The sequence below is a fragment of the Macrotis lagotis genome, chromosome 4 (genome assembly GCF_037893015.1).
Source record: "Macrotis lagotis isolate mMagLag1 chromosome 4, bilby.v1.9.chrom.fasta, whole genome shotgun sequence".
Lineage (NCBI taxonomy): Eukaryota > Metazoa > Chordata > Mammalia > Peramelemorphia > Peramelidae > Macrotis > Macrotis lagotis.
Window position 1 is genome coordinate 265,623,678 of NC_133661.1, and position 144,179 is coordinate 265,767,856.

At 34.5% G+C, this 144,179-nt stretch overlaps 1 pseudogene; it reads right to left on the reverse strand.

Annotated features, from left to right (window-relative positions):
- Positions 1 to 140,936: 140,936 nt before the first annotated feature.
- LOC141520406 (ras-related protein Rab-5A pseudogene) lies at positions 140,937 to 141,913 on the reverse strand (annotated as a pseudogene).
- Positions 141,914 to 144,179: the final 2,266 nt, after the last annotated feature.

Consider the following 144,179-nt stretch of genomic DNA (forward strand, 5'->3'; position numbering starts at 1 on the left):
TACAGGAAAAACTACAACTAAGACATATATCATAGAAAAGGCATAATATAAAGAAGATGACTTGGATCAGTTAGACCCTTGTTTTCTCAAAGTGAATATATTGGATTTACTATCATTATCATCATCAATAAAATAATATTTATAATAATGAGTGAAATGAGCACCAAAAATAGCTACTCTTTTAATAAGAGGATTTATCATACTATAATTAAAAATGGAATTGCTCTGATTCTTCAGGAAAAGAAGAAATAATAAGATTTGTTTATACCTGAGCAAACGACTAGTTTACAAAACATAACTTTCCTTTGGAAATAGATAACTGTATATACTTCAGAAGCAAATGAGATTCTCCACAAATGGGATTTTAAAGAAAGGAATCACAGAGAAGCTTTGTTTAGTTATGACTCTTTAAATTTTTTCTCCATTGTTTACTGTAAAAGCAACATTGTGCGATGATCAATGATGATAGACTTACCTCTTCTCAGTAATACAATGATTCAGGACAATTTCAAAAGCCTCATGTTGGAAAATGTTATCCATAACCAGAGAAAGAACCATGGTGTCTAAATGCAGTTTGAAGAAAACTGTTTTCACTCTTTTTCCTCATAGTTTTCCATTTTGATTTGCTTCTTCTTTCACAACATGACTAAGGTGAAAATATATTTAATGTAGTTGTACCTGTATGACCTATTGCAGAATGCATGCTGTCTTGGGGAAAGAGTGAGGAAGAAAAATTTGGAATTCAAAATCTTATAATAATGAATGCTGGAAAATGAATGTTTTTATATGTAATAAAAAGACTTAATAGTCTTTTTGTATTTAAAAATACAATAATAAATAATTTGTTCTCTCCATGAAAATAAATGAATTCAAGTCAACGTTTATTGAACACCTGGAGAGAGATCTGGACTTGAAGCAGAGGAGGTGTCTGTTGAACATCTGACATAATGCTAGGGAAGTCACTTAAACTTACATTCCTCTAGACCAAAGATGTCAAATATACCAAAACCTCATTGTATAGAGAATAGTGGACAGACCACTGAAGTGTTAGGAGTCAGCAGGACCTGGGTTTTAATTCAATCTCAGAGACTTGCTAGCTGTGTTACCATAGGCAAGTCACTTAACTTCAACACAGCCTGATAATTAATAAATGTCTGAGGTCAGATTTGAACTCACGTCCTCCTGACTCCAGGGCTGGTGGCTTTATCCACTGAGCCACCTAACTAACCCCTCCAGAAGAAATCTTATGCACAATTTAATGACACCCATTTTTGTCTTTTTGATACTAGTGCTTAAGATAACTCTAAAACTTTAACTTTCATTGGTACCATCTTGTCCCAATAGAGGGAATCACCTCACTAGGGAATTCTCTAGACCAATGAAATCATAGAACTGATTTCTATCCTTTAACCAAACTTACCTGTGTAGTTGATAGAGACCTGAGTGCTTTGTTTTTTGTTTTGTTTTGTTTTGTTTTGTTTTTTGCAAGGCAGTAGGGTTAAGTGACTTGCCCAAGGTCACACAGCTAAGTAATTATTAGGTATCCAAAGCCATATTTGAACCTAGCTGCCCTGAGACCAGAGTTCATAGGAAGAAAAACTTGAATTCTAATCCTCTCTAATACTTAACAGTTTTTATCACTCTAGGAAAATCATGTAATTTCTATATAAATATTTTATTTATAGTGAATATTATATACATCTTTGAGGTATATATCTGGTTTGAGAGTAAGGTAGACCCCCTTCAGGGCTGCTCATTCACCTTTGATATTTACCTGTCACTCAACTCTCACCTGTGATTCCAAGAAAATGTAGCATGTACCTTTGTAAGCCATCTCAGCAGATGGGCTGTAAGGGGCTGAGGGTAGCTAATGGATCACAGAACTTCAGCAAGTTAGGTGGGTGCCTATCCCAAGTATATGAAGATTTCCCCTGGTGGAAGTAAAAACAATTAATTCCCACAATCATGAAGATGGTTAAACTTCTTCAGATATTGAAAATACCCAGGTTATCTTCTGTATTCAAAATCACCATTAACCATCCTGGGTGCCTTGCCATTGGATTTAGATGATTCTGGAAGAAACCAATTCATGCACAAGTTAAATCCTCTTCAAAAATGAAGGACAAAATAGATATAGAATGATTTTATGTTTATATGTATATGCATGTATATGTGTGTATGTATTCATATATATTTTGTGTAATGGGATGGGGAGGGAAGAAATAAAAAGAAAAAAAGAAATTTTTATGATAACTTTATTATACATTTAAATGAAATGGGAAACTGTATGCATCATAGATTTGCAGTTTTATGTGCAACATTTTTTCCTATGGAATTTGAATTGTAAATGGTAACTTTATTCTATAAATTAAAAATAAAAGAAAGGAAAAATAAAAACAAAGAAAGTTGAAAAATTCCCAGAATCAAGAGAGAGGCAAAGATGTGAAGAGGATTGCGAACATAAGAAACAAGTAACAAGCAGGAGAATCAATTGGTCAATGAATAAATTAAAAAAGTATTTATTTATTTATTTACTAAAAGAAAGATTTTATTTATTTTGAGCTTTAAAATTTCCCCCTAATATTGCATCATTTCCCCCCACCCCTGCCACCTCCCACAGAAGCCAATCTCTTAGTCTTTACATTGCTTCCATGGTATGTACATATCTAAGTTGAATGTGATGAGAGAGAAATCTAACTCATTAATTTTTTGGAATTTTGATTGGTAGGGCACTAAATAAGTAATTTAGTTTTGGTTGAATTGTCATTTTTATTTTATTAGCTCGACCTATCCATGAACAGTTGATATTTGCCTAGTTATTTCAATCTGATTTAATTTGTGTGAGAAGTGTTTTATAATTGCTTTCAAAAAGTTTCTGAGACTGCCTTGGCAGGTAGACTCCCAGGTATTTTATATTGTATGAGGTTACTTTGAATGGGATTACTCTTTCTAGCTCTTTCTGCTGTATCTTGCTAGTCATACATAGAAATGTTGAGGATTTATGAGGGTTTATTTTTATATCCTGCTACTTTACTAAAGCTGCTAATCATTTCTAGTAGTTTTTAAAATAATTATTTGGGATTCTCTAGGTATATCATCATGTCATCTGCTAGGAGTGAGAGTTTTGTCTCTTCCTTCTCAATTCTAATTTCTTCTTTTATTGCTGTAACATTTCTAATCCAATATTGAATAGTAGTGGTGATAATGGGCATCCTTGTTTCACCCCGATCTTATTAGGAATGCCTCTAGCTTATCCTCATTGCATATAATGCTTGTTAATCGTTTCAGATAGATACTACTTCTTATTATGAGGAACAATCTATTTATTCCTACACTCTTTAGTGTTTTTAGTAGGAATGGGTGCTATATTCTGCCAAAAACTTTTTTGGCATCTATTGATATGATCATATGATTTCTGATAGGTTTGTTGATGGTATAATTGATTATACTGACAGCTTTCCTAATACTGAACCAACCCTGCATTCCTGGGATAAATCCCACTTGATCATAATGTATTATCCTAGTAATAATTTGTTGTAATCATTTTGCTGAGATTTTATTTAACACTTTTCCATCTATATTCATCAGAGAGATAAGTTTATAATTTTCTTTCACTGTTTTAACTCTTCCTGGTTTAGATATCAGCACCATAGAAAGACAGGCAGAGTTATGTCTTCACTTATTTTTCCAAAGATTTTATATAGTTTTGGAACCAATTTTTTTCTTAAATATTTGATAGAATTCAGTTGTGAATCCATCTGACCATGGGGTTTTTTTGGTAGGGAGTTCAATAATGGCTTGATGAATTTATTTTTCTGAGATAGGGTTATTTAGGTTTTTAATTTCCTCTTCATTTAATGTGGGTAACCTTTACTTTTGTAAATATATGTCCATTTCACTTAGATTTTCAAATTTATTTGCCTACAGTTGGGCAAATTGATCTTGAATTATTACTTTAATTTCTTCCTCATTGGTGGTGAGTTCACCTGTTTCCTTTATGATACTAGCAATTTGGTTTACTTCTCTCTTTTTTTTAATCAAATTGACCAGAGGTTTATAAATTTTATTGTTTTTTTATAAAATCAGTTCAATAGTTTTCTTGCTTTTGATGTTATTAATTTCTCCTTTAATTTTAAGAATTTCTAAGTTGATATTTAATAGGGGACTTTTAATTTGTTATTTCTCTAATTTTTAGTTTTATATTTAATTCCTCTTTCTCTGATTTATTCATGTAAGCATTTAAAGATGTAATATATCCCCAACAGCTGCCTTGAGAGTATCCCATAGATTTTGGTATGTTGTTTCAATATTGTCATTATCTAGGATTAAATAATTAATTCTTTCTATGATTTGTTGATTGATCCACTCATTCTTTTCAATGAGGTTATTTAGTTTCCAATTAGTTTGGTTCTATATCTCTCTGGTCCAATATTGCATATGATTTTTATTGCATTATGATCTGAGAAAGATGTATTTGCTATTTCTGTCTTTCTCCAATTGATCATTAGGTTTTTATGCCCTACTACATGGTCATTTTTTGTGTAAGTGCCATGTACTGCTGAAAAAAAGTATATTCCTTTCTATAACCATTCAATTTCCTCCATTGGTCTATCATATTTAGGTTTTCTAACAATCTATTCACCTCCTTAACTTCCTTTTTGTTTATTTTATGATTAGGTTTATCTAAATCTGAGAGTAGGAGTTCCAGGTCTCCCACTAGTAGCGTTTTGCTGTCTATGTCTTCCTGTAGCTCTTTCAACTTGTCCTCTAAGAATTTGGATGCTATACCATTGGATGCATACATATTTAGTATTTTTTTTTAGTTTTTTTGCAAGGCAAACGGGATTAAGTGGCTTGCCCAAGGCCACACAGCTAGGTAATTATTAAGTGTCTGAGACCGGATTTGAACCCAGGTACTCCTGACTTCAAGGCTGGTGCTTTATCCACTATGCCACCTAGCTGCCCTGCATACATATTTAGTATTGAAATTACTTTATTGTCTATGGTACCTTTTAGGAGGATATAGTTTCCATCCTTATCTCTTTTAACACTATCTAATTTTGAAGCTGCTTTTTCTGAGATAAGGATTGCTATTTCTGCTTTTTTCACTTCAGCAGAAGTAAAATATATTTTGTTGCACCATTTTACCTTTACCCTATTTGTATCTCTCTGCTTCAAATGAGTTTCTTGTAAGCAGCATATGGTAGGATTCTGTTTTTTAATCCACTCTACTATTCACTTACATTTTAAGGGAAAGTTCATCCTATTTACATTCAAAGTTGTAATTGCAAACTCTTTGTCACCCTCCTTGTTATCTTCCCTCTATTTGTATTTCCCCCTTTTTTCACTTTATCCATATTGCTCAATATTTTTTTTCTGAATACCATCATCTTCAGTGTGATCACCATCCTATATCAACCCCCCTCCCCTTTCCATTTTCCCCTTATTCCTTCCCTTCCTTCTCTTAGTCCCCCCCTTTTCTCCTTCCTGTCCCCCCTCCCCTTATAATACTTGAAAGGTAAGATAAGTTTCTCAACTTAACTGAGTGTATGCAAGTTAACTTTAAGTTAAATCTCATAAGAAGAGGATTCAGGTAGTTCTCAGCTCCTCCCTTCTTCCCTGGTATTGCAATAGGTCTTTTGTACCACTTGATGTAGTGAGAATTATCCCATTCAATCTCCATCCTCTCATCTCATTTCTTTCCCCCTTTTAAAGGATGTATTGTTTTTTTAGGTTTCTGCAAGGCAAATGAGAGGTTAAGTGGCTTGCCCAAGGCCACACAGCTAGGTAATTATTAAGTGTCTGAGACCAGATTTGAACCCAGGTACTCCTGACTCCAGGGCTGGTGCTTTATCCACTGCACCACCTAGCCACCCTGAGGTATTGTTTTTAAATCGATCTGAGTAACAGAAAATTCATGAGTGTCCATCACTTATCACTAAGTTTATTCTCTCTAATAGAGTTCCAATTCTCTAAAGTTATTAGAGTATTTCTCCCAGGTAGGGATATAGCCAGTTTCATCTTATTGGATAGCAGTCTCATGGATAAGTCATACGTGTCCATCACTTTTGGTTAGGTATATTCTCTCTAATAAATTAGAATTCTTAAGAGTTATGAGAATCTTATTCCTAGTTGGGGATATAGCCAGTTTCATTTTATTGGATAGCAGTTTTTTCTTTACCTTTTTTTCCCACCTTTTCATGTGTCTCTTGAGCCTCCTGTTTGATGTCCAAATTTTCTATTTAGGTCTGGTCTTTTCATCAGGAAATGTTGGAAGTCTCCCAGTTCATTAAATATCCATCTTTTCCCATGGAAGAGAAGGCTCAGCTTTGCTGGATAATAGATTCTTGGCTGCATTCCCATCTCCTTTTGCTCTTCAGAACAACACATTCCAGACCCTTTGATCCCTTAATGTTGATGCGGCCAGGTCCTTACTTTGGTTCCTTGGTATTTATATTGTTTCTTTCTGGCTACTTGCAGCATTTTCTCTTTTATCTGATAGTACTGGAATTTGTTTTCATTTTGGGATCAATTTCTGGAGGGGATCTATGTATTCTTTCATAACTATTTTGCCCTCTGGTTCCATGATATCAGGAGAGTCTTCTAGCAATCAATTCTATAATATTGCATCCAGGCTTTTTTATCTTCAGTTTTCAGGAAGACCTATAATTCTCAGATTGTCCTTTCTCGATCTGTTCTTGAGGTCAATGGTTTGCTGATGAGGTGTTTTACATTTTCTTTTATTTTTTCGATCTTTTGGTTTTGTTTAACAGAATCTTGTCTCATGAAGTTATTAGTTTCCACTGATTATATTCGTTTTTTAGAGAAGAATTTTCTTCATTTAACTTTTTCAACTCCTTTTCCAATTGGTCAATTCTATTTTTGAAAGAGTTCTCCATTTGTCTATTTGTAGTTTTGAGAGAAATATTTTCTTTTTGGATTTGTCCAATTGTATTTTCCAAGGATTTGTTTTCTTGTTGTGAGGTGTTACTTTTCTCTTGCAATGTGTTAATTTTCTCTTGAGTTTTTCTTCCCAATTCTTCCACTTGATTTTTAAACTTCTTCCTGATTTCTTCAAAGAAGTCTTTCTGGACTGGAGACCAATTCATATTCTCCTCCAAAGTGATAGATCTCTCTGGATTCGAATCTATTTCTTCTAAATATTTCTCCATGGGTTCCCCCTTATCTCTGGCCTTTCTTCATTTTTTCTAGGATCCTGTGTTGGAGAAGGGGCTGACTCACAGAGGTCTGCTTTTGAAAACCTTAGAGGCATTGTTCACTTGCCTTAGTAATTTCAATTGGTCCAAGTAATTTCAAGTAGGGGGTGCTGGTTGCTTTCTCTGAATTATTTGAAGCCCTCTCCCTAATCCAGGAGGGAGTGAGGAGGGCCTGCAGGGTCTGAGTTGACCTTGAACAATAGGATGGGCCCTGGGGGAGGTAGTTAATCTCCCTTTCAGTTGAGTGAGCTTTGTTCCCACACCTGAGCCTGAGAGGGTGGGGGGGCAGTTACCATTTGTTCTGGGAATAATGCTCTGCAAAAATTATGGAGCTCAGGTCCTGTGACCAGCTGGTTGATTTTTCAGGCATGCTTTGCAACTCTCTGCATTAGAACTTACCCTCCCTTTGACTGGGACTCACTGGGCCACCTCTCCCCCAGCCAAAGATTTCGTGTCTAATTTGGTTCTTGGACTGCCACTCACCAAAGCCTCCAGGGTCTTAGGTCCTCTGACTTCACCCTGCTGTTGTACCTGTGCTCACCCTCTTCTCTCTGCTCCTGGTTCACTCACAGTCCCCTGTGACAAATCTTGCTGGTAGATGTTCTTCTAGCTTCTTTTTCCTGCATTTTGTCGATTGAATTTCTGTTAAGAGGTCTCTTTCATGTCATTTTTGAGGGGAAACCAGGATCACTTAGCACAGTGCCTGTCTTCTCTCCTCCATTTTGGCCAGAAGTGCAAAATTTGACACAAGTATTTATTAAGCACTCTGTATATGCCAGGCTTCATGCCAAAGATATGATGACAAAGGTGAAATAGTCCCTGACTTTAGGAAGCTTACATTTTAATGGGTGGAAGAAACATATACCTGTATAAATAAATGAAAAATATATATTTACAGTGAATATTATATCCATCTATATTGAGACATTGCTATATCAGTAAACAGATAATATAAATATATACATTTATATATAGAGAGAGCAAAATAGAATTTATACATAAATATGCACAAATTTTATTTCTCACAATATATAATTATATATTATACTATATAGTATATTAGAACTAAAATTAAATAAATGTATATATGAACTATATAAATGTTATATTCATATATGCAATTTATGTAATTATATATAATATATTATATGTATTTATGGTATTCTCTTTATATTATTCTCTCTTTATACATATATACATATATATATATATATTCTTTAGTTTTTTTTATAAAGGTGAATATTTTATTTCCCATTAAAAGTAAGCTCTCTGATGGCAGGAACTATTTTTCCTTTGTCATAATATTCTTTGTATATAGCATGCTGTCTGTCATATAGTTAGTACTTAATAAATGCTTGTTGATTCATTCATTAACCAATTGATTCTTCTTTCTGCTTCTTGTTTGTAACACATTGCAGTCTGCTTTCATCTATGATATGCTTCCTTCTTGTATATATATATAAGCACACACATAGATATATATGTAGAGAATATTATATAAAAACATGCTAGTTGTGATGCAAATCATATAAATTATATGCATTTGTAATATCTACAAAATGTAATATACATTTCTTTGGAGACATTCTTTACAAGTTTTCTCCATTCTTCATCAAAGCAATTTATATTTATGCCACAATTGCTAAGATGCTACACGCAAATTTTTATGCAAATTTATATATATATATATGTCTACACACAAATATGTATATAAACACATATACAAAATATACAAATGCAGATAAACATATAACTACATGTATGGATACAAATATATTACTACTCAAATGAATATAAAGATGATGCTATATATATTTATAGTGATGATACTATAAATATGTTTACATTTATAATACAATAAAATTCACATAGACACATATGTCCTAGGGAGGAAGGAAGGACAATAGCAGCTTAGAAGCTGTGGGATAAAAATAGCCTACATGTAGAGGGAAAAGAGTTGTAATGGAATCATCAGAGAAATGTAGTCATGGTTAAAAACAAAGCTTAGGACCATGTGTGAAGCACAAGAGATAATCAATGAATAGTCCATATACACTTGAATACCACTGATGTTGATATGATGATGTTGAGAGAGGGCTACTAATAATATTGTTTTAAAGAACTTACAGGAAAACTTGGACAGGGATATCAATAATGAGAAGGCATGAATAATATGAAGTATCAGAGGGGATACCTATATCTATGAGTTTAAATTCCAAAGAAGTGAAAGAATATAGTGGTTAGAAATTTGGTAGCTCCAAACATTTCTCTCCTACTATATTATATTTCCTTTATATTTTTCAGCATTTCTTCTTCGAATGGATTTTGATATGATATTTCCCTTTGACAATTTGATTTGTATAGTAAAAAATTGGTAGAGTAAAAATGATAGATATAACTTTCACTTTATTGGTACAACCCTTTAATTGATAACAGAAATGAAATATCCTTTAAATTAATTCAGTATTCTTTTACTGAAATATTGTTTGCAGTTGTATTTATATGTTAATCCTATATGCCTTGGTAAGTTAAAAATCAGATATTTGTGTATTTTATTATTATCTTAAATATATTTTTCCTGTCTTTTCCTCCTGGAATTCATATATAAAGATAATGATTTTTGAAAATAATTCATATCTTGCTAATTTACTGAAACAATTGTTTTCATGACTTTAAGTTATGCAGGATATCTTATGATTATCACAAGAGCTTCCCAAACCAGTACTTTTTCTCCATCTTTGCCTATGTTTATTCCTTTAATTTATTCTTCTTATTTTACTATGTAATTACCACATGCTGCTAGTCATATTAGGGTTAGTGTTATTCCTTGATATTCTCCTGATCTTATTGGAAACGTTTACAAGTCTTTCCCATTTTAAATAATGTTAACTCATGCATATGTGTGTTTTAAAATGAGCATTTTGCTCATTTTAGAGAGAATTTTATTGTGATATTAAGTTCTTTCTAGTTCTATTGCAGAAGGTATAATCATTTGGTTCTATTACTTTTTTTTATGTTTTTGCAAGGCAAATGGGGTTTAGTGGCTAGTCCAAGGCCACACAGCTAGGTAATTATTAAGTATCTGAGACCGGATTTGAACCCTGACTCCAAGTCTGGTGCTTTATCCACTACACCACCTAGCCACTCCTGTTCTATTACTTTGTAATAAAAATTCAGTTAAATTAAATACTCAGTTATTGAAGATGACTATTATGTGTAGGCACTAGGCAAAGAGTTTTTAAAATTCCAAGTTCTCAGGGAGTTTGTAATTTACTATGGAAAAACAAAATATGTAGAAAGTATATATACAAAGCAAATAAGAGACTGAATGGCCTAGTCAGTAGAGAATCAGATTTGAAGTCACAAAGATTTGGTTTATGTGTCACCTCTGGTTATGTGACATAGTAAAGGCTACTTAATCTCTCATTACCCTCACTTAGTTCTTGAAGAACAAATGTTATAAAGAATTTGCCAGCTAGTAGTGATAGAGGAATTTTCCTCCTTGAGAGCTCTATACATTGATAAAATCATGTTTCTCAATCAAAATTTCACATAATGCAAATATGTATGTGTATGTGTGTGTTTGCATATGTAGAGAAAGAGGAACATAGGGAAGGAGAAATGGAGAGAGAGAGAGAGAGAGAGAGAGAGAGAGAGAGAGAGAGAGAGAGAGAGAATAAATATGAGAGGGGGTTATTGATAGTGTTAAAAACTGCTGTGGTAATTTAATGACTTCTGTATGAAGTGGCATTTTAGATATGCTTTGATGGAAATAAGAGATTCTGAGTTGAAGAGGTAGATCATTCTGGTGTTGGGGGTATGTTTAAGCTAAGGCCTCAAGTTGGAAAATAGAATATTGTGTATTGTGAGCAATAAAGCAAAACCCTTTGTTTGGAACACAGAATGTATCTTGTTATCAATCTTGAGAGTTTGGAGCTAGATACTATGAATAATTATGCTAGTAGTTTTATTAACATTCTATTCCTGACATAAATTCAACCTGCTCAGAGTGAAAATTTTAATATATTATAATAACCATATATAATATTTAACTTTTCAATTTTATTTTTCATTAATTATGTGAGTCTATAGTTTTCTTAATGTGCTTTATCTCCCCCTGGTTTGGGTATGTGAAATATATTTTGTATTTTTTTAATCATAGCAAGAATTTAGCAAAGTACCGTTCTCTTTTATTTTTGTGAAGTTTATGTAGCAGAATATTAATTTGTTCTCTAAATATATTCTTAAGATGTTTAATAATAATCATGAAAGTTTTATTATATTTAGTCTTCCTCACATTCTCTTTGGACTCTAACTTGCTTTCTTGTTTCACTTTCTGTTAGATTTTGTCTAAGTCTAAAAGAGAAAAAATGAATTCCCTACAATTATTATTTTGTTATTCAGTTCTTATAATTTAGTTAGTTAGATTTTTGCTTATGTATTTGGATTTTATGATAGTCCATGCACAAACACATACATATATACATATGTTTATGTATATTTAGCATGAATATTTTTCATTTTGCATAGTATCTTAAGCATTTCTCTATTTTTCTCTAGTGGCAATATTTTTTTCATTACTACCTTTTTTAAAGTCATGATTGCAACTTTTTTTTATTGTTGAGAATTTAACTAAAGCATAATAAAGCCTGACCTATCCTCTTAATGTGACTATATGAAGTTTTTTTGTTATAAATACATTCTTTTTATGTAACAGCTTGTTGGGTCCTGTTTATGGGCAAGTTCCATCTATTATGATTAAAGGTTATAATTGTCATTTATCTTTTTCTCCCTCCAAATCATGTTATGTGTGTATGTATGTATGTATGTATATATACACATATATATGTATATATATATATATATATATATAGAAATCTCAGTATCTTCAACTCACTTTCCTTGAAATATTACAATCATCCCTTCATCCCTTCATCCTTTCAGCTATTCATTTCTCCTTTTTTCAAGTCCACGACTATATATATCAAAAGATTTTGTTCTCTTCTTTTTTTATTGCCTCACAAGCATCTGTGACTTATGTTTGGTTCATTTCTTTTCCTTGCAAATAATAAGATTCAGATAGAATTCTATAATATAACCCCAGTTCTCTGTTGTCTTATAAATTTTTTTGCTCTAATGTTTTGTTTTTTACATTTTCCTTACCCATTCCAGAACCAAATAAGTTCAGGACTGCTCCTTTAATTCCATACTGCACCTCTTATTTACATGACTTTCACTTGTGATTGCCCCCATTTTAAGATGCCAAAATTCTCTTCTTTTCCTTTTGTTCCCTCTTTAAATACCTAAGCCCATAGTTTTTTTTTCTCATTCAGTGACCTATAAACAAGGAGAGGCTTCTGGATATTTTCTTCTGGTCTTTTTTCTCCTATTCTCAGTATTTGAGCAGTATTTCAACTTTTCTATGCGTGCTTGTGTTTTTTACATTCTCTTTTCTATGTTTCTACTTGTATTTATTAAAGCATTTTTATCTTTATCATAAAGAAATTTAACTTTTTATTTTTTTACTTTATATATTTTTTTTTCATTTTATTGTAAGGGCTTTTCCTTTTTGCTTATTCATTTCTTCTTTTATTGTTCCCAACCCCCATCTTGTGGGACTTTCTTTGGGAGGATTGCTTTCCTTTCCAATGTTTTGCTGTAGTTCTTTTACTCTATTTTCTCCATGGGACATTTCCTGCACTTTTGAGGGGATGATGAGGAGCTAAGCTAGAATGCAAACTGTCTCTGTTTAAAGTTTAAAGTTCTATGCCAATGTTTGCTAATAGGTATGCATCTCTCCTTTTCAACATCAAAGTCTATTTCTCTGCCTTCACTAAGATGTATCACTGGTTAAGGAAAGTAATTTACCTACTGGGAATCTCTGATACATTTACACATCTATGCATTTATCTCAGAATTAGAAGGGTCAAATAATACTACCCCCACTCAACTGAAACAATTAAGGTTTCCAAGGAAGTCCCTATCCAAATGTCTATGTTATTTATACAAGTCTATCTTGTCTTATTAATCACTAGAAGTTCATAGCCTGATATCCAGGAAAGCACATTATAAAGGACTAGGAAGGCCATGGAAAAGCATTCAAGTCCAGGGATAATTTTGTATTTAAAATCATATATTATGAACTGTGCTATTTTTTCCCTAATAAAAACGCATGAGATTTCATTCAAACTTTTGTATCATATCCCTGTTCTCAAATTCCATGATCTTTCTTAATCTCTTTCCCTATCCTCAACTACCTAGATACAGGGCCATTGTTTCCATGGTAACTAATGTATTTTGAAAAGAAGGAAAACAAGAGGAGACTAAATAAAAACAGTTAAGAGCCAACTAATGAATATGAATTAATTATGAGTATGAATACAGGGGTGGCAAACAAAGGGTTTGATTGTGGAATAGGCAATTAAGTGCTCATAGTCTTTGTTGAATGACACCTCATTGCTCTGCTCTTTCTGAGGCTTTGCTGTCCAAATTTATCACAGCTGTGGATATTTTAGAGTTTCTATCTCTCTACTTCCTCTTTTACTTTTCTATTTCATTCTAGATTAGGCTTGAAAATTTTAGGGGAAAGAGAGCCCCCTTATGCTAAAGAATAAATATCAGATGAATGTTTTCTTCCCATGGGTATTGTTTTTCCAAATACAATGAAACTTAGATTCTCCTCCAAATAGACTTCATCATTGTCATAGCTTTGCTTGCTTCATATTTAGGTCATAACCATTTTATTTTTCATGATACAAAATGATAGAAACTCATATCCAGTCCTTTCATTTCTGTCTTATTCTTGAGAACTAACATTTGAAAAGTACTTTATGATCTTTGTTTTTGCTATCACTCCAAAAGACCCTGATAGCTTCTCTAGGGTAAAACTCATTTTTCCCTACCAAGAAACTGTTAAACTTCCTTTTCCATCAATTTAGACTCAAACATGGTTATGAATCATGTAAGAAAAATTGCCATGGGACAAAGAGATAGGGAGAAAATATATTGGCTGGTGTATGCTGAGCTCCCAATGTAAATTGTATTCTCTATCCCAATAAAGGAAAGTATTAGTCATAGTGCACTTCATAAAAGCAAATCTATTTACTAACTTTTTCTCCTAATTCCAAGACAAAGGTGAATCTGCCTTGTAATTTAAAAAACCAAACAGATAACTGATTCAATTCAATTAGTTAAATATAACATGTATTTATGAGTGCCCACATGATTTAACCATTATATCAGAACTAACCACTTAATTGATCTATCCTGTTTTAGTGTTTATCAGGAAGCTCAATTTGTATATTTTTTCAGCCCTTGGAAATAAATTGATGTCCCAAAGCTTGGCATACCACTGACATGGAATTTACACATTTTAGAAATTAAAATGTAAGAGAGTGAAGTCATAGTGCTGCATGGTACTCTAAAAAGACATTTAAAAAGCTTCATTTACAAGTGAGGAAACCAAAGTTAAGTGATTTACCTAGATCTCACAACTAGTAAGTGTAGGAGTGGAATTTAAACGTAGGTGTTCACAATGTCAAATCTAGAACCCTCTCTACTAGACCATGCAGGCTTACTTGACCAGATTCCAGTAGGAGAGCTAAGATGTGAACCTAAGTACTTTGACTCTAAATCCTGCACTCTCTTCATGACATTTTGCTTTAATCGACTCATTCCAGCTATTTCCATCTCACCACCAGGGTATATTGCTCTCTATTCTTCTTTCCCCTCTATCTGTGACTTCTTTTACTTAGCCCAGGTTATGACCAAGCTTTCTTCCATCTGTGATTGCATACTGACTTCTATTTGATTTGACCAAACAGAGCAAATCAAAGAGAGGCATATCTAGGTGGCCATGATTTATTTGCTTGATTCTCCACAAAGAGCTACTGATATATCTGAGAAACAATTATTTTTTTTCTAGGCAGACCCAAACTTTGTTGAGCTCAATATTCAGTCATCACCTTCATCTCATTCTGAGCCCTAGCTATTCATATTCTTTCTTACTGACTCAGATTTTAAAGAGAATAATCCATTAGAGTCAATAGGTAAACATTGTCAGAGCTATGAACAAACTCCATAGTTCAGGTATAATTGCTAAACTTTATCTCTATTCCCACTGTGCTTACAAAAGAAGCTAATTATGATTCAGCATTTAATATAGTTTTTATCTGAATGAGTTGATTGATTAGCTTTCCTAAATGGGCTTACACATCAAATATTTTTGTCTTAATAGCTGTGACAAATTACATTCAAAATAATTTTTGTCCAGTTTTCATCCTCATCATGCAGCCATATGTATATTTGTGCACACCCAGTTGATTGTGTTCTCTTTAATTTTGGAAAAGCTTTGCAAATAACAATGGTATGGATTCTGTGTTCATTTGTTAGGTATCCCAGGTGACACTAGAAGTACTTTAGTAGAGTGAGATACTTGCATAAAATAGAGAGGCAGAAAATGCAATGCTAAGTTCAGGCAATTAGTTCAGTCAATCCATTCTGGTAATACTGTGTTTCACATTATGGAAGATATTGAAAAAAATCATCTGAAAGAAATGTAAATCTTTTGTTATTAATAAACAATGGGGGTCTCAGACACTTAATAATTACCTAGCTGTGTGGCCTTGGGCAAGCCACTTAACCCCATTTGCCTTACAAAAAAGCTAAAAAAAACCCCAATGGAGCAGCTTTTTCATCCAGAAGAATGTCAAAAAGAAACAATGGTTTGTCATACTTTGCTCTCTGCCCTTAGTATCCCATGATATGGTCTTTATTGTTGCTGTGCATAAAAAAAGTCTCTTTTCATTTAAGGGGATATTTATGAACAGACCTTCCTTGAGCTTTCTTGAGAATATCAATCTAAGGGGAATACAATTCATATCTCAGAGCAAATTCTAACTCTTGGTCAAAAGTAAATACCATCTCTCCTACCTCACTCTGTTCTTGGGATTTAGAGTTGAAGAAGATTTTAGAATTAGTCCATTCTAATATACTTTACAGATGAGGAAACTGACGTCCTCAAATGGGATCATAGGGAGAGTCTTTTTAGAAGTTATTTAGTCTAAATCCCCTCCCCATGTTATAAATCAGAAAATGAAGCTCAGACAAATGAAGTGACTTGTCCAAGTGTCACTCAGGACCTGAACTCAGAACCTTTGGCTTTTCAATGAAACTATTTCTACTGCAGCACAGTACTTTTCAAAATGAAAGTGACTTGCATAAGGATACACAAGTAGTAATAGCAGAATGAGGATCTGAATCAAAATAGAGTATATTGAAATGATCAGGATTCTGGCATCTGCCCTCTCATGCCTCATCCACTTCCTCATATCTTTTCCCATTCTAGTCCATCTTCTACTCACTCAGTTGTCAAATTGAACTTTCAAAAGTTTAAGTCTGATCATGTCACTCCCTCTTCACACCACCCTGTCCACCCCACCATTGATATTGATAGATAGAAAACTATCAATAAACTCTGATAGTTTCCTATGGTTTGTTGTTGGATCCTATTCAACATTCATGACCCCATTTTGGGTTTTTTTCCGGCAAAGATACTGGAACAGTTTTCCATTTTCTTCTTCAGCTCATCATGAGGAAAGTGAGGCAAACAAGGTTAATTGATTTGCTTAGAATCACAGAGCTTTATCTTATTTGTATACAGCTATTTGTGTATTGCTTACATCTTTGGAATGTAAGATGGAGGGAAGGAATTTTTTTGTCTTTCTTTTAACTCTACCTTGCACTTGTACTTGACACATATAAACGAATTAAAATGATTGCTTTTCAAAGAACCTCCATTTGTAAATATTCTTTTTGATAACAATGTCATTTATATTTATAATCTGATGGAGTGTTGCTGCTAGTTTCATTAATAAGTAGAGGGAGGAAGGGATTCTGTAGTTATAGAGACCTACATATTCACTGCTTCTGAAATTCTAATATTAGTTGCTCTAATTAACTGACAATACCTCAATCATTAAATCATTTTATTAAAATTTTTAACCATGTTCAAATTAATAGGACAATATCTCATTACAGTTATTTAGTGATTTCTCCCATGTGATAACTACCTTCACAAACACAGATTACAAAGCTGCTATAGCTTAGTGCTTTCAGTTTTAGGACTGAAAAAAACGCATAAGCTTGCTAATCAATCTTTTGATGAACCTTTATAAATTAACCTAGGCTGGTCCTTCCATAGGAGACATTGCTAGACCTATCGCTAAACCTTTACAACTTGTTGGGGCCTGTGAAAATTTGGGATCTATTTTCTTTCAGAACCCAGAATCACTTGCATTTCATGGTGAGCAGAAAAGAAAGAACAATATTATAAGATCTCAAAGAACCCAAGGAATTGAGTGTTCTGACTAATCAATTGATATATATTTATAAATATTCTTTTATTAATAATATAATTTGTGTCTATAACCTTGATGTGCTTCCTAAGTGCCAGTCACTTAGGGATACAAATGTACTATCAATACAATAATGGATAAATAACATAATCCCCTAAAGGGGAAAGGAAGGCAGAGGGGAGAACAGGCATTTATGTAGTGTTTGTTACATGGAAGATACTGTGCCAAATACTTTATAAATATAATCTCCTTTTATCATCAAAACAACCCTGGGATGATTATAATAGAGAAGACAACAAATTTATGAATAATTACTAGCCATCAAGGTGAGAGAGGAGGGAATGGAGGGAGGGAGGAAGGAAGGAAGAAGAACGTGAAATTCAATTTTGCAAAAAAATAAATATTGAAAGCATCTTTACATGTAATGGCAAAAAATGAAAAAGTAAAAGTAAAAAAGATATTAAAAAAAATTTGTGATGGAAATGATATCTACTTCCAGAGAAAGAACTATGGAGTCTGAATACATAGCAAAACAAATTATTTTCACCATTTTTTCCTTTCTCTTGTGGATTTTCCCTTTTGTGCTGATTCTATGAAATTTGGGGATGACAGTTGTTGAAATTTGTTTTAAGAGAATTAAGAGTACCCCTTCTCCCCCATGACAGATTTATTGCTTTATAGCTAGTGAAGGTCCTAACTAATTATAAAGAACTAGGTTTGGTTGTGCTTTGATAAAGTTTCAAAGTGGGGGGGGATTTTAGTCTTAAATTTAGATCACAGCTGGCACTTATAAACTGATTTCCTATCATTAACTCTTTCTTAGTTCCCCAAAATGGAAAATTTTGTGTATATCAGGAAAAACAAAAAAAGTGAGTTTATTGGAACATCTATTAAATACTTGGGGAGTCTACAAGCTAAAATTAAGTACTGAACAGTTTAAAAATTGATTTTTAAATTGGTATGTGTCTTAAAATGAGAAATTTCGCTCTGTTATGTGAGATTTCTACTCATTTTTTAATAATGTTCATGAATTTTAAGAATTATTTTGCTTACTCCCTTCAAAAAGAGAAACTTATAAAAGGGATCAGTAGCAGTGAGCCCAAGACTTCCTGAGAACTCCCAGACAGATGAACTGCAATAGATCAGGAAATATCCTAAGAATTGAGTCCATTACTGAATCATGAGATTTCCTAATAAATGGAAAAGTTCTAGAAAAAGGGAAAAATTGGTAATTACTTTGGGGGAAAGGTATGAAGGAAATACTTCATAGAATCCTTTTATTTTTAATTTATAGAATAAATCAAGCATTTCCATAATGTAGTACAATAAAAAAGATGATTGTGCACAATGCAAATTTACTGTGTACAGCTGATTTCTTTCAAATATACAAAAAATTATCGTGTAAATTTCTTTTTGTCATTTTTTTCTCCCCCCCAGAGATGTTTATCATTAGAATAAATAGGTACATACATACAGACACACACATAATTATGTTATACATACTTCTTTTTGTCAGTTCTTTATCTGGATGCACTTTCTTCATATATCCTTTATGGGTTATATATACCCATATACATTGAGAAATTACAATAGTCAAAATTTCTTTTATTATTTTGTCTTTACATGTTTTTTCTAAAATCATTGAACTCATCATTTCTATAGTAGAGTTGCCTTCCATCACAATCATATACACCAATCATATAGAATCTACTTATTTGTAAACTTGCTAAATTTCTTCAAATTATCTGCTCAGCTTAGTTTTTACATTTTGTTACCTCTGGAAAAGAACTTTTAGGGTTAAGGCAATTCTAAATGAATTGGCTTCCAAGCATTTGCTTATAAATTTACTTATAATATAGAAATAATTTCTAATGATTAATCTTCATACCAAGATGAATATAAGTCAAGGAGAAGAATAAATAGAAGATGTAACATTTTCTATGAGTGTGTGTGTGTGTGTGTGTGTGTGTGTGTGTGTGTATGTGTGTGCCTGTCTCTGTGTCTGTATGCATATGTCTATTTGTGTGCATTCTGGGAAACCTTTATTGCTTGTTGAAATACCAAGAGAGTAAAAATAACTATTTTACACCCTAAGCTGTGATTAGTGAAACTTTCTATTTGAGGTAAAATTTTTTGGGAATATAATCTGATATTATCCTGAGTTTTAAATTCAATTTTGAATTGTCTGTAGTCAATAATTCACTGGTTAATAATGCCATACGTTCCTTAGAGGGAGTGATATGTGATCCTGAATTATTGGTGTGAATGTTTGAATCTGAGAAAAGATTGAAGAGACAATTTTGGGATGACTAAAGGTAGGATACTCTTGACTAAATTTCAACATTGTACTACTTCCTTTTGAACAGGAGTGTTTCCCTCTTGGATAATCCTGAGTCTGCTAATGAGGTGGAATTTTGTTGCATTGATTGTCTGTTCCAAAGACTTATCTGTGGCTCTTATCTGAAATCAATGAGACCTGCTATAAACATTTTAGAACACAGAAGTTCTTTTCCTTTTCCCAAATCTTCTTTGGAAATAGAACAAGTTGTGAAGTCACTCCATCAAAAGGTATGGGTAGCTTTATAACACTTTGGGCAAAATTCCAAATCTCTCTTCAAAATGTTTGGATCAGTTCAAAATTCTACTAATAATGAATTAGGGTCCCATTTTCCCCACGTTCTCTCCAACATTTGTCACTTTCTCCTTCTATCATTTTATCCAATCTGATAGGTGTAAAAAGGCAACTCAAGTTTGTTTTAAACAGCATTTCTCTAATTGATAATGATTTAGAGCATTTTTTATGACTACAAAGATTTAGATTTCTTCATTGGAAAGCTGCCTGTTCATATCATTTGACCATTTATCAACTAGGGGATGATTTATATTCTTATAGATTTTGCTGGCAAAGAACTGGAAAGTTCAGTGAAGCCCATCCAGTTGGGGAATAACTGAAGAAGTTATGGTATATAATTGTGATGGAACATTACTGTGATATAAGAAATAAAAAATCGAATGACTTTAGAAGAACATGGAAAGACTAGCATGAAATAATGCAGAGGAAAATGAGTGGAACCAAGAGAAAATTGTTTATAGTAAAAACAATATTATTTTAAGAATGATAATGAGGGGGCAGCTAGGTGGCACAGTGGATGGAACACTGGCCCTGGAATCAGGAGGACCTGAGTTCAAATCTGACTTCAGACACTTAATAATTACCTACCTCTGTGACCTTGGACAAGTCACTTAACCCCACTGCCTTGCAAACTACCCCCCCCCCAAAGAATGATATTGAGCAAATACATTATTTTTTCCATTACAAAGACCCAAATTAAGCACATGTAGCTATTTATGTCTAATGATAGCCATCTCAAGAGCAGGATGGGGAGGGAAGGAAAATGAAGAAATTTACATGATAATTTTGTTGAACAGTTGAAAAGATGGCAAATTGTGCATTGTAGATTTGCATTTCATATACACTCATCTTTTCTTATTGTATTATATTATGGAAATGCTCATTTCATTCCATAAATTAAAAATAAAAGGAAAAAAGGAAATCAAACAAAGCTGTGAATGCCTTATTTTGGTTGTGTTGAGTCATTCTCTGCCCTTAGGTTTAGTCCTGGGGGATCAGTTTTAATATTGTTGTAATCATATCCCCATTGTTTCCCTTTATTATAAAGTTATTTGAGACAAATGGTCAATAAAAATATGAGCATAATGCAATTATGTAAAATCTTAATATTTTTAATTTGTCTGTGTAGTCATTCCATTTCCCAAAGAATTAAGTAAATTAGTATTTGGAATTGTCATCTGCTTGTGAAGTTAAATCCCTGAATTATCTCATTCTTCTAGAAAGCTATGGACATAATTGGCCAAAGATGAAAAAAACCCTGTGAAATAATGTTATGGACCTATTAATTTATGAGATAAAAAACTCCTCTGTTTTGTCTAGTGTGTTATCTAGGTTTAAAATCTATGTGCATTTCATGTCCTGAAATGCATGCAAAATACTTGAGTGCCTTAAAGTTATTCCCAATGTTTAAGGGGCTTTTAAGAGCAATAGTCTATGTTTGTATAAAATCTATTCCATTCCAATATGTTAAAGGACTGAATATATTTTACCACAGATAACCCATTTGATTTATGCTATTCTTTGTATATAAAATTAGGAATTAATTACTTGGTATATTCACACATCCCATCCCAGGTTTTTTGTTACACTTTGAACAAAGTTAGCATTTTTAAAGTAAATTCATTTGTGTAATCATTGTATTTAGGGGTAGAAAACTTCTACCTGCAAAGAGTATTGTTGTATATGTTTTCATATATAGAGTTAGATTCCTAATAGGATCTGATCTTCCTAAGAGAATTGGAAAATTTTGAGAAAGCAACAAGAGCAGATAACTATATATGCTAAATATAGATGATTATAATGGGTTATGGAAAATGCTAAAATATCAGATGTTTCAAGTGAATTATGGGCTAATAATATGCTGTTCTTTTTATAGTTCTATTATTTGTTGTTGTTGTTGTTCTTTCTTCATTTTCAAAGAAGACCAATGTCATCATGATAATAATAACTTGCTTGTGAATTTTATTTAAGTAAGGCAGAGCTGCACAACATCATCAGCCTCATTCTCTCTCTACAAAAGTCATTGAAGATCAATATCAATCAAGACCAAGTCAATGAAGACAAATGTCAAGATCTCTGACAATGGCTTGAGTTGAATTTCATGATCTTGGTGTTTTTGATATCTGATCAAATTCTAAGAGTCCCACTATAGATGCTTTCATGGTCATTATCCCTTACAGAGAAAATGACCATAGTTGAAAGATGAAGCTTCTCAGTCAGGAAGACAGTATGACTGAATCAAAGAGTACATGCCAGGGAGTAAGATATATGAAACCTGGAAATGTAAGAGAGGGATAGATTAGGAAAGGTTTTAAATGCCCCCAAAAAGCATTTTGTATTTGGTCCTGGAGGTGATAGTCACTGGAGTTTATTGAGTTGGTGAGGTAACAGTGTAGGATCTGTACTTTAGGAAAAATATTTTGATTGGTGACTGGATGATAGATTGGAGTAGGTTAATAAAATCAAAACCATAAGGTTTGAACTGGTATCAGCTTCATGTGCTGGTTATTGGAGAAATAAAATTTGAGATACAGTACTAACTTGTATTGAAATTTGTTTGTAAAAGATATTAGCAGGAACATCTAAAGATCCTTGCAAGTAAACAGAGAAGCAAATTTACTAAAGAGGAATCCCCTGCAGAGCTGCCCTCAGAATGAAACCTATTCTTTAGTGTCCATGAGATAATGTTTCCAGAGATCAAATATATAGGAGGTCAAGGATCCAAGATGAAATGTTTTGGTTAAATAGACATTGCAAATGGGTTACTAAAATGCAAAAAAGATTTGATGTTGATTGATGTTGATGGTCATTATTATACTACTTTGAATTTTGTTTCATTATATCTGGATACTAAGTTCTTTCTATGACTATATTTGAGGTTTTCTTGACAAAGTAGAGTGATTTGCTATTTCCTTCTCTTTATTTCCTTCTTTTACAGATGAAAAAACTGATAAAAACAGGGTTAAGTGAAATGTATCATAGCTAGTAAGTGTCTGATGTCATATTTAAATTCAACTCTTTCTGACTCCAGGTTGGGTGCTCTATTCACTGAGCTACTTAATTGCTTCAATGTAATATTATTTAATGCCTGCCATACTTTCTTTGTCTTGTTGGAAAAATTTATTCATTATATATAGATTTTAATAATTTCTAAGTCTTTTACCCTCTTTAATTTCTTAAATTGAAAGCATAGCTTCCATTATAATTTTCATCATTTCCCCTTGTGCCTGCCTTTATAATCAAATCACTGAATTGCCCTTGTTTGCAGAATTTTACTAAGTTCCTCAGGGGATTTTTTTAACTGGGCATCCTCTACCATAGATGCTGGTACACATGCTATAGCACAATTAATTTCATGATGGTTCTTATGGGCAAGATATGTACTACAAAGTCGAGATGCCTATGTGTTCCATGAAATGATACTTTTTTAACTTCTGAAACTAACTCTGCATGTCCTTTGCTTTCTTTTTCCAAGAAAAATCTATGAGACATCCTTTCATATAACTAATTTACTTTTGTCTTCTAGTTTCATTTATAATGAGTCTATCAATAATAATGTGATTTTTTTCTAATTATATGTCAAATTGTTACTCTTGAATGAAGGTCTCACACTTGAAGTACTAACATGTATATTTATAGATAATCTAAAAACTTTCTGATCCTTTCTACCTTTTGCCTACTTTTCTTTTATTCAACAACAAACATAATGAAATTGGAAGGCTAGCTGGTGCAGTGGATAGAATGTTAGCTCTAGAGTCAGGAAGTCGTGAGGTGAAATTCAACCTTAGACATTTATTAGCTGAATAACCCTGGACAAGTCACTTTACCTCTGACTACTCAGATGTCTTTTTTTTAAAATATGCAAATATTTCATTTTCTTTAGAATTATATACAAGAGTAGTTTCTACCTATCATTTTTGTTTTGAATTTTACAATTCCCCCCACTCTCCCTTCCCTCCTCCTCCCCGCAATAGAAAGCAATCTGATAATCTTTACGTTGTTTCCATGCTATGAATTGATCAAAGTTGAATGTGTTGAGAGAAAGAAAATACCCTTGAGGAAGAAAATTTTTAGAAATAGCAAAATTATGTAGAACATAAGACAACTTTTTAATTTAAGTTGAAGGTAATAATCTTTGGTCTTGGATTAAACTCTACAATTCTTTTTCTGGATACAGATGGTATTCCTTGTCACAGATTCCCTAAAATTGATCCTAATTGTTACACTGATGGAATAAGCAAGTTCATCAAGGCTGATCATCACACCATGTTGTTGTTAGGGTGTAAAATGTTCTTCTGGTTCTGATCATCTCGCTTGGCATCAGTTCATGCAAGTCATTCCAGACTTCTCTAAAATCCCATCCCTCCTGATTTCTTTTTTTTAAAGAAAGATTTTATTTATTTTAAATTTTACAATTTTCATCCAATCTTGCTGCCCCCCACAGAAGGCAGTCTATTAGCCTTTACATTGTTTCCATGGTATACAGTGATCTAAGTTGAATGTAATGAGAGAGAAATTATGTCCTTGAGAAAGAAAAATAAAATCTAAGACATAGAAAAATTACAGAATATAACAGTTTTTTTAAAATTAAAAATCTTTGATCTTTTTTCAAACTCCACAATTCTTTCTCTGGATACAGATGGTATTCTCCATTCCAGATACCCCCAAATTGTGCCTTATTGCTGCTCTAATGGAATGAACAAATCCATTAAGGTTGACCATCACCCTCATGTTGTTGTTAGGATGTGCAGTGTTCTTCTGGTTCTGTTCATCTCACTCAGTATCATGTTATGCTAATCCTTCCAGGCTTCCCATAATTCCCATCCCTTCTGAAAGAAGCAGATTAGGCAAGATGAAAGATAAAGTTAATACAAAAATGAGATCCTTTCATGTTAATTTGTTTCCTTTAAAATGATTTGTAATGAATTACTTTAGAGATACCTCAGAGGTAGATGTGCTATCAAGAATGAGGCATGGCTATGCTGGTAAATATTTTACAATCATTTCCCTAATATTGAACCATCCTTGCCTATCTGGTATAAATCCTACCTGATCGTAGTGTATTTTTACTTCAATGTTCGTTAAGGAAATTGGTCTATAATTTTCATTGTTTGTTCTTGGCTTTGGTATCAGCACCATATTAGTGAAGGCAATTTGGTAGAACTTCTTTTCTTATTTTTGAAGTAGTTTATATAGAATTGGAAATAATTGTTCCTTAATTTTGGTAGAATTCGCTTGTAAATCTATCTGAGTGAGTTTACTGATGGTTTCTTCAATTTCTTTTTTTGTAATGGGATATTTAAGTATTTTATTTCCTCTTCTATTAATCTGAGTAGTTTATATTTTTGTAAATATTTATCCCTTTCACTTGCATTATCAAATTTATTGGCATGCAGTCAGGCAAAATATCTCCAAATTAATCATTTTAATTTCCTGTTCATTGGTGATGAGTTCACCCTTTTACTTTTGATATTGGTAATTTGGTTTTCTTCTTCCCCCTTTAAAAGGAGATTAACTAAAGGTTTATCTATTTTTCTTTTTCTTTTTGTATTAAAAAAACAAATCAACTTCTGGCTAAGATGGCAGAGAGAAGCCAATCACTGTTTTAAGCTCTCCTGGCTTTTCCTCAGAACTAACATGAACCAAGCCTATTAATGGATTTTAGATCTATAGAACCCACAGAAGAAATGAGGGGAACATCTGCCTGCAAGGTCTGTTACAGGGAAGTGTGGATGTGCTAGAGGCAGAGAGATGAGACCCAGCAGAGGGGCTGGGGTGAGGCCCAGAACTAACCTGAGGACAGTGGTGGAAGTGTTTGCCATGTACATGGCAGATGGGAGCAATCCAGTGGTCAGACCAAGTATCTATTTAATCAGTTCAGCTCTTCTGGAAGAAACTTTCCCAAAGGCCCTGGTATAGGTAGCATATCATCCCCAAGACTGATTACTGATTACTCAGAGAAAGCTTTTAGTTTTTTAGGCCTAAGGGCTCAGCCCAGACAGTATGATCCTGCTCCAGGGCTACTGACTCCACCAACTCAGACAATCTAGAGAAAGTTTCTGGCATTCTTTATTTGTAGGTTGACTGGGTATCCACCTGTAGTTTCTAAATGAAGTGAACAGGACCTCTAGGAATGCCAACACAGAGGTTTTTTAGGGAAAGGGCCCAAAATGAGGAAAGGCCAGTGCAAAGTAGGGTCCACTGAAATGGAGATAAGGATTCTAGCACAGAAAAGAGTGGAGCTTCAGAGGTGAATATTGGTCTCCAGTCCAGAAAGACTTCTTAGAAAAGACCAGAAAAGAATTTAAAAATCAATTAGAATGACCAAACAAGAATTAGAATACATTATAAACTGCAAAATAAATAATGTTGACTATCTTAAATTAAAAAGTTTTTGCACTAATAAAATCAATGCTGCCAAAGTTAGAAGGAAAGCAGAAAGCTGGGAAACAATCTTCACAACTAGGAATTCTTATAAAGGTCTCATTTCTAAAATATATAGAGAATTGCATCAAATGTATAATGTTAGAAGTCATTCCCCAATTGATAAAGGGTCAAGGGATATGGATATGAATAGACAGCTTTCAAATGAAGAAATTAAAACTATATATAACCATTGAGAAATGCAAATTAAAACAACAATGAGGTATCATCTCACATCTATTAGATTGGCTGAGATGAGAAAAAGGGAAAATGATCAATGTTGGAGAGTTTGTGGGAGGACTGGGATATTGATACATTGCTGGTGGAGTTGTGAATGGATTCAGCCATTTTGGAGAGCAATATGGAACTATACCCAAAAGACAATAAAAATGTTCATAACCTTTGACCCAGCAATTCCAATTCTAGGTCTTTATAAAGAAGGAATTATAAAAATGGGAAAAGTCCTATATGTTCTAAAATATTCATGGCAGTGCTTTTTGTAGTGGTAAAGAATTGAAAATTGAGGGGATACCCATTAATTGGGGAATAGCTAAACATATTATGGTATATGAATCCTGTGAAATGTTATTGCTCTATAAGGAACCATAAATGGTCAGATTTTGGAGAAGCATGGAGCATGACTTACAGGATCTGATTCTGAGTGAAGGGAGAAGAACCAAGAGAACAATGTACACATTAACAACAACAATATGAGATGATCAACTTTAATGGAAGGAGCCCCTCTCTCAGCAATTCAGAGAACTAGGACAATTTTATTAGATTAGCTATGGACAATGTTATCCCCATCCAGAGGAAGAAAAACAATACAAAACAAAAAGTAACAACAGTAACAACAAAAAGAAAAAGCAATCCTTCAGACTTTGATGAAAACTTTATAGAAATGATCTCTTATATATCAATGACCAATTTGAAAAAGGAGTTACAAAAGGTACAAAAGATAGGGGAGGGGGTGGATCTAAGGTGGGGGAATACACTGAAGGAGGTGGTATTCAGAAGTAAAACACTGGGGAATATTGATAAGTGAAAAAAAGGGAAAAATACAAACAGAAGGAAGATAGCATGGAGGGCAACAAAGAGTTAGTAATTATAAGTTTGAATGTGGATGGGATGAACTCTCCCATAAAATGTAAGCAAATAACAGATGGATTAAAAAAAACGGGAATCCTACAATATGCTGCTTACAAGAAACTCATTTGAAGTAGAGAGGTAAATATACAGTAAAGGTAAAAGGTTGGAGCAGAATATATTTTGCTCCAGCAGAAATGGGAGAGGCAAGGGTAGCAATCCTTATCTCAGACAAAGTAGCTTCTAAATAGAGTTCATTATATCGTCTTAAAAGGTACTATAGACAATGAAGCAATTTCAATACTAAATATGCAAACACCAAATGGTATAGCATCCAGATTCTTAGAGGACAAGTTGAATGAGTTACAGGAAGACATAAGCAACAAAACTTTACTGGTGGAAGATCTCAATCTTACTTTCTCAGATTTATATAAATCTAACCATAAAATAAACAAGAAGGAAGTTGAGGAGGTAAATAGAATGTTAGAAAACCTAGACATGATAGACCTTTGGAGAAAACTGAATGGGGTTAGAAAGGAATATACTTTTTTTTTCCTGAAGTACATGGCACTTACACAAAAATTGATTATGTACTAGAACATAAAAACATTATAATCAAATGCAGAAAGGCATAAATAGTGAATACCTCCTTCTCAGGTCATAATGCAATAAAAATCATGTCCAATAATGGACCATGGAGAGACAGACCTAAAACTAATTGGAAACTAAATAACCCCATTTTAAAGAATGAGTGGATAAAACTACAAATTATAGAGAGAATTAATGGTTTCATCCTAGAAAATTAGAATAACAAGACAAGATACCAAAACTTATGATAGCCAACTCAGTTATGATAAGATATATTATATCCTTAATTGCTTACACGAAATAAGCATGAAACTAAAAAAGAACTAGAGAAAGAACAAATAAAAATCCCAATTAAATACCAAATTAGAAATTCTAAAAATTAAAGGAAAAATTAAAATCAAGATAATTAATGAACTAATAAATAAAACCAAGATTTAGTTTTATGAAAAAAATGATAAATATTTACTTAATTTGATTTCAAAAAGAAAGAAGAAAAGCAAATTGCTAGCATCATAAATGAAAAAGGTGAACTCATCACCAATGAGAAGGAAATGAGAAGGAAAATGAGAAGGAAATTAAAATAATAATAAATAATAATAAAATAATAATAATAATAATAATAAATAATTCATAATTATTTTGCCTAACTATAAGGTAATAAATTTGATAATCTAAGTGAAATGGTTGAATATTTGTGAACATAAAAGTTGCTCAGGTTAAATGAAGAAGAAATTAAATATCTTGATAACCCTATCTCACAAAAAGAAATTCAACAAGCTATCATTGAACTCCCTCAGAAAAAAAAACTCCAGGGTCAGATGGATTCACAAGTGAATTCTATCAAGCATTTAAGGAACATTTCATTCTGATTCTATATAAACTCTTTGGCAAAATAGGTGAAGATGGAACTCTGCCTAACTCTTTCTATGACACCAATATCTTGCTGATACCTAACCAGGAAGAGTCAAAACAGAGAAAGACAAGTAGAGGCCAATTTCCCTAATGAATCTGGATGCAAAAATCTTAAATAAAATTTTTAGCAAAGCAATTACAAAAAGTTATCTGTAGGATAATGCATTATGACAAAGCAAGTTTTATTACAGGAATGCAAGGTTGGTTCAATATTAGGAAAATTGTTAGTATAATTGATTATATCAATAATAAACCTAACAGAAATCATATACTTATCTCAATAGATGTTGAAACAGCCTTTGACAAAATACAGCACCCATTTCTATTAAAAACACTAGAGAGCACAGGAATAAATGGATTATTCATTAGAATGATAAACATTATCTATTTGAAACTATCAACAAGAGGCATTGCCAATAAGATAAGGGGCGAAACAAGGAAACCTGTTATCATCACTACTATTCAATGTTGTGTTAGAGATATTAGCTTTATCAATAAGAGGAGAAAAGAAATGGAAGGAATTTGAATTGGGTAGGAAGAAACAAAACTCACTTTTGCAGATGACATGATGGTTTACCTAGAGAATCCTAAAAAATCATCTTAAAAACTAGAAACAATTAGCAACTTTAACAAAGTCACAGGATTAGGGGTGGCTAGGTGGCATAGTGGATAAAGCACCAGCCTTGGAGTCAGGAGTACCTGGGTTCAAATCTGGTCTCAGACACTTAATAATTACCTAGCTGTGTGGCCTTGGACAAGCCACTTAACTCCGTTTGCCTTGCAAAAACCTAAAAATATACTTAAAAAAAAAACCAAAGTCACAGGATATAAATTAACCCTTGTAAATCCTCAGCATTTCTATATATTATTAGCAAGATACAGCAGCAAGAGCTAGAAAGAGAAATTCCATTTAAAATAACTTCAGACATTATAAAATACTTGGGAGTCTGCCTGCCAAGGCAGACCCAAAACTCTATGAAAACAACTAAAATACATGTTTCATACAAATAAAATCAGATTTAAATAACTGGGCAAATATCAACTGCTCATGGATAGGTCCAGCTAATATAATAAAAATGACAATTCTGCCTAAATTAAACCACTTATTTAATGCCCTACCAATCAAACTTCCGGAAAATTTCTTTAATGAGCTAGGAAAAAATTGTAACTGAATTCATATGGAGAAACAAAAAATTAAGAGTTTCTAGGAATGTAATGAAAAAACATGCAAAAGTAGGTGGCTTAGCTTTACCAGATCAAAAATTATATTATAAAACATCAGTTATCAAAACTGTCTGGTATTGGCTACAAAATACAGTGGTGGATCAGTGGAATAGATTAGGTACAAAAGTGACAGCAGGAAATGATTATAGTAATCTGCTGTTTGATAAACCCAAAGAGTCCAGCTTCTGGGATAAGAACTCTCTCTTTGATAAACACTGTTGGGAAAATTGGAAGTTAGTATGAGAGAAGATTGGGTTAGACCAACATCTCACACCATATACCAAGATAAGATAAAAAAATGGATACAGGATTTAGACATAAATGACAATATTATAAGAAAACTAGGAGTTCAAGGAATAGTTTATCTGTAAGATCAATGGAAAGGAAAGCAGTTTATGACCAAGGAAGAGATGGGGAACATCATTTAAAAATTGGCTAATTTTGATTACATAAAATTAGAAAGCTTTTGCATAAACAAAATCACTATAACCAAGATCAAAAGAAATGTAGTAAAGCTGGAAAAAATTATAATTAGTATTTCTGACAAAGGACTCATTTATAAACTACACAGAAAACTGAGTCAAATTTATAAAAAAATAAAATCAAGCCATTCCCAAATTGACAATGGTCAAATGATATACAAAGGCAATTTACAGATGAGGAAATCAAAACTATCCATAGTCACATGAAAAATTGCTCTAAATAATTACTGATTAGAGAAATGCAAATTAAAGCAGCTCAGATTGGCCAATGTGCCCAGAAAGGACAATGTTTAGTTTTGGAAGGGATGTGGGAAATCTGGGACACTAATACATTGTTGTTGTATCTGTGAACGCATCCAACCTTTCTGGAGAGCAATCTGGATAAATGTGTAAACCTTTTGATCCACTAATATGACTACTGTGTTTTTACCCTGAAGGGATCATGAAAACCGTTAAGAACATCGCTTGTACGAAAATATTCATTGTTTATTGTGGCAACAAACTGAAAATCAAGGGCATGTCCATTAGCTGGGGAATGGCTGAACAAATTGTGGTACTTGTATGTTATCCTGGAACCAGAGGGCAAAAATGTTATTGAAAGAAAACATTGATTCCCTTCCTGAAAGGGATCCCCAAATGAAAACATTAAGGAATATTGTGGCCAAACTCCAGATCAAAGAGAAAATCCTGCAATTCTCCAAAAAAACCCAATTCAAATATCAAGGAGCCACAGTCAAGATTAAACAGGCACTGGCTGTATCACCATTAAGGGATTGAAGGGCCTTCAGAGCAAGGGGGCTTGGATTACAGCCAAGAATTCACTCTCCAGAAAAACTGAACCTTCTTTTTTTCAGGGAAAAACATGAGCATTTAATGAAATAGGACACTTTCAATCTTTCTTGATGAAAAGACCAGAGCTAAAAAGGAAATTTGATCTTCCAAAGGGAGATTCAAGAGATATATGAAAAGGTGAATGGGGAAAAGAAAAAAAAACTGTTATTCAATAAGGTCAAACTGGTTTTATATCCCCACCTGGGAGGAAGATTCTCATAACTCTTGAGAATTTTAATTCTATTATAAAGAATATACTTAGCCAAAAGGAATTCATGACATGTCCATGATTTTGTTGAGATGATTTAAAAATAATATCACATTAAAAAGGGGGAAGAGTAAAGAGATGGGAGGAAGGGGGAGATTTAATGGGGGTAAATTGCATCACAGAAAGAGGTACAAAGAACCTATAGCAATAGAGAAGAAGAAGAAGAAGGGAGAAGGTGAGAACTACCTGAAATTTATTCCCATTAGATTTGGCTCAAAGGGGGATTAACATACACACTTAGGTGATTTAAGAAAATTATCTTACCTTTCAAGTATTAAGAGGGGAAAGGGGGTGAAAAGGAGAAACTGACAGAAGGAAGGGAAGGAAGAAGAGGTAAAGGGAAATGGGAAAGGAAAGGGAGGAGGTTGGAAAGAAGGGAGTAAACACACTGAAGGGGGTGATATTCAGGAGCAAAATACTGGGGATTAAGGATAAAGTGAAAAAAAGGGGGAAAACACACACACACAGGAAAGATAGCATAGATGGCAATAAAGAATTAGGAGTTGTAACTTGTAATGTGAATGGGATGAACTCTCTCATAAAATGGAAGTGTATAGTAGAGTGGATTACAAACTAGAATCTTAAAATATACTGCTTACAAGAAATGCATTTGAAGCAGAGAGTTACAAACAGGGTAAAGGTAAAAGGCCAGATCAGAAAGGGCTAGCAATCCTTATCTCAGACAGAACAACTTCAAAAATAAACCTCAATAAATTAAAAAGCTTTTGCACAGATAAAACCACTGTAACCAAGATCAAAAAAGAAATGTAGTAAACTGGGAAACAATCTTTACAACTAATGATTCTGAAAAAGGACTCATTTCTAAAATATACAGAGAACTGAGTCATATTTTTTTTTTAAAAAAGCCATTCCCCAGTTGACAAATTGTCAAAGGATATGCAAAGGCAATTTACAGATGAGGAGATAAAAGCAATCCATAGTCTTATGAAAAATTGCTCTAAATCATTAATTATTAGAGAAATGCAAATTAAAGCTTCTCTGAGGTAGCATCTCACATCTCTCAGACTGGCCAATATGACCAGAAAGGACAATGATCATTGTTGGAAGGGTTGTGGGAAATCTGAGACACTATTATACTGTTGATGGAGCTGTGAATTTATCCAACCTTTCTGGAGAGGAATTTGGAACTATGCCCAAAGGGCAACACAAATGTGCCTACCCTTTGATCCAGCAATACTACTACTGGGTCTATACCCTGAAAAGATGAGGGAAAAGGGTAAAAACATTACTTGTACAAAAATAATTATAGAAGCCCTGTTTGTGGTGGCAAAGAATTGGAAATCCAGTAAATGTCCTTCAATTGGGGGAATGGCTTAGCAAACTGTGGTAAATGTATGGCATGGAACACTATTGCTCTAGGGACAGGATTTCAGGGAAGCCTGAAAGGATTTGCATGAACTGATGCTGAGGGAGATGAGCAGAACCAGAAAAACAGTGTACATCCTAACAGCAACATGGGGATAATGATCAACCTTGATGGACTTGTTTATTCCATCAGTGCAACAATCAGGGATAATTTTGGGCTGTCTGCAATGGAGAATGCCATCTGTAACCAGATAAAGAACCGTGGAGTTTGAACAAAGTTCAAGGACTATTCCCTTTAATTAATTAATTAATTAATTAATTTGTTAATTGATTTTTTTAGGTTTTTGCAAGGCAAACGGGAGTTAAGTGGCTTGCCGGAGGCCACACAGTTAGGTAATTATCAAGCGTCTGAGACTGGATTTGAACCCAGGTACTCCTGACTCAGGGCCGGTGCTTTATCCACTATGCCACCTAGCCGCCCCCTATTCCCTTTAATTTAGAAGAAAAAAATCAGATATCTTATTGTCTGATCTTGTTATCTCTTATACTTTTTGTTTCTTTCTTAAGGATATGATTTCTCTCTCATCACACTCAATTTGGATCAATGTACAACATGGAAACAAAGTAACAGACTGACAAATTGCTTTCTGTGGGGGGTGGGGGGAGGGAAGTAAGATGGGGCAAAATTGCAAAACTTAAAATAAATAAAATCTTTAATTAAAAAAATAGATCTCATTTAAAGAAATAAGGAAGGAAATCTATTATCCTAAAAGGTACCATAGACAATGAAGTAATTTCAATACTAAATTTGTATGTACTGAGCAGTATAGCATCCAGATTCTTAGAGGAGAAGCTTAATTAGTTACAGGAATATATAGACAGCAAACTCTACTGGTGGGAGATCTCAACCTACCTCTCTCACAATTACATAAATCTAATCATAAAATAAACAAGAAGAAAATTAAGGGAGTAAAAATTAGAAAACAGAAATGACAGATCTCTGGAGAAAATTGAATAGAAATAGAAAGGAATATATACATTTTTTCTGTATTAAATGGCACATCCACAAAAATTGACCATGCATTAGGGCATTTAAAAATTTATGATCAAGTGCAGAAAAATAGAAATATTGAATGCATCCTTCTCTGAACATGATGTAATAAAAATCATATGTAACAAAAGGCCATGGAGAGATAGATCTTAAAACTAATTGGAAACTAAAAAAAACCCTAATTTTAAAGAATGAGTGGATCAAACAACAAATCATTGAAAGAATTAATGGTTTCATCCAAGACAGTGACAATAATGAGACAATATTCCTAAACGTATGGGACATAGCCAAAGCAGTTATTAAGGGATACATTATATCTCTAACTGTGTACATGAGGAAAAAAGAGAAAGTAGAAATCAATGAACTGAACATGTAACTAATAAAGTTGGAGAAAGAACAAATTAAAAATCCCCAATTAAATACCAAATTAGAAATCCTGAAAATAAAAAGGGGAATTAATCAAATTGAAAGCAAAAAACTATGTAACCAATAAATAAAACCAAGAGTTAGTTTTAAGAAAAGACCTGAAAATAGATGAACCTTTACTTAATTTGATTTAAAAAAAAGAAAGAAGGAAATCAAATTACTAGTATCAAAAATGAAAAAGATGAATTCACCACCAATGAGGAAGAAATTAAATAAATAATTCAAAACTATTTTTCCAACTGTAAGCTAATACATTTGATAATCTAAGGCAAATGGATGAATATTTACAAAAATTAAATTGCCCATATTAAAGGAGGAAATTAACTACTTAAAAAAAAGCTTATCTGAAAAAAGAAATTCAACAAGCCATTAATGAACTCCCTAAGAAAAAAATTTCCAGAACCAAATGGATTCACAGGTGAATTCTATCAAACACTTAAGAACAATTGGTTCCAATTCTATATAAACTATTTGAAGAAATAGGTGAAGATGAAACTCTGCCTAATTCCTTCTATGACACAAATATGGTACTGATACCTAAACAAGGAAGGGTCAAAAAAGAGAAAGAAAAATATAGATCTGATTTCTTAATGCAAAAATTTTAAATAAACTATTAGTAAAGCACTTTCAACAAGTTATCACTAGGATAATGCATTATGACCAGCAAGATTTATTCTCAAGATCCAGATATGGTTCCATATTAGGAAAACCATCAGTATAATTTACTATTTCAATAACAAACCTAGCAGAAATCATATGATTATCTCAATACATGATGAAAAAGGTTTTTTTTTTTGGTTGGCTGACAATTTTTTTTAAGAAAGATTTTATTTATTTTGAGTTTTACAATTTTCCCCCCATTCTTGCTTCCCTCCACCCACACCCACAGAAGGCTTTTTGTTAGTCTTTACATTGGTTCCATGTTATACATTCCTCTCAGTTGAATGTGATGACAGAGAAATTATTTCCTTAAGGAAAAAAAATAAAGTATGAGATAGTAAAATTACATAATAATAGAACTTTGTTTTCTAATTTGATGGTAAAAGTCCATAATTCTTTCACTGGGTACAGATGGTATTATTCTCCATTGCAAACAGCCCAAAATTATTCCTGATTGTTGCACTGAAAGGATGAACAAGTCCATCAAGGTGATCATCACACCCATGTTGCTGTTAGGGTGTACAATATTTTTCTGCTCATCTCACTTAGCAACAGTTCATGCAAATACTTCCAGGCTTCCCAGAATTCCCATACCTCCTGATTTCTAATAGAACAATAGTGTTCCATTACATACATGTACCACAGTTTGTTGAACCATTCTCCAACTGAAGGGCATTCACTTAATTTCCAATTTTTTTTCAACACAAACAGGGCTACTAGGAATATTTTTGTACTAGTGATGTTTTTACACTTTTTATCATCTCTTCAGGGTATAGGCCCTGTAGTGGTATTTCTGGATCAATGAGTATGCACATTTTTGTTGCCCTTTGGGCATAGTTCCAGACTGCTCTCCAGAAATGTTGGATGAGTTCACAGCTCCATCAACAATGTATTAGTGATGCAGCTTTCCCACATCCCCTCCAACATTGATCAATGTCCTTTCTGGTCATATTGGCCAGTCTGAGAGGTATGAGGTTGCATCTCAGAGATGCTTTAATTTGCATTTCTCTAATAAGTAATTATTTGGAGCAATTTCTCATATGACTATGGATTGCTTTGATTTCCTCTGCTGTAAATTGCCTTTGCATATCCTTTGACCATTTGTCAATTGTGGAATGGCTTGTTTTTTTTTTTTTAAATTTGACTCATCATATTTTTAAAACAAAAAGCCATTCCCCAATTGACAAATGGTCAAAAGATATAAAAGGCAATTTATGGATGAGGAGATCAAAGCAATCCATAGTCATATGAAAAATTGCTCTAAATCATTAATCATTAGAGAAATGCAAATTAAAGCTTCTCTGAGGTACCACCTTACACCTATCAGATTGGCCAATATGACCAGAAAGGATAATGATCATTGTTGGAAGGATTGTGGGAAATCTGGGACACTATTACACTATTGGTGGAGCTGTGAACCCATCCAACCTTTCTAGAGAGCTATTTGGAACTATGCCCAAAGGGCAACAAAAATGTGCATATCCTTTGACCCAGCAATATCACTACTGGGTCTATACCCTGAAGAGATGATGAAAAAGGGTAAAAACATCACTTGTACAAAAATATTTATAGCAGCCCTGTTTGTGGTGGCAAAGAATTGGAAATCAAGTAAATGTCTTCAATTGGGGAATGGCTTAGCAAAATGTGGTATATGTATATCATGGAACACTATTGTTCTATTAGAAACCAGGAGGGATCTGAATGAACTGATGCTGAGTGAGATGAGCAGAGCCAGGAAAAACACTGTATACCCTAACAGCAACATGGGGGTAATGTTTAACCTTGAAGGACTTGCTCATTCCATCAGTGCAACAATCAGGAACAATTTTGGGCTGTCTGTAAAGGAGAGTGCCATCTGTATTCAGATAAAGAGCCATGGAGTTTGAACAAAGTTCAAGGACTATTCCCTTTAATTTAGAAAAAAAAACAGATATCTTATTGTCTGATCTTGTTACATCTTAAACTTCTTGCCTCTTCCTTAAGGATATGATTTCTCTCTCATCACACTCAATTTGGATCAATGTACAACATGGAAACAAAGTAAAGACTGACAGATTGCTTTCCTTGGGGGGGCAAGGAAGTAAGAATGGGGGGAAATTGTAAAACTCAAATAATATCTTTATTGAAAAACCAGTAAATTATAAAAAGAAAGAAAATTTCACTCAGTTCTCTGAATATTTTAGAAATGAGTCCTTTGTTTGAAATACTAGTTGCATAAATTATTTCCCAATTTGCCCCATTTCTTTTGATCTTGGTTACAGTGATTTTTGCCTGTGAAAAAGCTTTATAATTTAATCTAATCAAAATAATCAAGTTTGTTTTTAATGATGTTCTCTGTCTTTTCCTTGGTCAGAACTGTTTCCCTTTCCATAGATCTGACAGATAAACTACACCTTGATCTTCTAGTTTGCTCATAATAATGTTTTTTATCTTGGTATAGCATGTGAGCTGTTGGTCTAATCTAACTTTCTTCCATACTAACTTCCAATTTCCCCAACAGTTTTTATCAAAGAGAGAGGTTTTTATCCCAATAGCTGAACTCTTTGGGTTTATCAAACAACAGATTACTATAATATCCTGTTGTTGCACCTAGTCTATTCCACTGATCCATGACTCTGTTTCTTAGCCAATACCAGGAAGTTTTGAGGGCTGATGCTTTGTGATCTAATTTTAAATCTGGTAAGGGTAAGCCACCTTCTTTTGCACTTTTTTATTGAATGCCTGGAAATTCTTGACTTTTTATTTCTCCATACAATTTTCCTTACAACTTTTTCTAACTCATTAAAGTAATCATTTGGAATTTTGATTGGTAGGGTTCTATACAAGTAGTTTAATTTTGATAGAATTGTCATTTTTATTATATTAGTTCTACCTATCCATGAACAGTTGATGTTTGCCCCGTTATTTAAGTTGGATTTTATTTGCATGAGAAGAGTTTTGTAATTGTTTTCAAAAATTTTTGAGTTTGTCTCGGCAGGTAGACTGCCAGGTATTTTATTTTGTCTGAGCTTCCTTTGAATGGGATTTATCTTTTGAGCTCTTTCTGCTGTATCTTGCCAGTTATATATAGAAATGTTGAGGATTTATGAGGGTTTATTTTATATCCTGATACATTGCTAAAGTTGCTAATTATTTCCAGTAGCTTTTTAGATGACTTTTTGGGATTCTCTAGGTATACCATCATGTCATCTACAAAAAGCAAGAGTTTTATCTCCCTCTTCCCTATTCTAATTTCTTCAATTTCTTTTTCTTCTTTTATTGCTGATGCTAACATTTCTAATACAATATTGAATAATAGTGGTGATAATAGGCATCCTTGTTTCACCTCTGCTTTTTTTAAGAATGCCTCATGGCTGACATAATTTTTTTACATTTAATTTACATTTTTATTTATTTACATGTTACTAAATTAGTCTTGTTGTAAGAGTAAACATAATTCCCCCTCCCCCCCACAAAAATATTATAAGCAAACTAGAAGATCATGGAGTAGTTTACCTGTCAGATCTACAGAAAGAGATAAAAAAAGTGCTTCAGTCTGTGTTCAGACACTATCAGCTCTGACTCTGGGGTAGATCACATTCTTTTTTAAAAATTTTTTTAAATTTATGTCAATGGAGTTGCATGCCTTGCCCAAGGTCACACAGGTAGACAATTATTCAGTGCCTCAGTCTGGTTTTGAACTCAGTTCCTCCTGACTCCAGGACCAGTGCTCTATGCACTACACTATCTAGCTACCCCCAGATCACATTCTTTATCATAAGTCCATCAAAGAAGTTACTTCCATATTTTTCCACAGTTGTTGTTGCTGATTGTAAAGCATCTCCATCCACTACTATTTATCATATTTTTTCTTTCCTTTCACTCTGTCCCTCTTCAAAAGTGTGCTGTGGGGCAACTGAGTGGCACAGCAGACAGAGAAAAAGCTCTGGAATCAGGAAACCCCAAGCCTCCATCCCACCCCAGAGACCCAGTAGTCCCCGACAGGCCAGCCAATCCTACTACCTTGCAAAAAGTAAAAAAGAAAAAGAAAAGAAATATGTTGAATTTCAGTGTCCTTTCTCATGATCTACCTGTTCCTTTAACCATTTACATATACCCTCCCTTCTCCCATCCCCTTTCTCCTATCTCCTTTCTCCTTTTCCATCTAGATTTCTATACCATATTTATGTATGTTGTTTCCTCTCTGCATCACTTCAGATGAGAATGAAGGTGTACTTATTCTCCCTCACCTTCCCCCGTTCCACACCATTTGACTCTTTTTACATGAAATATCAGTCTATTCTACCTCTCCTTGCCCTTTCTTGCAGTACATTTCCTTTTTACCCATTGATTCCATTTTTACAATATATTGCACCTTTAAATTCAGTTTTCTCCTGGGTCTTGTCTATATATGCTCCTTTTAATTACATTAATAAATGAAAAGGTTCATATGAGTATTATCGGTATCCTCTTCCCTTGCAGGAATACAAGCAGTTTAACATCATTAAATCCCTCATAATTTTCCCTTTTTGTCCACTCTCTATGCTTCACTTGAATCTGTACTTGAAGATCAAACTTTCGGTTCAACTCTTGTCATTTCAACAGGAACATTTGAAAGTCCCCTATTTCACTGAATGTCCATCTTTTTCCCTGGAAGAGGATGTTCAGTTTGCTGAGTAGTTGATTCTCCATTGCATGCCAAGTTCTTTTTCCTTCTGGAATATTATATTCCAGGACCAATGAAACCTTAATGTGGATGCGGCTAAGTCCTGTGTAATCCTGACTGTAGCTCCTTATTTGAATTGGTTCATTCTGGTTGCTTGTAATATTTTCTCTTTGACTTTGTTTTATTTAGGTTTTTGCATGCCAATGGGATTAACTGGCTTTCCCAAGGCCACACAACTGGGAAATTATTAGGTGTCTGAGGTCAGATTTGAACTCAGGTACTCTTGACTCCAGGGCTGGTGCTTTATCCACTGCACCACCTAGCCGCCCCCTCTTTGACTTTGGCATTCTGGAATTTAGCTATAATATTCCTGCATGTTATTTTTTTGGATCTCTTTCAGGAGGAGATCAGTGGATTCTCTCAATTTCTATTTTGCCTCCTGTTTGTAGGATGTCAGGAAGAGTTTCATATCATTGAAGTTAAAGCTCTTTTCCTGATCATGACTTTCAGGTAGCTCAATAATTTTAAATTGTCTTTCTTGGAATTATTTTCTATGTCAGTTGTTTTTCAATGAGATATTTCACATTTTCTTCTAGGATTTTCATTCTTTTGATATCATTTTATTGTTTCTTGATTCTTCACAAAGTCTTCAACTTCCCTTGGCTCCAGTCTACATTTGAAGGAGTTGTTTTCTTCAGAGAGCTTTCTCATCTCCTTTTCCCAGCTGACCAATTCTGCTTTTTAAGGCATTTTTCTCCTCTTTGACCTTTTGGATCACTTTTTCTATTTGACCTAAACTAGTTTTTAACATATTGTTTCCTTCAGCATTTTTGACTCTCCTTGAATAAGCTTCTACAGTCTTTTGAAAAAATTGCTTTAAATCATTATTTAAAGAAATGCAAATTAAATTGTCTCTGAGGCACTACCTCACACCTCTCAGATTGGCCAATATGGCAAGAAAGGAAAATAATCAATGTAGGAGGGGGTGTAGGAAATCTGGGTTTCTAGTACATTGCTAGTGAAGTTGTTATCAGATCCTGTCTTCTGTGGAGAGCAATTTGAATTTATGCCAAATGACAATAACATTGTGCATACCCTGTGATCCAGCAATAACTCTACTGGGTCTATATTCTGACGACATCATGATAAAGGGAAAAATCACACATGTACAAAAATATTCACAGCAGCTCTGTTTGTAGTGGTAAAGAATGGAATATTGAGGGGATGCTGATGAACTGGTGAATGGATGAACAAATTGAAGTCTATGCTTGTGATGGAATATTATTGTTCTATAAGAAATCATGAGGGATGGGATTTCAGAAAACCCTGAAAAGATTTGTTGCCGAGTTAGATGAGCAGATCCAGAAGAACACTGTACCCACTAACTGCAACATGTGTTTATGATGAACCTTGATAGACATGCTAATTAGTCTGAGTTTAGGTGAACTATGATGAAGAATATCATCTGTATCCAGAGAAGGATATTTAAAAGAATTTAAAAGAAGACAAAAACTTATCTTCATTTTTTAAAAGTTGTTTTATGTATTATATAATGTTGTTATCTCTAATGTTTTCTTTCTTCCTTTTTGGATCTGTTGTTCTCTCACAACACATTGAATTTTGATCTATGCATAGCATGGATACAAAATGTAAAGACTATATCAGATTACCTTCTGTTGGGGACAGGGGGTGGGATGGGAGAGAAGGAGAAAAAATTGTAAAACTCAATACCTTGCAAAAAATGACTGGTAGAAAGTACCCTTGTAAGTAATTGGAAAATAAATAAAATGCATGTTATTCGCTCTTTGGCCAAATCTGTTGAGAATAGGACTTACTTAGTGTTCATACTCTCCCTTCTTTCCTTCAACCATCTTAGGTCTTTGTGCCTTTTCATGTTGTATTATTCATTGTTTTAACCTTTCTTGTACCCTCAAACACTCTGTCAAAATATACCTTTTATCTGTCCTTTCAGAGGTAACTTTCTCAATATTGGTTGAATATTGATGAAAATGGAACTCTGCTTAACTCTTTCTATGACACCAATATAGTGCTTATACCTAATCCATGAAGAGTTAAAACAGAGAAAGAAAATTATAGACCTATCTCTCTAATGAATATAGATGCCAAAATCTTGAATAAAATCTCTGGAAATTGGTTACAAGTATTCACTAGGATAATGCATTATGATAAAGTATGATTTATCTCAAGAATACAGGGTTCCTTAAATATTAAGAAAACTGTCAGTAAAATTAATTATATATATAACAAACCTATCAGAAATCATATGGTTATATCAATAGACGCTGAAAAAGCCTTTTACAAAATACAGCATCCATTCCTACTAAAAAACACTAGAGAAAGTAGGAATAAATGGATTCTTCCTTAGAATAATGAGCAGTATCTATCTGAAACTATCAACAAGCATTATATACAATGGAGATAAATTAGAGGTATTACCAATAAGATCAGGGGTGAAACAAGGCTTCCCCTTATCACCACTACAAATCAATATTTTATTAGAAATGTTAGCTTCAGCAATAAGAGAAGAAAAAGAAATTGAAGGAATTACAATTGGGAAGGAAGAGACAAAACTCTCACTCTTTGCAGATGGCATGATGGTATACCTAGGGAATTCCCCAAAATCATCTTAAAAATTATTACAAATAATTAGCAACTTTATCAAAGTCGCAGGATATAAAATAAACCCTCATAAATCCTCAACATTTCTCTATATGACTAGCAAGATACAGCAGAAAGAGCTCAAAAGAGAAATCCCATTCAAAGTAATCTCAGACAATGTAAAAATACCTGAGTATTTTATACCTGCCAAGGCAGACTCAAAAACTTTTTGAAAACAATTACAAACACTTCTCACACATATAAAATCAGACTTAAGTAACTGGACAGACATAAACTGCTCATGAATAGGCCGAACTAACATAATAAAAATGACAATTCCACCCAAGACTAAATTGCCTGTTTAGTGTCCTACCATTCAAAATTCCAAAAAATTATTTAATGAGTTAGAAAAAGTTGTAAGTAAATTCATATGGAGAAATAAAAAGTCAGGAATTTCCATGAATTCAATGAAAAAAAGTGCAAAAGAAGGCTGGCTTAGCCTTACCAAATCTAAAATTATATTATAAAGGTTCAGTCTTCAAAACTGTTTAGCATTGGCTAAGAAATAGAGTGGTAGATCAGTGGAATGGATTAAGTGCAATAGTAGGAAATTGTCATAATAATCTACTGTTTGATAAACCAAAAGAGTCCAGTTTTTAGGATTAAAAACTCACTCTTCAATAAAAAACTATTCAGAATATTAGAAGAAACTTTGATTAGACCAACACCTCACACCCTATACCAAGATAAGATCAAAATGGATACAAGATTTAGACAGAAAATTTATTATAAGCAAACTTGAAAATCAACAATAGTTTACCTGTCAGATCTATGGAAAGGGAAGCAGTTTATGACTAAGGAAGAGATGGAGAACATCATTAAAAGCAAACTTCATAATTTTGATTACATTAAATTAAAAAGCTTTTGCACAGCTAAAACCACTGTAACCAAGATCAAAAGAAATGTAGCAAATTAGGAAACAATTTTTACAACTAGTATTTCTGACAAAGGACTCATTACTAAAATATATAGAGAACTGAGTCAAATTTTCAAAAACAAAAGCCATTCCTGAATTGACAATTGGTTAAAGGATATGCAAAGGCAGTTTATAGATGAGGAAATCAAAGCGATCCATAATCATATGAAAAATTGTTCTAAATCATTACTGATTAGAGAAATGCAAATTAAAGAAGCTCAGATTGGCCAATGTGCCCAGAAAGGACAATGTTTAGTTTTGGAAGGGATGTGGGAAATCTGGGACACTAATACATTGTTGGTGGAGCTGTGAACTCATCCAAATTTTCTGGAGAGCAATCTGCAATTACTCCCAAAGGGCAACAAAAATGTGCATACCTTTTGATCCTGCAATACCACTACTGGGTCTATACCCTTAAGAGATTATGATAAAGGATAAAAACATCACTTGTTCAAAAATATTCCTAGCAGCCCTGTTTGTGGTAGCAAATAATTGGAAATTTAAGTAAATGTCCTTCATTTGGGGAATGACTTAACAAATGTGGTATATGTATATGATGGAACACTATTGTTCTATTAGAAATCAGGATGGATGGGAATTCAGGGAAGCCTGGAAGGATTAGCATGAATTGATGCTGAATGAGTTGAGCAGAACCCGAAAAATACTGTTCACCCTAACAGTAACATGGGGGTGATGATCAACCTTAGTGCACTTGCTTCAGTGCAACAACCAGGCACAATTTGGGACTATCTGCAATGGAGAATACCATCTGTATGCAGAGAAAGAATTGTGGAGTTTGAACAAACACTAAAGACTATTGCCTTTAATTTAAAAAAAAACTCTTATCTCTTTATGTAATCTTGCTATCTCTTATACTTTATTTTCCTTCCTTAAGGATATGATTTTTCTCTCATCACATTCAATTTGCATCAATGTATACCATGGAAACAATGTAAAGAATAACAGAATGCCTTCTTTTGGGGGGGAGAAGGAAGCAAGAATGGGGAAAAATTATAAAACTCAAAATTAATAAAATCTTTCTAAAGAAAAAAAGAAATACACTTCTCAAGAGTCATAAATAACATTAAATTATAATCAATTTATACCACACCTCTTTTCAAGTATCCTCTATGGACATCCATGGTCCCAGAACCATTTATACCCTTTCCTTCTAAGTACACTCCTTTTAATAGTAGCTGAAGTATGGAATAAAGCCAAATAACTTCATGTTCTATGTACAGTCCTTCTAAGCATCCTCTCTCCCTCTATCCCTATAGTACCACAACTATAGTACTACCACCCTTGTTAACTAAATTATGGAATAATGCAAGATTAATTCATGTTATACTTATGTCCAGTTCTAAGTACACTCCTCCCTCTGGTCCTATTGTACTACAACCTTTATTAACTAAACTATCTAGTAAGGTAAGATTACTTCATGATTTAATTATGTATACAATCATGAAGTATCCTTTCTCCCTTTGTGCCAATACAAATACAACTCTCATGATCAAGATTGCTTTATGGTTCATTTAAATTTGTAGATAAGTACAATTTCTCCTAAATTCATTAACTAGGGTATTTCCTAAATGTTCAACACTTCTGTGTTCATCCTATATTCATTCCCTCTGTCTATGTTTCTTTTAACTATCCTGAGAAATATAATTCTCAAGAGTTGCAAGTATTATCTTCCCTTGATGTTCTTGACTAGCATTTTTCCCCTTTTCGTTTACCTTTTTTTTTTTTTTTTTAGTTTTCTTTGCAAGGCAAATGGGGTTAAGTGGCTTGCCCAAGGCCACACATCTAGGTAATTATTAAGTGTCTGAGACTGGATTTGAACGCAGGTACTCCTGATTCCAGGACCTGTGCTTTATCCACTGCTCCACCTAGCTGCCCTCGTTTACCTTTTTATCCAACTCTTGAGTCTTGTATTAGAATACTGAATTTTCTGTTTAGCTCTGTTCTTTTTGTCAGAAAAAATTGGAAGTCCTCTATTTCATTGAAAGTTCATATCTTTTCCCCTGAAGTAATACTCTGAATTTTTCAGGATAGTTAATTTTTGATTGTAGTCCAAGTTTCTTTGTCCTCTGGAATGTCATATTTCAGGTGTTCCAATTCTTTAATATTAACATCAATAAGTCTTGCATACTTCTGATTGTGGTTCCTTAATATTTTAAATTGCTTCTTTTTGACTGCTTGCATTATTTTCTCCTTTAGCTGAGAATTCAGGAATACTAGAATATAGTATTCCTTGAAGTTTTTATTCTGGGATCTCTTTTTGGTGGTGATCTATGGATTCTTACAAGGACTGTTTTGTTTTCTTGTTCTAAGAAATTTTCTAAATGTTCTAAGAAAAATTTCTACATTAATCCTGAAAACTAAATCCTGAAAACTTCTTTTTTGATTGAGGCTTTCATATAGACCAATAATTCATAACTTATCTCTTCTAGACCTATTAGCCACATTGTTTGCTTTTCTTAATAGGTGCTTTACATTTTTTCCTATTTTTTCAGCCTTTTGGTTTTGTTTTATGGCATCTTGGTTTCTCATAGTCATTAGTTTCCCTTTGTCCAATTCTAATGTTTAGGGTTTTATTTACTTCACTTAGTATTCACTCAGTATTTACTTCACTTTGCATTTCCTTTTCCACTTCGTTAATTTTAGTTTTAACTGAGTTTCACTCGTTTTCTAATTGATTAATTTTACTTTTGATGAATTACATTCTTTTTTTAGTAGGTCATTTTTATTTTTAATGGAGCTGATTTCTTTTTTTTTTTTTTTTTTTTTTTTGCAAGGCAAGTGGGGTTAAGTGGCTTGCCCAAGGCCACACGGCTAGGTAATTATTAAGTGTCTGAGACCAGATTTGAACCCAGGTACTCCTGACTCCAGGGCCGGTACTCTATCCACTGCACTACCTAGCCACCCCTTGGAGTTGATTTCTTCAGTCAATTTTTCATAATTTTCCTGAATGACTCTCATTTCTTTTCCCATTTTTCTTCTTCCTTTCATCTTTGATTTTTAAAATCCTTTTTGAGATCTTTCATGAGGTTTTGGATTTGAGGCCAATTCATAAACTCCTTTGAGGATGCACATGTAGGCAATCTGTCACTGTTTTTTTTCTGAGATGGCATTTTTATTGCCCCTATTTGAATAGTAGCTTTCTATGATTAGTGCTCTTTTTGTTTCTGATTTTGCTTTTTTGCTCATTTTGATAGTTGAGCTTTGTTCTTCAAGTACAGGGGATTATAGTCCCAATATTTTTTGTTCTGGGTCCAGGAACTGGTCCCTGGCTTATCACTTGCCAATGCCTATGCAGCCCAGGTGCTGCTTATGCATCCCAAGTCTTGTCTATGCAGAGGTTTGTTTCCTCCTTTTTGACAAGCCTTTTCCTATGCAGTGGTTTGTCCCTAGCCCAGTACTGTCAGTTTCCCTAGTGTTCCCAGGACTTGGACTTTGTCTGGGGTTTAGGACCTCTCTGCTGATCTGCTATTTAGTTGGCTTGCTGAGGCTGAACCTGAGCTATGCTGTGTTTGATAGCCTCCTGTGGGTTTTCCTGTTCTCCCACCTATGCTGTACTATATTTCCTCTTTAACCACAAAGAGACAGATTACTGAAGATCCTCTACAATATCTTGATTTGAGAACTCATTTCACTTTTTGGGGGGAGGGGATGGTATGTGGAGATGCTTCATTTAAAGTTGTGTCAGGAAAACTCCAGAAGAATGCTAGCTTTGGGCCTCCACCTTGGTTCTTCACTGGAAATCCTAAGGTCACTTTCATTTCTCAAATTATGGGACTCTATAAAGACTTAGGTTTGAATCCTACTTCTCACACATGTGACCCAAGAGAAGTCACAATTCCTTAGTTCTGCCAGTCAACTCTAAGACTTTATACTTAGAGGAGTGGCTAATATGCCTTGACAAAATAAGTTTCCTACCCCAATCTTATTACAGGTTTAGGTCCCATATGCTCAATTCTATGCAAAGTTTTGTGGAATTATACCTGAATGCAATCATGAAAATGGTATATTTTGGGATACCACCATCTTGCATAGACTACATGTTCAACACAAATGTGCTGAATAAAACTCATGCGTATAGGAGGTGGGATGAAGGGAAGATATATTACAAGAAGAAATTGGTGGTGTTGCAACAACATTATCATTATCAACATGTGTGTAATCACTATACTTGTACCTTGGTCACATATGATTCTTATTTACATGCCTCTTCAATCACATCCCCCATATTTGTAGCCCTCCATGCATGTTTCTATAGAAGTTTGTTTCTTTCCCTCATTCCCTATATATTTTTAATTTTCCCCATTATTATCTATATTTTCATGAGATTTTTATTGCTATGTTATTTAATTAAATTTCTTTAAATCAATTTTTTCTCTGATTAACCTTTGAAAGGAAACCATACATTGGAGCTTATAAATTATACTTCTGATTGGAGGTATACACGTAGAGTACCTTAAGTCTGGGGTTGCCTTATCTGGGGTCTCCACATACAAAATGAGAAGCTCCTCCAAATGTTACCATCAAATTTCTTAAAAGATTTTCTGATTCCATTTTCTTACCACTCCACCATTGCTTAAACCCTAGTGAAATGGCTTTCATTCCCACTAGTCTAAATACTTTCTCAACCCTGATGCCCTAATTTCCTGATAGTTTTTCCAAGTTTTTCTCTTCTTTGACCTTTATGAAGTATTTGACAATTCTGACTACTCCTTCCTTGACATTTCTTCCTTGCCTTCCATAATCCTTTACTCTTATGAATTTCCTCTTACCTGTAATCACTTCTCACATTGTTTTATATCCTCTTACACTCTAAATATCACAGTTATCCAATGTAATAATGCTGATATTCTCCTTTCTTTCCTTTATCTTGGCAATTTCATTTACCTCATTATCTGAAAGACTTCCAAGTCTAATCATTGTCCCTTTTTTCTTTAAGCTCCAATCCCATAGTTTTAGTTCTTGATGAATATTTCCAGTTAGATTCAGTTTTAGAACCTTGTACCAAGCAACTCCATCACCAGACTCATTGTCCTCTTCACAAATAGAATTTTTCTCCTTATTTTCATATTTATTTTAATGACTTAATCATACTTCCAGTTCCCTGTATTCCAAAACTTATAATCATCTTTGAAACTTTAATCTCCATTATAGTTGATTTTATAGTCCTGATTCTATAGTCCTGCTGATTTTATCCTAAATATATTTTTTTCACATCTGTCCCATTCTACATTCCCATTACCATTACTTTACATCTCACCTGGACTACTTCAGTGGTTTCCTAAATAATCTTCCTGTTTATTCATAATTTGTTCTATATATTGTCAGATGATTTTCTTTTAATTCTCATTGAGAGTTCAGATTTCTTTTCTAAATTAATTCCAAATTTCCTTTTAAAAAACATTTTTAGTTCTCTTTTAAGTTTTGCATGTTTTTCTTTAATTTCTGCTGTTGCTACTAATGATGTTGGGAAGTCCACAGCATTCCCTCAAAATCAGGTTATACTGTTTTATTTTTTCCCTCCTCTCCACACCTTCCTATAAAATTTTTCAAAGTAATTTGCTTTATTTTTGATGATTTATTCATATTTTATGTCTTATAATGCTTTCTGTTACTTTGTATGCTTGTTCATGATGATCTTCTAAGTCTTTTTTTCTTGGTGTTTTGGCATTTCTTTTTTAATTTTTTCTAATCTAATCTAAGATGTTTAGGCATTTTCATTTTTAATAGTATTCTATTTTTTCTAATTACACATAAATTTTAATACTCATTAAAATGTGAGTTCCAAATTTTCTCCCTTACTCTCTTGCCTACCCCTTTACTAAGACAGTAAGCAAATAGATATGGGTTCAACATGAGCAATCATATTCCATTTTAGTCACATTGAAAAAGAAAATAGGGGTGGCCAGGTGGTGCAGTGGATATAGCATTGGCCCTGAAGTCAGGAGTACTGAGTTCAAATCCGACCTTAGACACTTAAGAATTACCTAGCTGTGTGGCCTTGGGCAAGGAACTTAACCCCATTTGCCTTGCAAAAACCTAAAAAAAAGAAAAAAAGAAAATAATAAGTAAAGAAAATGAAAATAGTATGCTTTGTTTTGTAGTCAGGCTCCATTAGTTGTTTCTCTGAATAGCATTTTTTTTTATCATGAGTCCTTTGGAATTTTCTTGGATTACTGTTTTGTTGAGACTAGCTAAGTCTTCATAATTGATGACCATACCTTGTTGCTATTAGTATGTACAATGTTTTCCTAGTTTGCTCACTTCATTTTGCACCAGTTCATGCAAGTCTTTCCAGGTTTTGCTGAAATTCTCTTGCTTGTCATTTCTTATAATACAATAGTATTTCATTATATTCATGTACCACAAGCTTGTTTACCCAGGGAATCTTCAGTCTTCCTCCTTACACCATTATGCAGACTTCCAGGTAGGTACTTTTGAGTGGCCTTAGTTTCTTTACATTGGGGACAGGTGGTGAAGTTGGACTTGGATCTATATCTTGAGGAAAATCTGAAGGGAAAGGACTAACCTCAACTTTCCTTAGCCCCTTTGTCTAAAGCCAGATAGCCTATCTTCCTATAATCTCTCCTGATAATCACAAACAGAATAACTTCTTTCTTATCTGATTCTTCACCTTTCTCTTACTTTCCTTCAATTAGCTGGGTGACTCAGTATCTTTCCCATTTGGAGGATTCAGAAAGAAGTGGGAAGTCATTTCGGTTGGGATTCATATGCTAAGTACCAAGCTTGCAAGTTTATTTCTGTTTAAAGCAGTAGGTACATTAGCTTTAGTTGGGGTTAGGGACAATAAATGAGACCTTGAAGTATTAAGGTTCTCCTTTGTTCCATTAGTTTTTTACACTGTATATTTGTTAGGTGACTATTTAACTATCTTGCTTGTCATATAGATGTATTTTTTTCCCAAGGCAAATGGGGTTAAGTGGCTTGCCCAAGGCTGCACAGCTAGTAGCGTAATTATTCAGTGTTTGAGACCAAATTTGAACCAAGGTACTCCTGACTCCAGGGCCAGTGCTTTATCCACTGCACCACCTAGCTGCCCCACTGTATTTTATTTTTTAAATAAAATTTTATTTTTACAGTGAATAAAAGTCTGTTGATTAACTTCTGCCTGTCCTACTATAACTTTGAAAGAGTTAATACTCTATGCAACATAATAACAAACCATGATTCTGGATTTATTTTCTTAAAGTCCAAACTTGACCATATTTCTCTTCTATTCCCTAATGTTCAATAATTTCTAATTGACTACTATATTAAATTCATTCCTTCAACTTGGCATTCAAGGCTTTTCATGCTGAGCTCTAATATATCTTTTTCAGCTTTAATTTTCACTGTCCTTTTATATCAGTCAATTAATTAACAAGTTTTTATGACTCACCTATAATGTATCAAGCTCTGTGGGGTTTATGAAATGATCAGAGAGGTCTAATAACTATTATGTGATGGCTTGCCAAGCCCTTTTCAGGGCTACTCATCCACCTTTGGTGTCCACTTGTCACCCAGTTCTTACCTGTGGCTTCAGCAAGCTATAGCATGTTCAGTGACCACTCCCTAGAAAAACTTGACTGGGTAGATGCGATAAATCAGACTGACAGTAATCTATAGGTCATTGGTGAGTTAGGAGGCTGTCTCCCACAAGCATGTGAATATTTCCTTCAGGGAAACAGGAAGAAGAAAATAATTTCTTTCATTGGCCATGAAGGCAGCTTGAAGTAGGTGGTATGGAGCTTACAGCTTGGTCAGACATTGAAGACACTAAAATCATCCACTACATCCCCAGCTATTGTCAATGATCTTGACTTTTTCTTGCTATTGGACTCTGATGACTCTGGAAGGCAGAATGAAACTGACAATGTTGTGCAAATCCAATTCATGAGAAAATCAAAACATCATCTCTGAAAATGAAGAATTATCAACGACAACAGTCAAACCCTGGTCTAGGGGACACAATGTAAAACTAAGGCAGCCTCAGGTAATTTATAATCTAATAGGAGGCTACAACATATAGGGAATTTAGAGGTTGTCAGTCTTGGGAGACTTGATTGACCTTGTGGAAGGATTGTGAAGGGAACCAGTTAAAGGGTTGTAAAGAGAGTAGATTGTCATGATCTGTCCAATAGCACTGGTTATATCAATTTGATTATTGCTCCCAGATTAAGAGAAAAAGGTGGAAGAAGAGAAATGGGGGAAGGCTGCATATGGCAACAGTACATACAGCAAGATGTCAATCTCTTGGTGGACTGGGATAAATGTGAAACATGGTCTGGAGCTGGCTAAATATAGTGTATCAGGTCAGTTTTCATTCAGGAACCCAAGTATCAGAATAACTCAATTCCAGGTCACATATACGTGCACACACACACACACACACACACACACACACACGCACGCACATAGAGGTAAACACACATTCCTATACATATGTAAACATATATATGTATATATTTCCAAACAAATGTTCTACTTGCTATTCTCAGAACATACCTTCTTTTCTTAAAGCCTTTGCTTTACTTTTCCTTCCATCCAGAATGCTCTTACCACATCCTGCCCCCCAACCTGACTTTGGCCAAATTTTGCCTTTCCTGATAATTTCTGCTCAGAATGAATCCCATTTTCTAAGCTCTTCAATAGATTTCATCCTCTAATCGTATGTTACATCATTATAATATAATTTATAATATTATTTTATCATACCTCATATATATTTACATTATTATATACTTGTGATTTTCTCTAGAAGATTGAAGCTTTCTTGTGGACAGAGACCATTCTTTATCTTCTTACTCTACTGGAGCCACATATTTTTCAATTATTTAAGCATTTATTTAGGACAAGAATTTGCTTATTTATTTAATCATACAATTACCAAATAATTATTGAATTAAGGTGAAATAGAAATTTGAAATTCATTTAATGCATATGCAGTTTGTTAAAGCATTTGTAAAAATTTTAAAAATTTCTAATGTGACTGTGGGTTTGAAATGTGAGACTGTTGCAGCTGCAAATAATTTTAGACCAATGAAATAAATCTAACTCATAGCAAACTATGGAATGTTGAATAAACTATAAATTATCAATAAAAAGGAAAAAAATGATTATCTCACATGCTAATGGGTTAACATTTGTGAATTTTAATAGATGTTTTCTAGAGAAAATGACTCAATTTAAAGGAATATCATCAATGGTAGGAAATGCAGGCACCAAATAAATAACTCACATTTAAATAGTTCTTTAAAGTTGATACCCTGCTAATCAAACCACATAACCCAATTATGCTTATGTGTCTTCTTAATTACTATTTTATTGATTTCAACTCATAAGTATATTCTAATATAAACTAATGAGCTTCTGAAGTTAAATTTCCACTAAAATAAATATACTTATTTAGAAGGCTACATCTCATTGGCCCAAAGGCTTTTATACTCCATTTTCAGTGCTAAAATGCTCTGGCCTTGATCTCCAAATATGAAGGATGATTCAATTGTTATAAATTTCCACAAATGAGCCAAAACAATTAGTTGACTTAGATGATTAAATAAGATAATAAGCCAAAATGTTCAACAATCAAGTTTGTAGAGAAGCACTATCATTATTTCTCTTTGAAGCTTGCTTGGAGATTTTTATTTGAATTAATGAACACTGGAACTGCACAAGGGAAAACAAATCTTAATAAAGCTGACTCAGGAGTATCTAACCCAAGGATCTGTTGTTTAATTGGGAATAACCAGATGCATGCATTTCCATCATCTCATCTTCAAGTAGAAAGCAATTCTCCCACCCCTCAGAGTCCCTGAAGTGCTGTGTCTGAAGAAAAATCCATATCCAAGGAGAGTGTATAGTTTGCTAAATGGATTATGAGTTACAAGTATAGGATTATCAGTCAGAAACTTATCTACTCTGGCAATCAAAGCATCATTGCAAAATTTGACCAAGGGACAAGAAAAACTTACTACACACCTAGGGAAAGAGAAATCATGGTTAGTTGTAGAATTAAAAGGCCAGTATTAAATCATATGTTATCTGTACATTTTATTAGAACACATCTACTGTGCATCTATTGCAATTTCTCAAAAACCAGAAATTGTCTCACTGCCTTTATACTTTCTTTTCTTTGGACAGTCCTGTGCCAAGAAGGAATGGTCATGGACTATCCAAATAGTCAAACTAAGTGGGAATATTGTATACTTTTCTAGGAAATTATGGGTATAAGTTACTAATATTATATTACCTTTAGAAATTCATTTAAACATAATGACATATATATATTTATGTCTAACTCCTGCATTTACATATGTATGCATATGCATACATATGTAAATGCAGGAGTCAGGTTGATGACTGGGGAATATCTGATCAATGTTATACCTTCTCCAACCAATTTATTGAGATTAATCCTCCCTATGAAGCTGTGAATAACCACTATTTCTATAATTGCAGCTACCTACAGGATGATTTATTGTCTTGGGCTAGATTCTTGTCAAAACTCCCCTACTCTGAAACCTATAAAAAATAAACTGTCAGATCAACCTAGATTCAACCTAGATTTCTTTCTTTTTCTCTCTCAACCTTCATCATGACATTTTCATCTTTTTTTCGTTGCGCATGTTTCTGCAGTACAACATTGAATTGTTGTAGATAATTGGTGAGATAATTGTTTTTAGATCCCAAGTTCTTGTCTGGTTTCTGCCTTTCCACTTTTTTTTGCAAGGCAATGGGGTTAAGTGATTTGCCCCAGGCCACACAACTAGGTAATTATTAAGTGTCTGAGACTGGATTTGAACTCAGGTACTCCTGACTCCAGGGCTGGTGCTCTATTCACTGCGCCACCTAGCTGCCCCTACACTCTTTTTCTGAGTACAAGTTAGAGACTATCTATCTGAGAGCAGACTTCGTTCCAAGACATGGCAACAAATGGAACCATGATTTTTTTGCAGAAGGCACAAATTTTGTGGAGGCAGGCACATACATTGTTTAAAAGGTCAGGTCATGGATAGTACTCATGATACTCTGCTTCATATGAAAGAAGAGAGATTTGAATTCCTCAGGAAGCCTGCAACTCCATTATTTCTTTAGATTCCAGGAAAGGAAATTTCCTAGGTAGCCCAATTTTTCAACATTTGCTTCATGGGAACCAAATGCAAGAGCTACAAAGGAAAAGGGTTTGAAGATTGGGTCTTCTAGAAAGAAAAGATTTCTTCATGCAATAAAAGACTAGGAAAAAGAAAAAATTATAAAGCAAGCACAGGAAGTAATTTTTGAAGCAATATATAGATGGGAATTATCCCTGTTATAATTTTTTTCTTTTCTACAAAATTAATTAAACACTCCTGGAATTGTCCTTCAGAACTGGTACAAAAAGGAAACTTTTGTGGAATGTATACTGAGGATTTCTGAATCAATCTCATTTCTGGCACAGAACTGGTAGAACAGAAGAGCTAAAATTGCTTTTTGATCAATTAATTAAAGAACAGAAGCACAATTGAATCTTGGAATAATTTCTAAATAAATAATTCCTCTAATGGATTAAATTATAGTTGAATGATGGGAGTGAAAGTTTATCTCAATATATACCTATCACAGATTTAAAACTATGAAGAAGGCTGATATTCTTTTGACAAAAAAAGGCAAGGAAAAATTTTATCATTTGAGATTGAGTAACCTATGTAAAAGATATAGTTTAGTTTTACTAGACTATGCATAATGGAAAGTCAATTGATTTTCAAAAAAGTGTTATTTTCTATTTAGATGTTGTAAAGAATGATTCAGCTTTCCCTTATGTTTCTGACTTTAGTTGTAAATCAAATGACTAATATGTTTCTGTGTATTTTTAACAGAATTAGGCCAACATCTCACCAATAGGGTGTCTTCTCCTAGGAGTCAGGAGAACAGGAACATGTATGGTCATATTGCATTGGCAGAATGTGATGGGGAGCAACTTTTTCCCCATTGATTGAGTGACTAGAACTGTGTGGATCATTAAATATATCCAACTAAGGACAGTTACTCTTTTTCTGGATTAGTGTCTAAGAGTAATGTAACATGAGTTTTCTCTACTCTGTTCTGATTATCAAATTTGGTACATTCCATCCCCCTTCTCAACCCACAAAAATTTCCCAGTACCCTTAGAAGATTAGGGTTGGGGAGAATTTCTCTACTCTCATTTGCTATACAACCTTGGTCTCTGGGGAAAAGAAGATTAAATTTACAGTTTAATTTATTTCCTATATAGAATTAGTCTCACTAAGTTCAAACTCAAAGTCCCAGGGACATGGGGTTCCTATTGATACTCAAAGATTCCCTGCCATAATGTCATCAAGTCTGGAATCCTGTGTTCCTAGATCTCCATGTCTCAAACTCTTGTGTTGAGGGCTCTAATCCTTATGTCTAGAACTGAAAATGATAAATGAAAACTAAGCCTGTTTTTCAGAGCCACATTGCTGTTTGAATGCAGTTGCTTCACCCCTTGACTAGAAATCAACTCTTCTTAGATAGATTTAAAGATACAGTTTCAGCTAACCAGGCAAAGAAAAAAAGACTGCTCCTAAGAACATGACAGGTTAATGAAGAATTTACACACATGCTCCATTCTTCCAGTCTCCCAGGAGTGCATCATCTCCTACATAGGTGACATCATTTTAGGTGATCTGGGCAAACTCCAAACTCTCTTATAAATTTACATTTCTCTAAATAACAAAAGCATATTCTAAAATATATTTGCGCTTACAGACTCCTTGTGAAAAGATAGACATTGGATAGAAGTTACAGCTAATCAAGATAAAAAAGCAATGTACTGTTTATTCTTTAATATATGTTATTGGAGAACATTTGAAGGAGAATCTGAAAAATGTTGGCTTCAACTCACCTGTATTTGTAAAGCTTATGTGTTCTTGAATAGTCATTTCAGTCATGCCCATAACTTGGGCATGTGTGATCACTTCACCCTGTTTGCCTCAGTTTTCTCATCTGTAAAATGAGTCAGAGAAAAAATGGCAAACCATCCCTGTCAAGAAAACCCAAAATGGGGTCACAAAGAGTTACTTACAACTAAAATGAACACCACCAACAACAAAAACATAGTAAAGCTTAGTGGATAGTGTTGCTTCTAGAGTTAGGAAGATGTGTATTCAAATCTAGTCTCAGATAGTTAATGAAAGTCTGCTAGCCATCCTGTGAAATTACAGTTGCCAATAATTTTGTAAATTAATTTGCAACTGCTCTTCCTTTGGGATACTTATGATAAAACTTTCTTTAAACTGAGTCTAGAATTTGAAGTTCACTCTTGGCACGTGGTCTATGTTGTTTATCCATTGATATTTCTTCCTTATAACTAATCATAGAGACAGAGAAATTATATCCTATTGTAAATCTAACTATGCTGGGGTTGATGGAAAGTGGAATTACCTCTCCCCTGGTCTAACACAGAGCAACAACAACAGTAACAGCATCAGCAATGGCAATAGTAGCAACAATATTAACAACAGCAACAACAGTTATTCAGTTGTTTCAGTGGTATCTGACTTTTTATAACATCATTTTGGACTTTTCTTGGCAAAGGTACTGGAATACTTTGTTATTCCCTTCTCCAGCTCATTTTATAGATGAGGAACTGAGACTAAAAGGGTTCAATGAATTGTGTAGGTCACACAACTAGTGTATATCTGAGGCTGGATTTGAACTCATGAATCTTCACGATTCCAAGTCCAGTGCTCTGTCTATAGTAATAACAATAGCAATTATACTAGCTCTTGATATGTGTAAAGACCATGCTAAGTAATTTATTATATTAATTATATAATAATTAATTATATTTTATTATATGATAAATAAGTTATTTGTTGACTTATGTTATTTTTATTATATAATAAACTAGAAATATAATGCATGTATAATTATATAATTTAATTAGAAATAATTTCTAATTTACATAAAACATTGTATAATGATTACATAAATGATTATTTATAAACTTATGTTTATTTTTATTACCTTAATGTGATCTTTAGAACAACCTTCAATGAAGAAACTAAGGCAAACTAAGATTAATTTCTTATCCAGAGACACATAGCAAGAATATACCTGAGTTTATACTTAACCTCCTGTTACCAAGTATACCAAATATGGTGCTTTATCCACTCTGTCCCCTAGTTATCATAGTCAGTTCAGACAAAATTAGAGGGCCAAAATTTAAAGTGATTTGAAGTTCTTCAGGGTCCCCCAGAATAATTCCTTTAAGTCTTAAAAGCCATTTCCTCTGTACATATTTCCTTAAAATGCTGAGAATGCTTGTCAGGAGTTATACCTTGGCTGATTGTAAGCTAACACCTTAATTACTTAAAAATAAGAAAACAATTTAAAAATAACCTGCTAAGTTTTGACTTTAGGGGGGATTAGTTGATAACTTAGGAAATAAATAGAAAGAGCACAGACAGCTGATACCAAATTGGAGATAATAACAGCATGAGACTCTGAAGTTTGTAAGGTGTTTTACATATTTTTCTAATTTGAACTTCAAAACAACAATGGGATATAATTACTAAAGGCAATGTTATCTCCTTTTTACGGCTTAAGAAACCAAAGTTCATAAAGATTGGCTTACTCATAATCACACAACTAGTGCCATAGGTGAGATTATTTTTTAATTAATTTTATATTATTCCAATAATCTTGATGTGAAAGTAACATACCCCCCCCCCCACCAAAGATAGAGAAACCTCAAGAATGGTGAGAGGAAAAAAAAGTGTACTTCAGTCTGTATTCAGATTCCATCAGCTCTGTCTCTGGGATGAATAGCTTTCTTTATCACAAGTCCACCAGTAAAGCTGATTTGAGATCTTTTCCCAGTTGCTATTACTAGCTTTTCCCTCCACTCTATTCTGCCCCACTCTCATTTATTCTGTTCTTTCTCTCCTTTTACCTTGTCCCTGATCATAATTGTGCTGCATCTGAGTACCCTCCCACATGATCTTCCCTCTCTTGTATTACCTTCTCCCCCATCTCATCCCCCGTCTCCCTTATCCCATCCCTTTTCTCTCATTTTTCTCTAAGGTAAGATAGATTTCTATACCCTTCTGAGTGTGTGTATATTATTTCCTCTCTGAGGCATTTCTGTTGAGGATGAAGGCTCACTCATTCCCCCTTACCTTCCTTCTCCCCACTCAAATGCAAAAGCTTTTTCTTGACTTTTTTTGTGCGAAAAATCTTAGCCCACTCTTCCTCTCCTTTTCCTTCATCCCTCCTAGTACTTTCCTTTATCACCCATTGACTCCATCTTTATACTATATTATACCATTATATTCAATTCCCTCCTGTGCCATATATATGCTCCTTCTAATTGCTCTCATAAATGAGAAGGTTCATATGAGTTATTAGCATCTTCTTCCAAGGCAGGAATACAAACATCTCAACATCATTAAGTTCCTCATAGTTAGTGCTGCTCCTGAGTCCTGTATTTGCAAATCAAACTTTCTGGTCATTTCAGCAGGAAAGTCTGAAAGTCCTCTATTTCTTTGACTTTCCTTCTTTTACCCTGAAAGAGGATGCTCAGTTTTGCTGGGTACTTGATTCTTGGTTGCAATACAAGTTTTTTTTTGCCTTCTAGAATTCATATTCAAACTCCTACAAGCCCTTAATGTAGACATTGCCAAATTCTGTGCAATCCTGACTATAGAATCATGGTAGTTGAATTGCTGGTTTATGGAAGCTTGTAGTATTTTCTCTTTGACTTGGGAGTTTTGGAATTTGGTTATAATATTTCTGGGAAAAATACTATTTCTAGAAGTTTTTCTTTTTGGATCTCTTTCAGGAGATAGGCAAATTCCTTCAACTTCTATTTTTACCTTCTGCTTCTAGGATCTCAGGGCAATTTGCCGCATTGTTTCTTAATTTTTCTTTTCTATTTAAGGCATAGGGTTGTGACTCACCCAAGGTTACACATCTAGGCAATTATTAAGTGTCTGAGGCTAGATTTGAACTCAGTACTCATGACTCCAGGGCCAGTGCTCTATCCACTGCACCACCTAGCTGCCCCAGCATTATTTCTTGAAAAATGAAGTTTAGAATCTTTTCCTGGTCATGACTTTCTCCTGGATCTTTTTTATCCAGTGAGATATTTCACATTTTCTTCTGATTTTTCATTCTTTTGGTGTTGTTTTATTGTTTCTTGATTTCTTGCAAAGTCATCAGCTTCCTTTAGTTCCATTCTACATTTGAAGGAATTATTTCTTTCAGAGAGCTTTTCTATCTCATTTTCCAACTGACCAATTCTGTTTTATAAGGCATTCTTTTCCTCATTTGCCTTTTAGGTTCTTTTTTTAGTTGACCTAAACTGGTTTTTAACATGTTATTTTATTCAGAATTTTTTTTTGTATCTCCTGAACCAAGCAGCTGACTTAGTTTTCATGATTTATCTGTATTGCTCTCATTTCTCTCCCCAATTTTTCCTCTACCCCCCTTACTTGTTTTCAAAGTATTTTTATGACCTCTTCTATTGACAGAGTCAATTTTGTCATTTTCTGAGTGTGTATTTTGATCTTCCATGGGACCAAAGTAATTATCAATGGTGAAGTAGATACAAAAAAATTGAAGAAAATAATATCTTAAAAATTGTTCTGGGTCAAGAGTTTTTCTGCAAACATTCTTGGCAATTCCTAGGCTGAGAGGTCTGGAAATCACCACCACTGCCAGGAGTTCAGGGACCCCATGGTCTGTTCCTAGTTGGTTGGGGCTGGTTCAATTCAGCATGGCTGGGGCTGGGCTGTGGTGTCCTTTCTAAGTGTGGTGTAACAGATTTTTCCTGTGAATCTTCAAAATTGTCTTGGGTTGAGAAACTGTTTCACTCTGTCTTTTTGTGGGTTCTGACACTCTAGAATTTGGTTAAATTCATTATTTAAATATATTTAGAGTGGTTTGGTGGAAAGCTCAGTGAATGTCTGCCTTTACTCCACCATCTTGGCTCCACCACCAGGCACTCCCAGTTCTTTGGGTAGTCACTGTGAAAGACTATGATGGCAATGGGAAATGTGGCTATAATCATTTTAATAAGTTAGATAGGATGCAGGGAAAATGGTATGGAAGCATAGGGACAAAAGTGCAAAAGCATAAAGTTATACAAAAGTAGATAGTGAGGCAATGGAGAAAGGATGGTGAAGGAAAGCAGGCAGTGATATGGAAGAGAATGGGAAGGAGATGAGACAAATGCAGTTGGACTTGGGAGCTGGGAACATTTGAGCAGCATGGGACCCTTAGGAAATGTGATTACTAGGTGCTGGTGACAAAGGCAGGAGTTTGAAGCCTTATTTTTATTTTTTCTAGAACAAATTAATTCTTATCTGTGCTGTATTGGGTTAGTTCATTAAACACCAAAATCATTTGAAAGTTAGCCGTAAAATATTAAAGTTAACATATCTGCTTCATCTCAAAGTTACTGGTAGCATTTGGTATTCTTCAGTTTCTATTGTGGATATTTCGAACGTATCTGAGGTTTACAGATCATAGGATCAAAAGGCTCTGACAATATTACCTATATGGTTTCTCTTGGATGTCTCAGGATGTGAATTTTGGATAATGTATGGTGCAGGTAGCAAATTATGTTCCTTTGATCTTTGGGATGGTCTTTACATGATTTATAGATATGCCTTCATAATCATTCCTGGTAGTATTTATTTATCCTGGTTATTATAAACTTATTATGTTGATTGGGGAGAGGTGGGGAGGGGAAAAGAACAAGATAAAGTTTCAACACAGTAGAAAACAAATTATATATGCTACTTTTATCCTTAGTTCTCCTCCAGAGAAAGAAGATATCATATACTGATATATGTGTATTTTCTCATTATTATATAATTTCATGCACACACACACTTACACACACACACACACACACACACACACACACACAGGCATTGATTATCCTTGATGAAACCAAATGAGAAGAAAAAAGTTTTCCATAATTTTTATTGCATTAAGATTTTCATTCTAAGATGTTTGATTATGCTTTATCAATTATTTCTTATCAATTTTTAGAAAAAATTTGACTCAATAGATTAAGCATTCATTTAAATTGTCAGAGATGAAAGAAAATTTCATTCTTAAATGAATAAATATTATATAATTACATTCTTTAAGAAAGATATAACCACATCAAAAGCTTTGTAAAGATCAGCATAGAATGAAACATAAATTAGTATAATATCTGTTTTCTTAAGGTACTACCTAGAATCAGAGACAATTAAACATAAAACATAAAAAGGAAGACTTTTTTCTCAAATAAGTAATTGATTAAAAAAATTCATAAAGATGACATATATCGTGCTCGCTTCAGCAGCACATATACTAAAAAAGATGACATATATCACTCTCTATATAGGTACATATATCTACATATGTGTGTATGTATATTATCTTTTATAGAACATCTGTGTTGTGTCACATTTATGTACCATAATTTCTTTTGACATTAATGAATTAATGAAGATCCTTTCAATTTCCAATTCTTTGCTAACATGAAAAGAACTATTACAAATATATCTTGTATATTGTTAGTCATGTTTTTTTAGTTGACAAGTACCTCCCTTAATCCACCTTTCTCTTACTCTTTCTCCTTATATTTTCTCTTTTCCTCCTCACTTACCTCTTGAATGAAATAAATTTGTCCTTATGGATATGTATTCTCTCCTGTGACCAGTTCAGATGAAAGCACAATCCAAGTGTCACCTGCAACTTCAAATTCTTCTTTGTATATTGTTCCTCTTGAAAAACTTTATTATGTGAAATAATGTCTACCATTCTTCATCCTCCTTGCTCCCCATCCATTTGGTGTATTTTCTCCCTTCCTTTCCATTCTCACTTTAGGGTCATTAAACTTAACAGAAATACTCTCAGATCTCTAGTCTAATTAAAATCCCCCTATGATCCTTGATAATGATAGATTTATAAGTAGATGTAGTTTTTATTTTTTCATATTAGAAAATAAACTTTATCTTTTTTTAGTCTCATGATTGTTTGCTCTTGTTTACCTTTTTCTATTTTTCTTAACTCTTGTCTTTGTACTTCAAAGCTTCTTTGCAGCTCTAACATTCCAATAAAGAATGCTTCTCTCTGTTCCCTTTTTAAAAAATCCACTTGTTACCTTATAGGATTATATTCATCTTTGTTGAGTTTTTTTGATTGCAAGTCCATATTTGCCTTCTAAACTATCATATCCTAAGCATTCTATTTCTCTATGGTGATGGCTATTAAATCCTGACTTTAACTCTTCAGTGTTTGTATTCTTTCTGTCTGCTTTCAGTATTTTTTTGAAATGTGTGCCCTATGTTTTGACTATAATAATCCTGGAAGTTTTTGCTTTAGAGCTTCTTTCAGAAAGTTATCATTGGATTCTTCTTTTTTTTTTTTTTAAAAAAAATTCATGTTACATTTTGGCTTTAGAAGATATTTGGTGGTTTTCTTTTGTAATTGTTTAAAATACAATATTTAAACTTTTTTTTTGGTCATGGCTTTCAGGTAGATCAATGATTCATTTTTTTAAAACAACAGTACTAAGTGACTTGCCCAAGGTCACACAGCTAAGTAATTATTAATTGTCTGAGGAAAGATTTGAACTCCAGGGCTAGTGCTCTATCCACTGCTCCACCTAACTGCCCTAGATCAATGATTCTTGAATATTCTCTCCTTAATTTGTTTTCCAGGGTGTTCTGTTTTTTTTTTCCTGTGAGATATCTTTATTTTTTCTTTTTCTTCAATATTTTGAGTTTACTTAATATTTTTTATTATCTTATGAATTCATGATCTTTTATGTGGTCCATTCTAATTTACAGGGAATCTGTTATATGAGCAAGGTTTTCTTTTAGCATTCCCAAAGTGTTTTTCTTTGAAGTTTTGCTTACTTATATTTTGCGGTCATTTGCATTGTCTGGATTTGCTTTGAACTTTCCCATCCCCATTGTAACTTTTTATATTAGTATTTTTTAAGGTTTTTTGCAAGGCAAATGGGGTTAAGTGGCTTGTCCAAGGCCATACAGCTAGGTAATTATTAACTGTCTCAGGTCAGATTTGAACTCAGGTACTCCTGACTCCAGGGCTGGTGCTTTATCCACTGTGCCACCTAGCCGCCCCTAGCATTTATTTTTTTACCTCATTCTTCCATCCTTTCTCCACCCCCCCCACACATATGTACATGCATACATGTGTTTCCATACATAAGTTTAAATACACTATATATGTGTATATCTCTCTCTCTATATATATATATGTATACATACACACACATTTATGTATTTTTAGAGAGACTGTCTGGGTTTTGTTATCTAGCACCCTATTACTGCTTTCTTGTTGTTTTAAATGCTATGCTATTTCAGAATCTTAGAGAAAGTTCAGGCTGAGGACCTACAGGTCTTAAGTACTCCAGAAGTGATCCAGAGTTAAATCTGATTAATGCCCTCTCCTACACCAGTTTTAGTTCATTAAATTCCTGACCTGGATTCCAACCTGAGTAACACACCTGTAGATTAAAGTCCCAATAGACTACTGTTTGGTCTCTATCTGTCAACTTGGAAGCTCTTCTGATTTAGTAACAGAACTGTAGGCTTTCCTTTATTCTGGGATTCCTGTCCTATTCAGGCTTCAAACTGGACTGGGGCAAATGAGACCCTACTCTGCTCCTGGGCCAGAGACTCATGATTACTATTTGCTTATAAAACTTATTCTCCTCTCCATATATAGCTTAGAGCAGGATGGGGAATGTCTGGCCCATGAGTCTTATGTGACCAGTGAAATCATTTGGTCTCGTGCTACCACTGAAACCACAGATGGAACTTGAAATTCAATAAATTTAGGAGATTTTTAGGGATGACTTAATTAAATATTTGACCAAATACAACAGGCTAATTTTTAAGTTGATAATTTTAAATGACCCACAAATGATGTTATAACTATCCATTGGCTCTGCTATAGAACTGTAACTATTCCAGACTATGAACCTCCCTCTCAGGTACAGGTTCTCTCCTTGGTCCTCCCTGGATCTGTAATCCAGAATTTGGCAATGAAAGGCACATCTCCCACTTTGTAGCTATCCCTGCATCCTACATTCTCTTTTGTACTATATCTGGTAACTCTTCTTCTTACATAGCCTCTTCTTCTGTTGAATTGTTCTGACTAGACCCATTGCACAATGTCCACAAACTTCTCTGCATCTCTCCCTATTTTGACATGGTCCGGAAAAATTCCTTACTGTGATATTCTTCTTGGAATTTCAAATCAGGAACTCAATCTGGCTCATTTTCTATATCTATGTAGAGAAGTTGTTGGGAAGAGCTTGATTGTGCTACTTCTGTTACTCTATCATCTTGGTGCTGCCTCTTTCATATTTGTATATGTTGTATTTCCTTCAAAGGCTATAACCTTCTTGAACTTAGAAATTATTTCCATTTTTAAATCTACCTTTCCATACCTAGCACCGGGGCTTGCCATATGCTTTGTGCTTAATGTTTGTTGAAATCATTTTGATATGATTTAAATTGAAAGCTCACTGAGGAATTGGCACTACACCAAGAACTACATGTAGTTTAAATACAACAAAGTTAAAGAGAGAGGGATAAGCTGATGAATGTTTTGTTTGATTTATTCAGGTATAAATTTATCTAGACACAGTTAAATTTAGTATGAAAAGTTGAGAAGATGGTCTTGATGACCTTTCAACATATTCTCTGACCCTTTGATTATATATGATATGAATGAACAGAGGGAGGTATTTTAAGTGAAGCTATATTTTGCTATTTTAACTGTAGGACAACAAATGAAATCAGGCATTGAGCTGAGATGGCATTTTTTCCCCTTCTTCCATTTTTAAACTTCCATTGAATTTAGAAGTCACATCTTTATCTGGGTCAAGGACTCTAGAAGAGGAAAAGAGTTAGATGAAATGAGAGCAACATTTCCAGGTGTTTCATCAGGCAATCAATAAACATTTATGGCATTAAATTACATTAATTTCTTTGAATATTCCTTTAAATAAGAGAAAATATAGGGGGGGAAAAGTCTACCTTTTCCTTTCGCTCCAGAAATAAAATCTTGTTATAATACGATGATGGCCAGGAATTTTCTCTTGAAATTTATTTTTTCTCTTGAGTTAATGTTTTTGTTTTTTTGTTTTCACACTAATAGGTACCTCTTTAGTAATTAGGTAACATATTAAATATTTTCAAATTTGATAATAGTTATTTAACTTGTCCTTGCAGGCTATTAATTTCTTAAGTGAGAAACTGTTTCTACAATGTGTAGTTGAAAGTTGAAAGTTTGTGAGACATCAAACAAAATGCAAAGTATTCAAGACACTTTCAGTGATAATGATAACCAGTACTGTGGTTTTTTTAGGAATAAAAATATTAATATTAATTAAGTACTGCTGGGTTAGCAAAAGCTAATATAATGGAAAGAAAGATTAGCAGCATCAGTTGCTATGAGGGAATAATTATTAATGAAGGGTATAAAGCCATGATAGTTGAACTGGGGCAGTACATTCCCCAAGCACAGGCTAGCTTCCAAAAGAAAATAAGCAACTCAACTGAGGAGTAAATGAACTTTCAAAAAGGCAGGAAGATGAAGTAATTTAGGTATACTTTGATGGTGCAATAACTCAGAAAGCAGAAATGAAGTAATCAGGGATATGCGGATGAGGGTGGTAGGTCAAAGACTTTAATCCTTTCAGGATAGGACATGGATCCATTGTTTTGTTGATAGGAGCTTGTCTTGTATCTGGGGGTAGGGATTTATTAATTCCTTGCCAGGGTCCTCATCTTAATAATTGGGACAATGGGATGGGAGGGGGTCATCAATGATAACTAATGTGAGGAACAGATTAATTATACAACATATTTCTCTGAATTTTTCCTCTACTTCATCTCCCACTTAAACAATTTAGGACTAAATTTATTTACTTCGTCTTCTGAAGCTTTCTTTCTTTTCTCTTTTCTTTTCTTTTCTTTTCTTTTCTTTTCTTTTCTTTTCTTTTCTTTTCTTTTCTTTTCTTTTCTTTTCTTTTTCTTTCTTTCTTTCTTTCTTTCTTTCTTTCTCTCTCTCTCTCTCTCTCTCTCTCTCTCTCTCTCTCTCTCTCTCCCTCCCTCCCTCCCTTCCTTCCTTCCTTCCTTCCTTCCTTCCTTCCTTCCTTCCTTCCTTCCTTCCTCTCTCTCTCTCTCTCTCTTTCTCTCCCTCCCTCTTTCTTTCTTCCTATTTTTTTGCAAGGCATTGGGGCTAAATGATTTCCCTAAGATCATAGCTGGGTAATTATTAAGTGTCTTAGGTCAGATTTGAACTCAGGTTCACCTGACTCTATGGTCAGTACTCTATCCACTGCACCACCTAGCTGAGCCTAAACTGAAGCTACTTTTCACTGAAACGGGGATATGGAGTTCTCCCTACTAGTAGGTGCCATTTGAGGGGGAGTTGAGGTACATTTGGAAAATAGATGAAACATTAAAGGGGTCCTGTTCCAAAATTGGGTAGAGGTTGATATCCATCCAGGACCATTAATTAGACATGTTCTGCTTCTAATATGGAGGAAAGAATTCTTACAAGAAGGTTAAGTATATAAGGGGCCAAAAATGAGCTAAAGAAGAATGATTAGGAGTAGGATGAGAAGGGACACTGAGGAGAAATTCAGGAACCCCACTAGAGGAGGGACCTGGGAAAAAAGCAATGAAGGTAAATCTAAAAAAAAAGTCATACTCCATGGTCCCCACAAAGATTAGAGTCAGTTGGTAATTGAATCAATGTATTCATTTATCTTATGCTAGGATTTGCCATAAGGGAAAAACTGTTATATGATTATCAAAATAGTCTTTGATGACAACATATATACAGCAGACTAATCAAAACAAAGGAAACACAGTGGACAACTAGACCAGCTAATCAAAACACAGATACAACAGAGATACAACAGAGTACCAGTGTAGGTTTTAGATCTTGCAACCTAGAGAACTGGACAAAAAGAATTTAAGCTGGCCAATATCTTAAGGTCCTAAACACAATATTGTAGAGTGATTCATGATATTACTCAAAGCTGTAGCAATTATAAGCCTTAGAAATGAAAAGATTTGCCTATAGCTTAGACATGAGAGGTGGAGATCTCCAAGGCAAGCCTCTCCACAAAACACAAATCTTACTTCCCTAGCATTCTGGAAAGGGAAAGAAGGCTAACTCTTTCACAGTTAAACATCCCTCAAAAAAGATCAGTCATGGAAAGTGAAAGCTCTGGGATGTCTGCAACACAAAACATCCCCCCAATCTGTCCTGATACCACTGGACCAAAAGCTACCAAAATTTAACTCTACCAGAAATCCAGAAGAGTATGAACTCAACCAGATTTAAACCTGGACAGAAGATGACCTACAAACAAAGCAATAAGAAATGACTTATTTGAGAAGCAGGTCTTCTGAAATCAAAGCTGATGTCTACCCCACATTAGGCATCAAAAATGTTGCCAGAAAATGTGTCCAGCAAAAAATTTCAGGGATTTGAGTTAATATGAAAAAATCACTTAAAGGATTGTTAATCATAATTTCCTTAGGATAAAAATGAAATAACAAAATTAGTTTTATAATTGAAGTTTAATTCTCTAGGATCTTACCCATGGGTGAATGATACCCTTGCAAATTCCTTCAACAGAACTAACTGAATAAACAATATTTATGGAATTTTGATAAAGGATCATAAAATTTTGGTGGCCACCCAGTCAAATAACACATTTGTACATAAAGGTGTCATTGATTACTTTATGATTCTCTAACTTATCCATAAGGTCTATTCCATGTCAGACCTGAAAAAAAGATCCAATTAGAACAGAACTACTGTCTCTTCTTCTGACATGATGTTTTACATTGTTATTAGATATGATATAGGCATAGGAAACATTGGAGTTTTTCCTTTCCAAAATGTCATAAATACAAGAATTTATTCAGGTTCTCATTTAGAGCAGATTCCTGCCTTTTCAGGATGGTCTTTAATTGATTGTTTACATAGCTTTTGCAGTAAAAGTTGCAGATACAATTAGAGGGGTATTAGGCTGTTTCATACAGAGCCTGCCTTCAGATTTAAAACTAGAGACAGAGAGACCTTGTGGAGGGGCAGAGGAGAACATTCCAAACTTACAAAACCTCAATTAGAGGTTTGTGGAACAACTTTTAATCAGAAATGTAGATTAGAAATATTTACTTCTAAATTAAAGAATATCAGATTAGTCAAGATTGACTCTGATCCTTTAGAATTTAGGAACAAAAATGTTTATTATTATTAATTATTGCTATTGCTGTGACTAACAGAAGTCAAGGGAAAAAAAGATTAGCAGCAGCAGCATCAGTCACCATGAATGGATAAGTTGTAAAGAAGGGTATAAGGGTATGAGAGTTGGTTTGGGGAGGGTCATAATCCCCAAGAGATGCCTGTCTTTTCAAAGGAAGACAAGCTATCAGGGGATAAGCAGTGAGGAAGGATATAGAGGCAGGACAATTTATTTGGGAATTGTCTCATCCCAAGAGGGGATTAGCTTCTCAAAAGAAGACAAGTCAATAACCAGTCTTAAAACATGAGAAACAGTTTGCTGTTGAAAACTAATAAAGTCTAAAATTGTGGATCAATGCTGGTATTAGAATGATACAGTAACAATTTTCATTTTTTTCATCTTCTCTTTTGTTTTCTATGAAGTAGAACTAGTTGTAATGTGTTTTAGGACTAATAAAGGTTCCATTCTACAAGGAGTATAGCTCAATTAAGAATTAATGAGCCCTAAGTCCTTCCATTCTAAGAAAAGTAGGTGAGTATATATGACATTTCCCTCTGGATCTGGAATTTTGGGTAAATTTCTACCAAAACTTGTTCAGAAAAGATCCTTTGCTTTAAACTTGTTTCATGCTGCAAAGACTCTGAAAAAAGCCTTATTTTATGTATTGAGTAGTCCTTATTACACAAAGGAAATTTTTTCCAAACTTCCTGCAAATTGCATCTGGTCATGTTTTACCCCTTTTCACAAAATACTATGAAGATATTATTTACTTAACTTGTTTTTTATTAAAAATAAAATGAAGAATTTATTAATTATATAACAAAATTTTAAAATATGCAATATGAACAGTTATACAAAATATATAAATATGTTGATAAAATCTTCTATTTAAGAAATCAAAAATGAAGCTAAAATCAAAATTATATTGTTAAGATGATAATAAATTTGATTTTATTTTTAGCCAAAGTTTCTCAAAACATAGTGTTATTGTGTTAATGCTAATAAGTGGCTTTTGACTAGTAACTGAGTTTGATATTTTTGTTTTTATAATAGAGAAGAAAACTCCATTTGACACAAATAAGTGTGAACTACTACTATGGAGAGTAGTGCAATCCATATTGGCATTTTTTTGATGGTTAAATAATTCTTTATTTGAATAAAGATGAAGCATAGTAGATTTTTACATTTGAGCATTGGTTTGAACAAATACTATCTCGAGAGAATTCATTAAGTATTCCAATTCAAATGAATAGGGGAAAACTTTCTTTCTTTAATATGGAAAAGTCTCTAAAAGCCATAGTTAACATTATATGTAATAGAGAACTGTTATAGACCTTTCCAATAAGATCAGGTGTAGAGCAATACCATCCTTTATTTCAACTATTATTTGATAGAGTTCAAGATAGTTAATATACAAAGACAAGAAAAAATAATTTTCAGGAATAGACAAAGAAGAAATAAATTTATCACTGTAGATAATATGATGGTTTGCCTAGAGAACCTAGTTATTTACATAAAATGAGTTGTTAACACTAGCTTCTGCAAAATAGCAGGATATAAAATAATTTTAAAATAATTCATTTTATTATAAATTATCAAAAATCACAAAGAAAAAAAATAACATTTAAATAATTACTTGTTAGGGCAGCTAGGCGGTGCAGTGGATAAAGCACTGGCCCTGGAGTCAGGAGTACCTGGGTTCAAGTCCAGTCTCAGACACTTAATAATTACCTAGCTGTGTGGCTCTGGGCAAGCCACTTAACCCCGTTTGCCTTGCAAAAAAAAAAAAAACCCTAAAAAAATCCTAAATAATTACTTGTGTTCACTTGTGTCTGACATTTTGTGACTCCAGCACCATAATATACCAATGCTGTCCAAGGAGTTTTCTTAGCAGAGATACTGGAGTAATTTTCCATTTCATCTTCAGTGGAATTACAGAGATTAAATTACTTGTTCAGGCTAATACAACTAGTAAATGCTCAAAGCCAGATTTTGACTCTGATCTACTTGACTGAATTCAACACTCTATCCACTGAACCATCTAGCTGCTAGATGGTCAAAATATAACTGCTACAGAGATGGCAAAGTGGATAGAACACTGCCTAGAGGATGAAAATTCAAATCTAGCTTCAGACATTTGATTCTTACTAGCTGTGTGAACTTGGGATAGTCACTTAACCTTGAATTCCTCACATTCAAGGTCATCTCTAGTTATTCTGATTCATATCTGGCCATTGGATCCAGATAGTTCTGGAGGAGAAAGTGAGTCTGGTGATTTAGCCCTTCATTCAAATCCAATTCACGTGCTTGTCATAACATTACCTCCCTGTTGTGGTCTTCTTTGAAAAGGAAGAGATATAAACTATCTGAGGGTCTACATACTAATACATATGTGGGAATTATACGAATACAAATACAAAAATATGGAAGACTAATAGTTTGATAGACATTAACTATGGTTTTTGTCACAATTAAAAATGGCAGCAAAACATAAAAAACAATTATAGATTTAGGAGAGAATAAACATTTATTTAGCTTTTATAATGTTAAATGCACTGTGTGAAATAGAATTACAAACATTGCCTCAGTTGATCCTCAGAATGACCCTGTGCTATTATGTCAATTTAACAATTTAAGGAAAATGAGGAAAAGAGATGTGAAGTTACTTGCCTAGCATCCCACAACTACTAATTGTCTGAGATCAGAATTGAATTAAAATATTTCCACCCCTAGATCCTGTGCTCAACCCATTACATCATGTAGTTGTCTACAAAATGATTCTTTTACAGAATTAGAAAAAATAATAACAAAATTCATGTGAAGGAGTAAAAGGTCAAGAATATCAAGAAAAATAATGAAAAATGGAACAGTAAGATCTGAACAGGAAGAAATTTCAAACTAAAATAAAGCAGAAATCATCAAAACAGTTCAGTTATATCTAAAAAATGCAAAGATTTGTGAGTTGAGAAGATTATTTACATAAGATTTAGGAGAAATCAAACATAGTAGCAAAGTGTTTATTAATCTAAGTACAATTGATACTGGTGTAAGGACTCATTATTCTCCAAAAATGTGAGAAAAACAGAAAGCAGAAAATTGACAAAAATCAATATAATAAATTTCAAATGGGTATAGTGATCTGAGCATAAAAGGTCATATAATAAATAATTTAGAGAAGTTATCTTTAAAAGGGAATAGATCTTGGACTGATAACAGATAGATTAATTTAATAAAGATTAAATTTATTTTAGATACATAAATTAAAAAACCCTTTCTACACACACACACACAAACACACACACTCAATGCAGTTAGAATAGAAAGTAGTTCAGAGAAAAAAAATCTGTCGGTTTGATATTGTTTGATAAAAGACTCATGCCTTTCTCAAATATTTAGGGCTGGAAATATATATATGGGAAATTACCCAATAGATTAAATAGACAAAAGATATGAATAAATAACCTCAAGGAAAGAATACTGATCAAACATCAGTGATACAAAAAATGGTCTAAAATGCTAATAAAAATTGTAACAGTTCAGGATTTTATCTAATAGAAGGTTGATACAAATGTATTAAATAATCAAGACAAATTAATTTTTGAAAGGAACATCTAACATGGTTTAAAATTGTTGTAGCATTCCTTTGATGTAGTGTGTCATACTATATTCGTGTTAATCTTTTTACACTCAAATTGATGCTCCATAATTTCCTGATCATCAATTTTGTTCTATTTCTCCATATTCCACAAAAGGACCAATTAATTTGTTTTTTCTTAAAGTATGAATTATTTAGAATAAAAATATTTTCCAAATTTGTATACTCTATTAGTTAATGATAAAACAGCATATTTTGTACCACTTTACCATCCTGCAGCTATCTTAAAGATGAAATTTTTACAAATAGCTTTTTCGCACCTTATTGTAAAGTATAATTGTCATTTTGGGGGAATTCTTTCTGTAATATTTGATTCAATCGCATCATATATATATGGTGTATCTGATGAAACACTGAATTATTAGAAACATATATTAAGTGTAACTATTCCATGAAATCATCTCTAAATGTATATTTACAATTGCTTTGGTAATGCTAACATTAATTTTTCTGTGATGGTATGAGCTTTATAATTTTTTTCAATTTGATCACTAACTAAATATGAGTCTTCTATCACTTTTCTACTTTCTTGCTTATTCCCAGAAATAAATGAATACATATTGCATATTTTCAGATATTGTTCTTTCCCTTTAAAAAAGTCAACAAGACTTATCAATATGACTTACATGTTTGATTAATATTGAGAAAAACATTATTGCACATTGAAATATTAATTATTTATATATTCATTATTTTCAAGAAATGAAAAAAGCAAATCTGATGTACACTGTATTATATTTCTCCCTTTTTACATTGTCATAAAATAGGTATCTCAAAGCTCTTAGGTTGTTATTTCAGAATTGCGATTTATGGAATGACAATTAGTTTCCTGATCACAGTGTGCTAAACTTGAATGAATATTTTGAGATTAATCAATAATGCATTTTTCAACAAATTTCTTATACATTTTCCCATGCACAGTTTTATCCAATGATCCATTGAGAGTGATGTAATTTTGTTTTATTTTTAATATTTAATACTGATGAAGATGACAATATTATGTCAATAATATTGATTATTTAAAGTGTGACACATGCCCAGTGAGCATAGTTTTCTAGTAGACTAACATTTATATTGTAAGAATGCATTCATATCTGTATGACATAATTATATACTTATTAAGGCATGTTTACAGGATAATAAAAGGGAACAAAACAAATATTTTGGTGTAGAATTACAGAACACAAATGAGGTAATGCTTATTTATCAGACCATCTACTGGGAATCAATTTGTACTGTAATTTCAAACCCTTGTGGCAGTTTGGAAACAATTAGATGACAGAGCAAGAAGCATAAAGAACATATTATGTTTAGTTAGAAACATCAAAGGTGAAGTAACTGTTGCTACATGAAAACCAGAATTGTTGTGTGCATGATTATGATGGTTTTGAACCACTGCAGAATAACCTGCTTCAAACATATGCCTTTTTGTTTTCACAGACAAAAATATATTCGTGCAATTATTTGCTGTTTAAATTGCAATTAAATGATTTTCTGCAGGAATGTTTTCAAAAAAAGGGATTAACAAATGGGGAACACTAATTAAGCAAGCAAAACAATAATATAAAGAAAACAATTTTGAAAAGGTTAAGAACTTTGACCAGTGCTATGACCAACAATTGTGATGAAGTATATATACCTCATACTTCTTGGCAGAAAAATAATTGGCAAGAAGTATAGAGTGCTATTTTCAGAAATGGTAAACTTTTGAATTCATTTTGCTTGATTGTACTAATTTGCTAAAAGTTAAGGACATCAATTCCTTTTTTTTTGCAGGGGAGTTATGTAGGGAAAATGAGTGTTTAAGTTTGGTGGGGTTGAATAAAGAAAAATCACATATGAAGTTTCTAAAAAGTACACAGAGATCAGTAGAAGGAAGTTCAGATAGGATGGGTTCCAGACAAGCAGGGCAATCTGAGAATATGGACTTCTGAAACTCACTCTACTGATGTAGATATGATCCTTATATGCAACTTACAGTCCTAAAAAGATGCCCAACATACTTCGTCAAGGGTACACAGTATCTAGGAGTACCTACCTCCACTAGAGGTGGAATTTTAACTTAGGCCTTCCTATCTCCAAGGTCAACATTATATGCATGCTCTCCTTCACATTAACTTTTGTATAAAGTTTAAAAAACTGTACATAATAGAAATTCATAGTTTGCTGAATCTTATTTTAAATTAAAATTTTTAACTGTTAAAAATCAAACAAATTTAAAGTATCTAATTTTTTTTACCAATTTTTACCAATTCTATTTACCAACACACTTATTATGTTTATATTCTTTTGTGAATTAAATTTTTTAATACACAAACTGAAAGTAGGCTTGCCTATGGAATTGTGAACTTAAATCATAAATAATTTTTATATATTCATATATAATTATATACAATAGTCTCAAAACTGCCTTTTGTTTATTTTCCTCTCATCTTCTTTTTTCTCTCTTCAGGTGTTTTACCCATTCCCTTATTTTTCCCTACAAATCATTCCTCCCCTTTCAATCACAACATGAATTGTAGCCCCCTGTCTTTGTTATATATTCATACACTGGTCATGTTTAAAAGTGATATCATTCTCCATCATAATTATATTATAATTTCTTTCTGTTAAAAGGTGAGAAGCAAAGCTTCATAATCAATCTCCTGAAGTCATGATAGGTTTTTGCAGTAAGAATTCTTAAGCCTTTGAAAGTAGATTTCATGTACATTATAATAGTCATTAACTAAATTGTTCATTTCATTTCCCTTTTGATCATTTTACACAGGCATACTTCAGAGATACTGTGGATTCAATTGTTTTTGTCTTTCCTTTTCAAAGTCATGGATCTGATGTCTTGACTAGTGAATGAATTGGATTTAAGTGAGGCAAAGTTCCACCAAATCATCAGACTCACTCTTACTTCCAAAATCATCTAAGATCAGTGACAAGACAAAAATCAATATGACTACTGATGCCACAGGATACAACAAACAATCTTAATATAGTTGATGTCTGATCAAGCTCTAAGCACTACACAGCTCCTCCTTTAGCCATCTTCATGGCCCTTAGAACAAATTACCCTAATCAGCTCATTATTCCAGGGCAAGTCTTCAAATGATTGGGGTAGACATCCTTTACTTTACTACTGGGTTTCAGGCCAGGGTTTCAGTTTCAGGTTACCCTCAACAATCTGCTGAGATGGTTTTTCTGGGGTATGACTGTGATATGGCTTCTTGGAGCTACAGGTGAGAGTTGAGTGACAGATGGCCACCAAAATTAGATGAGCAGACTTGAAAAGAGCTCAGCAAGACTTCACTCTGGAGCGGCTAGTCCTCCTTGAATATCCCATACACCCCTTAAGGAGCTAATATAAGTGGATATAAGTAAGTGGAATATGCTCTATATCCATTCTTTCTTTCACAGTCAACCCCCTAGAAAAAAGTTATATATTTTTAACTTCCTCTCCTTTCTTTTCTATATACTTCTCAAAACTTTTAAATCAAGCTTTTAACATCATATTAACTGAAACTGGGTTAACAATCATCTCTTAATCAGTAAATATAATAGCTATTTCTCAGACTTCATACCACTTGACCTTTCTGCAGCATTTAACATGATGAAACTTCATCCCTTCTCCTTCTATGCCTCTTCCCGATGTTCTCTTTTCTCAGTTTTTTTTCTTGAAGTTCTTTTCTTTTTTCCAACTATTTCTGATAGTTTTCACCATTCCTCCTTGGTCTCTTTGGATGGATCATCATAAATGTCTTGTCTACTTATTTGGGGTAATTTCCAAAGTTCTGTCATAGAATCTCTTTCTTTCTTTATAGTATATTATCATAATTATTAATTTATAATATATTAAATTCCCCTCTTATAGTGATGTCAGGACTTGGAAGATCATTCTTTTGACACTAAGATCAAAGGATTATGGGAACGTAGATTTAGAGCTGGAAGAGAACCAATGAATCCAATTCCTTGGCTTTATAGATAAAGAATCTAAAGCCTAGAGAGGTGACATGACTTGCCCAGGGTCATATAGATAAGTGTCTCAAGAATGAGTCTGTCTCTGATTCTACTACTCCACTTGGATGCCTCTACATATCCAGCACTAATCTCTCTCCTAAGTCGAAATTCCCCAAGCATTTCAAATTTAACACGTTCAAAACAAAACCCACTACTTTTCCACCATCTAAAGCTATCCCTCTTCCAAACGAGAATTTTTTTGAAAATTCCATCTTTTCCTATCATTTTCACTTCCCCCCCAATTCCCAGCTTCACCTAATCAAGACAAAGAGTCACCTCTTGCATCCTCTGCTATCTTTTACTCCAAACATGCTCATGGTCATATTTTAGACCTTATTACCTCATGTGGACCACTGGCAGAACACTACAATAAAATTAATATCTCAATAACTGCGTTACATGATAATTCATTTTAGCTACATTTACCCTGTACATAATCTATTAAGTATACTCTAATATTATGTCTAAAAAGGAATATATCTTAATTTAAAATATTTTATTGCAGAAAAAAATAGCTAACCGTCACCTGAGCCTTCAGAAAGTTTTAATCTTTCTTCTAACAGAGGGTCATGATATTCATGACTATTGACTGGGTAGTTACTGAAGGTTGAGGTAAGTAGGAATTTTGTAAAATAAGATAACAATAAAATTGACTGCATCTGCTGATTTTTTTCACTTAAACAATTAATGACCATTGCAGACTTATGGTCTAATTTTAACATTGTTTTCTCTCAGGGAATAGGGAGACCTGAGGAGAGTGAGAGGGACAGAGTGGTCCATAGGTTAGAACATATTTATTGATTAAATTTCTGTTCATATATGGATATGGCTACAAAAAATACAATAGTAACATCAAAGACCATGGATTACAGATCACCATAACAGTTTATATATGGATATGGTTTGTGGCTATCAAAACAAATACCATAGTAACATTAAAGACTTGAATCACAGATCACCATTACAGATACTATAATAAATGAAAAAGTTTGAAATATTGTGAAAATTCCCAAAATGTGACAGAGAGACATGATGTGAACACATGCTATGGAAAAATGGTGCCAATAGTCTTGCTAGATGGTAGGTTCACCAGATGCAGGTTGTTGTTAAAAAAAAGGGTGTGGCTATGTGGCACAGTGGATAGAGCACTGGCCCTGGAGTCAGGAGTACCTGAGTTCAAATTTAACTTCAGACACTTAATAATTACCTAGCTGTGTGGCCTTGGGCAAGCCACTTAACCCCATTCGCCTTACTCAAAAACAACAACAAAAAAGGAGTATCTGCAAAGTGCTATAAACCAAAGCAATAAAACGAGGTATGTATTTACCACTCTGGCCTGGTTTCTCTGGATTTTTCTATTTTATCATTATTTATTACATATAAGGAACACACATCAGGTTATAGAAGGGGAGGAGCAACTCATACCGAACTCCAGGGTCATTGATGTCTTCCAATGATTTCCTTCCACTGTTCTGCCTGGGTTTCTTTCCTGGGTATAGAATTTTCACTGTTAGTCTCGTGATGATCATGATGATTGCTGGTCACTGTTGAGCAAGAAGTTGCTGCTGGTGATTATTTTGTTTATCTCAGAGTTTTATGGCAACAGTTGGTGGTGTATTGTCTGTAGACTGTTGCTCCTAGCTACCAGATTCTAAGTCTCATCTCCTCTGGGCAACCTTATGTCTATCTTAGTTCCAGTCTTCTAGGATGGAAAAGATTTAAGCTTTCTTTGTTATGGGGTTGCTGACAACTCTTTCACCCTGACTCACCATATTCAACTAACAAAAGTCAAATAATATATCCTCAGGCTATATTTAAATATTTTCTTTTAGGTCTCTATATTTGGGTAGAGAGACTAGTTCTGGGTTCCAGACCTAGAATTAAATTGTATCAAAATATTGTTTTAGCTGGCACATAAATTTGAGTCATAACAAAAGTCAGAACAAAATATTCTCCATCTACATAGCTTCATTATTGCCTTTGTTAATACATATCTTTTAGCAGCAAAACTTGGTTACTAGCTCATCTTGAGCAGCCCCCAAAACCTAAAGTTCATGTCTATATAAAAAATTTAAGTTTTTATGGTGATTAACAAAATCTCATTCTTTGTCCCAGAGGTTTTTGGTGATGATTTCACATTTACATAATTAAGCAAAATGAGGAATGGATTTTCTGAACAGAAATTAAACATATCTTTGACCATAATAAGTGAGTAGCATTATTGAATTGTGGCATTGGAAGGGTAACAATTTTTCTAATAACCTTAATGAAAGCAATCAACCCCTCCCCCTTTAAAGCAGCATTATTACCTCCTTATAAAATCAGAGAGAGAGCTCAGGTTTCTGAAATGGTTTCTGTGGTTGTGGAGCTGACAATGTTGACAGGGCAATAATATTTCTTATATTGTGGCATTCCTAGATGGCTTTTCCTCAATTTCTTTTTCACTTTGCTGTCTGTGCAAATGAAAAATTCATGAACACCATGTAAGCTTCAGAAATTTGAGAAACACAAAGAAGTGAAAATTTGGATGATGACTGTTTCATGAAGTCAATGAAATATATAAATGAGACAAAACTGTTTGATCCCTTCCATTTTTCATAGGTTATGTCTGTATCAGAAGTAAGCTGACAGTGAATTGATTGGACACGAAAAAAATTTTTACCTAAAGTTTAACTAATGAGTGCTTTATGATTCATTTGATTATAAATTGTCATATTAATTTGATGCTGAGGACTACGGATTAATATTTGGGAAACTGTGGTACTACTCCCCTTTCTCCATCCCCTAAAATATTTCTAAACTTAGTTTATGGTTACCAGATGCCTTGTTACAAGGTTAGAACAAAGAGCCAGGCACTACCACAGGGACAGACAAAGATTGGGAGGCAAGAATCCCAAATTTTCAAAGAAGTTCTGAGGGGTATAAACTTATATGTTGAAAAACACTGTTCTTAATCTCTTTTCTAGGTGTTTCAGAAATCAACTCTGGGTAATTTGAATATTCTCAGCTGTCATAGGTAAAGTGGAATAGAGACACAATTGAAGTGAGATTGAAGTCTTCCTCTTCAAAAATCTGCACCCAGTGGTGCAAACTGGAATTGCCAGGGAACTGGAGCCAGCTCAAAACACTTCTCAAACGTCAAATTTTCTGTATAAGCATTATAATTCTAAAAATTGCAAAAGCTAAAAAAAATCATGACCTAACATTGCTTTGTTAGTTGTCTGTACTTAAATTTACTAGCACACACATGTATATTTTCTAGTCACTCAGTGAGAGAAAAAAAGATGCAATCTATGACTGTAGACCTATATTCTATTGAAAGAAGTGGAGGAAGAGAAATAAACAATTACATAGCACCTATCATGTGTCAGATACTGAACTAAGTGCTTTTAAAAATATTATCTCTTTTGATCAATCACAATAATCTGAAATTATTGTTTTCATTTTCATTTGAGGAAACTGAGACAAACAGAAGTTAAGTGACTCGCTCAGGGTCACACAACTAGTGTCTGAAGCAGAATTTGAGTCGAGGTCTTTCTACCTCCAGACCCTAGGCTATCATAGCTACCTGAAAACAGATCCTTATACTTTTTGAAATACAAGGAAATACATTCTTTATTGATTGATTGATTCTTATTTGTGTACAAATTATGTTTTTTAATACATTACTAAAATATTCTTATTTAAGAGTAAACATAATACCCCTCCCCCATAAAAATATAGACCCGCATGAGCGATAAAGGAAAGAGAAAAAAATTAAAATTAAATAATAATAATAATAATAGGTGCAGCCAAGTGGCGCAGTGGACCTAAAATAAAATAAAATGGTAATTATAATAATAATAGTAGGAGAGGCCAGGTGGTGCAGCGGACAGAGCACTGACCCTGGAGCCAGGAGCACTCAGGTCCAAATCCGGCCTCAGAAACCAACAATCACCCAGTTGTGTGGCTCAAGGAAACCTACCCAGCCTCATTTGCCCTGCAACCCTCCAAATAATAATAATAATAATAATAATAACAATAATAACAATAATGATAATAATAATAATTATTATTATTATTGTTATAAATGTGCTACAGTCTGTGTTCCAATGCCTTCAACTCTGTCATGGGTGGATCACATTCTTTATGATATGTCCATCACAAAAGCTACTTCCATATTTTCCCACCATTGTCATTGCTGCTCACAACTCCCTCCATTCATACTTCCCCACTACCATATACTATATTTTTCTCTCTCCTTTCATTCTGTCTCTCTTCTTAAATGTGTTGTAGGGTAGCTGAGTGGTGCAGCAGACAGATCCCTGGCCCTGGGTTCAAGAGGCCCTGAGTCCACATACCATCCCTTAGGCTCAGCATCCACCTGGCCCTATGGTCATAGACAGGCCATCTAATTCCAGCCCCTTGCAAGATGTAAAAAAGAAAATGTGTTATATCTGACCATTCTCCCCCCCCCCCATGGTCCATCCTCTCCTCCATCACTCACAGTCCCCCTTCCCCCTGTCCCCCTTCTCTCCTTCTTACTCTAGATGTCTATACCCCATTGAGTATATATTCTATTTCCTCTCCTAGCCACCTCCGATGAGAGCAAAGATTCCCTCATTCCCCCTAGCCTTCGCCCCTTCCATTTCATTGCAATAGCTCATTGTAATAAAAAATGTTATTATATGAAATAGCTTATTCCAATTCTCATTTTTCTTTCTCTCATTACATTTCCATTTTAGCCATTAACTCCATTTTTACAATATATTATATCTTCAAATTCAGTTCTTTCCTGTGCTTCATCTATAAAAGTTTCGTCTACCTGCTCTATTAAATGAGAAGGGTCATATGAGTGTTATCAGTATCATTTTTCTATACAGGAATACATGTAGTTCATCCTCATTAAGGCCCTCATATTTTACCCTTCTCCACTCTCTAGGCTTCACCTGAGTCCTGTATTTGAAGATCAAACCTTCTGTTTGGCTCTGACCATTCCAACATGAACATTTGAAATTCCCCTGGTTCATCGAAAGTCCATCTTTTTCCCTGTAAGAGGATGTTCAGTTTTGCTGGGTAGTTGATTCTCGGTTGCATTCTAGCTCTTTTGCCTTCTGGAATATTATATTCCAATCCCTACAAGCTTTTAATGTAGTTGTTGCTAAGTCCTGTGTGATCCTGACTGCAGCTCCACAATATTTGAATTGTGTCCTTCTGGCTGCTTGTAATATTTTTCTCTTTGACTTGGGAGTTCTGGACTTGGCTATAATATTCCTGGGGGTTGTTTTTTTTTTTTTTGGATCTCTTTCTTGGCAAGATCGGTGGATTCTCTCCATTTCTATTTTGCCCTCTGCTTCTAGTATATCAGGGCAATTTCCCTGTAGTAATTCTTTGAAAATGATGTCAAGACTCTTTTCCTGATCATCACTTTCAGGTATTCCAATAATTTTTAAATTATCTTTCCTGAATCTGTTTTCCATATCAGTTGTTTTTTCAATGAGATGTTTCATATTTTCTTCTAATTTTTCATTCTTTTGGTTTTGAGATATTGTGCCTTGATTTCTCATAAAATCAGCTGCCTCCCTCAGTTCCATTCTACACCTGAAGGATTTGCTTTCCTCAGAGAGCTTTTTTATTTCTTTTTCCATCTGGCCAATTCTGCTTTTCAAAGCTTTCTTCTCCTCAATAACTTTTTGAACTGTTTTATCCATTTGACTTATGCTGGTTTTTAACTTGTTATTTTCTTCAGCATTTTTTTTGGGATCTCCTTGACTAAGCTGCTGACCTCTTTTCATGTTTTTCTTGCATCTCTCTCATTTCTTTTCCCAATTTTCTTTTATCTACCTCACTTGATTTTCAAAGTGTTTCTTGAGCTCTGTTATAGCCTGAGCCCAATTTCTGTTTTTCTTGCAGTCTTTAGATGCAGGAGTTTGTACTTCCTCATATTCAGATTGCATGTTTTGATCCTTCTTGGGATCATAGGCAAAATATTTCTCAATGGTGTTCCTCTTTTTTCCTCTGTTTACTCATTTCCCCAGTCTGTGCCTGGTGTTAGGGTGCTTCCTGAACTTTTGAGTATTATTGGGACAACCTCCCCACAACAAGGATTTCCATGTGTGAGGCTCTGTCTTCCCTCCTGGTCTGTGAATGAGCATAAGTGCACCCATCTGCCATGGGGCTGAGGTGGTGGGGGGCTCTGCTGCTCTACAGGGGGCCTAGACCGCTATCAGGACCTGAATGTGGTCAGAGCTTCAGAGTTCTGTTCCAGGGACAGAGGACAGACCTTGGCAATCTCTCTCCACACCCCTCCCTAGGCTCAGCACTCACGCCTTGGGGCTCCTGTTTACCAGCTCCACCTGCTTGGAGTTCCTGGATCTAGGCTGCTGTGACCATGCTGCTCGCTGAGTGTCCTGAGGGCTGGGCTTCACGTGCTTGCTCTGGCAGAGTCCTCCACACTAATCTTCTAAGTTGTGTCCAGTGCTCCCCAGATTGTAAGTCAGGAACCTGCCCCAGCTGAGGTGAGCCAGGGCTCCCAGGACCCTGGGGCTGCCTCTTGGGAGCTGAAGTTCCTTTGCTCTGGTGGTCGCCCCTGCAACCCTGTGGAGTCGAGCCTTTCTGCTGTTTTCCAGGTTACTTTGGGCTGGAGATCTGCATCACTGGATCCCTCTGTGGGTTCTGTCTCTCAAAAATTTAGTTAGAGACCTTAGTTGATAAGTTTTGAGAGAGAGCACCTAAGAGAAGATCCCCTCCTGCCATTATCTTGGCTCCACCCCCCCCCCAAAAGACATTCTTGTAAGAAATATTTGTGAGGTCAAAAACTGTGAGAATTAGATTCCAGAGAAGTTTTAAAAAGGAACAACAATTTGACTTTAAAATATAAAAATATCTGTTATTAATTTGTTTTGTATTTTAGCTTTAGAAATGCTCCCTTGGGAAAATAAATGAACACCATCTTTTGGAGGCTAAAATGACTAGCAGAATTTCAGAATCCAATGGGGCTAGCAGCAAAATGATCACAAACTGGGGGGCATAAAAAGTTGTCATTACTTTTAGGAATTCATATGTGAGGTTTTCTTGCTTCTATTAACTTGTATACAGCTGTTCCTTTTTGTGAATATATGTGGAGGAGGTTAGAAGAAGGAGGAAGATGAGGAAGAAGAGAAAGGAGGAGAAAATGGTGAAGGAGGGGAAAAAAGAAAAGGGCAAGAAGGAAGAAAGGACAAGGATGGGGAGATATAATGAGGAGGAAAAAGAGAGAGAGAGAGAGAGATAGATAGAGAGAGAGAGAGAGAGAGAGAGAGAGAGAGAGAGAGAGAGAGAAACATGAATGTGTTTCAGTTTAAGAAAAAGCAAGAGTGAGTAAGATGGAAGTATTGACACCATGTAAGATTTCTACGGACCTAGGAATAAAGGCTTTCCTTAATTCTTTTTTTCACTTAAAGGAGGCAGGTAGCAGAACTATGAAGTAGGAACACATTTTTGAGTATTTGATTTTTTTTCCCTTTCTATTCTGTTTCTTGATTCAATATCAATTTCAGGCAATGCATTAACAGACCAGCATAAGATTTCCCTTTATTCTGACAAAAATTATTCCAAGTAAAACTCCACCTGAGACTCACATTGAAGGCTTCTAATACTTTGGTTAAGGAGGTAAAACACTCAGCAACTCAGGTAGAATATCATCTTTTTGCTCCAAAGTGTTCCTGACAAACGTGATAATCTGAATATCAGATGGTTCTTGCTTGGAATGCTTCATTGACTCTGAATCAGAAAATTACGGTTAAAAAAAGCCTTAGTTTGAGAAAATTAACTCAGTTCTTTATTCCAAAGCTTGTGATTGGAAATGGGTGGGGGAGGGGTTCAGGAATTTTCTGTTGGGGAGATGAGAGGCACTTTAGTGATACCTTCAGGGATTTTTTTGGAGTTTCTAAAAGAGTTGGAAAATATCTATGGGTTTTAAACTGAAATAGCAAAGCAACACCTTCTTTTCCTTTTATAAAATAGAGGAATTTCAGAGAAGCCAGAGGCTGTGGTCTGTGTACACCTAAACAGTGGTCAGTGTCCAACAGAGTATACACATCTGGTAAAACAGCATCTGGTGGAGAATATGTATCCAACTGAGTAATATCCAGCAGAGACTACATCCAACCGAGTACTGTATAGCAGACAGTGTCCCATGGAGGCTATAAACAGCAGAAATTGGGGGTGATGGAAGCAGACAAAAACCATCATAAGAAGAAATAAATAGTCATGTGGGCATAAGTTAGCTCTGTTCATGTTTCACTTAGATGACATTCCCCAAGATTATATCCTTGTACATGTTTGCTCTTTTATTTATAGTACCCCGATATGCTCATTCTTTCCACTAATGCTGTATTTTACTTATTTTGGGGAAAGTATTATCGCTACTTTTCTTACTGTGTTATTTTTGTTAAATGACTATAATTTAATTTAATCATGTTTTCTGACTATTAAACATGAGTACATCAGTAAATACACAAAAGTATGGTTTAGGAGATTTAGACCCACAGATTCTGTTGAAGCTTGGGTAATTGTTTTCTAGGAGACCTGTATTATGAGTTTATGTTGGTGGGATACTTGTCCATGAATACTACAATAATAATATTCCATTGTCCTACAAATTAGTTCAAAATTTACTAAAAAGTAATCATTCTGAATCTTCTTGATTCTCTGTCAGAGTCAAAGGAGTGTAGATTTGTCCTTCAGTTTTCAAAATATCAGATTCTGAAATCAACTGCTCTTCTAGAATTTTATTTGTTAAGAAATTTGGAAGAGAGAAGATCACTGAATACAGGCATGGAAAAGCTAAACTCAGTTTTTCTTTCTGTCAGTTTAATTCTGCTTTCTTGTACTATTATGTTAGTCTTTTACAAACTCAGCTTTTCTTCTTGTCCAATTCAATTCAGTTCCAATTATTTTATTAAGTATCTGCTATGTTTAAGGCACTAACAGCTGGCATCAAGCTAATGCTGTGAAGCTGACTTGATGTTTGCAAAATATTTAGAACACCTTGGAGAAGTGGTATTATTTGTGTACTGAATATTAAATATACTATTTGCTAAATAATGTAAAGAAAGATTCCATTGACTTCTTTTAGTTTGCCAAATTAGAAGCCATTCTCCAAAGTAGAAATTATGATTCTTTTGCTTAAATATATATCTGGGCACAGTTACAATTTTTTTATTATGTTTTTGGCTCCTAATTTTTACATCAGTTACTCAACTGCCTGCCTGTCTTTTACTGATTTATTTGCTCCCCTCCCCCAATGTAAAACATTATTGTTTAAATTCTTAGTGGTAAACTATGGTAAGTTTCAAGACCAAGTCTTTTGCATGACAGTGTTCCAAATGCTTGAAGATATCTGTCATTTCCTCCCTGAATTTTCTCCAGATCTTATATCCCCAAATACTACAGTAGGAGGATAGATGAAATTATAGCCAAACTATAAAAAACAAACTAATAACCAAACAGATAACTTAGTTTTACCTACCTACTTGCCTCTGGTAAGTTAACAAGACCTTGATCTCTCACTGGGAAACATAAAACACAGTGTCAATCTTCTTGGGATTTTAGAATTTAAACGTAATGCACTGGTGATATCAAATGCTTTGAGTCTATGAGACTTTACCAATGATAAGTGCTTCTGAATGCATCCCAGAAACCTTATCTGATTAAGATTTATTGGGTTGCCTATGGTATGCACAGGGCAGTTCTGAAAGTGGGGAGAGCGTTTAGTTGATCACTCAGCACATCAAATGTTTCTGTTGGCACTTTATGCACTTAGGCTTCATTTGCTATTCACTTTCTTGCTCTCAGAGAGCTTTCTTATTGACCAAGGATCATCAACAAAGTTCCAAGATAAAACCCAATTTCTTTGTTACAAAAGAACATCTTTTGATTTTGTTTTTAAAGAAGACCGATGCTTATTACCATAGGTTATTTATGAGCATTAGGCAAAAAATATTTGTAAGTCTTGAGTTCATTATGAACTCATTTCTTGTAATATAAACAAAATCATAATGACAATGGTAGCATGACAAATAAGATGCAATTTTATGGTACAGTCAGTAATAATTTGTATACCTATTTTCTAAAAGTAGTACCTTTTGGCACGGTCTGTCTGTTTGAAAGCCTAGTTGATGTACTTCATTTCAGAATTTTCACAAACATGGAATAATCACTGTTAAAGGCCTCATCTCTTCCTCAGATATGCAGTTGTTCTTTTATTAAATAAATACATACACATCTCAAACTTTCAGGGCAATTGCTCCAGTTGTTGGTTACTAGATCTGGAGTAGCTTGCTTATTATCTGATAATTTTCATTATATGATGTTGTACCTTCCCCCTTATCTATTCTACTAAGTTCTCATGCCTCAGGGTTGTGTAATTATTTCCTTTAAGGAGGAGATACCTCAATGGAACATCTTCATATTGCCATTTATCTTCAAAGCTATACTATTTTTTCTTGTCATTTCAATACTCTAACTTTTCAGTAGAGGACAAGAGGGAATAGGAAAAAACTAAAATTTCAGTTAGAACAGAAAAATAAATTCAGATGTATTTAAGTGCTTAAGGAGATTGAGGCTTTATACCAGCAGCTATACTAACTTACCATGTCTTTATTTCAGAAACTTTTTGAATTTTTATCATTTCTCTTATTCTGTTTCTGAAGTGTTAAAATATTTAATATTTAAGAGTAGTCTGTTAAGAGTTGATATAACTGACTCCATTTTATTCTATGTTCATATGTTGCTCTGTGTTATTAAGTTGTTATGTTGCTTTAGGTCCTATTGTAGGATCAATTTGCATCAGCCTGATTTCCCTTTCTACCTTGTAAATGTTTTTTGATTACAGAAGAGAACTTTGAAGAATTTGATATCCCAAGGAAGTCTGCACCTTTTCTATATCTTAACTAACAAAGTAATTATGGTTCTGTTTGAGCTAATGAGATTGACTATGGAGACATTTCTTCTTAAGCATTTTCTTTATGTCTACTATGAAGATCTCTTTATATATAGTACAAATTTGACTATTTGAATAAGAAAATACATATTTATTGACTTCTGATAATATTGATGTCTGATTGATTAGACTGTTATTAATCTTTCTCTACACTGCTGATTAATTTTTGGTAATATTTAGCTAACAGACAACAGGACAATTTTTGTCATAAAGGAAAAGGGCTGTTCTAATTAAAGAAACGTTTTTACCTGTTAACTATTACTCTCTCATTCTCTGTTCTGAATTTTCAACTTTTTATTTCTATCATCTCTTTCTCTCTCTCTGTCTGTCTCTCTATCACCTATCTACCTATTTACTTATCTCTGTGTATCTATTTAATTAAAAAATAAATTTTATTATATTATATTTATTTATATATATTTATTTATTTATATATTTATATTTATTATATTATATATTATAAATTATTTATTTTTATTGGTACTTTTTGCTATTATATAAACTACATCTCCACTGTATCTCTTCCCATTCCTTCTCAGAGTCAGTCTGTTTAAAAGGGATTAGTATGGTGATAGTGCTTCAAGAAAAAAAAGAAAAGAACATATAAGTAACATTTATAAAAAAGTAGAAAGGAAGGAAGGAACACTGACTAGTATGGCAATTTTGCTACTTTTCTGTTAGATATAATAGGGATAAGAATTGAGATAAGACTTGTGATTTCATTAGTACTCGGAATTCGAAGGTGAGGAAATCCCTTCTATTGGTGGAGGATGATACCTTCTCTTCAATCTAGAGATTAAGTGATTTACTTAGTATTGATGAGGAGAAAATGGGATGACCTCAGAGAAAGGATGGTCATTCTATGTGAAAAACTCACAGACAGACCAACCAACCAACACCTGAAGTATGAAAATCTTAGATTTTAATTCACAGGCTGTGGCAAAGTTTGCATGTTATTACAGAAAGTTCACAAGTTACTATATAAAGTTCACAGGTGACTACAGATAGTGCACAGGATAGGCTCTCTAGAAAGGCAGCAAAATAATGAGCTACTTAAAGGACAGGCTAATAGATGCAGCATGTAGTGGGAGAGTATTGTAGGGGGGAGTCAGGCAGTGGGAATAAAACAGTGATTCACCTGGACTTGATTGAGGCTAAGAGCCAGGAAGGTGAAGGAGGAGTTGGGGAATGGGCTGAGACTGTTTTCTATTATCTTGTTTAATTTACATTTGAGAAGAGAGTAACACTGAACAGTGGAGAAGGAATCAGAGACCCACAGAAATCATCAGATGAGTACAGATAATAGTCCCTTAATATTAAAATGGTAGACAAATATTTCTCCTTCAACAGTATGATATAGTGAGTATCTTTCAGGGGTAGGACTTGAAGCCAAGTATTTCTGGATTTGCGGCCAATTCTTTGTCCACTATACCATACTACTTCTTAGCTCTTTGTAATAAAGAAGAGAGAAAAAAAGAATTAATCAAAAGGAATAACCATATGAAAGATGAAAACAAAAGATGACATATGTAATGTTATATATCCACTATTTCTTAACTTTACAATGAAGGAAAAAGATGTCTTTTCTTGTCTCTTCTTTCTTCCCCGGGCTTAGTCATTTTGTTTTGATCAGATTAAACATGGTTTTGATTAAATTGCTATTTCCTTTTCCTTCTTACTGTTCTTTGAGTCAGGTCATATAAATACATCAGTGCTTCTCTACAGTCATCATATTCACATTGTTTTTTTTACAACACTGTAGTGTTTCAAACATTCATGTTATTTATCACCTGGCTGTACTATTTTGAAACTTTTTTCCACCATGGTGGAAGAAAATTTTTCTGAAGGTTGATAGAAAACTGTCTTTAGAATATTGATTATTGCTTAATAATATTAAGAAATAGGAATGTCATTTCCCTTTAATTCCTAAAATATTTCCAATTAAAAAATTTTGTTCTTCTAAATTAATGTTATTATTATTTTGCCTAGCTTTATAAAGTATAATTTTATTAGTTTGATTGATATAGCACCAAATCTGTAAAATAGTTTCAGTTGTACTATCATTTTTATTATATAGGCATAGCCAAAGAGCACTAAATAATCATTATTTGAGTGTACTTTCAGTTGGTAAACTGAAAGCTAACTAAATGATCCATCTTAATTCTTTTGAAAAAGACTTCTGTTTATTTTATTGCCTGCTAAATTTTGTGGTTAGTCTTGAAAGGGTGTTCATTTTATAATCTTAAAATTAGAAAATTAAATAATTTCTTTGCTAATGCCTTAGGATTTTCTAAATATATCATAATGCCATCAGTAAATTAGGATAGATTTGTCTCCTACTTGCTGATCTTTATACCTTTAATATCTTTCTCTTTCCATTGCTATTGTTAATATTTTTTTTTTAGTTTTTTTTGCAAGGCAATGGGGTTGAGTGGCTTTCCCAAGGCCACACAGCTAGGTAATTATTAAGCACTTGAGGTCGGACTTGAACTCAGGTACTCCTGACTCCAAGGCCAGTGCTCTATCCACTTCGCCACCTAGCCGCCCTATTGCTAATATTTTTAAGATTCAATTTTATTTTACTTTTAGTTCCAGATTTTGAAGTCTTTCTCTCACCCCTTCCTTACTGAGCAAGAAAGAAATACATAATTTATTGCAAACATGAAGTCATGAAAAATAAATTTCTACATTAGTCATGTTTTAGACAAAAAAAGACAAAAATATGCTAAATTTGAACTCTGTGTCCATTAGTTCTCTATCTGGAGATGAATAGAATTTTTTTTTAATCATGTGTCCTTTAAAATTGCCATGGATCATTCTGTTAATAAGAGTTGCTCAGTTTTTGGCATTTTTTATAGTTGATGATATTTCTTTTCTCTTGTTTCTATTCACTTCACTTTGTGTCAGTGTATTTGTCTTCCTAGGACTTTCTGAAGCCATTTCCTGCACTTCTTATAGCAAATAATATTCCATTTCATTCAAATACAAAATTTGTTTGCCATCATTCTTCAGTTGATTAGTATTCCCTCAGTTTCTAATTATTTGCTCCCACAAACTGCTAAATATTTTTTTTTTTACATATGAAGTATTTCTTTTATCTTGGGGATATAGACCTAGTAGAACTATTTCTGGGTCAAAGGGTATGGATGGTCTGACATTTTTTAGTCAGAGTTTGAAATTGCTCACACTTGTTTCTAAACTCTCACTTAGCATTCATTTTTATATGAATGTAAGTTATTGAATCCAAAATGTAGTACTTAGTATCAACCCCTTCCCCCAATTAGCAAAACTGGTTTCATGGAAAACACCTTATGTGTACTTTTGTTCCTCCTCGGAGTTACATCTAAAACCTTAGAATCCCCCATGAATGTGTTTCAACATGACCATTAAAGTTGAACAGACCAGCGGAGATGACAAAATAGGTGGAACACAGCCCCAAATGAACAACATGATGTTATCATTAAAAGATGATATTATAAGATCTCAAGAACATTTCAAGATGTGAAGACTAATTTGCCTCTCTAAATATGTTCCCTGTTTACATGTATCCTTCTCTGGGTATTCTCTTTGTGAACCACTCTTTCTTCTGGTTAGTGTTTTTATAGAAAAATGTGCCTCAAGTTTAAGAAGGGAATGCTACTTTCTTTACTCTGCATCTCTGTTAAATGCTTTTGCTTTGAATCCTTTATGTCTTCTGGATGACCATTAAATTTCTGGTGAAAATAGTTAAAGCAGGATATAGTTCACTGAAGATCTCTAGTCTCTATTTAAGTGGAAAGTTTTGATTATCTCTTCTGTTAACCACAATTTTCTTAGGTTAAAAATGAAATAAAAGTTAATTTTAGAAATGAAGTTTTATTCTCTAGTATCTTACCAAAACCCATGGGTGGATAGCATCCTTACGAATGCCAGCCCTGATACAAGACGTTAAAAGTATTTTATACAGAAAGAATAATAAAAACTGAGTTAAGTAACCAAAGAGATTTCACATAGAGATGATATGGTTTTATAATATGATTCTCTCAAATCTAATATTGGCTTAAAATTCCTATTGACAGAACTCCCACTTAGACTGGAATGTAAATATTTAAAAATAGCAATGCTTGTTCTCTTCTCTTCTATAGCTCTTCTTGTCCAACATGCTATTATTAAAATACCTTTATGGATAAGTTGAGTAGCTTCTTCATTTCTTAAAATAGTTTAGTTATACTGCTAGACACTGGTGTCAAAGGGTTAAGAACTGACTTTTAGTTTCCAGCCACCATATTTCTACCTTCCAAATTTTGCTGATTTATTTTAAAGGGCATACAATTTGCCAAAAACCATTATGCTCTACACTTGCATTAGAACAGAAATTCTTTCCTGGCAATAAGTATTTTTTGGGGGAGTTTAGAAACAACTAATTCTGTCTGATGCCTAGTTCACCTTTACAGGTGCAATCTTTCATTTTTTTAGTTTTTTTTTGCAAGGCAAATGGGTTAAGTGGCTTGCCCAAGGCCACACAGCTAGGTAATTATTAAGTGTCTGAGGCTGGATTTGAACTCAGGTACTCCTGACTCCAGAGCCAGTACTCTATCCACTGTACCACCTAGCTGCCCTACTGGTGCAATCTTAAATCTCTAAATCTCATTTCCTTTTATGTTGGAATGTGCTTAGTTATTTGGTTTCAAAGCTTGTTAGAAAGTGGGCCACAGAGGAAATAACATACTTAACCCCATTTCAGAAAAATAAATTGAAGAAACCATCAATAAAATTCCTAAGAAAAAGTCTACAGTTCCAGATGGATTTACATGTGAATTCTATCAAATATTTAAGGATCAGTTAATTCCTATTCTACATAAACTATTTAACAAAAATAGGAAAAGAAGTTTTGCCAAATTTTTTATGACACCAACATGGTGCTTATACCTAACCAAGAAGAACCAAAAAAGACAAAGAGAATTATAGACCAATCTCCCTAATGAACATCGATGCAAAAATCTTAAATAAAATTTTAGCAAAGATATTACAGCAAGTTCTCACTAGGATAATACACCATAATCAGGTTCCTACCTGATTTATACATGGTAGACAGGTAGGCAGTTCAATTTAGGAAAACACTCAACATAACTGAATGTATCAATAGCAAAACCAAAAGAAATTATATGATTATCTCAATAGATGATGAAAAAACCTTTGATAAAAAAAAAACATTCATTCCTATTAAAGCAATAGAAAATTTAGGAATAAATGGAGTTTTACTTAAAATAATAAGTATCTATCTAAAACCATCAACAAATATTATATGTAATGGGGATAAACTCAGAGCATTTCCAATAAGATCAGGAGTGAAACAAGGCTGCCCAATATCACCATTACTATTCAATATAGAACTAGAAATGTTAGATTTAGCAGTAATAGAAGAAAAAGAAATTGAAGGAACCAGAATTGGCAATGAGGAAGCAAAACTTTTACTTTTTGCAGATTATGTGATGATGTACTTAGAGAACCCAAGAAAAATGTCTAAAAAATTCCTTGAAATAATTAGTAAATTCAGCAAAGTAGCAGTACATAAAATAAATCCACATAAATCATGAATTTGTATATATGACAACAAAGCCCAAGAACAAGAGATAGAAAGAGAAATTCCATTTAAAGTAACTGCAGACAATATTAAATACTTGTAATCTGTCTCCCAAGGCAAACCCAGAAACTGTATGGACACAGTTACAAAGCACTTCTCACCCAAATAAAGTCTAAACAATTGGAAAAATGTCAATTACTCATGGTTAGGTTGAACTAATATAATAAAAATGGCAATTCTAATCAAATTAAATGACTTATTCAGTGCCATATCAATCAAACTATCAAATAAATACTTTATTGAGCTAGAAAAATAGTAACAAACTTCATCTGGAGGAAAAAAAAAAGGTAAAGAATAGCAAGGGAACTGATAAAAAATGAAAAGGAAGGTGGCCTAGCTCTACCAGAGCTAAAACCATACTATAGAGGGGCAATCATCACAACTTCCTAGTACTGGTTAAGAAAAAGAGTGATAGATCAATGGATTAGGACAGGTTCAAAAGAAGTAGCAGTAAATGTTTGCAGTAATCTGCTGTTTGACAAACCCAAAGACATTATTATCTGGGATAGGAACTCACTACTTAACCAAAATTCTTGGGAAAACTGAAAAATAATTTGACAAAAACTAGTCATAGACCCACATCTCACAACCTGTACCAAAATAAAGTCAAAATGAGTACAGGATTTAGACATAAAAGGTGACACTATAGATAATAGACCAAAAAATTATCTATCAGATCTACAGAAAGGGGACAAATTTATGACTAAAGAAGAAATAAAGCACATTATAAATTGAAAAATGAATGATTTTGACTATATTAAATTAAAAATGTTTGTATTAATAAAATCAATACTGCCAAAATTAAAAGTAAAGTAGGAAGCTGGAAACAATCTTCACAACTAGGAGTTCTGAAAAAAAGGTCTCATTTTTAAAATATATAGAGAACTGTATCAAATTCATAAGGTTACAAATAATTCCCCAATTGATAAGTGATAAAACCCAATTGATAAGTGGTCAATGGATATGAATAGATGGTTTTCAAATGAAGAAATTAAAGCTATATATAATAATATGTAAAAATGTTCCAAGTCATTATTGATTAGAAAAATGAAAATTAAAACAATTCTGAGGTATCATCTCATACCTATCAGATTGTCCAAGATGAGAAAATGGAAAATAATCAGTGTTGGAGAGGTTGTGGGAAGATTGGGATATTAATGCATTGCTGGTCGAGTTGTGAATGGATCCAACCTGGAAAGCAATATGAAACTATACCCAAAGATCAAAAAAGTTGATCATATGCTTTGACCCAGCATTTGCAATTCTAGGCCTATATTCAGCAGAAATCATAAAAAATGGGAAAAGTCCCTCATGTACCAAAATATCATATCAATTCTTTTTTAATGACAAAGAATTAAAAATTGAGGGGATGCGCATCAACTGGGGAATGGTTAAACAAGTATTGTTACATGAATATTATGGAAGCATGGAATTACTTATGGCATCTGATGCTGAGTGAAGGAAGCAGAAACAAGACATCATTCTGAATATGAACAACAACACTGTAAAATGATCAATCCTGATCTGACAGATGCAGCTATTCTCAGCAGCCCAGGGATCTAGGACAATCCTACTAGTCTGGCCATGGACAATGCTATCTTCATCCACAGTAAGAAAAACAAACCAAAACAAAATAGAACAAAAAAACCCTTCAGAATCTGATGAACACTACATTGACTTAAAATTTTTTTTTTTTTAGTTATTGCAAGGCAATGTGGTTAAGTGGCTTGCTCAAGGCCACATAGCTAGAGAATTATTAGGTGTCTGAGGCTGGATTTGAACTCAGGTATTCCTGACTCCAGGGCCGGTGCTCTATCCACTGCATCACCTAGCTGCCCCTTACATTCACTTTTAAAAAAATATCTCTTATGCACTTCTTTCCCTTAGTTCTAATTCCTCATACAAAAAATGACTGATCTGTAAACATATTTAATCCAAATGGCCATGTGCAATATTAACCTGTTTGCTGCTGAGGGGAGGGGGGTGGGAAGGGAGGGTGGAAGGACATTTTGTAACTTAAAAATATACAGAGGCATATGGGTGAATGTTCATAATATATATTTGAAAAAATAAAATATCAATTAAAATAAAAAAGTGAACCATAGAGAAGTGTTGGACTTAAAATGTTAAATGAACTATATGTTTTTGGACATGACTAATATGGGGAATTTGCTTGGAATACATGCACATATTTATATATGTAATTCTGATGGCAGGAAATTGAGGGCATCTTCAGAGAAAGAGCCCCCCAAATCAGGGCTCTTTAGGTGAAAAACTCACAATTGACCCCAGAGATGTAAAAGCTCAGATTTTTAATTCATAGTTCTGCAAAGTTCACATATTTTACAGACCACAAATAGTTCACAGAATTAATTCATCTAGAGAGATAGCAAGTTACTTGAAGACAGAGTGAATAACAAAGGTTGAAACAAGAATGTTTGAGGGAAAGAGAGAAAGGAAAGGTAAACCAACCATTTGAAATTGCTTAAGACCAGCAAGGGTTTAGCCTGGAAATGAGCCCATATTGTAGTTACAAGCCAGGAAAGTAGTGGTCTCAATAAAGAGAGAGAGAACAAAGATAAAAAGAGAGATGCTTAGAGCATCATAGGTTTGGGGAAGAAACTTAGAGAAAAGAAGGGAGAAGGAACTGGAAGGGGGAGCCCAGGAGAGGAAAACAGAAGAAATACTTAGATTAACATAGATCCAGTGTCATGGAACTGGGGCCATACTGTTCCAGCTGCATAGGCTGGAGCAAGTGCCTCTAGCTAAGAGAGAGAAAAAGAGTGACAGTTTGCTGGGAATACAGAGAAGAAAGAAATGTCTACCCCAGTGGATCTTTGCTTAAATGCATTTCCTAAATGTGTAGGACAAAGCTGGTACTTGAGGAATGGTTTAGCATCTGACTCCAGGCATTCTTCAATGGGTATGCCGCTGGGACCAATGGATGCCAAAGGAGTGGCGAAGTACTTTATTGCTCATGTGGGTCTATATTTTTTGGGGGAGGGGATATTATGTTTACTCTTAAACAAGAATATTTTAGTAATGTATAAAAAACATTATTTGTACAAAATAAAAATAAATAAAAAAGACACATGAGTGGCATTCTACAATTCAGTATTTCCAAAAGGTGTGACCTTCAAGTCCAGTGTATTAAAAGATAACATCATTTACATGAATCCTGTTTTGTCATATATATGTATATAAATGTACATATATGCATGCACTCATGTATGAGTGAAAAATATGTATATATATATATATATATATATATATATATATATATGGAGAGAGAGAGAGAGAGAGAGAGAGAGAGAGAGAGAGAGAGAGAGAGAGAGAACAGATGGCATAGTTGATAGAGTGCTGGCCTCAGGATCAACTTAAAATCTGGTCTCAGATAACTTTATAATCTTGGGCAGATCACTTAATTCTGTTTGCCTTAGGTTCCTCATTTTTAAAGTAAATCACAGTAGAAAATGGCAAGACACTTCAGTATTTCTGCCAAGAAAATCCCCCAAAAGAGTCATGAAGAGATGGTCATGACTGAAGTGACTAAGCAGCACACGCACGCACACACACATATATTCACACACATACATACATATTTGCATGTAAACATACATGCATATAAAGAGAGTTTCTTTTTTGTTCTTCTTTGGGGGTAAATGCTAATTAAAATTGGTAGGAAAAAATGAAAAAAAAAAAGAACTACAAAATATCTTTTTGAGATACTAGAAGGAATACCACTTTGGAGAATGTTAAGATGGCTAGATATTAGTAAACATAAACTCTCTTTCTTTCTTTCCTCCCCATTAAAAAATCTGGGTAGCCAAAAGAAGTCAATATCTTTTCATCAATTTCATTTCTATAATGAATTTTGTAAAATTTTTTACATGTTTTGTGGCAGGATCATGTGGAGGATAGGTGAGAGGTCTTTAAATTATAGTGTCAGCTGTTAGTTGTTATTTCTCTTTTCTATGTATCATCTGGGCTTGGGCTTTGTAAAGCTAGTTGTGGCAGGTTGAATGGTGCTGCGAGTGTTGGACGATCAGTCTTCCATGGTTAATCTTTAGCTATTTCTGCATAAGTATTTTCAGCTTAGTGAATTTGACAGAGAAATTTCAGGAATAGAAAAGTGATCTGCAGTGATTTCCTGAGGAGAAATTTCCTGAAGTCACCCACAGATTTTTAATTTCTTTGGCAGTAAGTAGGTTCTCCCAACCTTCCGGTGTTAATGCCTATTTTTAACTTATGGCATGTCCTTTGAAATACCTTGTCTGACAAGAAGAGAACTAGAGATACTGGTAGTATTTGAATGAAACAGAACACTGAATCAGGAGACCAATGGAGATTCATCATCTCTTTCTCTATGACAGAAATGGTCAAAGCAGTTGAGATGGTTTCAGCAGACATTCATTAACAAAAATACTTAAAATTATGGGAGTAATTGCTCTGTAAGAGAGTTGGGAAGAAAATAGCTTTTGTTATTATTGTTGTTCACTCATTTCAGTTGTGTTTAACTCTTTGTGACCACATTTGGAGTTTTCATGGCAAAAACATTGGAGCATTTTGTCATTTTCTTCTCCATTTCTTCTTCATTTTACAGATGAGTAAACTGAGGCATATAAGATTAAATGATTTATCCAGGGTCTTATGACTATTAGTCTTTTTTGCAAGCAAATTACTTCATGGAGAACTTGCACAGAATAAGAGCTCACAGGGGTGTCTGAAAAAGTAATTCAGGGACATTGTAGGTCTTTCTTAACTTTGAAATTGATTGTTCAGCATGGGATACATTGGTACAGGACCACCCAGTGTGGTGTGTCCTCATCAGACCGTACTGTGCTCTATGAGCAAGATAGAATTGAAGCAGCACAAAGGAAACGTGAGGTATGTAACCTTTGGTAGAACATTCTGAGCCACTATTGTTCTGATCAGCCAGTCGGACACACTGTAACTTGACTCTAACACTGCGATATTGTTTTGGTCTTCTTTAATAATGAAGGAAAAGAATCAATCATCAGCTACTAAGTATCTGAGGGCCTGGCATTCTATTCACTGTATAACCTAGCTGCCTAATCAAGAGCTAGGGAAATTCGAGAGAGCTTCAATATGACAAAGAAATGGGATGAGGAGTGCATGTAGAGGGGTTTATGTTGAGAAGGAGAAGTATTCTTTCTTCATTTAAAATTTGAGTGAAGAAGGAGATAGTTGGGGAAGATATTTATCTGATTTTGGATAAAGAGGTGGGGAGGAGTTCTTTTTGAATAATAGCAATTTATTTTCAGTGAAGTCCAAGTCTTCAGTTGAGAGGGAGGGAGAAAGAAGTGCTATGAAAAAATATAAGTAGAGATGAAATGGTTTGTTTGGAAGTGTTAATAGAATTTTACTGAGTCAGTCTATAACTTGGATGAAACAGAGGGCCACAGATAGGATGTCAGTAATCAAGTAGCAGTTTAATTAATTAGTTTCATTGTAAGGAACTGATTTACAAATCAGGAATTCCCAGTTGGAACTCCACCTTGCTGTAGTGAAGGCAAAGATTATGAGTGGATCACAACTCAAGACTTGAGCTGTTTCTCATGAGTGAAGGAACAATTAGTCTCAAGTCTTGGGGAGTCATTGTTGTTTTGCCTAGGTAGAGAACAGGTTATACACTTTTCTGATACTTTATTTAATACAGGCAGGCATAATGCAGAGAAAGAATGGAGGCCCGTCAGGATTGATGAATTACTTTAAGCTGCCTTGTTCTTTCTGATTACCAAAACAGAATATGTTTGTGAAAAGAGATTTCTTAGAAATCCCAATGATTGGTATATTCATTGTACATATCACATAGATTAATATGAAAATCATAAATTTTTTCCACAAAAGGAATGCTGTGATGAGTTACATAAAAAGATTGCCTTGATGCAGTATGTATCCTGTTGAAATTATGTAAAATAAATTTATAGAGAACTCAATCAGCATGGTCTTATAGTTTTCTCCTCATTCACTTAGTTGCAAGGATTAAGGACATAGCATTTTAGGAGTAATCCAAGATTGGGGCATATATGATTAAATGAGAGGGAATAGGTTTCTAGGCAGTCTTCCTGACTCTAGACCTGATTCTCTATTTACTGTTTCATCTTTGTATTTTCCTTTATGGGTTAAAACTGAAACTTGCTCTGGTTCCTCTGAGTACTCTCTCTTCTTTAGTCAATATAATAAGTTTTAAAGGAAAGAAGATTAAAAAAGCCAAACAAACAAAAAAGGAAATAAGATTGCAAAGAGAAACCTAGAAATTACTTATGAACGATCCCAGAGATCAAAAGAGTATAATTATAAATGATATCATCTATTAACTAAAATTAACATCTTGGTAATATGGGTCAAATCAGGAGAAATAATCTAGCCATTGCATATCAAGATTTTTAGTTTAGGAAATATAAAATTCAGACAAAATCCATAAAAATCCTGCACAACTCCATATCAGAACATAAAAAGGTGCTGATAATTTTGGAATGATGACTCTGAAGTTTTACAGATAACTTTGACATGATTTGGATACTTTAATGAACTGACACAAACTTATACAGATAGGAGTTTATTTGTTTCCTCAAAAACCCCTATAAAAATAAAACCTTAAATTCCCACCCCCCCCCCAAATCCTTTTCCATCCCCTAAGGGAATTTCCTAGTTCTTCCAATCTAATTTGTGGTTACATAAGCAAAATTCTCTATCTCTCTTCCTCATGCTTTCTACCTCCCTTCATCACCCCTTTCTTTGTCCCTAAAATGTCATCTGACTCTGTCACACTTTGCCTAATTAAAATCTCATTGCCACCTCATTTTTCCCAATGCTAATCATGTTCTTTCCTGGTGAGTCCCCAAAGTACCAGGTGTACCTGCCCCTATTTAATAATTTCATAATTTAATAAACAATTCATCATGTTAAAAGTTCTTACATCTAATTTTTAAAAAAAATTATTTGGATACTTTCAATAAAACTTATGAAACTTTTTTTGAGGTGAAGCAGAGTGAAGTGAGCAGAATCAAGAGAAGAAATTATATAATAACAGTAACATTTCAAAAGCTCTAAAGTTTGGCTTTAAGATCTCCAAATCAGTGCAATGACCAACCATGATTCCAATTCACCTTCTGATAGAAAAAGTTATGGCAGTTGTGTATTGGAGCCAGTACAGATTATTAAATTTTCATTGTGAATATTAACATCTGAGATACTGACAAATTAGGAATCAGGGTATATTTATGATTATCAAGATTTAAGAGAGTGATGGAGAAAATGTTAATATTACAGATTAAACTTAAAGATGTATGGGATATACATTTTCTCTGGACAAGTTGTTGTTAAACATTTATTAACACATCTAATGATGGACTCATGGTTCAGAATCACTCATTTAAATTTTGAACTTTGTCAAATGAAGAATTTATTTTTTTGACTATTTGTTATAATTTTTTTTTGTATTTTTCTACTGGGAGGGAGAGAAAATGGATTTTTGTTCATTGAAAGTATATAATTTTCCCCAACTGACAAATGACCAAAGGATATGCAAAGGGAATTTACAGATGAGGAGATCAAAGCAATCCATAGTCATATGAAAAATTGCTCTAAATCATTATTAGAGAAATGCAAATTAAAGCATCTCTGAGGTACCACCTCAAACCTCTCAGACTGACCAATAGGACCAGAAAGGACAATGAACATTGTTGCAAGGGTTGTGGGAAATCTGGGACACTATTACACTGTTGATGGAGCTGTGAGCTCATCCAACCTTTCTGGAGAGCAGTCTGGAACTATGCCCAAAGTGTAACAAAAATGTGCATACCCTTTGATCCAGCAATAAGACTACTGGGCCTATACCCTGAAGAGATGATAAAAAGGGTAAAAACATCACTTGTACAAAAATATTCTAGCACCCCCTTTTTTGGTGGCAAAGAATTGGAAATCATGTAAATATCCTTCAATTGGGGAATGGCTTAGCAAACTGTGGTATATGTATGTCATGGAACATTCAAGGAGGGACAGGAATTCCGGGAAGCCTGGAGAGAATTGCATGGAGTGAGATGAGCAGAACCAGAAAAACATTGTACATCCTAACAGCAACAAGATGGACTTGCTCATTCCATCAGTGCAACATTCAGGGACAGTTTTGGGCTGTCTGAAATGGAGAATACCATATGTGTCCAAAGAAAGAATTGTAGAGTTTGAACAAAGACCAAGGACTATTACCTTTAATTTAGGAAAAAATCTGATATCTTATTGTCTGATCTTGCTATCTCTTATACTTTATGTTTCTTCCTTAAGCATATGATTTCCCTCTCATCACATTCAATTTGGATCAATGTATAAAATAGAAACAATGTAAAGACTGGCAAATTGCCTTCTGTGGGGGGTGAGGGGAGGGAAGTAAGACTGAGGAAAAATTGTGAAACTCAAAATAAATAAAATTTTCAAAAAATAAAAATAGCAAAAAAAGAAAGTATACAATTTAATATTAAAAGTTCGTTAAGGGGCAGCTAGGTAGCACAGTGAATAGAGCACCAGCCTTGGAGTCAGGAGGACCTGAGTTCAAATCCAGACTCAGACACTTAATAATTACTTAGCTATGTGGCCTTGGGCAAAGTGCTTAACTTCACTGTCTTGGAAAAAAGTGTTTATTGATATCTTTTGAAATTTACATCACTCTCACTCTTTAATGACTTAGTGACCTCTACAAGTAGCTCTATCCCTTTTAACAAAGAATTATAGTTATGTGAAGATGTGAAGCAAACCAATATAGTGACTATGTTTTATACACACACACACACACACACACACACACACACATACACACACACAAACATATATACATAATATTTCATTCAGAGGTACAGGGGAAAAATATTTCATTGTCAACTCTAATGTCAAGTTTAGGGGGGCTAGGTGTTACAGTAGATAGAGCACTGGCCCTGAAATCAGGAGTACCTGAGTTCAAATCCAGCCTCAAAAACTTGGGCAAGGCACTTTACCCCATTTGCCTTGCAAAAACCTAAAAAAAAAATAATGTCAGGTTTAGTTAGTATTTTGATCAGAGTTCTCATTTCTTCCAATGCTGTTTTTTTATTTTCTTTTCAATTTTTTTTTTTATTATTTAAGGCAATGGGGTAAAGTGACTTTCCCAAGATTACATAGCTAGGCAATTATTAGGTGTTTGACATCACATTTGAACTCAGGTCCTTCTGATTCCAGGGACAGTGCTTTATCAACTACACCACCTAGTTGCCCCCAATGCGTTTTTTTTTTTAACATTATTGTCAACTTTTTGTATATATGTATGTGTGTATGTATGTATGTATGTATATATGTATGTATTTGTATGCACACACATATATCTGTCTGAAGGATAATATTGGATAGTACTTCCTTGATCAGAAAGAAAATAAAATATACATGGAGGATTACTTAGGAGTAGTTGAAATTCCACATTATTGAATAATCAGTCTTTAAATACTTTATTCATGGCTTTATCTCCAGAGTCAATACATTGTCACTTGAATTGAAATCAAATATTTGAAATTCTCCACTTTGTAACTGATTGGAAATCCAGTGGACCATAATAGGTTGTTTTACTGAAATATTCAGTTTACAAAAGGATAGAAGTCATAGAACAAAGTTGGGGAGTCATATAAGCTTGAAAAAGCAATAGATGATTAAAATATACTTTAGACATTTCATGCTGCTTCCTAAGGTCTGTTTTAGGAAATTATTACCCAAATATTGTATCCTGAGGTATGATAATACAGTCCTTTCTACTTGGATAAAAAACAAACTGGATAACTTTCCTTTTTGACAATAGAAAAAACTTAAGATACTAATAGCAAGAGATTCAGAAATTATTTTTACTGAAATAGTGCAAGTAAAAAAAATTTCATTAATCTTCAGATTTCTCAGGCTTTGATTCCACAGCTTGATAATCTAAAAACTTAGCTATTTCTAAACTTTATGCAATTATTTACAGTTTTTTTCTCTTTCACATTTTTTGTAACTTGATTCTTAATGTATTCTTTGTATTGTATTCTACTATAGTCTTACTGAATTCATTCTGTCTCTATGTGACCTAGTCCCTTTTACCATTAGCACTTTTCCTGATCAGTTTAGATTGGCCTGCCTCAGAACTGAACTAAGTGAATCCATTTTTACTTTTTGCAAAACATTCTCAGGCTTCATTCCGAGTATACCATCTATATTTCCAGCTAGGATGGTTGCTCCTGTCAGGGAAAAAAAAAAACTTTGAAACTTCTGTATCTAGTGAAATATGGAAATTTCATAAATTTGCCTCAGGCAAAATCTGTTGTTTCTGCACAGCACTGCCTGCCTCTATTTTTGCAGTCAAAAACAGCTGTTCCTGATACTTTTCTTTTCAAAAGTTCTGCATTTTACTTTTGTAAAAATGCTGAGAAAATAAAATAGCTTTCTTTTCAAAGATAATATTAAATGTGTGATTTTTTTCCTGTAAGGTTAACAGAAAAGGGACAGACATGAGTGGAAGTTCATCAACCATCATATCAATAATAACAATGATAATGATGACTAATAATAATAATTACTGAAGTTTTTATAGTGTTTTAAGGTTTGTAAAGTATTTATAAATATATATATATATATATACATATATAGGTGTGTGTATACACACACACACACACACACACACACACACACACACACACACATATATGTGGACTCATTTGATCTTTATAATAACCCTGTGAAGTGGGTACTACTATTATTTCTTTTTACAAATGAAAAAACTGAAAATAAGAGAAGAGATTTGTCTAGATGCTAAGACAACTGATTCATTGACTTTTTTGGATAATGTGCATTCTTTCTCAGAATTGTGAGATATTTGGACTAGCTGACACTATTAACTTTAAGCTCAGATATGGGTTTGTTTTGAGTTATTTGAACTATTTGTCTTTCAAGTATCTTCCCTATACAAACATTTGTAAGAAGTTCCAGTATTCATAATGGATTATGGGCATGGTTCTCCAAGGGTAAATGTTTAAAAATTGACTCTTTGGGGAAAAACTTATAGTTCTGATCCACTTTTAAATTTAATTTGCATTATCAACACTTTTTCCAGCATTGTGATAAGTTGTATAAAAACAATAAATCAAGCCCTGATATGAACTATTTATCAATGTCTGAAATTTAAAATTTAATAAATTCAAAAAATAATGATTAGCTTTTAAACATTTATTTAGTATTTTATTTTCTTCAATTAATGTAAAAATAATTTTAACTTTTTAAATAAAATTTTGATTTCCAAATTGTCTCTTTTCCTCACTGCCTGTCTCATGGAGAAGGCAAACAATTGTTTCCTTCAATGAGATTTTGTACCTCCTTTTTCATTTGATTAATTTTAGGAACTCTTGTTTAGGGGGGCAGTTAGGTGATGTAATGAACAGAGCACTGGCCAGAAGTCAGGAGGACCTGAGTTCAAATGTGACCTGACACTTAATAATTACCTAGTTGTGTGACCTTGGGTAAGTCATTTAACCCCATTGCCTTGCATCAATAAATAAATGCATGCATGAATGGATGAATAAAAAGGAGCTATTGTTTAAAAAATTATTTCAAGTACCCGTAAAAATAGTTTTTGATATTCATTTTTGGTAACATTTTCAGTTCCATATTTTTCTCCTTCCCTCCCTTTCTTTCCCCTGTCTTGACAAATCTGATATTGGTTATACATGTATACATGTATACATATATACATGTTAAATTTATTTCCATAATACTCATATTGTGAAAAAAATTCATAGCCAAAGCAAACAAAAAAGCAAGAGAGAGCAAAAATAATAAAGCATAAATCAAAATTTTTTAATGGAAAATAGTATGCTTGGGTCTGCATTCAGACTCTATAGTTCTTTTTTTTGTTTTGTATTTTCTTGATATTTAAATAGTATTTTTGATCATAAGCCCTTTATAATTGTCTTTGATTATTGTACTGTTGAGAAGAGCTAAGTCCATCATAGTTCATCATCATCACACAATATTGTTGTTAAAAGTGTAAAATCTTCTCCTGGTTGTGTTCACTTCACTCAGCTTCAGTTCATGTAAGTCTTTCCAGGGTTTTCTGAAGTTTACTCAATCATGATTTCTTAAAGAATAGTACAAGGAGTTCTTTCCATCAGTGAATTTTTGTGCCTCTTTCCCCATTTGACCATTTTTTAGTTTTTTAAGACATTCTTCTAGTTAATTTTTGTAATTTTTTTTTATTTGACCAATTCTGCTAATGAAGATATTCTTCTCTTCATTGTATTTCTGTTTTTATTTTACCATTTGGCTATTGTGGTTTTTTTTTAAAGATATTATGTTCTTCAGTATTTTTTCTCTTGTGCCTCCTCCAACCTATAGATTTTTTTCATGATTTTCTAGTATCACTCCCATTTCTCTTCTCAACTTTTCTTCTACCTCTCTTACTTGATTTTTAAAATCCTTTTTGAGCTCTTCCTTGGCCTAAGACCAAGGCTTTGGATATAGGAGTTTAGACTTTGTAGTCTTCTTCCGAGAATGTATTTTGATCTTCCTTAGCATAACAACTTTAAAGAGTCAAGGTTTTCTTCTGCTGTTTATTCATTCTTTACAGTCTATTTCTTGATTTTTAGCTTTTTTTTTTTGCTAGAGTGGAGTTCTCATTTTAGGAGTATAGGGTTCACTGCTCAAAGCTTCAGGGGTTTTGTTGAACTGTTTTCAGAGATACTTCCAGGGATCAGTAAGTTTTCACATATTCCAAGGTGGTATGTTCTAAATGAACTCTTAGTGACCACAAGCTTTTTCTGCCTTGGAACTGTGACCAGAGTCCCTGATCTACTACAACTGCAAAGCCTGGTGTGCTAGTTTTTGTCCTCACCCTGGAACTGCCACTCAAGATTGTAACATGTATGAGCACTGCAACAGAGTCCTGCTCCCAGTGTCAGTAAAGAGACCCTTTTAATCTCCTGACCAGTGTTTTAACCCCTTCATCTTCAGTGGACTGAGAGCTATGGAAGCAGGTGCTGCTGTTGATAATGATGATGATTTAGTCCCTCCCAAAGCTTGTTCCTGATTTGCTGGTGCCCCCTGTGGTGTTGGTATGGTCTGCACTGGCCTTTGCTTCACTCTCAATCCAATATGACAGATCTTTCTTGTTGAACTTGTAAATTATCTTTGATTGGAAAATTATTTTGCTCCCTCTTTTTGTGAGTTTTGCTAGGCCATACTTAGTTTTGAGGTACTCCCCATTCCCTCTTCTTAACCCCTTTCTCCCATCTCTTTCCTCTCCTTTTTTACTCTAGGGTAGACAGATTACTATACCCTATTAAGTGTGTATGTTGTGTCACTTCCAATGAGAATGAAGGCTCACTAATTCCCTCTCACCTTTCCCCCTTCCACTGCATTGCAAAAGCTTTTTTGTGACTTCTTTATGTGAAATATCTTAGCCCATTCTACCTCTCTTTTCCCTTTCTCAAAGTACATTCAGTACTTGCCCATTGAGTCTATCTTTATACTTTAATATACCTTCATATTCAGATCCCTCCTGTGCCTTGTCTGTATATGCTCCTTCTAATTGCCCTAATGAATGAGAAGGTTCATATGAGTTATCAGCATCATCTTTCCATGGAGGAATACAAGCGGTTCAGCACCATTAAATCCATCATAATTTTTCCTTCCTGTCCACCTTCTCTATGCTTCACCTGAGTTCTGTATTTGAAGATCAAACTTTCTGTTCAGCTCTGGTCATTTCAAAAGGAAAGTTTGAATATTTCAATGAATGTCCATCATTTCCCCTGAAAGTGTATGTTCAAGTTTTTTTAAAATTTTTATTTATTTAAGACTATGAGTTAAGCGACTTGCCCAAAGTCACACAGCTAGGCAATTAAGTGTCTTAGGCCAGAATTGAACTCATGTCCTGCTGACTCCAGGGCACTACCTAGCATCCCAAGTATTTTCAGTATTGCTGGGTAGTTGCTTCTTAGCTGTAATATAAACTACTTTGTCTTCTGGAATATCATATTCCAAGCCCTAAGAGTCCTTAATGTATATACTACTAAATCCTATGTAATCCTGACTATAGTGCCATGACATTTGAATTGTTTCTTCCTGTCTGCTTGAGTATTTTCTCTTTGACTTGGGAGTCCTGTAATTTGGCTATAAAGTTCCTGAGAAATCTTCATTCATTCATTCATTCATTCATTTATTTGTTTATTTATTTATTAGATTTATTTGATCTCTTTCAAGAGGTGATTGGTGGATTCCCTCAACTTCTATTTTATTTTCTGCTTCTAGGATATTCAGACAATTTTTCTTGGAGAATTTCTTGAAAAATGAAATCTAGGCTCTTTCTTAGTCATGACTTTCAGGTAGCCCAAACATTTTTAAATTCTCTCTTCTGGATCTATTTTTTCAGGTCACTTGTTTTCCTAATGAGATATTTCACATTTTCTTCTAATCTTTCATTCTTTTGTTTTTTTTTTTGTTTTATTGTTTCTTGATTTTTCACAGTCATCAGTTTTAGGGGCAGCTAGGTGGTGCAGTGGATATAGCACTGGCCCTGGAGTCAGGAGTACCTGAATTCAAATCTGGCCTCAGACAATAATTGTGTAGCTGTGTGACCTCAGGCAAGTCACTTCACTACATTGCCTTAAATAAAGAAAAATAATAAAATCAAAGTCATCAGCTTTCCTTAGATTCATTCTACATTTGATAGAATTATTTTCTTCAGAGAGCTTTCTTGCATCCATTTCCATAAGGTCAATTTTGCTTTTTAAAGAATTCTCCTCATTGCCCTTTTGAACAGCTTTTTTTCATTTGGCCAAACTGATTTTTAACATGTTATTTTCTTTTTTTATCTCTTCTTTTTGGTATCTCCTACAACAAACTGTTGACTTGGTCTTCATGATTTCCTCACATTTTCCCAATATTTCTTCTATCTCTTCTACTTGATTTTCAAAATCTTTTTGGAGCTCTTCCACAGCTCAGTTCTTACCTTTCTTGTAGACTTTGGATACAGAAGCTTTGACTTTGTCATCTTCTGAGTGTCTGATTTAATCCTCCATGGGACCAAAATGATTATCTATGGTAAGATTCTTTTTCTTCTGTTGGGTACTCATTTTCCTAGCCTATGACCTGGCTTTTGTGTACTTCCCAGGCTTTTGAGGGTTTTTGGACACCTCCCCAGGTTTCTTAATTCATTCATGGTCTTATGAGAGGCTCTGACTGCTCTCCTAGCCTGTGCTCTGGTCTGTGAATGACAACAGACACTTCCCTCTGCCCTTGAGCTGTGAGGAGGGTCTCCGCTCTGCTATGGCAGCATGAGAGCCCAGACTGGGCCCTGGATCTGAATATGGACAAAGCAACAGAGTCCTGCCCCAGGGACAGAGGAGAGAAATCAATAGTCTCCCCCAACCCCCTTAGCATCTGTGGACTGAGAACTTTGGAAGCAGCTGGCGCTGCAGGGCTGTTTCCTGATCCCAGAGGTGAGTTGCTGAGGCCTGACTTGCAATGAGCTCTGCACTGGTGTGGTAAAATTTTCCTGCTGACCTTTCAAGTTGTCTTTGTCAATTCCTGGGTTGAAAGTTCTGGAAATTTATCTGGCTGCTTCAAATCCCCAGGGACTCAGGCATTCAAGGGCTATTCCTGGAAGGCTGGATCTCATTGGATATGGAGGAGCCAGGCTGCACTGCAGCCCCTTCCAGCCCTGGTGGAACAGAACCTTTTGGGAACATCTTTTGTCTTGGGCCAGAAAATTGTTTCACTTACTTTTTCCTCTTGGTCCTACCATTCTAGAGTTTGGTTAGAGTCATAATTTCAAGGCATTTGGAGTGTTCTGGAGGAGAGCCTCTGGAAATACCTGCCTCCATGCTGCCATCTTGGCTCTGCTCCCTCCAAACATAGATTATTTTGAGCAAATTTTACTTTGTTCCAGCAAACCTCTACCTTTGGTATAGGCATTAAATAGTATCCTGTCCCAATAAAGTGATGATATTTCCTCAGTTGGAATTATCATCATCCTTAAAAAGCATATTTTAAGGCACTAATTGAGTTTCTAGGGTAGAATAGTGTATGTCTCTAAGTTTTATGAAATGGAAATAAAGATGGTTATCTTCTCTAAAATATTCCCTTTCCCAGTCTATGATCTGGCAAATACCATCAAATGGAAAAGACTTTCATTCCCACATTAGAGGGAAGTGGCAAAATTCAGTTATCTGGTAAAAATTTATACCTTTGTATTAAGGCATAACAATTAGTCCCTACATGACTTTAAGTTCATTGCCTAACTTTCCTTGGCCTTAGTATTATTAAGGTCATTTTATCAGAATGAAAGGGATGGATTTGTCATTTGAGATCCTTTTCAAGACTTCCATGATATCAAATCCTTTTCTGAAAACAGCTTTTGCTTGAGAAGAAACAAGATTGTAGATACTCTATTCAGAAGGACAGAGGAAGAGAAAAATGAAAAGGAAAGTCAAAAGATTATACAAATAGCATTGGTGACTGATGCTTTATAATATTATTTTAGATCAGGTAGGGCTAAGCCCCCTTCTTTTGCACTTTTTTTCATTAAGTTCCTGGAAATTCTTGACTTTTTATTTCTTCATATGAATTTACTTATGATGTTTTGTAACTCATTAACAGAATTTTTTGGAATTTTGATTGGTAGGGCACTAAACAGGTAGTTTAGTTTTGGTAGAATTGTCATTTTTATTATATTATCTCTACGTATCCATGAGCAGTTAATATTTACCCAGTTATTTAAATCTGATTTAATTTATGTGAGAAGTATTTTATAATTGTTTTCAGCAAGTTTCTGAGTCTGTCCTGGCAAATAGACTCCAAGGGATCTCATATTGTCTGAGGCTACTTTGAATGGGAGTTCTCATTCCAGCTCTTCCTGATGTATCTTGCTAGACATATATAGAAAAACTGAGGATTTATGAGGGTTTATTTTATAACCTGCAACTTTGCTAAAATTGCTAATTGTTTCCAGTAGTTTTTGGATGATTTCTTGCGATTCTCTAGGTAGACCATCATGTCATCTGAATGTGTGAGAATTTTGTCTCTTCCTTCCCAATTCTAATTCCTTCGATTTCTTTTTCCTTCTCTAGTTCCTGAAGGCAACATTTCTAATATGAAATTGAATAGTAGTGGTGATAATGGGCACCCTTGTTTCACTGATGATCTTATTGGGAATGCCTCTAGCCTCTCCCCATTAAATATAATGCTTGTTGATGGTTTTAGATAGATACTGCTAATTATTTTAAGGAACAGTCCATTTATTCCTACACTCTCTAGTGTTTTTAGTAGAAATGGATGCTGTATTTTGTCAAAAGCTTTTTCAGCATCTATTGATATGATCATATAATTTCTGATAGGTTTGTTGTTGATATAATTGAGTATACTAACAGTTTTCCTAATATTGAATCAACCCTCCATTCCTAGGATAAATCCTACTTGATCATAATGTATTATCCTAGTGATAACTTGTAATCATTTTGCTAAGATTTTATTTAAGATTTTTGAATCTATATTAATCAGGGAGATAGGTCTATAAATTTCTTTCTCTGTTTTAACTGTTCCTGGTTTAGGTAACAGCACCATATTGGTTTCATAGAAAGAGTTAGGCAGAGTTCCATCTTTCCCTATTTTTCCAAAGAGTTTTTATAGAGTTGGAACCAATTGTTCCTTAAATGTTTGGTAGAATTCACTTGTGAATCCATCAAGCTCTGGAGACTTTTTTCTTGGGGAGTTCAATGATTGCTTTTTGAATTTATTTTTCTGAGTTAGGGTTGTTTAGGTATTTAATCTCCTCTTCATTTAACCTGGGCAACTTATATTTTTGAAAATATTCATCCATTTCATTTAGATCATCAAATTTATTGGTATAGAGATGGGCAAAATAATTTTGAATTATTACTTTAATTTTCTCTTCATTGGTGGTGAGTTCACTTTTCTCATTTATGATACTAGCAATTTGTTTTTCTTCTTTCTTTTTTTAAATCAAAACTGACTGGAGATTTATCAATTTTATTGATTTTTTCGTAATACCAACTTTTGGTTTTATTTATTAATTTGATTGTTTGCTTTCGATTTTATTAATTTCTCCTTTAATTTTTAGGATTTCTAATTTGGTTTTTAATTGGGGATATTTAATTTGTTCTTTCTCTCATTTTTTTAGTTGCATGTTTAGTTCATTGATTTCCTCTTTCTCCAATTTATTCATGTAAGCATTTAAAGCTATAGTATATTCCCTGAGAGCTGCTGTGGTTGAATCCCATAAATTTTGGCATGTTGTTTCATTATTGTCATTATCTTGGATAAAATGGTTAATTCTTTCTATAATTTGTTTGTTGGTCCACTCATTCTTTAAAATGAGGTTATTCAGTTTCCAATTATTTCTGAGTCTATATCTCCTTGGCCCAATATTGCATATAACTTTTATTGCATTGTGATCTGAGAAAGATGTATTCACTTTTTCTACCTTTCTGCAGTTGATCATTAGGTTTTTATGTCCTAGTACATGGTCAGTTTTTGTATAAATTCCATGTACTGCAGAGAAAAAGGTATATTCCTTTCTATCCCCATTCAAATTCTGCCCTAAGTCTACCATATATACTTTTTCTAACAATCTATTTTCTTCCTTAACTTCTTTCTTGTTTATTTTATGATTCGATTTATCTAGATCTGAGAGTGGGATGTTGAGTTCTCCTAATAGTAGAGTTTTGCTGTCTATGTCTTTCTGTAGTTCTTTTAGCTTCTCCTCTAAGAATTTGGATGCTATCCCATTGGGTACATATATATTCAGCATTGAAATAACTTTATTTTCTGTGGTACCTTTTAGGAGGCTAAAGTTTCCTTTCTTATCTTTTTTAATACTACCTATTTTGCTGCTGCTTTTTCTGAGATAAGTATTGCTACCCCTGCTTTTTTTACTTCAGCTGAAGCAAAATATATTTTGCTCCAACCTTTTACCTTTACTCTATATGTATCTTTCTGATTCAAATGAGTTTCTTGTAAGCAGCATATGGTAAGATTCTGGTTTTTAATTCACTCTGCTATTCACTTATGTTTTGAGGGAGAGTTCATTCCATTTACATTTAAAGTTATGATTACTAATTCTTTATTGTACTCCATGCTTTCTTCCCTCTGTTTGTATTCCCCCTTTATCCATATTCCCCAGTATTTTGTTTTTGAATACTACCTGCTTCCCTCCTATATCACCCCCTCCCCTTTGATTCCCCTTTTCCTTTTCCCTTTACCATTCCCTGCCTTTTGTTAGTTCCCCTTTTCCTCTATTCCCCCTCCCTTTCTGCATTCCCCCTCCTCTTTTCCCCTTTTAATACTTGAAAGTTTAGATGTTTTTGAAGTTAACTAATTTTGTGTAAATTGACTTCAAGCCAGGTCTGATGAGAAGAAGATTCAGATGTTTCTCATCTCCTCCCTTCTTCCCCTCTATTACCCTAGGTATTTTGTAGCTCTTAGTGTAATAAGATGTAACCCATTCAATCCCCTCCCTCCTCCTGTCTCCTTCCTGTCCCCCTTTTTAAGGAGGTAGTGTTTTTTAGATCATTCTATCTGAGTCACAGAAAATTCTGAGTATCTGTCACTTCTAGCTAAGTACATTCTATCTTACAGAGTTCAAATTCTTGAGAATTATTAGAGTCTGTCACCTAAGTGGTGTTAAAGTCAGTTACATCCCATTGGATAGCAGTATCATGGATAGGTCATGAATGTTCATCACTTCTGGATAGGTATATTCTCTCTGTTAGAGTTATAATTCTCAAGATTTATGAGAATCCTTTCTCCCATGCTGGGATATAGCCAGTTTCTACTTATTGGATAGCAGTTTTTTTTCTTTTACTGCCCCCCCCCCCTTTTAACCTTTTCATTTGTCTCTTGTGCCTCCTGTTTGATGTCCAAATTTTCTCTTTAGCTCTAGTCTTTTCATCAGGAAATTTTGGAATTATTCCATTTCATGAAATGTCCATCCTTGGAAGAGGAATCTCACATTTATGAGATAGTGGATTCTTGGCTGCATTCCAAGCTCCCTTGCTCTTTAAAATATCTCATTCCAGGTCCTATGATCCCTTAATGTTGATGCAGCTGGCCTTACTGTGGCTCCTTGATATTTACATTGTTTCTTTTAGGCTGCTTTAGGATTTTCTCTTTTATCTGATAGTTCTGGAATTTGGTCACAACATTCCTTGGTGTTTTCATTTTAGGATCTTTTTCTGGAGGGGATCGATGTATTTTTTCAATAAGTACCTTGCCTTCTGGTTCCATGATATCAGGGCAGTTTTTCATCACTAGATATTGTAATTTTAACTCCAGGTGTTTTTTCTCTTCAATGTTTTTAGGAAGTCTATTAATTCAGTTTGCTCCTCCTTAACCTATTCTCAAGGTCAGTGGTTCTGCTGATGGGGTATTTTACATTTTCTTCTATTTTTTCTATTTTTTGATTTTGTTTAACTGGCTCTTGCTGTCTCATGAAGTCATTAGTTTCTGCAGACTCCATTATTTTTTTGGGGGAGGAGTTTTCTTCATTAACCTTTTGCAACTTCTTTTCCAATTGGTCAATTCTACTTTTGAAAGAGCTTTCCATTTGACCAATTCAGGTTTTGAGAGAACCATTTTCTTTTTGCATTTGCCCAATTAAGGTTCTTAGAGAATTATTCTCATTTGGTATTTGTCCAATTGTATTTTCTAAGGATGTGCTTTCTTGTTGCAAGGTATTAATTGTCTCTCCCAAATTTTCCAGTTGATTTTTAAACTCCTTATTTCTTCAAGGAAGTCTTTCTGTGCTGAAGACCAGATCTTATTCTCCTCAGAGGCTCTAGTTCTCTCTGATTTAGGGGCTTTTCCTTCCAAGAATTTTTCTATGGATCCACCTTTCTGCTGGCCCTTCTTCATTTTGCTAAGACCTTGAGTTGGGGGAGGGCCTGGTTCACAGGGGCCTGGGATCACTAGAGGCTTCACTCACTGAATTCAGTTTCTCTGGCTGACCAGTAGGAAGTGCTGGTTGCTTTCTCTAGAGTGTCTGTGACCTTAATTGAGGCCTTCTCCCTGAGCTTGAAGGGAGCAATTGAAACTATTGAATCATTTTGCCTTCAATCAATGGTGGGCTTTGCCTTGGGGTGAGGTTATTCCCCTCCCTATTGTCAGCTGGGCTGCTTCTTCTGCTCACACACTTGTGCCTGAGGCAGAAGTGGTCTGCAATTGTTTGTTCAAGGAAGAGGTGTCAGCTGCAATGGAGGCATGGACTCAGAGTTCTTCAGACCAGAGGATCCCAGGGATGGGGTCCGCAGATCTCCTGTACCGGAACTCTCCCCCCAGCCTGTAGGCAAACTCCAAAGGGTCACCGCCAACACCAATGCCTCTGCTCCCTAGTTGACTGAAGCCACTGCCATCTAGCCCCACCGCTGATCCAGCAGGTCTGGCTCTTGGGCCCTCAGACTCCCCGGCTCCAATTCAGCCACTAATTGGGCTGATCAGGGTTGACCTGCCCTCTCTGCCCAGACTTACCCACCTGAATTCGTCCAGTGCTGCTGCAGGAGACAAATCCTGAGGTAGATGTTCTTTCTCCTGGCTTTTCTTTCTGGGTTTTGTGGGTCAGATTTTTGTTAAGAGGTTTGTTTCATATGATAGATGGGGAAAAATCAGGAGACTTTAGAACTGTGCCTGTCTTCTCTCTAATGTCTTGGCTGGAAACTACAAATAGAATTGGAATGACCTTTACAGAGGTTAGTACTTTGACCATAGCCAGGCAGAGTTTTTTTCTTTTAGTATTAATAGTAAAATCAATTAGTTCTCTCTAGTCATGCTTTATGGAATTTTGAGAATGCCTATTGTTTTTGCATTATTTAAATTTTTCCAAGCATCCCTTTTTTGCCTCCCAGAGATTCATCTAATACAGCAAAGAACATTTGTAAAAAACAAGAAGGGAGAAGAAAATATACAAATTTAGAATTTCTGAAAATTGAAATTTGAAATTTACATACGAAGTTCCTTAAAAATAAAAACACTATTCCACAAGAAAAGACTCAGGAAGGTACTATTTCATATCACTTCTCTGGAGTCAAGTTTGTTCATTGTAATTTAAAAAAATATTCCCTTTTAATTGTTTTATAGTTGCTATTTCCATTTCCATTGTTTGAATCAATTTATATGATTTTGTTCTTCATATTACATTACTTTTTTGCAGAACAATAATGTTACACCACATTACAACACAGTCTGTTTAACTTTTACAAGTCTATGAATATCCACTTTGTTTCCAATTCTTTGTTACGACAAAGACTGCTGCTATAAATATTTTAGTGTAATGGAAACTTTCCATTTATTAATGATATCTTTGGGATACATAATTAATAGTGGAATCTCTGGGTCAAAGTGTAGGAATATTTTATTTATATATTTACATATTTAAGACATTTTTTAGTATAAAATTGCTTCAAAAATTGCTGTACTGATTCACAACTACATCAGTTATTCCTTAGTATGCCTATTCCCCCCCACAATCCTTTCAAATAACCATTCCATTTTTATGTCATCTTTACCAGTTTTCTGAGTATGAGGTAAAACTTCAAGGTTGTTTTGATTTAAATATCTCTTTTTGGGGCAGCTAGGTGGTGCAGTGGATAGGGGCAGCTAGGTGCCACAGTGGATAGAGTACTGGCCCTGGAGTAAGGAGGCACTGAGTTCACATCCAGCCTCAGACACAAAATAATTATCTAGCTGTGTGACTTTCTGCAAATCACTTAACCCCAATTGCCTTGCAAAAACAAAAAAACAAACTAAAATTTCTCTTATTATTAGTTATTTGGAAAATTCTTTCCACATTGTTATGCTAGTTGGTCAATATCTGATACCTAGCATAATTATATTTAAGCTTCCAAGAGGTATACTTCCCTACCTAATATCCCAACCCCAGTTATAAATAATAATTTCCTTTAGCCAGTCTTAAATACGTTAGGTGATATGGTAAAAACAGTTGGTAGAAAATATTACTTCCCAAAGTCTCTTACAAATGCATGCAGAGTCCAGGGGAAAATGCACTCAAGGTCAGAGAGTACATTTGGGAAAGGGGTATATTTCAGTTGCTGAAATCTTTCTTTTATTCTTGGGGTACTTAAGAAGTTTCTCCTAAGCCTAGAGTAGATTCTTTGTCAGGATCCTTGTGGAGTTGTGAATCTGTGATCAATCTGTGCTTGCCTCTCTGTGCAGATATTTTCATCTGATGAACCAAGGATATAACTAGAATGTCTGTAGAAAGATGAAAAATCCAAAATTCCCTGAATTTTTAAAAGGTCACCAGGTCCTCCTCCATCCAAAGGTGTATGTATGGAAAATATCAAAGTCAAAGAATAATTTCTCTTTCCAACCCCCAAAAGATTTTTTTTCAGGAACACACTTATTCCAAGGTATTACTATAATTCCTTAGGTTAGTTAAAGTAATTTTATGTAATATCCCTCCAGATGCAAAACCTTTCTGCTTTTATTCTAAAGTTTTTGATTGATTATTTGCATTTTGTTCACTTTCCTCTTACATATACATATCTAAGCTGAGCTTTACAGCAGTCCTGTAAGGTAGGTGTTATTATTATCCTTGTTTGCAAACAAGGAAACTGAGGCTCTGAAAGGTTAACTGGCTCACCTTTTTTTCTAAGACCAATAAATGTCTGAGCCAAGATTCACACCCAAGTCTTTCTGACTCCAAGTTCAGCAATTTATACAGTATGTATGTATGTATACAGAGTGTGATAATACTCCAGTAAATAAATAATGTTATTTAGATAGAATCATCATTTTTATTAGGTTAGCTCAGCCTAGCCATGAGCAATTGACATTTACCCAGTTATTTAGATCTGATTTTATTGTGTGAAAAGTGTTTTATAGTTGTTTTCATAAAGTTTCTGAGACTGCCTTGGCAGGTAGACTCCCACGAATTTTATGTTGTCTGAGGTAATTTTAAATGTAATTTGTCTATATTTTGCTGCTGTATCTTTTTAGTAATATAGAGAAATGATGAGAATTTATGTGACTTTATATTATATTCTGTAACTTTGCTAAAGTTACTAATTGCTTCCAGGACTTTTTAGATGATTTTCTAGGATTCTCTAGGTATACCATCATATCATTTGCAAAGAGTGAAAGTTTTGTTTCTTCATTACCAATTCTGATTCCTTTAATTTCTTTTTCTTGTCTTATTGCTAAAGCTAACATTTCTAATACAATATTGAATAATAATAGAGATAACAGACATCGTTGTTTCACCTCTGATCTTAATGGGAATGCTTCTAGCTTGTCCCCCTTGTATATAATGCTGTTGATGGTTTCAGAGTGATAATCCTTATCATTTTAGGGAACATTCCCTTTATTCCCACATTGTCTAGTATTTTTTAAAAGGAATGGGTGCTATATTATGCCAAAACCATTTTCAGCATCTATTGAGATAATCAAATGGTTTCTGCAAGATTTATTATTAATATCATCAATTATACTGATAGTTTTCCTAATATTGAACCAACCCTGCATTCCTGGTATAAATTCTGCTTGAATATAGTATATTATCCTAGTATTAGCTGCTGTTATCACTTTGCTAATTTTTTAATTGTAATTTTTGCAAACATATTCATTAGGGAAATTGATCTATAATTTTCTTTCTCTTTCTTGATTCTTCCTGGTTCAGTATCAGGTATCAGCACCTAATTAGTGTCATAGAACAAATTTGACAGACCTCCTTCTTCACCTATTTTTTCTTTCTTTTTTTGTTTCATATTTATTTCTTTTTATATATTACTAAAATATTCTTGTTTAAGAGTAAACATAATACCCCCTCCCTCCCAAAATATAGATCCTCATGAACCATAAAGAAAAAAATAAAAATAAAAAAAATAATAATAGGGGCATCCAAGTGGTGCAGTGGACAGAACACTGGCCCTGGGGCCAGGAGTACCCGAGCCTAAGTCCAGCCTCAGACACCCAACAATCACCCAGCTGTGCAGCCCTGGGCAAGCCACCCAACCCCACTTGCCCTGCAACACCCCAAATAATAATAATAATAATAATAATAATAATAGTAATAATAATAATAATAATAATAATAACTATAAAATGTGCTTCAGTCTGTGTTCCAACACCTTGAGTTCTATTGTGGGTGGATCACACTCTTTATGATCAGTCCATCACAAAATCTACTTCCATATTTTTCCACTGTTGCCATTGCTGATCACAACTCCCTCCATTCATACTTCCCCACTGCCATATATTATATTTTCTCTCTCCTTTCACTCTGTCCTTCTTCTTGAATGTGCTATAGAGTAGCTGAGTGGCATAGCAGACAGATTCCTGGCCCTGGGGCCAAGAGGCCCTGAGTCCACATACCACCCCTAAGGCCCAGCAACCACCTGGCCCTGTGGTCCCATACAGGCCATCTAATTCCAGCCCCTTGCAAGAAGTAAAAAAATAAATATGTTAAATGTGACCACTCTCCTCTAGCACTCACATCCCCCCTTCCTCCTATCCACTTTTTCTCCTTTTTACTCTAGATGCCTATACCCATTGAGTATATATGCTGTATATATGAGTATATATAACCACCTGTAATGAGAGTGAAGTTTCCCTCATTCCCCCTCACCTTACCCCCTTCCATATCATTGCAATATCACTGTAATAAAAAATTTTATTATATGAAGTATCTTAGCCTATCTCACCTCTTCTTTCTTTTACTCCCATTACATTTCCCTTTTAGCCACTGACTCCATTTTTACACTATATTATATCTTTAAATTCAGCTCTCTCCTGTGCTTCATCTATAAAAGCTCCTTCTACCTGCTCTATTAAATAAGAAGGGCCATATGAGTATTATCAGTATCATTTTTCTATACAGGAATACATGTAGTTAATCATCATTAAGTCCCTCATATTTTACCCTTCTCCACTCTCTAGGCTTCACCTGAGTCCTGTATTTGAAGATCAAACCTTCTGTTTAGCTCTGACCATTCCAACATGAACATTTGAAATTCCCCTGGTTCATCAAAAGTCCATCTTTTCCCTGAAAGAGGATGTTCAGTTTTGCTGGGTAATCGATTCTCGGTTGCATTCTGAGATCTTTTGCCTTCTGGAATATTATATTCCAATCCCTAAAAACTTTTAAGGTAGTTGCTGCTAGGTCCTGTGTGATCCTGACTGCAGCTCCACAATATTTGAATTGTGTCCTTCTGGCTGCTTGTAATATTTTTCTCTTTGACTTGGGAGTTCTGGAACTTGGCTATAATATTCCTTGGGGTTGTTTTTTTGGATCTCTTTCTCAGGGAGATTGGTGGATTTTCTGAATTTCTATTTTCCCCTCTGCTTCTAGTATATCAGTGCAATTTTACTGTAGTAATTCTTTGAACATGATGTCAAGGCTCTTTTCCTGATCATGACTTTCATGTATACCAATAATTTTTAAATTATATTTCCTGAATCTGTTTTCCAGATTAGTTGTTTTTTTTCAATGAGATGTTTAATATTTTCTTCTAATTTTTCATTCTTTTGGTGTTGAAGTATTATATGTTGATTTCTCATAAAGTCAGCAGCTTTCTTCAGTTCCATTCTACATCCGAAGCATTTGTTTTCCTCAGAGAACTTTCTTATTTTTTTTTCCATCTGGGAAATTCTGCTTTTTAAATCATTCTACTCTTTAATAACTCGTTGAACTGTTTTATCCATTTGACCTATGCTGGTTTTAACATGTTATTTTCTTCAGCATATTTTTTGGATCTCCCTGACTAAGCTGCTGACTTCTTTTTCATATTTTTCCTGCATCTTTCTCATGTCTTTTCCCATTTTTTCTTCTATCTCCCTCACTTGATTTGCAAAATCTTTTTTGAGCTCTGTCATAGCCTGAGCCCAAGTTCCATTTTTCTTGCAGTCTTTAGACGCAGGAGCTTGTACTTTCTCATCTTCAGCCTGGGTATTTTGATCCTTCTTGGGATCATAGGCAATGTATTTTTCAATGGTGTTCCTCTTTTTTCTCTGTTTACTCATTTCCACAGTCTGTGCCTTGTCTTGGGGTGCTTCCTGAGCTTTTGAGTATTATTGGGACATCCAACAAGCATCTCAGTGTGTGAAGCTCTGTCTTCCCTCCTGGTCTGTGTATGACTACATGTGCACCCCTCTGCCATGGGGCTGAGGTGGAGGGGGGCCTGCTGTTCTATGGATGCTCTTGACTGTTATTAGTATTTGAATGTGTTCAGCGTCTCAGAGTCCTCTTCCAGGTACAGAGGACAGACCTTGACAGTTTCTCTCCATTCCTTTACCTATGATGTGTACTCAAGTCTCTGTTTCCTGGGGGCTCCTTCTTACTGGCTCAGCTTACTTTCAATTCCTGTGTCTGCGCTGCCTACCAAGCTGCCCCTGAGGATTGGGCTTCATGTGCTGGATCTGGCAGAGGTTCCTTCCCTGCCCCCGTGCTGATCTTCCAAGTCGTGTCTGGTACTCCCTGAGGTGTAGGTCAGGGAACTTTCCCCACTACCATGGGCTTTGACTCTGAGGCTCCCTGAGGCTGCCTCCTGGAGCCTGAAGTTCCTTCACTCTGGTGGGATGCCCCTCTAAACCTATGAAGCAGAGCCTTTCTGCTATTTTCCAGGTTACCTTGGGCTGGAGAATTGTCTCACTGGATCCCTCTGTGGGTTATGTCTCTTGAAAATTTAATTAGAGTCCTTATTTTATAAGTTTTGAAATATGAGAGAGAGAGAGAGAGAGAGAGAGAGAGAGAGAGAGAGAGAGAGAGAGCCCCTAAGACTCTTCTGCTGTCACCATCTTGGCTCTGCCCCCAGGCCTTCAGCTATTTTTTCAAATAGTTTATTTAGAATTGGAGCCAATTGTTCCTTGAATATTTGATAGAACTCACTTTTAAATTAATCTGGTCCTGGAGATTTTTTCATAGGGAGTTCATTGATGGTTTGTTGAATTTCTTTTGCTGAGATAGGGCTATTTAAGAATTTAATTTCCTCTTTTTTAACCTGGGCTATTTGTGTTTTAATAAATATTTTAATAATTATTCATTTAGATATCAAATTTACTGGCATACAGTTGGGCAAATTAATTTGAATTATTTTTTGAATTTCCTCCTAATTGGTGGTGAATTCAATTCACTTTTTTTCCATTTTTGATGCTAGTAATTTGGTTTCTTCTTTCTTTTTTAAAATCAAATTAAACAATGGTTTATCTATTTTATTGTTTTTCATAAAACCAACTCTTGTTTTATTTATTACTTCAATAGTTTTCTTGCTTTTGATTTTATAAATTTCTCCACTAATTTTCAGAATTTCTAATTTTATATATAAGTGGAGATTTTTTAATTTCTTCTTTCTCTAACTTTTTAAATTGCATGCTCAATTTATTCATTTTCTCTTTCTCCATTTTATTCATGTAAGTATTTAGAATTATATCTCCTAATAATTGTTTTGGTCCCATAAGTTTATATGTTGTCTTGTTATTGTCATTGTCTTGGATGAAATCATTAATTCTTTCCATGATTTGTTTGATTCACTCATTCTTTAAAATCACATTATTTAGTTTCCAATTAGTTTTAGATCTGTCTCTCTATGGTCTTTTATTGCATGTGATATTTATTGCATCACCATTGGAAAAGGATGCATGCATTCAATATTTCTGCCTTTCTGTATTTGATTATGAGGTTTGTATGCCTTACTACATGGTCAATTTTTGTATTGGTGCCATGTACCACAGAAAAAATGTATATTCCTTTCTCTCCCTGTTCAATTTTTTTCCTGAAGTCTGTCATATCTAAGTTTTCTAACATTTTTAACTTCACCTCTTCAACTTCCTTCTTGTTTATTTTATTGTTAGATTTATCCAATTCTGAGAAAGGGAAGTTAACTTTCTCCACCAGTAGAGTTTTGCTGTCTATGTTTTCCTGTAGCTCATATAGCTTCTTCACTAAGAACATGGTGGCAATAACACTTGCTGCATGAATGTTTAGTATTGAAATTACAGGTCTGTGGTTCCTTTCAGGAGGATATAGCTTCCTGACTTATCTCTTTTAATGAAATCTATTTCTGAAACTGCTTTGTCTGAGATAAGGCTTTCTACCCCTGCCTTTTGACTTCAACTGAAGCATAATCTATTCTGCTTCAGTCTTTTACCTTTACTCTGTGTGTATATCTCCACTTTCAAATGTGTTTTTGTAAGCAGCATATTATAGGATTCTGGTTTTAATTCACTCTGCTGTCTGCTTCTCTTTTATGGGAGAGTTTATACCATTCACATTCACAATTATAATTACTAACTTTTTATTGTCCTCCATGCTATTTCCTCTCCATTTGTTTTTTCCCATTCTTTCACTTCATCCCATCTCCCCAGTGTTTTGCTTCTGAAAACTATCTCCCTTAATGTGTTCCTCTTTTCCATTCATCATCCTCCCTTTTCTTTCTCTTTTCCCTTTCCCCTTCTTCTTTTCCTCCCTTCTATCTGTCCCTCCTTCCATCCTTTTCCTTTTCTCTCCTAATACGTGAAAGATAAGATAAATTTCTCAACTCAAGTGAGTGTGTTTGTGCTAATCTCTCTTTTATCCAAATCTGATGAGACTGTGATTCAGGCATTTCTCATCTCCTCCCTTTTTTCTCTCTATCGCAATAGATTCTTAGCATCTCTTCATGTGATATAATTTACCTCAATTCAATCTCTCCTTTACACCTGTCTCTTTACTATACTCTCTCTTTAATGAAATAATTATTTTTTTCAAATCATTCCATCAAAGTCATGGGCATATCATGAATGTCCATATCTTTAGCCTAAGTATATTCCCTCTGAAAAAGCTACCATCTCCAAATTTATGAGAATCTTCCTCCTAAGTTGGAATGTAACCAGTCTAATTGTATTAGATAATAATTTTTTCTCTTTTCCACTGTCTACCTTTTCATGTATCTCTTGAGTCTCCTGTTTCAAAATCCAATTTTCTGTCTAACTCTATTTTTATCATCAGAGAAGATTGAAAATCACCTATTTTCTTAATTGTCCATCTTTTCCCGAAAGAGAAGACTTAGTTTTGCTGGATAGTAGATTCTTGGTTGTAATTCAAGCTCCCTTGCTCTTGGGAATATCATATTCTAGGCTCTTCAATCCCTTAATGTTGATGCAACTAGGTCTTTTGTAATCCCGACTGTATCTGAAATGCTCCTTTTCTGTCCACTTTTCAGGATTTTCTCCTTGGTCTGGTAATTCTGGAACTCCTGGGCTTTTCATTTTGGGATTCCTTTTAGGAGGGGATTGATGTATACTTTCAATGACTATTTTCCTTCTGGCTCCAAGCTATCAGGACAGTTCTCCCTAACTATATCTCAAGTATGGAGTCCAGGTTTTTTGGTCTCCCCTGGATCTATTTTCCAGGCCAGTTGTTTTTATCAGTGAGGTATTTTATATTTTCTTCTATTTTTTATTTTTTAAGATTTTGTTTAAGATTCTTAGTGTCTTATGAAGTCATTATCTTACACAGATTTCATTATTTTATTCAGAGAAGAATTTTCTTCATTTACTTTATGCATCTCCTTTTACATTTGGTCAATTCTATTTTTGACGGAGTTATTATCCTTTTTCATTTGTTCAGTTATTTTTTTTGAGGGAATTATTTTCTTTCTGTATTTGTCCAATTGTATTTTTAACTGATTTGTTGTTTTTTCTTTCATTTTTGTTGTAAAATGTTTTCTCCTGCATTTTTAACCACATTTTTTTCCAATTTATTTTTACACTCCTTTCTGATCTCTTCTAAGAAGTCTTTCTGGGCTAGAGATCAATTCTTTTTTTTGTTTTTGTTTTTGTAAGGCAAATGGGGTTAGGTGGCTTGCCCAACACCACACAGCTAGGTAATTATTAAGTGTCTGAGGCTGGATTTGAATTCAGGGCTGGTGCTCTATGCCCTGTGATGCCTAGCCACCCCATAGAGATCAATTCTTATTCCCCTCTGAAACTTCACATAAAACTCTCCTTCTTTCCTACTTTTCTGAGGTAGTATCCTTATCTCCATTGTAATATTCAACAGTTCCTGCTTTGTGTTGGCCTTTTTTCATTTTGGTATATTAGCTTTCCCTTGGGTCTTGTGTTGGGGAAGGGGCTGGTTTATAGGTGTTGATAACCCTAGAGGCCTTGTTTACTGGAATTAGGAACCCCAAGGAATTACTCAGTGGACCAACCAGTAAGGAAAGCCCATTTTCTCTGGATTGTTTGTATTAGGAGGTGTCAGTGGCCCACACCCTAGGCCTAGGGCTGGATCTCCACTATCCTCGGACAACCCAATCAGTGGGCTAGGCCATGAGGGCTGGAAACACCAGAGGTTCTCTCTGGGTAGTCAGTACTGGGGAAGCCCTGCTACTCACACTGGACCTTGTGGCAAGGTACAAATACCTGGCTTTGTTTCTGGGTTTGTACTGGGAATGCTAGGATTCCATAGGAAACAATGGGGGCTCAAGACTGGGGCATTCCAGACCAGCCAAGGTGGCAGAATGGGTATCCTGGGTAGCTCTGTTGAAGCTCCTAATCTATGAGCTGGAGCTCTCACAGTTCACCCACCATGCACACAACAAAGGCTTCCACTCCCATTGCTGCAGGTCTCAGATTAGACCCCTGCCTTACCTTTCCACCTGTGCACTGGGTCTCTACTCTCTGCTCTGTGTATGCCCACACTTCCCCATGAGAAACCTTGTAAGATATTGCCTTGTAAGACATTCTTCTATGGGTTCTGTGGATCCAAAATCTGTTACGAGACTTGACTCATGTAGGTTCTGAGGGAAAGCCAGGAGAGCTTAAAACAGTACCTAGCTTCTCTCTGTCATATTCTCTGCACCAACTTTTTCTGAAATATCCTGCACAACATTTCTTTTAGCAAAATATTATTCCATTTCAAATATATATTGCAAGTTATTCAGTAATTCCTCAATTGATGGGTTTCCCTCTATTTCCAATTCTTTGCCAACCAATAAGTGTTGGTATAAATATTTTTTTGTAAAATAGGTCTGTTATTCTTTTCTTTGATATCTTTGGAATGCCGATCTATCATTGACATTGCTAAGTCAAAGGGTATGTACTGTATTACAGCTTTTTGACATGGTTCCAAGTTGATTCCAGATTGTATGGACTAGTTCACAACTCCATCTACCATGTTAATGTCCCATTTCTTACATTCAATTGTAATAGTTGTCATATTCCTTTTCTGTAAAATTAGCCATTTGATATGTGTAAGGTGATACTTCAGAGTAGCTTTAATATGTGTTTTTTCAACTTAGTGATGATTTTGAAATTTTTTTCATGTAATATTTGATTTCTTCTTCTGTGAACTGCCTATTCATATCCTTTGACCTTTGTCAATTAGGGAATAGTTCTTATTTTTTTTATCAATTTTACTTATTTATTTATATATTAAAATGATGCCTTTATCAGAGAAACTTACTTTAAATATTTTCTCTGATTTACTGTTTTATTTCTAATTTTGACAGCATTATTTGCCCAAAATATCTTTTTTTTACATGTAATCAAAATTATCCTTTTTACTTCCTTTGGTACTCTTTATATTTTGTTTGGCCATGAACTCTTTCCTTGTTCAAAGATTTTTTAGGCACATTTTCCCATACTTCCATAATTTACTTATGATATCATCCTTAATATTTAAATTATTTATCCATTTTCATCTTATTTTGGTATATGATGTGAGATGCTGGTTTATACCTAGTTTCCTTCAAACTGCATTCCAATTTTCCTATACATGTTTTGACAAATGGTGAGTTCTTTTCCCCAAATCTTTGGTCTTTGAGATTATCAAGCACCAAATTAAAATGATCATTTAGTTAATATTAGATTTTGGTGGGGAATGATTATAGCATTGTAATAAAATTTGAAATCAGATATATCTACAGCTCTTTTCCTTTACTTCTTCCCCATCGATTCTCTTAATATTCTTGATATTTTGTTCTATCAGATGAATTGTCATTATTGGTTTTTAGTTCTGTAAAATAATTCTTTGTTAATTTCATTGGTGTGGCATTGAATAAGTAAATTAACAGGTGGAATTGTAATTTTTATAGGTAAAGTTATAAAGAAACTTTATGTACAGTCATCATTTGTTATTATATTGGTTCAGCCTATTATTTCTCCAGTTATGAAGATCTGTCTTTATTTGTGTGAAAAGTTCATCAATCTAATATTATTCTCTTTTGTTGATGTATGCTTTATAGATATAAATTTTCCATTAAATAGTGCTTTGGCAGCAGCCTAAAATTTTTGGCATGTTGTTTTATTATTTTCATTCTCTACAATGAAACTAATGATTGTTTCTATGTTTTTATATTTTAAACCATTCATTCTCTAGGATTAGATCACATATTTTCCAATAAATTTTAATCAATGCTTCCATGGCCTTTTAGTGAATGTAATTTTTGTCGCATTATGGAACATTTAATAGTTCTACTTTTCTGCATTTGGTTTTATCTTTCTAAACTCATTCAGCTTTCTACAAACGTCTATTTTTATCTACTTTTCTAAGATTGTATTCATCTCCTTAATGTCTTTCTTATTTATCTTATGGTTAGATTTATCTAATTCTGAGAGAGAAAGTCAAATTTGTACAGTAGAATAGTTTTATTGTCTGCCTCCTGTAATTCATTTAATTTTTTAAATAATTTAGATGCTATGCTATTTGGTGTACATATATTTAGTATTGATATTACTTTGTTGCCTCTGATGCTTTTCAAAAGATGTAGTTTCCGTGCTTATCCTTTTAAATTAGGAATATTTTTAATTTTGAGATCTAAGATTATGATTTCCATACCTCTGCTTTAATAGAATATGCTTTAGCCTACCTCTTCCCCACTTTAAAAAACTCTTTGTGTTTGTGTTTCAAGTGTATTTCTTTCTTTTCCTTCCTTCCTTCCTTCCTTCCTTCCTTCCTTCCTTCCTTCGTTCTTTGCTTTCTCCTCCCTCCTTTCTCTCTCTCTCTCTCTCTCTCTCTCTCTCTCTCTCTCTTTCACATTCTTAAAATAACCCCCCTTACCTCCCACAAAGATAGAAAAACCTCAAGAAAAATTAAGTGAGAGGGGAAAAATGTGTTTCAGTCTGTATTTAGATGCCATCAGCTTTGTTTTGGGGATAGATTGCACTCCATCAGAGAAGTTGCTTCAATTATTTTTTCCCACAGTTACTATTGATAGTTGTTTTTCTCTCTATCCTATTCCTCCCCACCCTCATTTATTCTATTTTTTCTTTCCTGTCACCCTGACCCTACTCAAATGTGTGTTTTATCCTGCTATCCTCTCCTACATTCTTCCCTCTCTTCTATCACCTACATATCCCCTCCCCTTCCCCTGTCTTCTTTCTTCCATCCCCTTCCTCTCCTTTTTTTTCCTCTAGGGTAAGATAGATTTCTATATCATATTGAGTGTGTATGCTATTTCCTCTCTGAGTTGCTTCTAATGAGAATGCAGGCTCATTCATTTCCCCTAACCTTCTTATCTTCTACTCCATTGCAAAAGATTTTTCTTGCCTCTTTTATGTGAAATATCTTAGGCCATTCTACCTCTCTTTTTCTTCTCTCCCAGTACATTCCTTTCTTGCCCATTAACTCTATATAATATTTTATACAAGAGTTGTCTAACCTTAGGTTATCTTAGGGCTGCATTAAAATAAAATAACTATTCAAGGGTCACATCCAGAATACAATGTATAGTACACTAATATAATAGCTAATTTTTAGTCTTACCTTAGCTTTAGCAAGTGCTATGAAAAGTCATTGTGCTTTTAACTTCTTAGAAACTGGAGGAACGTGCATCAATATGACAGGGGAAGGTGTGAATCATGAAAGCAAATTCAAAACAACAAAGCAACAACACAACAGTATATAGGTGCATACTGACTAGTCTGCATTGTACAGATAGAACTCATCCCAGAGATCAATTGAAAATTCTGTGTGATATGTTCTGTCAATAGTACTGTTTAAAACATCAAAGAAAATTAACATCAATGAGATTATTTGTTAGTGATGGAATTAAAAAATCTAATAAACAATCCATGCAAATTATTATTTTACTTTTTCACTTGTGAAAATTAAAAGCCATAGGCAGGCAGCATAAAATTGCACTGTGGACCTCATGCAGCCCGTGGCTGTATTTTGGACATGCCTGTATTATACCTTCATATTCGGCTTTCTGCTATGCCATGTCTGTATACACTCCTAATTGTCCTAAGAAATGAGAAGGTTCATATGAGTTGTCAGAATCTTCTTCCATTGCAGGAATACAAGCAGTTCAACAACACTAAATCCCTCATTATTGCCTTTTCCATCCATCCTCTCTAAGTTTCACCTGAGTCCTGTACTTGAAGATCAAATCTTCTGTTCATCTCTGGTTGTTTCAACAGAAAAGTCTGAAAATTCCCTATTTCATTGAATGTCCATCTTTTCCCTTGAAAAGTATGTTCAGTTTTGTTGGGTAGTTGATTTCCAGTTGTAATCCAAATTCTTTTGCTTCTGGGATAGCATATTTCAAGCCCTTTGAGACCTTAATGTAGATCATGCTAAATCCTGTATAATCTTGATTGTAACTTCATGATACTTGGATTCTTTCTTTCTGGTTGCTTGTAATATTTTCTCCTTGACATGGGAGTTCTGGAATTTGGCTATCATATTTCTGGGAGTTTTTATTTTTCTGGAGGTGATCAGTGGATCCCCCTCAATTTCTATTTTAACATCTGCTTCTAGGATATCAGGGCGATCTTCTTGGAGAATTTCTTAAAAATTGAAGTGTAGGCTGTTTTCCTGGTCAAGATTTTCAGGTTGCCCAATAATTTTTAAATGATCTCTCCTGGATTTGTTTTCCAGATCAATTATTTCTCCAATGAGATATTTCTTATTTACCTCTAGTTTTTCATTCTTTGGGTTTTGTTTTATTGTTTCTTGATTTCTCACAATATCACCAGCTTCCCTTAGTTCCATTCTATGTTTTAAGTAATTATTTTTATCAGGCAGTTTTTTAAAAATATCCTTTTCTATAAGACCAGTTCTGCTTTTTAAGGCATTCTTCTCCTTTTTGACCTTTTGGACAGCTTTTTTCTTTGACCTAACCTAGTTTGTAAGATCTTATTTTCATCAGTACTTTTTTGGATCTTCTTCATAAAACTGCTGACTTGGTTTTCATGATTTTCCTACACCACTCTCATTTCTCTTCCCAATTTTCTCTACCTCCCTTACTTGATTTTCAAAATCTGTTTTGAGTTCTTCCATAGCCTGAGACCAATTCCTATTTTTCTTGGAGGCTTTGAATACAGAAGCTTTGACTTTGTCATCTTCTGAGTATGCATTTTGATCCTTCATGGGACCAAATAATTGTCTATGGCAAGATTCTTTTTCTTCAGTTTTTTGCCCATTTACCCAGTCTATGACTTGATTTTAACACTTTGTTAAGGCAGAGCTTTGCTTACAGCATAGAAGATGCACTTTCCCAAGCTTTTGACAGTTTTTTACAGCTGTTTTCAGGGATACCCACCTCCTCCAAGGACGTCAGTTCCTTTAAGGTATTATGAGAGGCTCTGACCTCTGACTGTTTTTCTAGCCTGTGTTCTGGTCAGTGGTTGACCACAAGCACTCCCTGCTGCCCTGAAATTGTGACTAGGTCCCTACATTGCTATGGCTGTGTGAGGCCCCAGATTGTGACCTGAATCTGAGAATGGGCAAAGCATCAGAGTCCTGCCCCAGGGATAGCAGAGAGACCTCTGTAGTCCCCCCTGATCCCCTTACCATCTCTGAACTGAGTGCTCTGGAAACAGCTGCTGGGTGACTCTACAGGCTTGTTTCTGGTTCCTGGTTTTAGGGCTGTGCTGAGGCCTGCGCTGGCTTGGACTCTGTGCTTACTTGGTGACAGTTTTCCCACTGACTTTTCAAATTGTCTTTGGCAATTTGTGGGCTGAGAGATCTGGAAGCTCCTCCCCCTAACCCCCTAATCCCCCATGCTCTGTCATAGAACCAGGCACCCCAGGAACCCAGACAGCCTGTGGGCTGTACCTGGATGGCTAGAATTGGTTTGCTCCAGGGCTGCCCATGTTAGGCTATGGCCCTTTCCAACCCTGGTGGAAAAGACCTTTCCTGTGGATCTTCCAAGTTGTCTTGGGCCAGAAAATTGTTTCACTCAGCCTTTCTGTGTGTTCCACCACTCTAGAATTTGGTTTGTGTCATAATTTAAAGGCATTTGGAATGAGCTGGGGAAGAGCTTCTGGGAATTTTTGCCTTCAGTTTTTTTTTTTTTTGCAAGGCAAATGGGGTTAAGTGGCTTGCCCAAGGCCATGCAGTTAGGTAATTATTAAATGCCTGGGGTCACATTTGAACTTAGGTTCTTCTGACTCTTTCCAATGCTCTATCCACTGTGGCACCTACCTTGCCTCCACTGCACCACCTAGCTGCACCATGGTAGACATTTTTGATCAGGTTCATTTTGATTTTAATCTTTGTGCTTAAATTTGGGACCAGTACCTATAGGACTCTGACTTTTGGACATCATGAGTTTTAAAGGCACTTTCCTAAGTTCTGAGGTAAACTGTTATCATTAGAATTGATTTTTGGCATCTTCTTTCTGTGTTAATATTTTGAAGTATCTTCAACATGATTTAGGTAGTCCATCCCTGTGTTTTCTAATTGGTAGAGAGATGGGAATATATCAATGTGCTTATTTTAGTTATTTTTATTAAAGATATTATTTGAGTTTTACAATTTTCCCCCAATCTTGCTTCCCTCCCCACCCCCACAGACAGCACTCTTTCAGTCTTCACTTTGTTTCCATGTTGTACCTTGGTCCAAATTGGGTGTGATGAGAGAGAAATCATATCCTTAAAGAGAAGAGAATTCTAAGAGGTAACACGATCAGACAATAAGATATCTACTTTATTCTAAATTAAAGGGAATAGTCCTTGCACTTTGTTCAAACTCCACAACTCCTTATCTGGATACAGATGGTACTCTCCTTTGCAGACAGCCCAAAATTGTTCCCGATTGTTGCAATGATGGAATGAGCAAGTCCTTCAAGGTTGAACATCACTCCTATGTTCCTGTTAGGGTGTACAGTATTTTTCTGGTTCTGCTCATCTCACTCAGCATCAGTTCATGCAAATCCCTCCAGGTTTCCCTGCAATCCCATCCCTCCTGGTTTCTTTTTTGTTTTAGGTTTTTGCAAGGCAAATGGGGTTAAGTGGCTTGCCCAAGGCCACACAGCTAGGTAATTATTAAGTGTCTGAGACTGGATTTGAACCCAGGTACTCCTGACTCTAGGGCTGGTGCTTTATCCACTATGCCACCAAGCCTCCCCTTCCCTCCTGGTTTCTAATAGAACAGTAGAGTTCCATGACATCCATATACCACAGTTTGCTAAGCCATTCCCCAATTGAAGGACATTTACTGGATTTCCAATTCTTTGCCACAAAAAACAGGGCTGCTATAAATATTTTTGCACAAGTAATGTTTTTACCCTTTTTCCTCATCTCTTCAGGGTATAGACCCAGTAGTGGTATTGCTGGGTCAAAGGGTATGTACATTTTTGTTGCCCTTTGGGCATAGTTCCAAATAGCTCTCCAGAAGAGTTGGATGAGTTCACAGCTCCACCAACAGTGTAATAGTGTCCCAGATTTCACACATCCCTTCCAACAATGATCATTATCCTTCCTGGTCACACTGGCCAATCTGAGAGGTGTGAGGTGTTACCTCAGGGAAGCTATAATTTGTATTTCTCTAGTAATTAATGATTTAGAGCATTTTTTCATATAGCTATGGATTGCTTTGATCTCCTCATCTGTAAATTGCCTTTGCATATCCTTTGAACATTTGTCAATTGGGGAATGACTTTTTGCTTTAAAAATATGACTCAATTCTCTGTATATTTTAGAAATGAGTCCTTTGTCAGAATCATTACTTGTAAAGATCTTTTCCCAATTTACTACATTTCTTTTGATCTTGGTTACATTGGTTTTATCTGTGCAAAAGCTTTTTAATTTAATGTAATCGAAATCATCTAATTGGTTTTTGGTGATGTTCTCCCACTCTTCCTTAGTCATAAACTGTTCCCCTTTCCATAGATCTGACAGGTAGACTAGTCCTTGATCTTCTAATTTGCTTATAGTATTGTTTTTTATGTCTATGTCCTGTAACCATTTGGATCTTATCTTGGTAAAGGGTGTGAAGCGTTGGTCTAATCTAAGTTACTTCCATACTAACTTCCAATTTTACCATCAGTTTTTCTCAAAGAGGGAGTTTTTATCCCAATGGCCAGACTCTTTGGGTTTATCAAACAGCAGATTACTATAATCACCTCCTGCTTTTACACCTAGTCTATTCCACTGGTCCACCACTCTGTTTCTTAGCCAATACCAAACAGTTTTGATGACTGATGCTTTATAATATAATTTTAGATCAGGTAGGGCTAAGCCAACTTCTTTTGCACATTTTTTCATTAAGCTCCTGGCAATTCTTGACTTTTTATTTCTCCATATGAATTTACTTACAATTTTTTCTAACTCGTTAAAGTAATTTTTTGGAATTTTGATTGCTAGGGCACTAAACAGATAGTTTAGTTTTGGTAGAATTGTCATTTTTATTATATTAGCTCTACCTATCCATGAGCAGTTGATATTTGCCCAGTTATTTAAATCTAATTTAATTTGTATGAGAAGTGTTTTATAATTGTTTTCAAAAAGATTCTGAGTCTGTCTTGGCAAATAGACTCCCAAATATTTTATATTGTCTGAGGTTACTTTGAATGGGATTTCTCTTTCTAGCTCTTCCTGCTGTTTCTTGCAAGACTATAGAAAAGTTGAGGATTTATGAGGGTTTATTTTATAACCTGCAACTTTTGCTAAAATTGCTAATTGTTTCCAGTAGTTTTTTGGATGATTTCTTGGGATTCTCTAGGTAGACCATCATGTCATCTGCAAAGAGTGAGAGTTTAGTCTCTTCCTTCCCAATTCTAATTCCTTTAATTTCTTTATCTTCTCTAATTGCTGATGCTAACATTTCTAATACAATATTTAATAGTATTGGTGATAATGGGCACCCTTGTTTCACCCCTGATCTTATTGGGAATGCCTCTAGCATCTCCCCATTGAATATAATGTTTGTTGATGGTTTTAGATAGATACTGCTAATTATTTTAAGGAACAGTCCATTTATTCCTACGCTCTCTAGTGTTTTTAATAGGAATAGATGCTGTATTTTGTCAAAAGCTTTTTCAGCATCTATTGATATGATCATATGATTTCTGATAGGTTTGTTGTTGATATAATTGAGTATACTAACAGTTTTCCTAACATTGAACCAACCCTGCATTCCTGGAATAAATCCTACTTGATCATAATGTATTATCCTAGTGATGACTTGTTGTAATCATTTTGCTCAGATTTTATTTAGGATTTTTGGACCTATATTAATCAGGGAGATAGGTCTATAATTTTCTTTCTCTGTTTTAACTTTTCCTGGTTTAGATAACAGTACCATATTGGTTTCCTAGAAAGAGTTAGGCAGAGTTCCATTTTTCCCTATTTTTCCAAACAGTTTATATGGGATTGGAACCAATTGTTCCTTAAATGTTTGGTAGAATTCACTTGTGAATCCATCAGGCCTTGGAGATTTTTTTTTTAGGGAGTTCAGTAATGGCTTATTGAATTTCTTTTTCTGAGATAGGGTTGTTTAGGTATTTAATCTCTTCTTCATTTAACCTGGGCAACTTATATTGTAATATTTGTTAATAGTCGTCCATTTCACTTAGATTATCAAATTTATTGGCATAGAGTTGGGGAAAATTTTTTTGAATTATTACTTTAATTTCCTCCTCATTGGTGGTGTGTCCACCTTTTTCATTTATGATACTAGGCAATTTGGTTTTCTTCTTTTTTTTAATCAAATTGATCAGAGGTGTATCAATTTTATTGGTTTTTTCATAATACCATCTTTTGCTTTTATTTATTAATTCAATTTTATTAATTTCTTTAATTTTTAGAATTTCTGATTTGCTACTTAATTGGGGATTTTTGATTTGTTCTTTCTCTAATTTTTTTAGTTGCATGTTTAATTCATTGATTTCCTCTTTCTCCAATTTATTCATATAAGCATTTATAGCTATAATATATCCCCTGAGAGTTGCTTTGAATGAATCCCATAGGTTTTCATATGTTGTTTCATTATTATCATTATCTATGATAAAATGGTTAATTCTTTCTATAATTTGTTTTTTGGTCCACTCATTTTTTAAAATGAGGTTATTCAGTTTCCAATTTGCTCTGGGTCTATATCTCCTTGGCCCAGTATTGCATATGACTTTTATTGCATTGTGATCTGAGAAAGATGTATTCACTATTTCTGCCTTTCTGCTGTTGATCATTAGTTATTTATGTCCTAGTACATGGTCAATTTCTGTATAAGTTCCATGTACTGCAGAGAAAAAAGGTATATTTCTTTCTATCCCCATTCAGTTTCCTCCATAAGTCTACCATATCTAACTTTTCTAACAATCTATTTACCTCCCTAATTTCTTTCTTGTTTGTTTTATGATTCAGTTTATCTAGATCTGAGAGTGGGAGTTTGAGGTCTCCCACTAGTAGAGTTTTGCTGTCTGTGTCTTCCTGTAGTTCTTTCAGGTTCTCCTCTAAAAATTTGGGTGCTCTCCCACTGGCCACAAATATATTAAATATTGAAATGACTTCATTTTCTATGGTACCTTTTAGGAGGAAAAAGTTTCCTTCCTTATCTCTTTTAATGCTATGCATTTTTGCTGCTTTGTCTGAGATATGGATTGCTACTCTTGCTTTTTTTACTTCAGCTGAAGCAAAATATATTTTGCTCCAACCTTTTACCTTTACTCTATATGTATCTCTCTGCTTAAAGTGAGTTTCTTGTAAGCAGCATATTGTAGGATTCTGGTTTTTAATCCACTCTGCTATTTGCTTACATTTTAAGGGAGAGTTCATCCAATTCACATTCAAGGTTATGATTACTAATTCTTTATTGCCCTCCATGCTTTCTTCCCTCTGTTTGTATTTTTCCCCCTTTCCCCCCTTTTATCCATATTCCTCAGTATTTTGTTTCTGAATACCACCCCCTTCAGTGTGTTTGCCCTGCTTTATCACACCCTCCTCTTTCTTTCCCCTTTCCCTTTTTCCCTTTTCCCTTCCCTTCCTTTTGTTATTTCCCCTTATTTCCCCCACTCCCCTTCCTTTTCTCCATTCCCCCCTCCCCTTTTCCCCTTTTAATACTTGAAAGGTTAGATGTTTTGTAAGTTAACTGAATATGTGTAGGTCGACTTTAAGCCAAGTCTGATGAGAAGAATATTCAGGTTTTTCTCCTCTGCTCCCTTCCTCCCATCTATTGCCCATAGGTTTTTTGTACCTCTTAGTGTAATGAGATTTGCCCCATTCAATCCCTTCTCTCCTCCCATCTCTTTCCTGTCACCCTTTTTAGGGAGGTAGTGGTTTTTTTTTTAGATCATTCTATCTAAGTCATAGAAAATTCTGAGTGTCTGTCCCTTCTAGTTCAGTATATTGTATAGAATAGAGTCAAAATTCCTGAGAGTTATTAGAGTCTTTCTCCCAAGGTGGGTTTAAACCAGTTACAACCCAGTAGATATCAGTTTCATGGATAGATCATGAATGTCCATCATTTCTGGCTAGGTGTATTCTCTCTGTTAGAGTTACATTTCTCAAGATTTATGAGAATCTTTTTTGCCCCATGCTGGGATATAGCTAGTATTAACATACTGGATTGCATTTTTTTTCCTTTTACCACCCCCCCCACCCTTCTTTTACCTTTTTATGTGTCTCTTGAACCTCCTGTTTGATGTCCAAATTTTCTGTTTAGCTCTGGTCTTTTCATCAGAAATTTTTGGAATTCTTCCATTTCATTAAATGTTCATCTATTTCCCTGGAAGAGAAGGCTCAGCTTTGCAGGAAAGTAGATTCTTGGCTGCCTTCCAAGCTCCTGTGCTCTTCGAAATATCTCGTTCCAGGTCCTTTGATCCCTTAAAGTTGATGGAGCCAGGTCCTGCATGATCCTTACTGTGGATCCTTGATATTTAAATTGCTTCTTTCTGGCTGCTTGCAGCATTTTCTCTTTTATCTGATAGTTCTGCAGTTTGGCCGCAACATTCCTTGGTATTTTCATTTTAGGATCTTTTTCTGGTGGTGATCAATGTACTCTTTCAATAACTACTTTGCCCTCCAATTCCATGATATCAGGGCAGTTTTCAATCACTAGATCCTGTAATATTAAGTCCAGGCTTTATTTCTATTCAATGTTTTCAGGAAGTCCTATAATTTTCAGGTTGCCCCTCCTCAATCTATTCTTGAGATAAGTGGTTTTGTTGATGAGGTATTTTATATTTTCTTCTATTTTTTCTATTTTTTGATTTTGTTTAACTGACTCTTGCTGTCTCATGGAATCATTAGTTTCTGTAGACTCCATTCTTTTTTTGGGGGGGGAGGAGTTTTCTTCATTAACCTTTTGCAACTCCTTTTCCAATTGGTCAATTCTAGTTTTGAAAGAGCTTTCCATTTGACCAATTGAGGTTTTGAGAGAATTAATTTCTTTTTGAATTTGCTCATTTGAGGATCTGAGAGAATTATTCTCATTTTGTAATTGTCCAATTGATGATCTGAGAGTTATTCTCCTTTTGTGCTTGTACAATTGTACTTTCTAAGGTTTTGTTTTCTTGTTGCAAGTTATTAATTGTCTCTCCCAAATTTTTAAGCTCCTTCCTTATTTATTCAAGGAAGTCTTTCTGTGCTGGAGACCAGATTGTATTCTCCTCAGAGGTTCCAGGTCTCTCTGAGTTGGGGTCTTTCCCTTCCAGGAATTTTTCTATGGATCCAATTTTCCGCTGACCCTTCTTTATTATGCTAAGACCTTGAGTTGGGGGGGGGGGGGCTGGTTCACCTGGGCTTGGGATCGCTAAAGGCTTTACTCACTGAGTGCAATTTCTCTTGTTGGCCAGTAGGAGGTGCTTTTTGCTTTCTCTGGCGTGTCTGTGGCCTTGCTTGAGAGGCCTCTCCCTTTGCTTGAAGGGAGGAGTTGGAGCTATTGAATTCTTTTGCCTTCAATCAATGGTGGGCTTTACCCTGGCCTGAGGTCATTCCTCAGCTAGGCTGGTTCTTTTGCTCACACACCTGGGCCTGAGGCAGAAGTTGTTTGCCTTTGTTTGTTTAGGAAGAAGCCTCAGTGCAATGGAGGTGTGGACTCAGAGTTTCTCAGGCAGGAGGAGCCCAGGGATGGTGTCCACAGCTCTCCAGCACCAGAAGTCTCCCCCCTGCCCGCTTCCCATGTTCCAGGGGGCAGCACCAACACCAGTGCCTTTGCTTCCCTGCGGATACAAACCCCTTTCATCCAGCCCCGCTGCTGATCCATCAGGTCCGGCTCCAGGGCCCTCAGACTCCCAGTTCCAATTCATCTGTTAATCTGGCTGATCCTGGGCTGATCCTCCCTCTGAGCCCAGACTCACAGCCGTATTTGACCAAAGCTGCTGCGGGAGACAAATCCTGAAGTAGATGTTCTTTCTCTTGGCTTTTCTTTCTTGGTTTTTTGGGTCAGATTTCTTTTAAGAGGTTTGTTTCATGTGATAGATAGGGAAGAATTCAGGAGGCTTTAAAACTGTGCCTGTTTTCTCTCCACCATCTTGGCCAGAAGTCAGCCTCATTGTGCTTTTAACCTGAATTCAGAGACCATTCCAAGATCACACTATTTGGTTTGTTTTTCCTACTTTTTCTCAACCACCATCTTAACTAGTCAAATAAGTAAATTAAGCTAGAGTCTTTATTATCAATTTTTGTCTTACTTTTGGGCAAAATCTACAAAATAATAGTTTACCACTTATTGTTTTCCCAACATAATGTATTTCTAATAAGAACTAACAACCAAGGATAAAAAATATTCCTTTTGGGTTTGCTTGCTAATCAGCTATCAGATGGAATAAAGCAGACTCTTCCAACTAGTGGACTGAATTTCAGGTCTCCCTACACCTGTGCACAGGATGCATCATGGATGACAGAACAAAGACCAGACTCTCCAGATAGCAAAATGATATTAACAAATAGAGAAACTATTGATTTCCAGACCTTGGATCAACAACTTATTATTTTATCAGTGCTATTATTACTATTAATCCTCATTTTTGTATACTAAACCAAGAAACCCAGAGTATATTATTAAATATTTCTATAGAATCACAAGATTAACATTTTTACTATGACTTTGGAATTAATACCATTTCTTTTTTTAAATCATCATCATCAGTTATAGAGGAATTAAAGTGGATGGAGGAATAGCCTTGGAGTGGGGAAAATAAACAGATATAGCAAAATAGAGAGACAGATTCCAAGTGGTGAGCACAATTGATTGAAGTACAAAAGGGATGAATATTTTTAGAGGCAATCAAGATTAAATGACTTGTCCAGGATCATGCAATCAATAAGTGTCTGAAATCAAATTGGAACTCAGCTCTTTGACTCCCAGGGCTGGTGCTCTATCTGCTACACCACTTAGCTGTTCCTGGGATTGGACTTTTAATGGTGGAGGAAATTCCCTTGCATTCCAACATTTTTTCCTTTTTTAAAACTTTGGGGCTTTCACAGGTTAGAAGAAAATATAATTTGAATCAGAAGTCTTCTGGCAAAATGAAGGGTTGGACAAAGTTTATAGTTATCTTGTCTGTACCCCTGTTTCTCTTCTTACTATTTCTGTCAGTGACATCACTATTCCTTCAGACTTTCATCTGAGAAATCTAGAAGTTATCTATATTATTTTCTTTCTCTTTCTTCCCATATTAACTATTTTTTACATTCTTAGTTAAACTATAATGTGCATATATGCTCCCTTCTGTTTTCCTGCCCCATTGCCTTTGTGAAGGCACTTTCTTTTTAATAGTCTGCTTGAACTGTTGTAATAAACTTCGAATTGTTTTCTCTGCTCCCTCTCATCCTTTAAATTCACCCTTCATATTGTTATTTCTATGTTCAGTGCTATTTGCCTACTGAGTAAAGTTCAAGGTCCTTTGTCTTGCATGTAATGCTTCCTACCATGTGATGTTTCTTTCCTTTCCAGTTTTTTCATACAGAGACTTACTCCTCTACTACATTCAACACTTCTGAGATACAATTTATTTTATTTTCCTGCTCATTGCAACTGCACTCTTCAAGGCTCTGATGATCTCTTAATTGCTTATCATCACTTCTTTCTCTAAGTCATATTTTTCTTGACCTTTCTGCAGATTTTTCTATTGCAAACTAATCATTTCACCTGGATCCTCACTCCTCCCTGGGTTTTCAAGACAATGCTGCCTCCTGGTATTATCCTCCCTGTTTCACCATTCCTAGTCACCTTTACTGGATCTTCATCAATGTTCCATTTCCTCTGCATGAGTGTACCACAGGGCTATATTTTTGGATCCCCTCTCTTCTTCTAATATAATAATTCTATGATTTTTTTCAATGTCCATAGTTTTCATTTATCTTCCATTGGATCCCAAGTCTACATATAATATCCTCATCTTTTTCTCAGTACCAGTCTTGCAACACTAACTGACTGCTGGACAAATGTGTTTCATAGACATCTCAAATTAAATGTCTAAAACAGAATTTTGACATCCATTTTTCCTCTAAACCCCACCTTTTCTAATTTATCAATTTTTGTTGAATATATCACCTTACTTTTTTTTTTTTACAGACACAGTAGTCTTCATTTTATTACTCTAGTCATGGAAGAATAACTCAAATCCCCTTCAAATCCAAGGGAGAAGGGAAGGGAAGTGATAAAGAGGAAATAATTAGCTGTTCTAATAACTGTACATTTTGCATACTTTGAAGCAACTCTTAAATATTACAGAACGTATTAAACATAAATGGAGACTACAATGCAGTACTCTATTTACAGTACATTTGAAGATCCAAGTTTAAAATAATCAAATTGAATGTACATAATTGTTAGTGCATTGACTAGATCATGTCCAAAGGGATCAAAAAACCCCACCACAAAACAAAACAGAACCACCCCATGTAAATGGCTAGCAGTGATTAAAGAGAAATCACAGACACTTGGTTTGTTTCATTTGAGTTGAAGAGTTCTTATGTTTGAAAACACTTCTCTGTCAAGTTGCATTTATTAGTTTTGTCTTTATAAGAGAAAATGGGGATAAACTTGATTTTTATCACCATTTAAAAACAGGATAGGCTATAATTTAGATACCATGAACTAAAGTTCACTTTTTCTGAAGACATGGATGGTTTAAAGTCTTTTTTTTTAATGGTTAAATTATTAAAATGTGGAATGTATGCTTAAAATAGATACCAGCAGAAACTATCATTTTTAAGAATACTGCAGATAAGCAGAAGTATCTTTAGGACCTGCTTCTAGAAAGAATTAAAAAAACCCCCAACAATTTAAGGGGTCCCAATTCTGTGTCATAGATTATATCTGCATCAACATGGGGATTTAGAGGAACTAGCTGGTTAATTGTGGGTCCATACAATAATTCTATATTTCTAATGGCAAGAAATGATTCCCCACCCCAACCTTCCAACGAAGCAAATATTAAGAGCTTCCACTTGTTCCTTCCATTGCTGAGACATTAGTCAAATAGTGACACATGCATGTTATTAAAAATTAAGTTCAAAACACATAAAATAATTCTGTATTAGAAACTTGACTATATTATAAGTCTCTTCTCCTTTTTAGAAGTTGTACTGGGCCAGGTTAAATGCTCCAATTCCACTGTTATTAATAATTAGGAAGCAGAAGAATATTCCATATAGAGTTTAGTTACTACAACACTGACTCCTAGTGGGTTGTGTGGGTTTGGTAAGGTCTACACCTCTTCCTCTGGCAGAATTGGCTCCTGGATTCTGTGGTTCATTCTTCAGCAACTTTTTGGCTATTGCCATGAATATTTCATTTACATTCATTGATGTTTTAGCTGATGTCCCCATGAATAATAAACTGTTGTCATCTGCATAAGACTGTGCTTCCTGGAAATCTACAGCTCTTTTATTTGCTAGATCAGCCTTGTTCCCTGCTAAAGCTATTACAATGTTAGGACTTGCTTGCCTCTGAAGTTCTTTAACCCAGTTTTTTGCTCTTGCAAAGGATTCCTCATTTGTGATATCATACACAACTATTGCTGCTTGGGCGCCTCTGTAGTACATTGGTGCTAAGCTATGATATCTTTCTTGTCCAGCAGTATTCCATATCTCAAATTTTACTGTTGTATCATCCAGACATACAGTCTGGGTTAGAAAAGCAGCTCCGATGGTACTCTCTTGAAATTCATGAAATGGACCCTTCACAAATCGAAGCACAAGACTTGATTTTCCGACAGCAGATTCGCCAAGAAGTACTAGTTTGAACTGGCAAATTTTATTCCCAGTATTTGGCCCATTGGGTCTCGTTGCTCCTCGATTAGCCATGTCCAAATTAGAATATAGTCCCTAATTTCAGATTCTTAAATGGTAGACTTCCAGGATGCAAGTGTCAATGTTTTTCTTTCTATTGGCAATAACCTGGCGCGGCGGGGCCGGCATGCGCTCAAGGGCGAGGCCAGGCCCGGCGTCTCGTCCCGGCCTGGCCACTCCACTGCCTCAGACTGGCCGGTGCGGGGCTCGCGCCTCTGGGGCCGCCCCCGCTGGGCTCCTCCCCCCGGGCCAGAGCCGGGCGCCCATGGCCGCTGCCGCCTCCTCCGCCCCTTCCTCCTCTGGCTCCATATCACCTTACTTTTAATCAAACATTGATGTCATACTCATTTCTCAAATTGGTCTCAAATAGATGGGAAAGCTTAGATATATCCTGGTGTTTTAAAGGAGAAAAAGAGACTTGAATTATAATTTAATTGCATTATATATACTTTAAATTTAAATTTTGTTTTGTTGTTATTCAATAAATGCCAAATTATGTATAGATAGTCTACATTCATGTACAATATTTATTTCCAATACTGTGGCCTCACATAAACAGTAACTCTTCCTCCACAACCTGACACTTTAAAAATTCCTTGGGTTATGTTAGTGGCTATTTCAGACATGCCCAGAGCAGTACAACATTTGCAATCTCAGATGCATATACTTTACAAAAGAAACAAAAACTTCAGTGCTAAATAGCATGATAAGTCTATGGCTTAATCATATTATACCTCCATTAATTTTGAAATATACATCAATTCATGGCTATGATAAGAAAAAGGGAAAACTAACTGAATTATGATGAATGTGCTAAGAGAACTGAAATTCCTTGGACTCCTTGGTTAACATCTTAGAAGAAGATAATTCTTCAACCATTTTCATTGTGTTAAATAAACTGACAATGAGCAAAACAAATTGTGTCTTAGTTAAGATCACTATAATAACTATTTGAAGTCATCAAGCATACTGTTTGATGATTTGGCTTATGATATTCCAAAAAAGAGAAATTAGAACACCATGATAATTTAAAGTTCCTTATCAGCTTAAATGAAATATATTTCCTAGAAGTAAAACAGAGAACAAAATTTTTAGTTTAATTAACATGAAAAACTCAGGTGGCTGAATGCCAAAGATGCAACAATTTGCTTTTATTGATATTTTTTCTCTGATTATACAAAAAGGTCACATTGAAACTATCATTAACTTATTGAATGTCACACTAACCTCTGCCCTTGCATCTCCTGTCCTTTGTTATCATGAGCTAAACTCAATCACCCTAATTGAGGAGTTTTAGACAGTTCTAGAAGAAACCACATAATTTTGCTGACTGGTCACATTAGAAATTCATACCTATCCAGGTACAACTAGACAAAACAGGTTAAGATGATTATTATAAATTGGAGATCATCTAGAGGAAGGCAATCAAGATAACAAAGAGACTTTTAACCTGGGCAAGACTCAGGTAGAATATGAAGATTTGAGAGGTTCTGTGGTAGAGGTACTAAACTTATACTTATTTGATACTACAGGAAAAAATGAAGAGAAACAGGTGGAAATTGCAATAAAGCAAACTGAGGTTTGATATCTACACATTAGAACTATCCAAAAGTAGAATGGGCTATCTCAAAAGAAGGTGCATTTCTACTCTTTGAAGGTCTTCAAAAACACCGTTAAATATGTTATAATGGTGACATAAGTTAGTAGTTTCTTACTTTAAAAATCCTGACCAGTCTGCTGCTGCATATACTCCTACTACCTCAGCAAATCTTCTGGTAGCCAATCCACTATTACTTGGATGTCCAGGAAGCAGGATGAAGGATGTCACCTACATTTCAAGATACTATGAGGACTAATACAGAAGACAAGAAGACACAAATAGGACGCAGAGACATCCCAGAAACAGGCTTGCTTAAGAGGTAATTGTTTTTGAGACTGGAACAAACATTGGTTAGGGCCTGCACCTTCTTAACTTAATTATCCCTCCAGAATTCAAAATTTCACTCACCTACCCTAGCAAGAGAGGCCTGAGAGGGTAGAAGCAACAAGCAATTCAAATCAACATTTATTAAGCACTTACTTTCTCCTAGGTGCCCTATTAAGTTAAGCACTGGGGCTACACAGAAAGGCAAAAAATTCCCCTGACCTAAAGTAGCTCATATTTTCGTGTGTGTGTGGGGGGAACAACATGTATGTCATCCTAAGCACACTCTATATCTATAATCTATATCTATATCTATATCTATATCTATATCTGTATCTGTATCTGTATCTGTATCTGTATCTGTATCTGTATCTGTATCTGTATCTGTGTCTGTCTGTGTGTCTGTGTCTGTGTCTATATCATCTCTATCTTTGTCTCTGTCTCTGTCTCTGTCTCTCTGTCTCTGTCTCTGTCTGTCTCTATCTCTATCTCTATTAATATCTATACAGTA